This window comes from Eucalyptus grandis, chromosome 4, assembly GCF_016545825.1.
Source record: "Eucalyptus grandis isolate ANBG69807.140 chromosome 4, ASM1654582v1, whole genome shotgun sequence".
NCBI classification, from domain to species: domain Eukaryota; kingdom Viridiplantae; phylum Streptophyta; class Magnoliopsida; order Myrtales; family Myrtaceae; genus Eucalyptus; species Eucalyptus grandis.
In genome coordinates, this window is record NC_052615.1 from 22,731,093 (window position 1) to 22,875,271 (window position 144,179).

General features: G+C 38.9%; 7 protein-coding genes and 3 pseudogenes across 10 annotated transcripts; 5 read left to right on the forward strand and 5 right to left on the reverse strand.

The window, feature by feature from the left end:
• Positions 1-8,067: 8,067 nt before the first annotated feature.
• Positions 8,068-9,933, reverse strand: LOC104430033 (annotated as a pseudogene).
• Positions 9,934-13,754: 3,821 nt separating this feature from the next.
• Positions 13,755-15,290, reverse strand: LOC104442828 (probable mannitol dehydrogenase). Its single transcript, XM_039310816.1, has 5 exons — positions 15,193-15,290; positions 14,973-15,086; positions 14,365-14,878; positions 14,115-14,268; positions 13,755-13,957 (listed from the first exon to the last, which is right to left on the reverse strand). Exons 1-5 carry the CDS (start codon positions 15,288-15,290, stop codon positions 13,755-13,757), a joined length of 1,083 nt encoding a protein of 360 aa, XP_039166750.1.
• Positions 15,291-26,656: 11,366 nt separating this feature from the next.
• LOC104441285 (protein TRI1) lies at positions 26,657-36,229 on the reverse strand. The gene is made up of 3 exons (XM_010054360.3): positions 36,107-36,229; positions 28,786-29,070; positions 26,657-27,125 (listed from the first exon to the last, which is right to left on the reverse strand). The coding sequence occupies exons 1-3, from the start codon at positions 36,227-36,229 to the stop codon at positions 27,000-27,002; spliced, it is 534 nt and encodes a 177-aa protein (XP_010052662.2). The 3' UTR covers positions 26,657-26,999.
• A 357-nt stretch (positions 36,230-36,586) lies between these two features.
• On the reverse strand, positions 36,587-39,348 carry LOC104442829 (annotated as a pseudogene).
• Positions 39,349-42,253: 2,905 nt separating this feature from the next.
• Positions 42,254-44,690, reverse strand: LOC104441286 (60S ribosomal protein L4). Its single transcript, XM_010054361.3, has 2 exons — positions 43,516-44,690; positions 42,254-42,567 (listed from the first exon to the last, which is right to left on the reverse strand). Exons 1-2 carry the CDS (start codon positions 44,617-44,619, stop codon positions 42,454-42,456), a joined length of 1,218 nt encoding a protein of 405 aa, XP_010052663.1. The 5' UTR covers positions 44,620-44,690; the 3' UTR covers positions 42,254-42,453.
• A 5,201-nt stretch (positions 44,691-49,891) lies between these two features.
• LOC104441287 (RNA polymerase sigma factor sigB) lies at positions 49,892-55,842 on the forward strand. 2 transcript variants are annotated; one of them, XM_010054362.3, is made up of 7 exons: positions 49,892-50,206; positions 51,387-51,597; positions 51,971-52,576; positions 53,244-53,474; positions 53,596-53,736; positions 53,861-54,061; positions 55,282-55,842. In XM_010054362.3, exons 1-7 carry the CDS (start codon positions 50,073-50,075, stop codon positions 55,561-55,563), a joined length of 1,806 nt encoding a protein of 601 aa, XP_010052664.2. In that variant the 5' UTR covers positions 49,892-50,072; the 3' UTR covers positions 55,564-55,842. The 2 variants fall into 2 exon arrangements, with proteins under 2 accessions (XP_010052664.2, XP_010052665.2); XM_010054363.3 differs by having other exon boundaries at positions 49,894-50,206; positions 51,401-51,597.
• A 1,417-nt stretch (positions 55,843-57,259) lies between these two features.
• On the forward strand, positions 57,260-66,407 carry LOC104441288 (folate transporter 1, chloroplastic). Its single transcript, XM_010054365.3, has 11 exons — positions 57,260-57,425; positions 57,526-57,602; positions 58,255-58,331; positions 59,932-60,025; positions 62,897-62,990; positions 63,668-63,741; positions 64,068-64,178; positions 65,243-65,314; positions 65,395-65,415; positions 65,539-65,606; positions 65,693-66,407. Exons 1-11 carry the CDS (start codon positions 57,299-57,301, stop codon positions 65,823-65,825), a joined length of 948 nt encoding a protein of 315 aa, XP_010052667.2. The 5' UTR covers positions 57,260-57,298; the 3' UTR covers positions 65,826-66,407.
• A 1,226-nt stretch (positions 66,408-67,633) lies between these two features.
• LOC104441289 (folate transporter 1, chloroplastic) lies at positions 67,634-77,270 on the forward strand. Of its 3 annotated transcripts, none has more exons than XM_039311406.1 (11): positions 67,669-68,109; positions 68,216-68,292; positions 69,712-69,788; positions 71,377-71,470; positions 74,102-74,195; positions 74,867-74,940; positions 75,449-75,559; positions 76,345-76,416; positions 76,498-76,512; positions 76,638-76,711; positions 76,800-77,270. In XM_039311406.1, exons 1-11 carry the CDS (start codon positions 68,001-68,003, stop codon positions 76,930-76,932), a joined length of 930 nt encoding a protein of 309 aa, XP_039167340.1. In that variant the 5' UTR covers positions 67,669-68,000; the 3' UTR covers positions 76,933-77,270. The 3 variants fall into 3 exon arrangements, with proteins under 3 accessions (XP_039167341.1, XP_039167340.1, XP_010052668.1); XM_010054366.3 differs by having other exon boundaries at positions 67,682-68,109; positions 76,498-76,518; positions 76,644-76,711; XM_039311407.1 differs by lacking the exons at positions 74,867-74,940; positions 76,345-76,416; positions 76,498-76,512; positions 76,638-76,711; positions 76,800-77,270 and adding an exon at positions 75,866-76,338 and having other exon boundaries at positions 67,634-68,109; positions 74,102-74,256.
• Positions 77,271-81,471: 4,201 nt separating this feature from the next.
• On the forward strand, positions 81,472-94,888 carry LOC104442830 (annotated as a pseudogene).
• A 30,918-nt stretch (positions 94,889-125,806) lies between these two features.
• LOC104442832 (protein argonaute 2) lies at positions 125,807-129,580 on the forward strand. Its single transcript, XM_010056213.2, is given in 4 exon segments — positions 125,807-125,834; positions 126,518-127,715; positions 128,153-128,925; positions 128,928-129,580. Coding segments are annotated over 4 exon segments (2,652 nt in total).
• The last annotated feature ends 14,599 nt before the right edge of the window (positions 129,581-144,179 follow it).

The window sequence follows — 144,179 nt, forward strand, 5'->3', positions numbered from 1 at the left end:
TGGAAGAATCTATGAATGTCAAATTCCAAGACTCAATACAGAATCAGCTGAATCAGACTCAACTTGAAGATTCTGAACCTGCTCCAGATCATACAAAGTCTACATCCCCTAAAGAGGTTTAGACTTCTGAAAATAAACAACAAGAAGAACTAGTCAATCCAACTTAAGGAGAGGATCGGCAAACCTTCAGACCATCCAGTAACTAGAAGCATAAGTCTAGTCATCCCAAGGAACTCATCATTGACAAAATTGATGAAGGAATTCGTACCAGATCCAGAAGGCGAGAAAATTCTAGTGCTCTAGCACTCATTTCTGAGATAGAACCCAAAAGTATAGAGGCAGCTCTATTTGATGAAAGCTAGATTGAAGCTATGCAAGAAGAGCTCAGACAACTCAGCATCAATAATGTTTAGGAGCTAATTCCTAAACCAAAAGGTAGATCCATTATTGGAACTAAATGGGTTTTCAGGAACAAGGTGGACGAAAAAGGAAAAGTGGTCAGGAACAAAGCAAGACTCGTGGCCAAAGGATATATGCAAGAAGAAGGGATAGACTATGATGAGACCTATGCACCAGTAGCGAAGTTAGAAGTAATAAGATTATTACTTGCTTTCGCTTGCTATAAAAAATTTAGGTTATTCCAAATGGACGTCAAAAGCGCGTTTCTAAATGGATTTATCCAAGAAGAAGTCTATGTGGAACAACCACCTAGATTTGAAGATCCAAAAGGCTAGACTCAATCTTCAGATTGAAAAAGGCTGTATATGGATTGATGCAAGTACCTCGAGCCTGGTATGACAGGTTAAGTAATTTTCTAATTCAAAATGGTTTTTTTTTTTTTTAAGGAAAGGTGGATACAACATTGTTCATTAAAAGAGAAGGTAAACATTTTCTACTTTTTCAAATCTATGTAGATAATATTATCTTTGGATCATCTAATGAAAATCAGTGCAAGAAATTTTCTAAGTCTATGCAGGATGAATTTGAGATGAGCATGATGGGCGAATTACCCTTCTTTCTTCGATTACAAGTAAAACAATTAAAGAAAAGAATTTTCATTCACCAAGAAAAATATGCAAAAGATCTTATTAAGAAGTTCAGATTGGAGAACTGCAAAAAGACTGAGATACCTATGTCAAGCTCTTTGAAGCTGGATAAAGATGAAGAAGGAAAGAGTGTAGACCAGAAGCTCTACATTAGTATTATTGGTTCGCTTCTTTATCTTACTACTTCTAGACTTGACATTCTATTTATTGTTTGCATTTGTGCTAGATTCCAATCAGATCCCAAAAAGTCTCATCTAAGTGCTGCAAAACGCGTCATCAAATACATTGTAACCACCTCAAAGCTAGGTCTATGGTATCCCAAAGAAGGAGACTCTACTCTTCTTGGATATTCAAATGCAGATTTAGCAAGTTGCAAGGTCGATAGAAAGAGTACTTATGGTACATGTCAATTGCTAGGCAACAAGCTAGTGTCTTGGTTCTCAAGGAAGCAGAGTACTATAGCTCCCTCAACAACAGAAGTAGAGTATGTAGCTCTTGGAAGTTGTTGTTCTCAAATCTTGTGGATAAAGTAACAGTTAAGAGACTTTGGAATCGAAGACTCATGCACCAAGATTAAATGCGATAACACCAGTGCCATCAAGCTCACAAAGAATCCAATTCTTCATTCAATAGCAAAGCACATAAAAATTCGACATCATTTCATTAGAGATCATGTTCATAATGGAGAAGTTATGATACTATTTATTGACTCGAAGAATCAGTTGGCATACATATTTACAAAGCTACTAGAGAAAAGTCTATTTGAGTCTATTCGCACTAGACTGAACATCATATCTTTTATTAGTTAAAGTCTGAAGATGATCAGACTCAGTATAACCAAAAGTTGCGATTGTAAGTTAATTTTATTCTAGTAATTTAAATTTTTCGGGTGAAAATTTGAAAAGATACGTTTACTTTTTGATTCGTTAATTACTTATTTTATTTTTAGTTTTGAATTTTTGGTTGTTTTTCAAAAAGGCAATTTCTCATTTTTTTTTAAATGGCAGTTTTACTTTTTCCTTTATGGCGATCCGTATACCTCATTTCATCTACTTTATATACTGTTGATTTTCTTCTTCTTCATTTTCACTCACAAAATGCTAGAATATAGAACTTCACTTTCTCATACTTTCTCTCTAGTTTAATCCGAAAAGCTTTCACCTTTTTTCTTGATCAAGTTGAGAACTCTCCTAAAGACAATGACAATGTCTTCTCAAAGAAAGTCTTCGAGAATCGCAAGCAGGGGACCACAGCATATGCGTGAGGGTCCTACGAACTTTGATATGACCGAGCAAGAAGACTCTCCACAGCAACAACAACAAAGTCAACAACAACATTCTCAACCGCGGCACTCTTCTCAACCTAGGACTCAAGTTCCTCCACAGCACGATGCTGAAGAAGAGATCGTTGTAGACGATAAACCTCTAAGGACTCTTTAGCCCAAATTTTCTCTTGAAACTTTATTCCAAGTTGAAGGAGGTAGGTACGGTAATGACGTTTAATGATGAGTTGTTGAGCGAGAAAGGGTACAGAAATGAAACTCATTTTCTGAATACAATGGAAAGTATGGGCATTGCGCTTGTTGGTTTAGCGGCTAGAACTTTTGCAAACTTTCCAAGTGATCCACGGTTTCGATCCTTTAATCAGCCTGAAGGAAAAGATGACGATGAGAGGATATTCATAAACTTTCAGCCCATGTTGGGCGTCGCTGCACAAGTTCGTGGTGAATGGACGGATCTTTTTCGTTCTAAAGACCACAAGAACGCCTATTCGAAACTATTAAAGAGAGGGGTTATGAACCTTAGGAGTGTGGATTTTGATTTTCTAGATTCACTGAAAGTAACTAAGGGAGAAATTTGCACTCCTTCAACCCGAAAGGTTTTGCTCTAAGACAACGGTTGCTCTCCCAGAACTTATGGCTTACTTCTATTCAAATCTATCGTTTTTAGATGCAAATAGATTTTCCTTTATGGTGAGGGACAAAGATTTTGTGGTCGATGTAGACACTATGGCTGATGTGATTGGGGTGGAAAGAGGTAGTTTCCAACCAATCAGTGTGTCGGTTGGTCATGCCACTTTGGAGCTTGTTCGGGATAGGATTATTGAAGGCAGGATTTCTTACTCCAGGATGTATGCTTCCAATATCTTGCTCCATATGATCATTATCAACTACATAAGACCAAAATCGACATCAAAGACCGATGTCTCTCATTCTAAAGCTAATCTGATGTATGCTATCAACATTGGTTTCGAATTCTCTCTGCCTCACACTATTCTCATGCATATGTATCGGACAGTGGTGAAGGAAAAGGGACAACTCCCTTATTCTGCTCTTGTTACTCGATTATTCCAACTTTTCAATATTCAGCCTCCTAAAATTCTGTGTGTTAGAACTATTGCTCCAATGGTAGTTGGATTGAAGATGGTTTCCAAGATGCATCTGAATGAACTGAACAAGATTTTAGAGAGCATTAAGGAGAAGTCCCCTGTCAAGGCAAAGCAAGACTCTGCAGCAGGAAAAAGGAAAGGCAAAGAGCCCATAACCACACTAGTCAAAAAGAGGAGAGCACTCATTTTGCAGGATGAAGAAGAAGAGAATGACCTTACACTCTCCCCATTTGCCTTAAAGATTTTTCAGAGTTTTGTTAGCTTTCAAAGGCGAGAAGACCGAGAGCAAAGAGGAAGAGAAGAAACAGAGCAGAGAAATGCAAAAAGAGAAGAGGAAGGAAGAACAGAGGAAGAATAGAGAACAAGAGGAAGAAGAGGATCAAGATGATTCTCTTGAACCTACATTTGCTGGAGAAGAAGGCAAACAACATCACCTTGGTGCTGAAGATGAGCAAGAACAAGAAGAAGAATATTTTTCTCCACCTGAGGCACTGGAATAGGGAGAGTTGCTGAAAAAAGAGCTACTTGTTCACTTACTTTTACTAGTGATGATGTTAGTCATTCTCCTGCCAATCCAAAGGATGTATATGCATCTCAATTTCCTGAAGCTGGTAATGAGGCATCATCTCCAAGTCTGGATGTTCTAGTTGAGGTTCCATCATCAGTTAACACTACTCAAACAGATCGTGCTGAAGCGAGTACTTAGACAGATAATACAGCAGACCTTAAGAGACTGCTCGAGCTCCTTGTGGAGATCAAAGCTCAGCTTTATGGATTGGAGTGTGAGTTTCAGTCCATGCAGTCAGTACATCAAGCCACTTCAGTTTCTCTACACGATCAAGTGCAAGCCCTTAAGCTTCAAGTTCAAGTCACTGCAAAGGGTAATGATATTGAGCAAGTAAAGGAGGACCTAAGGAAGCTGGAAGAGACTGTCAAGTCTATGGGGGATTTCCAACTTGTTTGCATTCCGAAACAGCCCTGATTTTACCCAACTCCTTTTTTTATCGTTTTCTCCACTTTTTGATGATGACAAAAAGGGGGAGAGTTTGCAAATTTGACCCTGACTTGTCTTTATTTTTCTTTGATTTGTTTGACTTTGATGATCTTTTACTTTGAACTGACTTTGGACTCTTGATTGCTATTTGATTTTGAATCTTTTGACACTTGTAGTAATTAAGCTTGTGATATTGATAGTGGCTCGATAGTTACTTATCTTGCAGGATTAACATGTTTTATGTGCTTGAAGAATTGATGCTATCTCGGTCCTAATCAACTTATTTCATAAGATATCACATTTTTGCTTAAGTGTTGTTTTGCAAGTCAAATTTTTCAAATTTGAAGGAAAGTTTTGCCACCATTAAAAAGGGAAAGATAAACTCATTTACTGTTTTGAAGTTGACAAAACGTTTCTAAAAGTCTAGTCTAAAGACTTGCAGACTCAAGTATTATAGTCTGAAGAACTCCAGATTCTTCTGTCAAAGTCTGAAGATAGCTAGACTTTAATCTTAAAGTCTGACCTCACTGACGGATTCCAAACCGACTAGTGAAGACTTATCCAGATGTGGGTTTATCCTTAATGATTCGGTTCGTATGGTTCGTGAAAGATCTTATGGCTGTATATAGCATCTTATGATCAAATATTCTTATTGAAATCAATTCGGATAATTAGATCTCTTGAAAGGCGAAGTATACTTGGATGGTTCTACTTAAGGAAACCAAGATCCTGATTGTATGGGCGAGTAGGATTGATGGGCTTTTATCACATTCCCAAAACGACTTGAGATCTCCTTAATTGATTATGTCCAACAGATAGATTGGAAGAATTATTTTGGAAAGTGCCAACGGTCGTGAAGGCATCAAGGAGTATTTAAGGTGAACTCTCTAGCTGTTCGATAGAGCACGTGAAAGAAAAATTTCAAAGCCTGAAGCTGCCTAGTTCTTTGCTATTTCATTTGTCAAGCTTAAATTGTACTCAAAAGGGAAAACAAACACTTCTGAGACTTTGGAAGAGTGTAGTAAAGTTTCTACACTATGAAGTCAATGACGTGAGACTGTAAAATCTCTTTTGATTCTTAGTGAAATCCAGTCAATAGGCTGTCAGTGCAGGAGAGTTGACATACGCTTGATCTAAGCCGAACAACTATAAATTTTGTGTTCTTATTCTCTTCCCTAAACTCTTTTATTCATTGGCAAATTTACTGAACTCATTCCAGTTCTTTGCTTTGAAGATTCTAGTATGAAAGAAAAAGTTTTATACACGTTTTCGCGAAAGATTTTGCTTTAACACCTATTCACCCCCCATCTAGAAGTTCATACTAGCCATTTCACTATCAAGGAGCGAAATTGCATTTTAAAAACTTACCTACATTGTCGGTAATTATTTAATGAAAATATGGATTTGACATTTGAATTTGTTACCATTTTCATACTATCAATGATGAAGCAAAAGGATATTGCGCTATTCTATGTGAATATTGGAGAAAATATTGGGTACTGCTTAGATTCCACGTTGTTAAAATCCTTATTCATTCATTGGGTGACACTTGTCGCTCGAGCCCCAACGCGCCACAACCCTCTTACACTCCCTCACCGTCTTGCCTCTCAGTTCCCTCTTCTTTTTTTCCTTTGTCTTTTCTTCTTCTTCTTCTTCTTCTTCTTCTTCTTCTTCTTCTTCTTCTCGACGTGGCCATTTTCCCTTCTCCGACCTCAACCTCGAGCCTGACCTTAGGCTCCTCATCGCCGTCAATGCATCACCTCCATCTCGGCCTCTTTCTTTGCTCGCTCCTTCTCCACCCTTTAGAACTGCCACCTCCTATCCAACTCCTCCGACACCCTCTGCATTTCCGCTCCCATCGACCAGGAGGTCAAGGCCCCACACTGCCTCGACAAACCACGCCTTCACCTCATTTGTTGTCAAAGCCGACCCTAGTCGGCCTAGAATCAACTCAGATTCGAGCGCACCCAATATTTTCTTGTGAATTTAGCATGATATAATCATATTAGAGAGAGAGAGAGAGAGAGAGAGAGAGAGAGAGAGACGGTATTTTACTTATTATATGATTAACTAATAAGTGAAATTGAAGATAATAAGGATATTTTACTTATTATATGATTAATCGATAAGTGAAATTGAAGATATAAATAAAAGATTAAAGTATTTCTACGCAAGTGTAATATGTCATGTTTTTTATTCATGAATGTGATGTTTTACACCAAAAGAATGAATATTCTTCCGTAAGTTCAACAATGTTTGGAACACTGAAGCTTTATTGAAAGTAACGTACATCCGTATAATTTATCAAAAATAAAATTATTATTCTAATAGAGATGGAATAAAGTGGCCCAAATCGAATTTATTTAGCTAGGTTTCATATGCCTTGGATTTAGGATTTTCGTGTTCTTTTTAGGGGAAAAGAAATCCTATATGGTGATTTATCAAGTTGTAAAGTCAACAATTAGGATCCTGATGTTTAGCAAAAACAAAAAAGACACGAACCATTATGGAAAACATTAGTGAATATAAAATCTACATTTGTGAATCGAAGTCTGCACACTTTAATTGTAACGTGCATTAATTATTCATTCCCCATATTTTAGTTGTACGGTACAATGTAAACCTACTAGTCCAATGGATTTAGGCATGTTCGGTCCTAATAGGTGTATGGATCTAAATCATAAAATGAGTCATTCTAAAAAGGTGACGCGATTCATATTTAAACAAAGTTAATACTTTTTTTCATCCTATTTTTGCTCTTCAGAAAATAAGTCACGTTTTTCAAGTGCAAATATTTCAGGCAATCTCAGGTCAAACATAGTTGATCCGACCCAACGAGTGAATTATTTGAGCAATGTCAAAGATACTAAGATTCGCCTACTAAAATACTTTATTAAGTGAAGCAATGCTCTGTAATTTTTTGTTTAAGTCGATGGCCTTTTAAGCATTGAACCAAATTTTGTCATGAACAAATTTAGAAGATGAATCGCAATATGTCTTAAATGTGGAAATTATTTCCATTCATCGCATTTATAATGCGGCATCATAGAAATTTTATACTTCTTCCATGGCTAATAAGATGGGATATTGTGTAATTTTGAATGTTTCGAATTTTCAATAACGATTCAAATAGAAAAAGATAACGAAACTTACTTTCACGTCAAGTAAAATTGGGTCAAACACAGGTTGTCTCGACCCAACCCAACTCGGAAATTTAGAGGTCATGGCACGTTAACTCAGTTGTTTTGTGCATTGGAAACGGACCACCCCTATCCTATTTTCAAAGCCGGTTTGGGTGGACTATCGGGTTCAAGTTGGTTTTTGTGGCGTCTACTTAAATATAGTTCCCAAAATCTTTGAATTATTTTCAAGCCAATTTGTTTCTAGTTTCCCGAATGAAAAATACGGGACCCTATCATGGGCTCACAATGACGGGCTATCATTTAATTGCCCTAACTATCCTTCAACTCGTATCATCAAATGTGATATTGGATCTTGAAACTTCTTGTCATGCGATCAAATTGTTTAGCTTTTTCTTTTACTGTCACAGAAAGATTGTTGAGGAAGGGTACCGACCTTGAGTGCTTGATGTAACAAAAAGAAACTCATGTGATTACATAAGAAACTCATGTGATTACATAAATTGCATACTTTTTTAAGATAACAACCTCGAACAAGGCTGCTATCAATACAGAGAGTCGACCTTATTCCAAAAGGGACAATGAAGTAATGTCACCATACTAAGTAGAAGCAAAATCTTAGCTGTAAAACATGATTTTGAGATAACAATGTAGGCAAACGCTAATCTTCATCCACGCTCAGCCAAGCAGTAATCCATCAAAATCATCATCAAAAAGGCTTCAATGAATTGGCAATGTCAATGACAAATCGGTACTTAACATCTACTTTTGATAGACGCTCCATGGCAGTGTTCACATATTCCATAGGAATAAGCTCAATATCTGCGACTATGTTGTGCTCCGCTGCAAAATCAATCATCTCTTGCGTCTCTTTTATCCCTCCAATGGCACTTCCTCCCACCATCTTTCTACCTGTCATTGGTCTTATTTGTTACTATTTTTCGCATTCATGAAACTCGAAATTAGTATTCTACTAAAACTAAAATCGTTTCGATTATAAAAACCAATTACGAAGGTAGTTTTCTTTTCCAAAGCACTATAGAACACAAAAGACTTGCTTAGGCTTACCTATGAGGAGTGGAAAAGCAAGTAGCTCTAGTGGCTTCTCCGGTGCACCAACCATGACGAGCTTTCCATTAACTTTCAAGAGACCGATCAAAGGCAAAAGAGCATGTACAGCTGAGATTGTGTCAATGATACCATCCATTGTACCCATTGCAAGCTGCAGTTAATAAAAGATAATAACATAAATCTACATTCAGTTAACCTCATCCCTATACATCATCAAAGAAAATAATATGTTGTGACTATGACTTACTTCCATCTCTTATGTGTTACGGCTAACCAAGAATGCATCAGCTCCCAAACGGTCCTTGGCTTCCTTCTTTTTATTAGGTGAGGTACTGATGACGGTCACTTTGAGACCCATGGCCTTAGCAAACTTTACAGCCATATGCCCGAGCCCACCAAAGCCCAACTACCCCTAAATGCATTCCGGCCTTATCAAGCCCGTAGTACTTCAATGGACTGTAGACAGTGATCCCGCACAGAGGAGAGGAGCACTACCATCGAGAGGCAAGTTGTCGGGGATTTTGATCACGGAGTGCTCGTCTAATACCATGATGTCTGAATAGCCACCATGGGTGTGGTTCCATCGTAGTACTTTGCACCATAGGTCAAGATCATTTCGGGGCAGTAATTCTCAAGATCCTCTTTGCAATTTGCACAAGAGCGACATGATCCAACCATACACCCAACACCCACTTTGTCCCCGACTTTAAATTTTGTCACTTTGGTGCCTACTTCGGTGACCATACCTACAATCTCATGCCTGCATACAGTGGTCAATCTGTGTCATTATTGACTTAAGAATGTATTATTTATCTAAGAGAATCAAAAGGGATGATGTTTTTGAAAACTCATACCCGGGCACTACTGGATAAGAAGTTATTCCCCACTCGTTCTTGATATTATGGAGATCGGAATGGCATATACCACAATACAATACCTTAAAAGTTACATCCTTTTCTCCGGTGGCCCTATAAAACATAAAATCAGTGAATTTGAAAAGAAAGAAAGATGTTCCCCTCCGTTGAATTTTTTGGTGCACCGCCCAAAATAAGAATGGACGAAAAGAAAAGGGAAACCAAAAGACGTTACCTTCTTGAGAACCTAAAGGGAGAGAGATGCCCTGTAGTGTCTCTGGCTGCCCATCCAAAAGCCTTCACTGGATGTTCATTCTCTGTGGACATTGCCATTTCACTGAGCTTGACGAGCACGGCTTAAATCTCAAACTGGAAGAGAACCGGGTTATCTGTGTGTTTTGAGATGCGAAGAGAACGCTGATGAGAGGGGAGGCGAGAAGCGTTGGTACTTATATAGGGCTTGAGAAGGTACTGGAAGCGGTGGTGATGACGCACTTCGTGAGCGAACTGAACCAGGTGGTGTGGTCAGTATACATGTAGGGCTCGAGGAGATACAGGAAGAGGCGGCGATGACGTGCTTAGTGAGCGAATTGAAGCGGACGTTGTGCGTCATCATCTATTCCCGTTTGTTTGACCAGTCAACCGTTGCGCGAAAGTTCTCTCTTTCTGCTCGGGTCTGCTCCGCCTGCTTGCAGCCCAAGAAGATAATATATAAAATCTTGTAGGCCTCCCTTTTTCGCAGTTATTTAAAGCAATTCCCATATCAATTAATTAATGCATGAAAGTTTAACGTAGTCTCTGACGTGCCAAATTCGGCCACGTTATACCCAGAGCCCATTTTTCTTTTTTACTTATTTTAAATATAAAATTCTATACCTTAAAATATTCCAACAAAAGGTAGGAATTCCACAAAATCCAAAAAGATGAATTTTGAAAAATCGATAATTTTTTTAAGAAAATTGCCTAAAAAGTGAATACGGTAATTTTTTTTTTCCAATATTAATGACAATACACCGGACATCGAATGATGGCATATATTAATAATAGCTAAACTCTAGTATTTTATAATAACACTTGGCTAGCAGACCCTGGCTTCTGCACACGCCCCTCTTGATAGAGATTATGGTCCCCGTGTCACCACAAATGTCCCAACCCGCTTCTTGGATCCTAAAAGAGGGTCTTCCGACATTGTTTAGATGTTACACTGTAAATAGCATTGACGTCAACACGTGACGCGACATGCTAATACGCCGTTTCTTAAAAAATAGAGAATTCTGACACGTTGAGACATATTGTATATTAAACATATATGTTTATATTTACATGATAAATTATAATTTTCATGATTATTTTAATCAATTTAATTTAATTCAGATTTAAAAATAAATAAATAATTAAAAGAGCCTAAAATGAATTTGCATTAAAAACATTAATAAATCATTTGTTAATATCATTTATTGTTTCAATTTGAAAATTCAACTGCACATAAATATGCCATGAAACATGGAGAAAAAACAAACTTTGGAGTGAATTGTTTGTTACCGGAAGTGAGAGTCGGAAGAAAAGAGAATACCGAGCTTTTCTTTTTTTTCCCTTTTTATTATTTTTATTATTTTCTATTTTCTTACATATTTAAATTTTGACCATCTATTTATTGAAAATTTTAAAAATCAACCCTATGCATGTTGGAATTTTGAATTCTCATGCTGAAATTCTCGACTCACGTGTCGAAAAATGTCGGAAGAGTTGATTAAGTATCGGGAGAGATAATCAAGCGTTGAATTTTTTGACACATGTTGACCGATTGTCGGAGAGCATCGGAGAGTATCGAACACGTATTGAAATATCTGACACGATAAGAAGACTCCTAAAGAACGAAATCCGACACGCCACCTCGGGATAAAAAAAAAAAAAAAAAAGCAATATGGTGCCCGGTCAAATGGCCCTAACCTTTGAACCGGAAGGAGAATATCATTTCGGAAAACTCTTTTCCGAGCACTAGCTCCCTCCATCCCTCGTCACGTGCGATTCTCTAATTCGTGGTCACGGTAGAATTGGGGAGCTGGATGATGCTCGTAGGCTGCTTAAAATGACGGAAGAAAGTGGTTTAGCTCCTGACGTGGGTAGCTTTTGATTTGTTGGATTCATTGCATGAGAAAGGTATCGAAGCATATCAAGTGATCGGTACATCGTTAGGTGATGGCTATTGCGAATCTGGACAAACTTGAGGGTGCCCGTAGATTGCATGATAAATTTCTCTTGCAGGATTGCAAGCCTAATTCGTTCTCTTACAACGCCTTGATAGGTCGTGTTTCGTTGAAATTTCTCTAACAGCGAAATATCTTTCATTGAAGGTTGTTCTTCCAATTTTTTTTAGAGGGGGCCAAGGTTCCGCACCAACTCCGATTCATATTTAAACCAAGTTAATGCTTTTTTTTCGTCCTATTTTTGCTCTTCAGAAAATAAGTCACGTTTTTCAAGTGCAAATATTACTAGGAAAAATATCTTTGACAAGTGAATAAATTAAACATTTGTGTAATGAACGCGACCTTATGATAGTTTTTAAATAATCGCAAAATTAATATATTACACATAAATTGAAAAAATCTTAGAATGACTATGATTATATAAATTATCGATTGAGGAAAAGAATGTTTAAAAATCATAATTTGGCGAACCACGTAAAACGTATCTTAGAAGGAAAACACTATACTTTTTTTCCTAATAAAGAAAAGATTATACTAATAAAGCTCCGACATTTAGCATGATGGTATCCAATTTTAGCTTCTGTCCAAAAAAGTTGCACTCCTTTGATATTATATAAATTATTATTTTGGGGGATATTACGTATATCTTAACTAACAATATCGAACATTGTATAATTTTAACTACTCCCAATTTTCAAATATGATTATGATGATTCAAGCAAAGTCAAAAAATAAATTTCTTCATTTTCCGGGCTAACTCAGGTCAAACAAGTTGACCCCACCCAATTCGTGAATCATTTGAGCAATTTCAAAGATACAAAGAGTGAACTAATTTATTAAATGATGCAATGCTCTATATGTTTTTGTTTGAGTCAATGTCCTTTTAAGCACCGAACCAAATTTATATAACCGCAGAATTAATATGTGCGATACATCATACTAACAAATTAAACAGAAACTAAAAAGCTAACTCTTAATAAATTCTTCATATTTCAGGTCAAGTCAGGTCAAACATAGTTGAACCAACACAACTAGTAAATTATTTGAGCAATGTCAAAGATACTGAGATTCGTTTACTAACTTAATTTATTAAGTGATGCAATGCTGCATAAATTTTTATTTAGATCAGTGGCCTTTTAAGCGCCCAATCAAAATTTTGTCATGAACAAATCTAGAGAGAAATATTAGTATGCCTGCGATGTTCAAATTCTTTCCATTCATTCATTCATAATACTGAATCATAGAAATTTTATACTTCTTCCATGACTAATAAGATGGGATATTGTGTAACTTTGAATGTTTCAAATTTTCAATAATGATTCAAACAGAAAAAGATTCCCTCCCCCACAAAAAAAAAACAAAAAAAAAAAAAAAGCTTATTTTCACAAAGAGTCAAAGAGTTAAAACAGATTGACTCGACCCAACCCGACTTGAAAATTTAGAGGTCATGACACGTTGACTCCGTTGTTTTGTGGGTTGGAAAAGGACCACCCCTACCCTATTTTCAAAGTGGGTTTGGGTGGATTATCGGGTTTGGGTGGATTTTCGGTTCGGGTTCCTTTTTTCAGGGATCTACTTAAACCTAGTTCCCAGAATCTTTGAATTGTTTTCAAGCCAATGTGCTTCTAGTTTCCAGTAAGAAAGATATGGAACCCTATCATGGGCTAAAAATGACCAACTATTATATAAATACCCTGATTCTCCTTTAAATCGTATTATCAAATGTGATACTGAATCTTGAAACTTCTTGTTATGTGATCCAATTGTTTAGTTTTTTTTCTTTTGAAGTCACAAAAAGATTGTTAAAGAAGGGCATTGGCTTTGAGTGCATGATTTACTTACAACACATAAAGGAACTCTCGTCATTATGTAAATTGCATACTTTCTAAGGATAACAACCTAAAACAAGGCTGCTATCTATACAAAGTAGTCGACATTATTCCAAAGGGGACAAAGAAGTAATATCACCATACTAGGTAGAAGCAAAATCTTAGTTGTAAAACATGATTTTGAGATAACACCATCAGCCAAGTAGTAATCCATCGGGCTCGTCATCAGAAAGGCTTCAATGAATTGGTGATGTCAATGACAAATCGATACTTAATATCTGCTTTCGATAAACGCTCCATGGCAGTGTTCACATAATCCATAGGAATAAGCTCAATATCTGCAACTATGTTGTGCTTCGCTGCAAAATCAATCATCTCTTGCGTCTCTTGTATCCCTCCAATGCAACTTCCTCCCACCATCTTTCTACCTGTCATTGGTCTTATTTGTTACTAATTTTCGCATTCATGAAACTCAGAATGAATCTTCTATTAAAACTAAAATCACTTCATTTATAAACACCAATTATGAAGGTAGTTTTCTTTTCTAAGAAACACTATAAAACACAAAATACTTCTTAGGCTTACCCATGAGGAGTGGAAAAGCAAGTAGCTCAAGCGGCTTCTGTGGTGCCCCAACCATGACGAGCTTTCCATTAATTTTCAAGAGATTGAACAAAGGTAAAAGAGCATGTACAGCTGAGACGGTGTCAATAATGCCATCCATTGTACCCATTGCAAGCTGCAGTAAATAAAAGGTAATAACATAAATCTACATCCAGTTAACGTTATCCCTATACATCATCAGGGAAAATAATATGTTGTGACTATAACTTACTGCCATATCTTCTGTGTTATGGCTAACCAAGAATGCATCAGCTCCCAAATGGTCCATGGCTTCCTTCTTTTTGTTAGGAGAGGTACTGATAATGGTCACTTTGAGGCCCATGGCTTTAGCAAACTTTACAGCCATATGTCCGAGCCCACCAAGCCCAACAATCCCTAAATGCATTCCGGCCTTATTAAGCCCATAGTACTTCAATGGACTGTAAACAGTGATCCCCGCACAAAGGAGAGGAGCACTACCATCAAGAGGCAAGTTGTCAGGGATTTTGATTATGAAGTGTTCATCCGATACCATGATGTCCGAGTAGCCACCATAGGTGGTGGTTCCATCATTGTACTTTGCACCATAGGACAAGATCATCTTGGGGCAGTAATTCTCGAGGTCATCTTTGCAATTTGCACAAGAGCGACATGATCCAACCATACACCCAACACCTACTTTGTCCCCGACTTTGAATTTTGTCACTTTGGTGCCTATTTCGGTGATCACACCTATAATCTCATGCCTGCACACAATGTCCAATCTGTGTTATTATTGGCTCAAAAATGTCTTATTTATCTAAGAGAAACGAAAAGGATGATGTTTTTGAAAACTCATACCCAGGCACAATGGGATAAGAAGTTATTCCCCATTCATTCTTGATACTATGGAGATCGGAATGGCATATACCGCAATATAGCACCTTAAAAGTTACATCATTTTCTCCGGTGGTCCTGTGAAAAGGAAAATCAATGTATATTGAGGAAAAGATGTTCCCCTCTGTTGGACTTTTGGATGCATCACCGAAAATAAAGAATCAACGAAACGAAGGGACATTACCTTCTTGAGAACTTGAATGGAGAGAGATGTCCTGAAGTGTCCCTGGCTGCCCATCCAAAAGCCTTCACTGGATGTTCATTCTCTGGTGACATTGCCATTTCACTAAGCTTGGCAAGCACAGCTTCAAACCAAACTGGAAGAGAATGGCGTAACCTGTGTGTTTTGAGATGTGAAGGTGATGAGAGGGGAGTGAGAGGCGGGGTATATATAGGGCTTGAGAAGATGCAGGAAAAGGCCTTGATGACCCGGAATGGAAATAAAATCCAAAAAAATGAAAAAGAAAGCTAAGCTTCTGGACCTGATAAAAATGTGCCTTCGACGGGTGCTTTCCGGTCAGATTCTGCACTTATTGAGTAAGACCCGAAATGGAAGTAAATCCAAAAATAAGTTTGGATACCCAAAATAAAGAGAAGCTTCTTGACCATAACAAAGTGCCCTTTTAGCTGTTTTTTTTATTGGTCGAAATGACAAATATGCCCTCGATCGTCCGAGTATGGGCTTGTTAACCAAGACACAAAGGAAAATAAAGAGAGGTTCTTGACCAAGATACATGTGCCTTCAAAGTTGTCCGGTTCAATCGCAAAAGGGATCGAAACGGTATTTCTTTCTTTCTCTCTCTTCAGCGACACTTTCTTAAATCTGGTCTCTCTCTCTCTCTCTCCTCTCTCCCTCTCTCTCTCTCTCTCTCTAGTCTTTCCAGCATCGCCGCTCAATCTTTCGCTCTCTTGAATCTCGCCATGCCATCTCGTCTCATCTAATCTTTGTCTTGTGGGTCGCGGCCTATGTTGATTTCTTCCACAGTTGTGTATTACATTGCTATACCAATTAATCAATTGATCATATGTTGCTTCCTAGTTGTATAATTTTGAAATTCCTAATTATAGTTCTGATGCCAAAGTGTGAGGTCCAATTACTTGAAGATCCATTAAACATCCCAGCGAGCCAACCCACTTGCCAAATTTGGGCACTCTAGGTCGGGGCCAATTTTTTAGTTTTGTAACTTACTTTTATATTAAAGTTCCAAAAATGAAAAATATTACTAGAAAAAGTGACGAATTTCACAAAATACAAAAGAATGAATTCGGAAGAACTGATATTTCTCGAAAAATATTGCACAAAATCGAAGTACGATATTTTTTTTTAAATATCAAGACAATGCATCATATATCGAGCACCGATGTATATTAATTATAGTTAAAATATGACATTCCATTGTTATGCTTGGCCGGCCGGTCAAGCCTCTCTTGATAGGATTGCGTCACCACAAATGTCCATCACACTTCTTGGATGATAAGCAAAAAAAATTTCACATTGTTTGCACACTATACGCTGGCTCACGTATGGGATTTCTATAGTCTCCAACAATTTCCATACGTGGGTAACTCTTCTTCTCAGTAGATTCTGACATGGACGCGATTGCTGAAGACTTTTCAGGTCGTTTGGACATGCATACGTCCAATAGGCAGGCTTGAGATATGAAGTCACCTAGCGTGAGATCAAACAACCATCACTTTTGATCCGCAAGAAATTATGGTACACATAATATCAATTCGGAAAACAAGCTCTCCCTCTCTCTCTCTCTCTCTCTCTCTCTCTCTCTCAGTCCCTCGTCACGTGCAATTCATTAATTCGCGGTTATTGTAGGCCTGGGGAGCTGGATAATACTCATAACCTACTTAAAATTATGGAACAAAGTGGTTTAGCTCCTGATGTGGGGATTTATAGCTCTATTATAGATACTCTTTGGAAGAGCTTGAGGATTAAAGCAGCTTTTGATTTATTGGATTCATCATTCTTCGCATGAGAAAGTTATCAAAGCAAATCATTCTTTGCTGATAAGACTTGGACACATTCTTAATTGATGCATATGGACGGCTGGGATTCCTTCATCGTTCTTTTGATGATGTTCTGAAAATGCATGTGCCTTTGTATATACACATCATAAATTTCTCTGCAAATTTTCTAACTTCGTCGACGTGGCAATTCAATTGACTGAAACGGCTGACTCGAAAACCAGAATCCAAACCGGATCTTTGATTGGTCCGAGTTTATAATTGGTAGCCCCTTGTATACAAACCCATTAGTGGAATATAGACTAGTTGGGATAAATATTATTGTTGTAATTATATGGAAATGTTCTTTTTTAATTATCCTAAAATTGGTTTGTCACATAATACGTTCAGTCAAAAAATGAAAAATTTATTTCGTATTTGGATTCGAATTGCAAGATAATATTTAAGGTCCATCAACAAAGTAAAACAGAAAAATATAAAATCTTAAAAAATTCATGGAATGGATTGCTTTGGAAATATATAATAAAAACATTACAATCCCATTCTCAATAGATAAGTTGGCGAAAAAAAAGTCAATTTATCTTTGATTGGATTAAAAAGACTATAGAGGAAAACAGAAATAAGGAAAAATATATAGGAAATATTATTTTTGGTTGAGGAAAAGAGAAAAGGAACAATTTGTACAGAAGAAAGAGAGAACAAAATAAAAAGAAAAGAGCTCCTCCAGCAACTCTATTTAATTATTACAAATCAACCTAGAGGCACAGATTCCAACTTAACACCCCAAGGAGAAACTTTGCTATTTTTGGCATGCTATTTATATATTATTAAGTTGAGAGGTTTTGCCTCTTTCATTGGATACGTTCATCATCTCAAGTACAACTTTGGAAACTGCGGTTGGGACTCGACTTCACCAAACAATACGGGTTTCATAAACTCATCATTGATATGGACAAAGTATTACTGAACTTGTTAATCAAAAGACTAGAATTGACAACACTGGCCCTATTATATTCAAAGATCTTAGAAAATTGTTGAGTTCTTACTTTGAATTTAATGTGCAACATAATTTTTAGGAAGAAAATTATCTTACCAATTGATTTGTCAATCTTGTGATAGAGAAGCGATAGGATACTATGTTCTACTCACAATCTCCCACAAAGTCATTTCATAATTTGTTAGGTTGTAAAATAGGGGTATTTGGAGATCATTTGTATTTTCTTTTCTTTTGTATACCAAAAAAAAAAAAGGAAAATTCCAAGTGAGAGTCCGAAGTGGCCTCAATATCTCAAATAAGGGCATAAAGTAAACCTTGTCTCAAATATAGGCTTCAAGTGCCATCATTTTTACAAATAAAAGTGAAAATGGACTTTGTTTCGATAAGCAGCCTAAAGTGGCATGTCAATCTTAAATGAGGACCCGACCTCACTGGTAGATCAATGGCATTTCTCGTCCTTTTACATTTTCTTAGTTTCTTTCCCATTTTCTCTTTTCTTTTTATAAAAAGACAAACTAAAAAAGACTAGAACTTAAAAAGAAAAAAAGAAAAACAAAGGCACAATGAGCCCTCTCACCTGTCTTTTTCTTTTTCATTTTCAGTTTTAGTCTTCTTTTTTCTTCGGTTTTTTTAAAGAAAAATAGAAAAATGAAAAAATGAAAGAAAATAAGAAAATGGAATAGGAAGAAAATTCTCTTGGCCAATCAGTGAGGTCACATCCTTTTTTTTAGACTAACATGATCACTTTAGGCCATTATTTGAAAAATTGTCCACACTTTGAGTCTTTATTTAAGAAAATGAAGGTACTTCAAATCATTATTTGAGACAGCATTCACTTCTGACCCTTATTTGAGAAATTAAGGGCACTTCGAGCTCATATTTTAAATTTTCCCAAAACTGAATGGCCAACCACAAAGGAATTCGTGGTTCATGGAGATGAGCTTGGAAGTTTCTTTCTTGGTACACCATTTTAGCTTTTTTAAAGATTTGGGCTGGCCTAAAAGAAGACATAGCCCAATTTGGCTTTTAAGGCTAGTTTGAACAATGAGTAACTGCAAGTGTAGAAGGAATTTAATTCTAGGAGTTGCCCATAGCTAGGGGTGTAAACAAGTCGGTCAAGTCGGATTTTCATGATATTCGACCCAAAACCCTATAGGGAAGCAATTGGCCTGACTTGACCCACTCAAGACTCGAATATCATATCACCCAGGAGAATCGGGCCAACGCTTAGGATTTCATCCTCATCATGCTTGGGCAAAGAGGGAGAAGGGGAGAGAGGGAGATCGGGCTATGCTCTTGGGGTCAAAAAGCCCGCAGCGGCTAACCCAACCCCAACCCTAAAAATAAAAACATCTAAAAATCCCTAACAGAAGAAGACTAGGCTAGGCCCAGCCTCAAAATACCCTAAATTTTAGGATCAGGCCAAGTCGAGTCCCCTTGGGCTGACGTGGGCTTTTTGACACCTCTACCCATAGCCACTTACCACATGGTCACACTTTCTAGTGGGTATCTCCATTCAATCTTATCAACGTAAAGCATTGTGAGATAAATGATAATTATATAACAAAAATACTCTCCCCAATATTAAGCATAGTCATAATTCAAATACGAGTGGACTTGTAATGCATCAATCATCTACGTAGAATTTTTAACTCAAGTATCATGGTCTCATCACATGTGTAGAGTTTATATTTGTATCATGTAGCTGAATTTCAAAACAATTTGTTTGGCGAGCATATTACTGTGTTTTTAACTTTTGCAAGAGGGTAGGCTTGAAAGGAAGTCAAGATGAATTTTAATGGTTGAGACTCAAATCAACGTAATCACTCATATGTTGAGTTATGATTTTTACAAATTGATGAACAAGGAAAGGAGAGGGGGGGAGAATGAAGGGATCAATTTTGAAATTTTGAAATGTGAGGAAATGAAATGAAATTTCAAAATTTTGCCAATGATCTTTACCCCTTTTAAGTTCCTTCTTGTCTCACAACAAAGCAAAGAAAATTGTCCAAAAATTCTAAATTTCTTTTTTTTTTTTTCCAATTCAAACCTTGATATTTTAATTGTGCCAGTCAAATCATAAATCTTCTCATTTTGCCAATTAAGTCCATTTAACTAATTTTGGTCAGAAATTGTTGATATAGATATTGGTCATTTTCTATGACACAATCGGCGCTAATATAAACAATTTTTTTAACATTTTTATTTTTATTTTTTTGCTTTTTCCTTTTTTTTTTTTTTTTTAATTTTTTTTTTCCTTCCTTCTTGCATCTCTAGCCGATTGTGGGGTCTCGACAATGGCCAATGACCAAGCCTAGCAAGGCTCAACCTCACCTAGCTATGGCAAGGTTGAGCCTCACCAAGGCTGGGCAAAGCTCTCCCTGGCTAGTGACTGGCACGGGTGAGCTTTACCAAAGGCTGGTGAGGACCTCACTGGCCCTCACCTTTGGTCAATTGCCAAGGCTCAACGACTGATTAAAGGAGGGAGAAGGGAAGAAAAAAAAAATTGCAAAAATATTAAAATGTTGTGAAATATTGTCTATGTTAATAATTATCATGCCATATAAGACGGCCAATATTTACGTTAGTAATTTCCAACCAAACTTAGTTTAATGGACTTAATTGTCAAAAAGTAAAAATGTTAGAACTCAATTGGTATAATTAAAAGATTTAGTAGTGAATTAACAAAAGTAAAATAGATTTTATGATTATTTTGATAATTTTTCTAACAAAGCATAACTCTTAAGTTTGAAGAGTGATCCTAACCATTATGGGCTAAAGGTTATATAATGGGTTACATGATAGGTAATGACTTTTGTAAAAGAGATGGTGAAGAATTGTCCGTCTTGAGAATCTCAGTATACGTCATGTCATAAATAAAGTACTGACCATTTTATGCGTTGAAAATGAAGTAAGTTCTTGTTTGGTAACAGCAAAATAGTGAGTGTTGATTAACATTGATTTCTTGCAAAACTTGGTATGGTGAATATGATTAGTAGGTTTTAGGCTTTTAGCAGTGTAACTAGCAAGGTTTTCCATCGTATAAATTAAGTAAACCCATCCTTACTTAGCAAATTAAGTGAATCGTTTGACTTTATAAATTATTTTAACTCAATGATTATGAAAAGCGTTTAATTTTATTAAGTGATGAAAATGTTAATTGTCAAGTCTTATTGAAACTATCGAACAGGAGCATAAGCTTTCATATCTCGCACATGATTTGCACGTATGCTATGCACGCCATTCTTAGCCTTTAGCAACAACAATGATGAGATCAACGTGGAAAAAACATTTCACCAACAATGAATATATTCTAATTTATTGATAATTCAATTCTTAATATCTGAGATTCCACATATCTTATATTTAAACATGTGAAATATGCACAATTTTCTTAAAATTCTAGAAGTTAGGGAAGCGGCCGGAAGAAAATTTTCTAATATGTTATTTGAAATTGTAATTCTTAATACATTGTATGCTAACACTACAAATCAGGTTTAGATATAATAATCAAACTGTACTATTCTCACTTTCACTGTGCACTTGCTTTGCTCTATGTTGCTACAAGGAGGGACACCAGCTTTCCTTGCATGTAATTTTATATCTCTGAACAGAGGACAAGAAACCTCTTGATATGTATATATACACATGCATGTCCTTAAACTTCACATCACAACATTGCCATTTTAGCTCGTCATTCTCAAAATGGAACCAGAACACAGGAAGAGGTTGAAGGAGAGATACAACTTGAAAAATCTTGAGGAATTCCTTGGCTTTGCGGATGAGGCATGCCTCAATATTGGAAGCATTTTGAGGGAGCAAGGTCATGAATTTGGACAAAAATGGTTCAAAAGATTGACATTGCATGTGTGCTTTTTTAATAAGCTTATGTTTGGGGTGCTTTTTGTTTTGTCTAATGTTTATCTATGCCCTAAGTAGCATCGACATTGATATGCGACATGCGACATGACACGACATGCCGACACGTCGTTTTTCAAAAAATAGAGAATTTCGACACATTGTATATTAAATATATATTTTTATATATACATAATAAATTATCATTTTTATTATTATTTCGATCAAATTAATTTGAATCAAATTCATAAATAAATAAATAAATAATTAAAAAAAAAAAGCCTAGAATGAATATACACTAAAAATATTAATCCGCCATTTATTAATATCAATCATTATTTCAATTTGACAAATTCAACTCTATTTCAATGATTCATAAAACTTGAAGAAAAATAAGCGATCCATATTTTGGACTCGCATGTTTAATATGTTGGAAAAGGAGTAAAAAACTTAATAGATTAATTATGTATCACAGGAAGTGGGAGTCAAAAGAGAAAAGAATATTAGGTTTTTCTTATTTTTCCATTTATTATTTTTATTATTGTGTTTTATTTTTTCACCTATATATATTTATTGAATTTATTTTTTTAAAATTGATCTCGATATCGAAATCACATGTCAGAAACTCGTATGTCAGAATTTCAACTCAAGTATCAGAGAGTATCGAGAAAGTTGACCAGGTGTCGGATTTTCCAACACATATTGACCGAGTGTCGAAGAGTGTCTGTGAGTGTCTAAGAGTGTCGGACACATGTCGAAATGTCCAACACAACACAAAGGTTCTTGGAGAGTGTCGGTGCTTCATAGTCTATGCCATAGGCTAATTGTTTTTTTTTATTTTGCAGGTTTGGTTGCATAGTAAATGTAAAAGGAAGGATCCATTGTGGGCTTAATGTTTTATAGATGCGATGGACAAAGTTAATTATTTATTATTGACGTGGTCTTGTCAGCCAGTGATTTTTTTTCAAGTCTTTGAAATTAGATCCAGCGATCCATGTGTGTCCAGCGGATGTTCTTGCGAAAGTTTAAACTTCGTGTAAACAGATTGCGATGAATGTCAAGTGTATGTCTCGACGCACACCTCCCGTGTTGGAGGTGCTTCAAAAACGAAACTTAAAATATGTGGATGAGTGACAACATCAAATATACATATCAAGAGAAACACAATGATAATATAAGAAATTAGATATTTTAACAAGAAGAGAGAGAGATTAGGATTCGACCTTTTGATTTATGCTCTAATACTGCACGCTGGAAAGTTATTTTCCGGCATAAGTTTGACTATAAGGAAATGAGCTCATTATACATGGCCAAACGCAAATTTTAACCGTATAACATAAGTTTTTCTTTATATCTCTAGCAAGATAAAGTCCAAGCAGCTTATTTCAAGTTAAGGAAATTAAAATAAATTAGATCAAGAATTGAGGAAATATTTGCTGATTCTACTTCTCAGTGTCGCCATTGTATGTACCGGCATTTAAGCTCCCTGCATCACCATTTCGATGCTGAAGGCTTCTTTGCCTCGGGAAAATAGGTCTGGTTTTACTAAGGTTCCATCATTTAGAAAGAATTCGCATACCCGTCGGACCCTGGATTGCTTTGAATTGCAAAGGTTAATCAATTGAGTCCTGATTCTACCCTGTCAGAATGGGTTCTAGGTTATTCCATTACTTTTATTCATAGTTGTTCATTACTTTGTTTGGATGAATTTTGGTGATGGAATAATTAAGTCATAATTCATTGAACGGTTGTCTGATTAACCATCTATTTTTGTAAGGAACTTATAAGAAATTCATTGACTTGTACTGCTTCCACTATTACTGTTGGGTTTGCTGTTGGGCTTGCTTCTATTGGACTTGAGTTGGCTAAGGTAATGCTACGAACAGCTCAAGGCGGAGTGAAAATACGAGGTACCTTATTGCTTAGTCTAGCTTTTACGAAAGCTTTAACAATTTAACAATTGATTGTAACCTTAGCCCTTTAATTTGCAAACCTTTGTGTAATATGACATATAAATACATATTTTTTTCTTAGTTCTCTTATGGCCAAGGCTTGCTCCTTGCTACTTTTGATTCTATCAATATTTCTCTCCCACAATTACTTATTCGTTGGGACACTAAACCCTTGAGAAGGACGGATTTGAGGATAGGGAGCTAGCATACTGATTTGCTGATTTTTGTTTTTCTTTTTTTCTTTTTTTTTTTATAGAAAGTGTTACAACAAACAAAGCATTGCTCAATTGAAATAAAACTTGGTCCCTAATTCTAATCAATACTATTCTTATTAGTTTTAGGAATTTCCCATTGAAAAAAAGTCCACTTCTAAATCAATAAGCTTGCTTGCTTTCTTGTGTATATTCTCAACCAAGAATTTGTCTTTATGATGAATGTAAATGCCAAAATCCACATTGTCAATCTCCATGTTCTTAGAGAAATATGCGTTGTGAATTTAGTAGACATTGTGCAATGCTTTTCTCTGTCAAGGTTAGTTCATGTTCTCTTTGGGAAAATGTTTAAAAAATCTTAAACCTATTACATTTTGTCAATTTAGTCTTAAACTTTTTAATTTTGCCAATCAAATCATAAATATTTTTACTTCTTACCAATTGAGTCCATCCGGCTAATTTTGATTGGAAATCATTGAACATGAATGTCGGCGATGTCACATATGCATATGCAAACGTGAACAATTTTTAATAATATTTTTTTGAAATTTTTTATTCTTTTTTCTCTTTTTTATTTTTCTCTTTTTTGCTTATTTTTCTTCCTTTTGCCAGTGACTAGCCATCGGCCATGCCGGCTAACTGGCCTCGCCCAATCTGGCTTAGGCAAGGCCAACCATTGTTGCGCCTAGGGGAGGGCCGTCCTCACCTAGCCTAGGCAAGGTCAACCCGTGGCCGCAAAAGGAAGAAGCAAAAATAAAAGAAAGAAAAAAAAAGAAAAAAAATCAGAAAAAATTGCTTTATCCACGTCGGCACCGGCCTACATGCCTCACCATAGGCTAAATGGACTCAATTAGCAAGAAGTGAAAAGATTTATGACTCGATTAACAAAATTGAAAAGTTTAGGATTGAATTAACAAAAGTGCAAATAGGCTTAGAACTTTTTAGATAATTTTCCCTGTTCTCTTTTCTATTTGTAAAATGCGTAGCAAACTTAGTACCAATGACTCTACTATTAGCACAAGTTGAACTCAGTTCTTTATATATATTATTGTTATGACCAATGTGGAAACTACATTGAAATTAAAATTGAGAAGAATAAAAAGATAAACAAATTTGCATGGAAAACCCTTATAGGGAAAACCATGGGTTATGAAAATTTAAGAATTACAAAATGTGGCAAGAAAAAAAACTTAAAACTCTTTCTATCTCAATTTTTTCTTAAACCTATTAACTTGTGAAAAACAATATTTATATCACTACAATCCAAGCCCTCTGCTACTATAACTAAACCTCCTTTTTGTTTCTCAATTCGGGTACCAACAAGTCTCAATTCAGATATCAAAACTCAATACGAATGCCCAAACCAAAAATTCAAGACATATTCAACATTTATGGAATGGGGTACACCGGAATAAACTGGTGTGGAAGGGTTGTCAAGATCAACTCTATCATGACTTCATATGCCTCCTAAAGAGTAGAGTTTTCATATTGCTGTCGGCCTGTAATGTATAAATATCTTGACTAAGCTCTCGTCTTTCCTTTTTTTCTACTTGATAATGATTTAGGATTCTTTTTGGCTTCTTGAATCATGCAAAATAGTTGAACTTTCTTATTAATGTAATGGATCAAAGCCTCGATTACTATGCTTCAGTACGGGTCACTTTGAGCCAGTTATCATAAGACAAGTTTTTCTTGTTGGGGCCTAAAACAAGCTTGAGGTTGTCTTTAATCTCCAGAGTCCCCGTGTTGTTCCGAACCTAAGGATCTGGAAAGGTATCTCTAATGCAATTTTGTGTCTGCTGTTTCTCTAATATTTTGTAATTTCTTTCAGTGATAACCGGGTTTTCTCCTGATTGATTTTTGCAAATGCTTATATTGCACATTGAGAATGCGCTCTGTTTTGTCGAAAAGCAAAGTTAATTGTTGTCATTTCTCTCTCTTGCTTATTGCAGTGAATAAACTGCTCTGAAATGGGTTCGCTGGAAGCTCATTTGAATATCTTCTGCGCCTTCAATCAGGTGGTGTTCAAATGCCTGCATTGTGACTCTAGAAGTCAAGCTGCCTTGTATTTCCTTTCAGTTAAGATAATTGAGAAGGCAGAGTTCGATCATAATAGGTACTAGCAAAGGACTTCTAACAGTCACAATGTTCGCGGCTTTAGATGTGATTTTACATAATTGCTGGTTTTTGGGGCCAATCCCGACGAGCCGAGACGCTATCAGCCCGCACGGCAGATGTTCTGGTTAATATTTGCATTCTTCAATTTACCCTGTTACAAGAACAGGGGATGCTCAAAATTTTGCCAACAGTGAATTTAATGAAAAACTACATTTGCCCAGGTAGAACACATTCATTTGATGCATTCTTAAAAATGTCATTTAGGTTTTTAGAACACTGGATTCTATTCTATAACTAGTTAGGCAATCCACGATTTGTGTTCATCTGGTCAAGGACAGACCGCAACTCACAGAGTCAGGGCAAGTCTCTACTCTATACCTTCATCTTTTCACGATGATTATTCCACTAAAAGACATTGAACATCATCAGATTAACATTTCATGGGTTGAGCTTACAAAAAAATCATCTTCAACGGTGACGAGGATAGCTTATATTAAAAATGCACTGCAAATCCAGTGTGGTGTGCAATAAATGTTGAGTTGGAGATTTGCACTTTCAGTTTTCGAATTTCTGCAGAAACGAGCCACGATGAAACTCATGGCGACAAAGCAGCCCTAACATGGAGCGAACTCCAAAATAATCGACCACATGAGGGGTTAAAAAGTGATTGCATAAAAGTACCTAACAATTCATTTCCTAAGACATCTTACAAAGCCCATCAAAGTTCGAAATCGAGTCCAAAGATCACAACCAGAGGTAGCCACAACAGTCAGAGACAACACCTGAAAAGTCATCCACATTCAAAATAGGTTGCTGCACCATGGACAGTATTAATCCAAAGACGAGATACGTGAAGATGTGGTACTCCAGAGCAGCTTCAGCTGGTCTTCACAAAATGACGGGACAGCAGCTTACCAATCTCCAGGAATCCGACTTTCTCTCTCCCCTCGAATAAGGTCTTCAGCCTCTCATCACAATTAATCTCTCGCTTATTAATGCTATCCTGCACGAAAGCCATACATTTCTCTTAGAAGAACATGTAAGAAAAGAAAAATACCATAGTGTTCTAGATATGTAAAGCAGTGTGTTCAATGCTTGTCCAGGTCCACTTCAATAAGAAGGTAAAACAATTGACATGGCAACACAGCTACAGGCAAAGCTTCATAGATTTGCCCTTTTCTAAAAGAACAATAGCGTGAGGGACACAAAGGAAAAGTGCAGTCCTACATCAGTCAAAATAAGCATCATAAAGTAGAAGATTATGATCACGACAAAGCCAAATTCTCCAACATCTGTCCTCAATAAGACCTTTCCCTCTCATGTTTGTTTCACCCAAAAGAAATGCAGGAAAAATTTGCACCTCTCCTAAGTACAAGCCTTACTTGTTATATATAATCATATTCAACAGATTGAGTTGCAAGAGGAAGATGGATAGAGTATTAGGACTGATGTTCTAGAAGCAATCTATTGTCAGAGAGAGATGAATTACTGAAGCCACAAGGTTTCGGGCTTTGGCCTGCGCAGAATCAAATGCTGGCTGACAGAACAATGATACATATGTGAACAGCACTGTATACGTCTCATTTCTCTTATCAGCGACCTCTAAAAGCATAGAGCTCATCTCTGTAAGTACTTCCCATGGATAGAAGCCATAACATTTGCAAAAGTAACAGATCCAGCTAAATTGACTGTGTATCAATCTGTATCTTTGGCTATCAATTACCCAACTATCTTCTTAAGATGATCCCATAAGCACCATATCATAGTGCTCCCCAACTAGTTCGACGATGTCCTCAATCTAGATTTTTGTTTCTTCCTCAGGTAAATAAAAATCACGTCATCTATGATCTATCAAGTCAATTCCTCAATTAGAGAGAAATTTATGGCACATGGAAGCCATACAAATTTTATTTTCAACCATTAAGACAACAAAGCCATCTTGTAATCACTATTGGGAGCTAAGAACAAATTTACATTTTACATCTCAATATCAGAGAAAAACAAAGAATATGCTTTTGCATGCCATATTTCTCATGCACAACATAATTTGCAAGTAATATTGAATACTAACATACAGATCTGCAATGGGCCGCCATTACAGGAATAAATCCAGACATTGGAGTCTACTGAGCCAAGTAAACCCCTCCAGTTTTCACAAAGACAACAGACCACAATCAACAAACAAAGAATTTATAACACTATAAGTGCTTAAAATCAGCTATGAAACCCAAACCTCTGCTAACAAAAGACCTGGATTACTCTATTACGCAGAGCCAAAACTTCAGCATTCACTACATGAAACGCACTCTGCAAAAACTCGACATGCTCTCCGACAAATGCTTCAACAACTTACTTTGAGTTGCCTCATTCCCACAATCAAAAAATCACAGCCGGCTCAGTAGTTAGAAACGGCGTAAAAACGAACATCCTTATGGTTCAACGCGTTCTTGCATCAAAGTATCTCCACTCCATTTTCACCGTACCACATTGCTTGCACCTTACTTCTCAAAACAAAGCACCAAATACATTCAACCCAAAATTCCCCATCCACACACCACTGAAGAACCCTAACGAAACTGAGACGAAAAACAGCAACAAAAAAAGTGGGGGGGACAACCACGCCCCCATTTCTCCGGGGAGGGAAGCGTCATTCGAGCTCGTACCTGGAGGCCCTCCTTCTTGATGTAGGCCCAAATCTGCTTGACGGCCTCGACGCGGGAGGCCTCGCCGGCGTTGAGGAACCGAGCGAGCGCCGGCGAGACGGGGGTCACCTTCTGTATCCCCGACGGCCGGCTGGGCGCCTTCGGCACGGCCGCGGCGGCCGCCTTCGGCTTCGCCTTGGCCGCGGCCTTGGAGGCCTTCGCGGGAGCAGCGGAGGGACGGCGGCGGCCGCGGCGGAGGAAGCGGACTTCGCGGGGGCCAGCAGCGCCCGGCAGCCCCGGAAAACCCTAGAAGCGGTGGAACGACGAGGAGGAGAACGACATCGCTAGGGGCTTAAGGGTTCCTCCTCGGCTTCTCTCTCTGCGGGTTTGAGGACGAGGAAGATGGTCGCTTCGTCGCCGTAGTGACTCCAAAGCACTGTAGAGAGAGAACGAAAGAAGAAGAGAGAGAGAGAGAAAGACGGAGGGAAGTGGAGGAGACGGAGGAGGGCTTTTGGGTTTTTTTTGGACACGCAGCGGAGGGAGGCGATCGCACGTGAGATTCCCACGCTTCTCTCCCCAATTTGCAGTTTGGGGAACGCTGGCTAGTTTTTCAAATTTTTTCAAGGCACAGACACCAAAAAAAAAAAAAAATTGGAACCAATTTATCCAAATAATACATTTTACCTTTACCAAAAAAAAAAAAAAACCAAAAAAAGAAAACCACTTATGATTACCCATCTCGCAGTGGACGAGATGGTTCACGTCTCACCCCTCAATCGGCACAAACTTCTCACCCCCCATTACGCGACTCACCTGCGGCCCGTGGGAGGTAGATCCCTATAAGTCACCCTGGGTTTACGTCGCCAACTACTTGTTGTACAGCGATTCCTAGATCAAAAAAAAAAAAAAAAAAAAACACCACTCATGGTTACTAAACTTTAATTTACTATACGATATCATTTTAGACTTTTAAAAAACCATTTAATATAATACTTAAATTTTTAATTTATTCAATATAGTCCCACAACTATTTCTAAATGTTGGATGTCGTCCTTCAGTATCATTTACAAGTTTTAATAATTACTGCTCAAATTTTAAATTATATTTTCCATTTCAATTGAACACATAAATTAACAAAAATTAATTATGACATATTTTATCATCATTTTTTTTTTTGACCTTTATGGTCTTTATAAATGTTAAAATAGTTACATTTGAGTCTATTGTAGCTTCTATTCTATATCGTTGAAACCTTATTGTAACTTCTAAACAATTATCTCGTGCTCTTTTTAATTTAATAGCAATTACTTCTCATGGAGATGTATAGGGCCACCTATATTTCACTATTGTGACATGAATTTCTATGTAAGATATCTATAACAATACAAGTAAACAAATTTTAACTCATAATCATTATACAACAAAATTCAATTTTACAAACTTGGGGAAAAGTTTTTGGAGGAACAATGAAAGAGGAAAACTAACAACCAACTATTGACCACAAAATTTTCAAAAAATAAGGAAGAGATATGTGAATATTCTCATTTTGATGATATGTCAAGGGAATTCTATGCATTTTTGAGAAAGAAAATATTGCAAAATTAGTAAAAATACAAATCAATATAGCATACTTTTGCAACAAATTCAACAATTCTTTTTGTTACGTTGTCATGGTTGACGGACCATCAATCAACTCTTGCCAAAACAAAAGAGAGACATCAAATTGTTAATAAAAGGAAAAAGAAAATTTCTATAAAAAGAAAATTTGAAATATATAAAATTGGAAGATGATCCTAGAGAAATCACCTCAATTCTCTATAACCAAAAATAAGCAAATGGAGAAAAGAGAAGAAACAATTTTAGTACCTAAGAATGAGAAATTTATCAAAAAATTACCAAATCTTTTTTTTTTTTTTTTCGGTCATATTTTATTCATACTCTAATTCTTAGACTTTTATTTTGCATCAGTGCAAAGTGTAGGAGTTGAAAACTACGCTTGAAATTAAATCGTCTCCAACTCAATCCTCCGAGAAAGTGGAGATTCAAACTCTCCATCTCTCCCTTCCCATATGAAAAAGTTGGCCATTGAGGTAGACCCCAATGACTTAAATTTATTACACTTATACTAATTTAGTCATTAACATTTTAATTTGATAAATTTAGTTCTAAACATTTTGATAATTTGTCAATTTAATAATTTGTCGATTTAGCATTTTTTTTTATTTGAAGGCAATGATATAATTTTTTAAAACTTTTATTTTTATTTTATTTGAAATTTTTTATCATTTTTTCTTTTTTATAAAAAAAAAATTGTAAAGGCTAGCAAGAGCCGCCAACCACCCGTCGAGGCTCTGTGACCCCCACCACTTATTGGGTAAGGGCTGGCAAGCGCGCCCTCACACATAGTTGGCAAAGGTCGCAAGCCCTTGCCTAGTAGCTAGCGGCGTTCGTTGGGCCATGACTGATGGCTTGTAGAAATTGCTAATTGTTGCATCTAAAAAAGAAAAGGAAAGGAAAAACTTAAAAAATTTCAAAAATTTGTCATTGGGTGCTAGCTGTATCACGTAGGATAATTAGCATCTGTGTCATCTAGGGGTGTGCAAAAGAACCAAAAATCGCTCAGAACTAGAACAGACTAGACTAGAACCAATGGTTCTCATGGGATCGATCCTGTTCTTGGTTCCAATTTAGTGGAACTACTGAGTACTAGTCTAGTTCCCAGCTCTAGACATTGGACCAATATACATATATTTAAAATAAATAAAAGATCCATCACAATTACTTAATTATTTTGAAGTATTTCAACTAAATATATATGTAAATATATGTATATTTATAGTTATTAGATATTATTGACTAATTTTGTTTGCTAGTATGTAATAGGATTAACTCCTCATTTTTTTCATTGTAATAATCCATTTACTTGTTTTCTCAACCAAAACAAATAAATGAACAAAAATGAAGGAAAGAACCAATTAGAGATGCCTATAAATGTTATGGTGCTTTATCATCATGATACGAAATTAAGAGCTTACGACTCATTTTAAGAGCACAATTAGTCTCTCCTTAGTCATCTGCATGATTAAATTAGATTGAATTAAAAAGAAATCAAGCAACTAATATTTTAACTTATGTGGAGGTTAGGACTTTTAACATAGAGTTTAACTCTCCACATGTTCCTGATGTCGGAAAACCCTATGAGAACTATATCATGACCTTTGAAGAAATTAAATTTCTAGTTAATGAGCATTGTCTATTCATTCCATCCTATGGTTTTCCATTATTAATCAAAATCAATGGTTTGCAATTCAATCCAAATATGAGGATGAACAAGTTTTCATGCTCTAAAATAGAAACTAGGTTCAACATAATATTAATTGATAAATGTAATTTTGTAGGGATTGGGAACCAATTCCATAGACCCATCCGGGAATCGGACCGGACCAACGGTCTAGTTCCTAAGTGGATCCATACAACTAACGGGCGGTTCTCAATTCTAATGTCTTAGAACTAGTCCTTAGTGGGCAGTTCCCAATTCCTAGGTAAGAACCACCCACCCAAACCATACTTACCCTTAGTGTTATCAATTTTTAGCAAAAATTGGTCAAATAAACTGAATTGGCAAATTGTTAAAAGGTTTAAAATTAAATTGATCAAATTGAAAGGTTTAAGATTGAATTTGCTCAAATACATCTAGTTTAATATCTTTTTTTGGTAATTTTTCTTCCTAAGAACATGGACAAATAGCTTGTTCACAAAAAAAAAAAAAAAAAAAAAAAAAATTTGTTCACCTTTTTAATGCCACTAATGAAGGAAAGCTATCAGGAGATGGGAATTTACACTCTTACTTTATGCCTTTTTTGTTTTTGATTGATTCAAATTAATTTACGTGCTTGAAATATCGTATGTGCTATAATTCAATAAATATTGCAATTTTATGTCTCATGTTTTCTTTTAATAATGAACCTATATAAGTGGTTCACCTACGGTTTACAAAGAAAAACTTCACATAAATTGTAGCGGAGAATTTTGTTGATATGAACATAATGTTGTTATAATTTTCTCTATATTTTTCTTACGAAATTTCACATCGACACCAAAATTTAGAGTAATATAAAAAACATAATCTAAGACTATATTCTCTAGCAGGGATTTGATAAATGACCGTCCGTCACATGGGTGTAAAATTATAATCATTACACTATTCTAAATTTCGGTGTAGACGTGAATTTTTCACAAGAGAAATAATATACATAAATTATAACAAAACAAATATTCACACCACTCATATTATAGATTAAGATTTATCTAAAGTGAATCCGAAGCCTCTTATGGAGGCTTTGGCCTCCGAAAAAAAGAAGTATGAGACATAAAATTACGACATTTATTGAATTACTACAAGTGCTTTGTAAGCACTAAGAAGTAAGGAGCATGAGAGCATAAATAAGAAAAAATCCATTTCTCAAGACTCTTCACCTTCGTGTTATCGACGGGCATGGAAAAGGCAAGCAAAATCCATTTACTCCTCTCTATTTGTAGAGAGTTAGGGGTGACTATCCATATTTTTCAGTTTCCTTTTTCATGGAAACTCCCTTTTCTTGATAGTATCCATAGAATATGTATCGTTTGCTTTGGCAAGAGTTGATAAATATCTCAAATCCATGACAATGTATCGTAAAGAGAATCGTCGTATATCTCGCATAGATAATTAATACTCAATTTTTATTTTTAAAGAAATTCAGAATACTTCTTTGCTTGAGAATGAATAGCTAGAGTTTCCTTGATTTATTTTTAAAATAAGCATATATAATTTCTTTCTTTTCTTGTGAAAATTTGTTTGCCCTTAATATATAAGGTTAATACTATGAAAAATTATAAACCAATACACATGTGATAAATTTATCCTACATTGATTTTTGGACTACCGAAATCCCCAAACTGGTACATATGTAATAAATTTTTTACCGTCAAATTGCTAAGTTGGTGACACGTGATAGTTGACGAGTGCACAACTTTTAGGGTTTTATTCTCAATTTTGTGCCAATTAATGGTTTTTTCCGGTATTAATATAATTTAACGAAAACTAATGGATGACAAATTTGTTACAAATATACTAGTTTTGGGTTTTGGTGGTCAAAAAATTAGTTTTGGGTAAATTTATCACAAGTGTAACAATTTGGAATTTTTGGTAATAAAAAAATTAATTTAAGGTAGATATGTCACAAGTATACTAATTTTGAAGTTTTTATAGGATTAACCTAATATATATTGCATGATTCATGCTTTAAGTTATTTTTCTCCGTATTTGTAAAATTTAATGTCGTATCATCATTATTGCTTAATATGTTTTGAACTTAAGTTACTAACTTAATATGTTATGTAGACAAGTCTGTCACAATAGTGAAATATTAGGAGCTCTTCACTTTAACATCTCTACGAGAAAAACTGGTATTAAACTGAAAGGAGCATGAGATATTATTTAAAAGTCACAATAAGATTTCCATAAAAAAAAAAAAAAAAAATCTTAAAATGTGGTGCAGACTATGTGGTAACTGTAAAATAATGTTGTGTATAGTTTTATCAGTTGAACGAAAAAAAAGAAAAGAAGGGCAATTGAAGGTATAAAACAAATCACCGCCAATATATGATTTAAAATACTTTTAGGGTGTTAATGAACTCTATAAGATATATTATATGATGATCGGCACGGTTCTTGATTGCTTTACAAATTTCATCAGAGAAGAAACTCCCATGAGTATTAATAAAACCTTGGTTATCATTAGCTAATGTAGCCATAGTTGATTAGATCGCAATCTAATATTTATTTATCTCCACTTTCTTGGCGAAGCTACATCTATGCACATATTTTTCTTCTATACTTTTGAAAACATAGGTAACTTGTTTGTTCACTTTCTATTCGTTTTTATCACTACATAGTAACGATCCATATGTAACATCTGTGCTAACTAAACTAACTTTTTATGAGAATTTCTTCAACACTCATTGAAATCCATAAAATGATAAAACTCTTTCAAAAACTTACTGTAACCAAATGATTCAAAGCTTATTGTCACCAATTTTATTGTGATTAATTTGTTAACATCTCGATTATTTTAAAATTTTAAAGTGACGCGCCCTTTAGTTTAATTTTTAGATATTAATATTCAAAGAATATATCATTAGATTATCTATATTGATGCATTTAATTATAGGAGTCATCACTAATTATGGATTTAGTCATATTTATTTGTTATGAAAATCATGGGAAATATCTTTCCTCGATAAACGATAGTAAATTGTGGTTTTTATATTTTCTAATTTATTTATTTTTTAATATAACCTATTTGCATAAACTTCATGCAACTATTTTAATGACCATGCAAGATCATTTATTCGCCAAGTGTGGACAACTATGTTATATATAGTTTTTTTAACAATTGTCTAACGTCATTTCCAATAGGGAAAATTCCGTATAAAAATCCAAAGTGCTCTTATTTTCTCAAATCAAAGCCTAAAGTGGACATTGCTTATAATAAGAGCCTAAAGTAACCATGTCAATCCCAAAAAAAGGCCTAGAGTGTTTATGATTGTTTCAAATAAATGTCCAACCTTGCCAGATGACAAAATATTCTAGCTAGTCAAGGATATTTTTATCCAAACATATGCTAAATTTAAATTAAATTAGATTGAAAATTAAACATAAATAAAAAAAATTAAAAAAAAAAAGGAAAAACACAGGCGGTGTGTTTTCCTTTTTTTTAAAGTGTTTTTCCTTTTTTAAAAGTTTTTATGAAAAGAAAATAAGAAAAAAAAAAAAAATTAAAATTTTAAAAGGTGAAATTGCCCTTCTTGGCCAATGAGTTCAGGCCATTTTTTGAGATTGGTATGGACACTTCATGCTCTTATTTAAAATAAGGTCCATTTCAAATCATTATTTGAAAAAATGATGATACTTTAAGCATTTATTTGAAATAAAATCCACTTCAGCTCTTTATTTAGAATTTTCCCTTTCTAATAACCCCACATAACTGGTTTCACGGCAGCACAAGTCTGGCTCTTCATGCCACCAGGTGCAGACAACTTCGGCCATTTGCCTAAGCTTTCTAGCTTACACCATACCCCGCTGACGAAATTAGTGAGGTATTTCATTGACCCGAGATTTTATTTTTATTTTTATGTCCGTATTTTATCCAAGCAAATGGTATGGCTTGAACAGATTAGGCGCAATGAAATAGAAACAATCTATCTGTCAAGCAAATGGTATGGCTTAAGTGGCTAGCGTTTCAGCGTCTCTTCTTTGCCATGCAGGAATGCAGGAAGCCACTTCGCACGGTTTAGGTACGCGCTTAAGATCATCACTATAGTCGACATAATAGAGCCCGAATCTTGTCGTGTGGCCATCTCCAAACTCGAAGCTGTCGAACAGAGACCAGTAAAAGTATCCCCTCACGCCGACTCCTTCCATGCACTAAACAATTATTCGAGCCATTTAGTATGGTCGAGTAAGGCTTCTTTGTCCATGCGTTTAGATAACACGAGAAGGATTAAGAAGGATTTAGGCACTCCTGGAGCACAATTAGAGTGGCAAAGACTAACATATAACTATATACAGGCAACTCGAATTTTCAAAAACATATTGTGAAGATTCATTTCTAAGTTAGCTTTGCTGTTGCTTTTCGGTGCAAGAAATTCCATTTTCTTTGTCAAACTAGGGGAAGACCACGTCGAAAGTCGAGTCTAATCAATACAGCATGATGCCACTTCATTGCTTGTTTGATTTGATAAAGATGCTGAAGGACAAACTCTACGCGGTGCTGATCTTTTAGCGCTTCCTGGGTTGGCCTGCCCTCGACCATCGCCTGGGTGACCCCTGCAGTTCGAGATACATTGCAGAACTAAGGCATTCTCTAGAAACAAGAAAGAAACATGGCGAGACATCGAACCGTTCTCGGTTATGTAGATCTTGTGACTCCCCGTATCTTTGCTTCACGTAGTTCAAAACTCTCTGTAGCCCAATCGGGTAAATGTAAATGAACGTGCTTCCTTCAGCCTGCAATTCCAGAAAGCGTATGCGCAAAGTGTTGTTTTGTAAACCACTGATAAAAGCAAAAAGTTCAACAGGAGTTGAAACTTTCCCAGGAAAATCGTGTATTTTCTTCTCTCTTCTTGCTTCTTCCTTTCGACTCACCTTTGGCCTATAAGAGCTCCATCTCCATCACCTGCAGACAGCCAAAACCGGAGTGAGTATGGAGAAGAAAAGAAAGCATCCTCGATAAAACTGAACTCCTTTCATCGATCTATCAAGTTTACCTCGAAGGTCTGCATGCAAGTCTAGACTGAAGCTTATCAGCTGTGCGTGTGGATCCACATTTCGGCTCTTTGCATACCTGGTCGTGTAGTAATTCAAGCCGAGGAAGTCAAATGACCCCTTAACCAAGTCCTCTTCTTCTTCGGTGAAATTCGGTAGCCTTTCCTTCAATATATGCCGCATTGTGCATGGATAGGATCCATACACCAGTGGATCCATAAACCTGTCATGTGTCCAGGAAACAGAATCGGTGGCAATGATTACACTGTCCCACGTTCATCGACCAATCGAAGTATCTTTATTTCTATATTGTGTTTAATTATTCCGCCTAATAGAAGTTGACAATACAAACAATCCCAAGTAGAAGTCTTGAGCTCTTTGGGCTGCTTGTTTATCTTCTAAAGATTCTGAATAAGGTTCAAAATATTGACCTACGAGGCATATGCCAATTTCTCCTCCTTGTTTAGCCTAGGAACAGAATTTCACAATCGAACAGACAACCATTGCAAACAACACAGAAGATAAAAGAGTTGATAGGCAGAACGTGACGATGATATCTAGAATGTAAATGACTTGTTTTTACTCACTTGAAACTTTTCCCTGTAAAGCTTTACAGCGGCAGCATGAGCAAGTATCAGGTTATGGCTCACAATGTAAGGCTCAGTGGACGAATTGCCTCCAGGACATGCACCAGGAGGATCTGAGCACCTCCTTGGCAGCCCGAACCCCGTGTCATAACCAAACATTGACACCATCAAAGGCTCGTTTATTGTGGTCCATTTCTTGACCCAATCTCCAAACGTTCTGAAACAAATTTCAGCATAGTCCCTGAAATCATCCCTGGATTATAAATGAAGAAGTATCAATGACTATATATGACATAAAAAGGCGACTGTTTACTGGAAAGGGTTAAGCTGCTCTCACAAATTTCCAGCTCAAGAGACCTCCGTACTTGTCTTCGAGCATTTGTGGCGGGTCAAAGTGGAGCAACATCACAAAAGGCGTTATGCCTGTACTAGAATACGAGTGAATGTCAGCTCTTAAACTCAGGAGAATTCTGGTCTAAGCTGTCCTAGGACACTGGGCATATGGGGAAAGTCATAGATGTTTATACATATAAGAAAGATCTTTCAAGTAAATGCACAGGTCAAGAGAAACAGAAGGCGAGCAAATCCTCACCATTGTCAATCAATTCGTCAATAGATTGTTGTAGTGAGCAATGCCTTTCTGGTTCACTCCATCACTTAAGGATCCACCTGCACATTCCGTTGCTTACATCATGCACAGAACTTGCTGATCAGTACTAGTGCATCAGATCAAGCTCAGTGTTTCAAGGAAAATGTTTCTCTTCTAGAATCTTCCTAGGAAAAAGGGGATGTAAATCTTCATGCAGAGAAGTTTTTGCAATGTAAGCGTTGAGAACATCTCTAGATTTTAAATGACTTACTTGGGACAATCCTGGTCCAGGAAATGGAAAATCGGTATGCATCCACTTTGAGTTCTTTTAGCAGCTTGACATCATTCTATATAGTAGCAAATGGATTGTATGTACATCTATAAACCACAACAGCATGAATAGGTTGGAAAATGTTAGGAATTCTCACATCTAACTACTGAAGCAGAAGGACAAAAAAATTCCTCCAAAGAAACGTGTCATGGGGGTCTCCATCTTACTTTATAACGTCTATATGCATCAACCGCTGTCTCTATGGTACTTCTGTCTGTGATCCTTTCTGAGCAGAGAAAGCAAAATCAGTTGTGGACAATTAGACCAGGATTGACTCATCGTTGACTCCTAGCGAATAGTTTCATCACAAACAATCAGCTATGCCGAAGAGCATAATATTGATAGAGGAACCTGAATATTTCTTAGCATGAACGTCCCAGACGCTCAGTCCTTTCCCATATTCTTTGGCCGACCCTTCTGTCTGCACCAGTCACATCAACATTCAGACGACGCTTAATACAGCAGCTAAATCCAACTCAACAGAATGCTAATAGGCTGTACCAGAAGCCGGCAGTCATTCACAATACTTCGCCATCAACAAGTTCTAGATGTAACAAGGTCAAGAAGTCCTAGAATCTCAAAATGTACTTCAAATGTTAAGTACCTGCAGGGCAGAAGTGCCAGCTCCGAATGGGAAGTCGCTGGGGAAGTCGGATCTCCTGATATTTAAGTCGCCACATGATGCACTGGAAACTTTCGCCTCCGCTACAGATGCAGACAGACCCTCGCTCGCTCGAGCCACTGCTGCCAACAAAATATGCCCAGTCATGAGATTATTTGTGAACAACAAAAGATATGTAAGCTGGTCAACATATACAACGTGAATTAACCACGAGAAAGATGCTCATCCATATGAAGGTGAAAGTTTTATTGGTGACCCATCTCTAATGACATCATCATTCAGCCAAAAAGAAAATTATTTCGGATGACTCTTTCTTGTCAGCAGCTTTCTGTTTAGCTGCAAAGGTCCTCGAGAAGAGAAGAAAATGAAACAAGAAACACGAACGGGCTTGACCAAGACCAAAAAGCAAAACAGCGTATAGAATCGGCATGGGACTCCGAGCAACGATAGTCCGCCGTCCGATTTCAGCGATGATCTCTACTCTTTCCTTCCCACTTTTTCTGATGTAATCTCCACCAGTTTAAACCGACTTAAGGGGTTACTAATTCATGTAAGTAACAAAAATGGCTTCGTGGAATACTGTAGATTGAAACCTAAACGTTTTTTTTCCTCCAAGTAAATGAAAGTAAGTTCTCAAGTAATGGCAACCGTTGCCGGTTGACATTATATTGCTAATTTCTAGGAACAACTAGGTCTAGGCTAGCTCTTAATTTCCTAAGCAAGTCAGAGATTTCTATGTTTAGTCCATTTGTGACGAGGGGAATGCCTGCATCTAATTAAAACTTCAGGAGAAGGAAGCACATCACCATTATCATTCTATCAAATGTCACGTGTATTGTTATGACCAAGAAATCCCCGAAGCCAAGCCTATTCCGGGAGTCTATCATGGTCAACGAACTACTGTGGAAAGTCACGTATCCCTTGGCCTGACATGGGGACAAATACCCTAGGATCGAATGCCCCGCCTCTTATCTTGCGATGATCCTTGCGACATTGACAACATAAGTTGGTCAGTCTGGCCAATCAATATGCAGTTGTGGCTATCCATGGAACCAATATCGTAATGACTTAATTTGCCATTAAATAATAGTATAGGCCTGTTCTATTATGAACGAGATCAATCGCATAATAAGTTGATACAAATGAATGTTTTGTAAATCTCATATGATCTATTTATTTAATATGATTGTGTCTAGCCCATTGAGACTTTCCATGTGGGAGTACTCGCATTCTCTCCCTCAACTGATAGGTAGGGCAAGTCAAGGTTTGATAACAACTCTGATATTTAGGGTTCCTCTTTCGTGACCGAGAAGGACCTCTAGTTTCTTTCTTCTTTATGAATTCACATAGTTCTTAATTTTTTCGTTATTTAATTAAGGTCCCGTAATTTCTATCAATCAAGAGATCTGAGAATCTTACTCTATAGTCGACCTCACGCATTTATCATTTTCATTAACAAGAAGAAAGAATCATTGAAAAAAAAAAACAATGTTTTATGAGTCAATTAGTCCAAATCTGCAAATAGGAGTCCTACATCGAGCCCAATTTTGAAATTCAAGGTACTTAATTGAACTGTTATCCGGTTGTTCACCAAGTACAAATTTCGTTGTTCACCAAGTACAAATTTCAGGCTCTTGTTATGGGATTACCTCCATTTTTTTGTTATGGAAATTTTTACGCCGTAATTTTGGCTCTTGTTATTTTCACCTCTCAAAAAGTTTTGGACATACCACAAAATTTAAGTAGTCCAAAATAGCCATCACTGAGAATGATAAAATTGATGAAAGAGGCAAAATACTCCTATAGTATAGATTTATCAATTAATGATTTTTATCAATCTTTCCTAAATTGTTGTTTCTTCTTCTTTGGTGTTTAAATTAGTGAAGTCTACTTATTCATTGATTTTTATGAGGGTGATCTAAGATTCGATTATTTTAATTAATACAATAATCAAGATTCAAAAGATTGTTAACAAAGTACATTTAATTACAATGTCTATCTAAAGTTCAATTGACTCCTTATAATACACAATACTTTAGTGGGTTTTCTTTTTTTTTTTGAGTTATGAACTATTTGTGATTACAATTTATGATTAATTTTTTTTTAACAAATATTATCAACAAGCTCCAAGGTTATTACAAAGAAATTTTTTATAGAATTCAGCTTGAGCACATTAGCAAGTAGAAGAGAGGAAATGAAATAAAAAAAACCAATGGAAAGTAACATAACGCAAACATCATTATTTTGATTATTATGAAAGTCTTGTATTTTCATGACATGATATTGTGTGGCTTCTGCATTTTCATTAAATAACAACTTTCGCCCTTTTCACTTACGATTTTGATGAACTAGTTCTTCTGATGTTATTTTCATTAACCCAATCAGGTATGGTGTTAAGATAATTAGAGGGTGAAAATAGAGTGAATTTTAATTTTTGTGATAAGAAATGTGTAATTTTTATTTATATGATTAATTTCATATTTAATCGTTTTTCCATCTCGTAAGGGATTTCCCATTTCAGTTATCGCCGTCACTAATTGGACTTTTTCATCAAATTTACTCGGAAAAGGTTGTGGAGGGTACACAACATATGTACCATATACTTCAAGAAACGTATTTTGTCGTATTTTGTCGACCATTCACATGCTTGTGGACATGATCGGAACTTAAAAAAACCCAACTAAAGAAACGTACTCTTCAAATTGTTCTTTAATTTTGTCATTGAACACCAAATTGCATAGACCCCTCTCTCTCTCTCTCTCTCTCTCTCACCGACACACACATAAACTCTTCACCATGGCCCAGACAAAACATACTGCCAATGCAAGGAAGCAATGGTAAAAACCAAAAACTAAAACAAATGAACAAGCAAACCCCAATCCTGGACAGCAAAAACGGAAGATTATGCATCTCCTCTCCAAACAAAACTAGGAAATGCCCTGATTTTCATCAGCTTCCACCAAATTTTCACGTGTTGTTTAAGCGAAGCAAAAGCAGGAACGATGAAAAACCCATCGATGATACTGGATGAATGAAAGTGCATGCCTAGCCATGCAAAAAAGAAGCAAATAAATGGCATCACGCCGATAAAGACGGGAGAAAAATAATTCTGTTGCGATTTTAATCAACCTTCTTTCCAAAACCATGGAATCCTATCTCAAAAATGCGTAAATAACAACACAAATGGGCGACCAGAAAACAAAACAGATGATAAAACAGGTCTAAGGTAAGATAAAATGACATTGGTCAAGTTCACTGGGAGACTCCAAGCCACTTCGAGAAGTTCTCGAATTCGGTGTAATCACTGTCTGAGATCATTGTCTGATACCATGCCTTTCCGGCTGACCTAATCGCTGCTGCATCCTCCTGCAAGCACAAGCGAACAACAAAAATAGGAGATAGAGTCATGTGAATGAAGCAATTCTTCATCGGAGCAGCAACAAAATTCCTCTGGCCCAGATAATAAAAGACAGAGCAGGCCAAACTACAGAGAATCGCCACAAAGATAGCTCGAGTTTGTTAAGTTTAAGTCCAAGAGAATATGTGAACTGAGGGATACAAGAAAGATGAACATCGGCCACAAAGCTAGTCATCATATAGCAGTCACAGGTAAACGGATGACACCCGCATATACATTACCAAACACATAGCAACTCACAAGAAGCTAAATAATGGCAATGCATCAAATTAACTTCACGGACAAACATACATCACAAGGCTATAAAGACTCCAACTTCAAATTTGCTCAACAGTACAATATGTAAATGGCACAGACTAGCCCAACGTGAGTTCTCACCATCATGCCAGAACAATACTTCTTTGTAAGAGAGTTTAGTGCCTAAAATGCAATCGTAGCACGACTATTCCACTATGATGATAAGCCCATCGCAGATAGCTCAAGAGAGCACATCTCATCTCTCTAGTGGCTAGTCTAATGTTATATTCATTCTCATGGATGTTCAACGCCAATACTTATGAATGAAGTTCATCTCACAGAACAAAAGCAAACCAACTTTAGTATCAAATAACTTTCGAGGAGTTCCACCTGAAGCAAAATTCGAGAAGTTATAAGTAAGAACTCGCCGCAGATACTTTGAGTCCAATCACACGACCATAATCACTACGACTTCCATTGAACAGAGTACCAATGCACACGTTCGACGCATTAAGGTCATGCTAAAATATCATAAATTGCACCATGTCCTTTGATTATAGCAACACGGCCTCGAAAGAAGTGTCTATGAATATTTAAACAATCATACTCATTAGATGTCCGATAGAAGAACAAGCTATAGTGGAATAAAAAGAGAGTACCTTGGTAAGGGGCTTCCTCTTCTTGTCGAGCTTCTCCTTCTTGGCCTTCACGCGCTGCGCCTCGGCCAAAAGAGACATCCTCCTGGCGGTCTTGGCATAAGGGTTGAGCCTCAACATGGTGTTCAGGTTCTTCAATGGGTTCTTCTTCAGCGGCGCCCTCTTCACCTCCTTCTTGATCGGCCGCACCACCGACTGGACCTCGTCGGAGTTGATGATCCTCGACAAATCGGCATTCAACATCTTCGACCGCGGCAGCACGTAGCCCTTCTTCTTCTCCGAGGTCTTCTCGAACGACCCGTAGATCGAGTCGAGCTTCTCGAACGCGGACTTCGTCCAGATGACGAACCGCCCGAGGTGGCCTCCCGGGGCGAGCTTGAGCAGGTTGAGGCGCTCGACGTTGGCGACCTCGACGCCGGGGATGTTGCGGAAGGCCTTCTCGATCTTGGCGCCCTCGGAGCCGTACACGACGAGGGGGCCCTTGCGGTTGATGTAGCGGCGGTTGCGCATCTTTCCCTTCCCGGGGCGGATGCCCATGCTGTCCTTGGCCTTCTCGGCGTCGGGGAAGGCCCCGATCTGCCTGAGGACCTTCTCGGCCGCGGCGGTCTTCTCCACGGCCTCGGCGGCGTCGGAGACGACGAGGGGGAGCTCGGGGACGGACTCGACGCGGTGGCCGCGGGCGAGGACGAGGGCGGGGATGGCGGTGGCGGCGATGGCGGAGGCGACGGCGTAGCGCTTCTGGTTCACGTTGACGCGGCGGTGCCAGCGGCGCCAGGTCTTGGTGGGGGCGAACATGCGGCCGCCGCGGCACATGTTGCCGAAGGCGCCCTGGCCGGCGCGGTGGGTGCCGCCTCCGGGGACACGGGGGATACGGGAGACGGCGCGGCCGGTGCCCCAGGACTCGGCGGAGGTCTGGTGGCCGGCGCGCTTGGACACGGCGTAGGGCTGGCGGCTGTTCTTGGAGATGTTGGAGTGGACGAAGCCGACGATGTCGGGGCGGATCGAGGACCTCATGACGTCCGGCAAGGGGAGGGTGGCGGCGGAGTCGGTGGCCATGTCGCCCTCCAGGGACTGGATGGTCACGAGGGGGCGCGCGGCGGCGGCCATTGGTGGCGGCGGCGGTCGGACGGGGAGGGAGTGAGGGAGGCGGAAGTGAGGGTTTATCGGATATGCGGACTCAGAGGGAAATTAGGGTTTCGAGATGGTTCGGTATTTATATGCAGAGACAGGACGAAGAAGATGGACGAATTTACGGGCCTGCCATCGTTGTTTTGGGCTGGGCTTTCTAATGAGCATTTTCGAGACTGTATCGAAGGAGGCCCAGGCCCAGGCCCAGTATCAAGAGTGGGCCCCGCTTATGGGAATTGGATCGCTCGGGACTCGATCGAGAGAGTTAGATCGTCGAAGATCCAGAGGTGGCGATCCCGAATTTGGTGGCTAATAGACAATCCCTCTTCTGAAACCAAGGAAAGGTCGTGCATGTACCAACTTTTAATAGAAAGTGCTTTGGTGTTGAGCAATGCAATGAAAGTGAGTTGAGTTTGGACTTCACTCAATTTGTGTACGTATTGAGATATCGGGGTATGACATGGTCCATGAAAATTATTTTACGATGTGGTTTAGTCGATGCACCTTTCGTGTGTATAAATCCATTCGATATAAGTCGAGAACGCGATATTTTTAATGGGGCCTAGGAACGAGTAAGCACCCATGTTCTCCCATAATACCAAATATCTCTTTCTAAAATTTAGCTAAAACAAAGCATGCAAGTTCAAAATAAATCTAGAAACAAAATGATAGGTAAAGTATTATTGATTATTAATTATTCTTCCCTATGAATGTCCTCTCCCTTATCATGGCCGCCCATGCAAACGTTTTCTTTGCAAATACTCCACCAAAACTCATTGCTTATTATATTTCATGCCCATCCGAGAAAATATTCAATGGTATCAAATCACCACATCATCGACATGTGCATGGCACGCATGATCCATTAAAAAATGAACCGCGTCCAAGTGATGTGAAAATTAAATGATGAAAAATTAAAAATTTTGCGGGCTTGTTTGGTATGATGCTCTCTCTTCTTATTAATTATGCGCTTCCTCTGTCTCTCTTCTTTCCACATCTTCTCCCCCGCTCTCTCTATCTTCCTTTATTTCAAATTCCCTCTAAACACCTCACTCCTCTTACCTCTCCTCTCTATCTCGCAAAATCTGATGACACAGGTTGTCATGGAGAAATTGATGATGAAATGTTCACGTCCGTGCAGTCATGTGTCACGGGCCTAAAGAGAATCGACCCGAGACTCGGGCACGATCCTAATCGATTGGCCTGTGACACATGGCTCTAGCCAGACTGACCCAAAAGAGAGGACAAACTCAAACTCCTTGTCATTGTCATCATCGCCACCTCCGCATTTACTAGCACTATCGTCTTTTTCATTGCTCACTCGTGCTTCCAAATGGAGCGCTAGAGCAATAGTCAGCACAACCACCAAAACTTGTTATGGCGAGATAGTGCCGATCAGGAGAACTGCATATCTAGATGAATACCTAGAGCACATGAGTTGTAGATGAAGTACTTAATGCCGATTCCATGCTCGTCCATAAGCACTCCACTTCAATAAAAGTTGCACTCACTAACGAATTGTAGAATCTAAACAACATAGGGTAAGTGGACTAAAAGTCCTAAACTTATGGTCAAAGCATAATTAAGTTTTAAAATTTTAAAAAACATGTAATCAAGCAATTGTGGTTGGCACCTCGTTGATACTATTTGTCTTAAGAAAGAAATAGAAAAACCCACATCGACATTTTTCCTTTAACTAAATTGGAGGGATTTAACTACATCGATCATGATGTGCAATAATGACGTGTGACAACATTAATCACATGTAATAAGATATGACAAATCAAATGCAAAATGGGATGTTGAATTGACATTACGTGCTTGTATGACATGTCAAATCAAATCGAAGACACGACAATGATAATGTTGGGAAAATTATCCAAAAAACCCCTAAATTTATCGTATGACTATTAATTTAGTTCTAAAAATTATAATTTGGCCATTATAATTTTAAACATTATGAAAATACTAAGTTGGTATCTAGTCAACGCTTTTACATAGTATGGCTTGTGTCTGACGTGGACAATTTACTCAAAACGATGACGTTGTGACAGATTTTATTGATTTTTCTGTGATTTTTGGACTTGAATTAAAAAGTTTTCCACATGCCTAGGATGTGTTTGAAATGTTACTAATAGGTTCTGTTGCATCTTTGATAGGAAAAATGTGAAAATGGCAAAACTAGGCATAAGGCATCTTGGTAATTTTTGACAAAGTTATGGGCAATGTTGAAAATTTATAGAATTGAGAGGAAGCTTTTCTTTTTCTTTTTTTAAATCAAAAAGAGGGTAATGTTATCTACTTTATTCCTACTTTAACTCTCACTTTCAAATTTTTGACATGCCTTATGCCTCATTACAAGGCATGAAAGTCAAAATTCACATTTAAAACTAAATCGTCCCAATCTTAACAGAGAATGTGGGGATTTGAACCCCTCACCTCCCCTGGAATGGTGCAAACTCCAGTGGTTATGGGTTTTAGTGTTCATCAGTAGGTTATCAAGTAAGATTAACTAACGAAAATCAAACTGATTCATAATTACTAGTTTTGAACACTCTATGACCAATTGTTCCCTTTTTTTGAAGAAAAAATCCAAGATATCTACAGTAATTATGATTTAGTTTTTCCATGCTAGTTCTTTCAAGATGGTATCTCTTGTTTTATGTATATAAGACAAAAAGATCATGAGCGTGCCATTTTACACGAGTCTCACCAGCTGAACAAAATATCGTACGTCCAAAATCAATATTAACGGTTGTTTTTACATGACCAATCAACCATCACAAATTCAAAGGACACAGGAGAGAGAAAAAGAAAAAGGAAATCACAATTCTGTGCGTGGGACAAGAGAGAGAGAGAGGAGACGAGGCTTAGGTGAGAATCATCACCACCTTGCCTCCGAATGAGAGGGCCATTGATGAATGGCTCATCAAGGATAAGGCTGCGACTAGCCTTTGCTCGAGCTTGGCATGGGTGCAGCGGTTGGTAATGATCCAACCCCCGACTTGCCCCTACCTCTTCAGAAAAATTATGGCGGTAATCCCGGTCTATGGGAATTCAAAGCTTACACGCACCGGAATCATGCAATATTGGCTCATCTCTCTATCTTTCCCAAGCGTTTGTGTTTTTAGGCCCTGTTTGGCAACACTCCAAATGTGACTAGTCATTTTTTGTTCACAGGAATCGGTTTAGGACGAGAATCGCGTTTGGTAAAAATTTTGTTCACGGGAATAAATTTGTTCCCAGAATCGATTTTGGAATAGATTTGAGAATAAAAAAAGTTGATTCTACGTCAGAATCAAAAAAATCAACACAATAAAACTCTTCTTCTTTCCTTTCGCCATCACGCGATCGTCGCCCGCCGCCATCTTTGTCCGCCGCTCACCACGCGGTCGCCGACGCCAATCCAGCGAGCTCGCACGGCCGGGCGAGGTCCGGCGAAGCTCACCGGAGGCTCGCCCGGCCAGCGAGCCTTGCTGGCCGGGCGAGGCCCGCCCCAGCCACCCCGCCGAGCTCGCCTGGCCCAGGTGGCCGGGCGGGCCTCGCCCGGCCCGGCGAGGCCCGCCGTCCACCGGCGGCGCTTGGCCTCGCCCGATGGCGAGCCGAGCCTCGCAGCTGGCGGCGTCGCCCGGCACTGGGCGAGGCCGGCGTGCTCGGCCGACGAGGGGCCGGCCTCGCCAGGGCCGGCCTCGCCGGCCCTCGTCCGGCGACCGGCCCAAGAAGAAAAGAAAAATATGAGAAAAAGGAAAAAATGAAAGAAAAAATAAAAAGAAAAGGAAAAAGGAAAAAAGGTAAAAAAAAAAAAAGAAAAAAAAAGTAGAAAAAAATTATTTAAAAATAAAAAAAAATAATTTGGAACAGAATCAATGGACACATTATCAAACGCAATTCTATTCCGGAATAAAAAATTTTAGACAATTACCAAACACGTTCTTTTACTCGAATCGGTTCCTTAACAGAATCAAAAATAATAATTTTTTATCAAAATCGGTTAGGACGAGAATCGTTCTTGAAACGCGCCCTTAAATTCCATAGGCCCAATGACCCATCATGACAACAATTTAAATAGGTCTTACACATATAGGTGGGCCTAGGATCGAGGACCAAGCCTCTTGAAGACCCACCTAGGCCCGCCTATTAGGCCACCTCTCTCTCTCTCTCTCTCTCTCTCATTTTTAGCTAAAACAAAATAAAATGGAAATAAGCAAAAAAAATATTATAGGATTTTGTGTTATTCAATTTTATTGCTTTACCTATAAGCTTTTTACCGCATGTCTCTCCTAGGTTAGGAATTTAGGTTTACTTTATGGCTCGCGCTATTCCTACCCCTTATTGACTCTTGATACCCCTGTTACATTGAATTGATTGTATTATTTATTGCATGTGTCACTCTTGATTTAAAATTATTTCTTACCATTTTGTCTTCTTTTTATTTTCAATTTCACTAAAAGAGAAAAATTATCCACATCCCTTCCAAACAATTTTTTTCACCTTTGCTGCTTCTTTTGCACTCATTACATTTCAACGTTTCCTTCATGTTTGTCTTCATTTAAATTATCTCCATTATTATCATTTAAGCAAGTACTAATCATATATCAAAGTAAAGAAATGTTAGTTTTATCTGCAAATTACTTTATGTCCCTAAGAGTATTTTCATGATTATGAATTTTTCAACTTTGATTTTTGATGCAAATTTACGAGAATTTACTCAAAAATTAAATATTGTTGTTGATGTATGCATTATACACAATTTACTCAAAGGTTATCCTCTCATGTATGCTTAAGTTAATATTTAATAATATCTTCGCAGTACAAAAAAACAAATGTACATATAATTAAAAAAAAGTTAGTTTCTTTAATCAAAAGCATAATAATTAGTTCATTTAAAAAAAGTAATAAATATCATTAATTCGAAAGTAGGACTTGCAAGAATAATGTAGTCGTTTCAATGTAAATTAAGGTGTCGAGAGCTAATAAAGAGGAAAAATAGTACGAGCCTATTTTATCCAATGAGTGTTTATAAATTCTAAATATCAAATAAAATCATTAATAAAACACAATTTAAAACCACTCGACACAATCGAGAGGAAGTCAAATCGCAGACTTCAGACACTCAAGATTCGGCCCAAAATTGGAGCGACGGGGGAATCATGTAAGCATGCGAAAAAAAAAAAAAAAAAAACATGTAATAAGAATCGCGAAAAAGACAAACGAGGAATATCGCTGCGACCCTTGTTTTGGGAGACCGCTTTCGCGCAGCACTCCTCCTCCTCCCCCTTATCTTCTTCCTCCCTCCTTATCTGTTTTGTCCATCACATACACCCCGTTTCGCTCTCCTTCCCCCCTCTCCCTTTCCAGAGCTTCTCCTCCCGACTACCCATTTGGACATTGCCTCCCTCCCTTCTCTCCTCGTTCGTCCAAATGAGGAGCGAATGAGACCCACCCATCTGGGATTGAATGAGGATTTGCGGAATCTCGGGGGAAGTGCAGAGGATGTCTTCGTGCCTGCTCCCGCAGTTCAAGTGCCAGCCGGACACCTTCTCCATTCAGTTCAGGACGCACGCCCGTAAGCTCTCTCCCGGCTCGGTTCGCCGCTTCCTCATTGCTATATGCCCTTTTGATCGGTTTGTCGAAATGGGCTTTGTTTTTTTTTTCTTTTTTGCTGTGCGCTGTGGGTGAGTTTCGGTTTCTTGATTTTCGCCTTGGTGATTGCTTTCCTGGGTTGTTGAATGGAAATGGACCCATGACTAGTTTTGGGCATTATAATTCAGCTGTGTAGTCGTCGGTTGTTTGCTGCAAGGGCCGTCTGTCGTGACGTGGAGAATCTGCTTCTCGTTTCTCTGTCTTCCTTGGGCTTTGTTATTGATTGCTGGACTCTAATAATGTCAATGTCTCCGAGTTTTATAACTTTATGGGTCTAATTCAGTTTCTCTTAGTTCAATTTTCACGACTTCTTAGAGTCTGGAAGAAGCTAAAGTTGTCACTTGAGATAATGTTAATGGGAAACGGCTTGCGTACTGCACTTATAGCGGATTATGTACTGTTGTGCTTATTGCCAATAGTAAGATGGTAGTTGATTTCTTGTAGTCTATGTAATGCTCTCATGCTAGACTTGAAATCCCTTAAGGCACCTGAAGGTGAATAGGTAGTACCTATGGAGGCTGAATCTGTGTTTTTATCACTGTAAGTCAACCAAATTACCTGGACAGAAAGGGACTTGCCGGTGTTGGAGTTATCTTGAGGGTTTTTATCTTGTCCACGCTCTAATGGCCAATGTCTCCGACGGATATCATTAGGGAAACAAATTAGTGCTGAGTTTGCAAAAGGCCGTGTGGCAATAAGCCCTTTGACAGGGACCCGGGTTGGAGCAGTGTGAAGAACAAGTTACTATGGCCATTACACTTGTACCATTCTTGCTTCACCTCTCTGTTTGTACAATAATAACAACTAACTTAATAATTACTCCCTCTTTCTTATTGGTTCGCTGAAATATTCTTGCTGGACTTGCTGTTCAAAATTGGTTGATTTCAGGAAGGATATCTTACTTTTTAGAATTTTTACTCTTCAGGCAATTGGTTAGCAATAGTTAAATGTGCTCTGTTCCTTATTGTGCCAAGTATGAAAGGGCAGAAGCTTTGCCGTTATTTTTTATCATAAGTAAATGATTATGACGCATAGCCGTGGACTTTTTAAAATTTATTATGCTCTTTTATGTGACTGTAATGAACCTCGTTACCATTGTTTAGAAATTGTTTTGCAGAGAAAAATAGAGAGACTACTTATTTCCGAGCACAATGTCTATTGTCCGCCACGTCTCCATCGACATTGTCATCAGCTGCAACAGCTGTCGTCCTTGACATGGAAAAACTGAGATTGCCTTCTTTAGAAGTTCTTACAGATTCACCAACTTCAAACAGGCCTTGGACATATACAGGGGCAGTTGGTCCACCTGCAGAGGTGAAAGGCTTGTTTCTATACAAATGGTGGAATTTCTTTTGGGGCATTTCTATTTTTGTGTGGAGGATAACTAATATATTGTATTATTCGACCCAAATTCCCAATGTTCAATTGATCTTCTAAGTTGGCTTTGTGATTATGATCGAGCTCAGGCTTTTTTCAAAATTGTTCGCCGAGTATTCTGCTCTTTTTACATAATTAATTGCGGTTGATTTTATGTTCTTTTCCTTCATCAAAAGACATTGTCTATGCTTTGTCTAAGGCTTGCAATTCGAGATTCCGTTTATCCTGTCACTTATAAAGCAGTTTTGTCCTCTACCTGTATCAAATTACTATTCTTCTGGCCCTTCTTTAATTTGAACTTTCTCATCAGGTAAATCTTGGTGCAACTTTAGCTACAGAAACACTTTTAACAAGTGATGAGGCAGTAATAGCTGCAGCTGCTTCTGAAGCGGTTACTCTTGCAAAGGCAGCTTTGAAATCTGCAAAACATGCGGCACTTATGATCAGGAATGAAAGTTCTTCAAATATTGATAATAAGCTTGAACTTTCATCCAGAACAAGTACTTCTCTTTCAAAGCATGCTGAACTGTTGGAGCTAGAACATTCCAACATTTTGACAGAATTGATGGAACCTGAGGGTGGGCTAAGGGAAGGAAATGTCATGCAGTACTCAACAGACAAATCTGAAGATCTGGAGCCAACCCATGAAGAGCTACAACTTCTGCAAGTACAGCTCTTCAAAAGCATAGCTGTAAGATCACGGCGGCAAACGGAAAGGAAAGAAATAAGAGAAAGAGCAGCGGAAAAAGCAGCTGCTAATGTAGTTTCTGTGAAGTCGGGGTCTCTTAGTAAGAAGAAACGTGCAGCTTTACAAGAAGTAGATTACTCTGATCCGTTGCGCTACTTGAGAGGAACCACTAGCAGTTCCAGGCTTCTTACTGCCACAGAAGAAACGGAATTGTCAGAAGGAATACAGGTAGAACAAGTGCATATTCCCTAGTTCGCAAATTTCTGATCTCTACTGGTAGTGTGTATCTTTCTGTTATCTTTTTGATGAATGAGAACTCTCTGAGGTACTATATCGTTAATCCCTACTCAGTAAATTGGGGGGGCCCCTTGGACAGGATTCATTTGACCTAGTCTGGATGAATTTCCATGGTTAGTGGTTTGTGTGCGGCCTTACCATCTGGGCTATCAATGCAATCATATTATTATTATTTTTTTTTTTGCTGGAATATCACTTGATTTACTAGGAGATAAATAATTGAACTGCTAAATTAGTTAGAAAAGATCTTGAAATGAACTTTATTAAAATTGGAATGAGAAGAATCTCTGCCTTGGTTTAAATTACTGAGAGACCTCTGACTCTGGTAATGGATCAATATAAAAATGAAGGCCATGCGCCTATTAATTGTGCATTGAAAATGGAATGAGAAAAGGTACTTTTTATTGGTCAAGCATACCTCTTTTACATCTGCAATACTTGAAGTAAAGAATTCTTTAATTTTTGCAGGGCAAGTGCCTGTGCTGCAGGCCACCCTGTTGAGAGGATTGTATTTATATCCAATGATGCATGTTCCCCTGGTTTCTTTCTTTTTTTTTGCTGATTCTTTTCTCTCGACTCACTTTCCAATGTCATTCAGGATTTATTGAAGCTGGAAAGACTCCAGGTGGAGCTAACCGAGCGATGCGGAGGTGAGCCAGCCTTCGCACAATGGGCAGCTGCTGCAGGAGTTGATCAGAAGACTCTAAGGAAGCGTTTGAACTATGGAAGACTTTGTAAAGACAAAATGATCAAAAGCAACATAAGGCTTGTTATATCCATTGCAAAAAATTATCAGGGAGCTGGAATGAATCTTCAAGATCTTGTGCAGGTATCTTACTTTGCCCTTGTACTTTTTGCAATATGATGATTCGATGGTTTTATTGAGTTTCAAACTTCATCACACATATGAAAGAATATCAAAATCCTTGGTTCTGGTTCATGATCAACAGGAAGGATGTCGTGGTTTGGTAAGAGGTTGTGAGAAGTTTGATGCTTCAAAGGGGTTCAAGTTTTCTACATATGCTCATTGGTGGATAAAGCAGGCAGTTCGAAAGTCTCTTTCTGATCAGTCCAGGACAATTCGTTTACCAGTATGTTTCACAACTTGTCATTTGCAAGTCTTTCTACTTTGTATGTAGGAGGAAAAAGAATTGGTGGACTTTTACCAAACCCAGATTCTCATCATCTGTAATGTTGGTTATCTCCATTAAACAGTTCCACATGGTTGAGGCAACATATAGAGTGAAGGAGGCAAGGAAGCAATTGTACAGCGAAAATGGAAGACAACCGGACAACGAGGAAGTAGCAGAGGCGACGGGGCTATCAATGAAGAGGCTTAACGCTGTTCTCATGACACCTAAAGCTCCAAGATCTCTTGACCAAAAGATTGGAATCAATCAAAATCTCAAACCTTCCGTAAGCCCCCCTTCACTGTCAAATGGATGATGAAGCGTAGTTAACTTTCTCCAGATTGTCACCACCCTTGGTGATCTTCTATTGCTGGCACTTGCATTTTCAGTTTGGTGTTTGTCAGTGCTTTCTGAGTAAAACTTGCAGACTAAATATTTAGTATGAACAGTAATCGGATCAAACCTAAACCCAATTGAGAAGGTAAAACTTTAGCCAAATATACAGTTAAGATGATTTTTCTCAAAGTTGTGATATTCAAATGTGCGAATGTGAAAAGTCCTTAGATTAATGATAAATTTTAGCATGCGTGGGCAATACTTTCAGCCCGAAGAACATTCATCACATCATTTAAAACATTTGTACTTCGAAATCGGGTGAACAGCTGTGCCATGGGCATACCCTTCTGATTTCTTGACAATTTTATTATTTTCTGAACATGTACTTTTTTATGCTTTTTACAAATTACCTTTGATTTTTTTCCTTTTTTCATTTTTCGAAACTTGGAAACGTGCCCTAACTATGTGCATGGGTTTTGTAAAATTTTCTGGGTGTGTAGGTTACCCTGTCTCTGCATTCTAAATGAGATCGGGCAGGCATATGCTGGAGGTGTTGAACTTCTCAGCTCTCAACTCATGGTTGAGAGCCTTCTTGTCACTTTGTCACTAGTTTATTGTGCTGTGGGGTTGTGTGCAACCTACATTTCATTGAATTTCCAGTTCACATTGTCAATTCAATTCTGTTTTTCACTCAACAACTCCATTCTCTCTATCGCCTTGTTTTCTTGTCAATTTTGGTATATGTTGGCAATAAGCAGGCGTGCTTTTATGCTAATTGTATCTTGTGAAATGCAAGTATCCATTTTGTTCTATGTTCATTCTTTTCCTTATTCACTGCCAATGTGTTTCCTCTTCATGGAAGTTAAACTCACTTGGGTAATGCGTTGTGTCATGTTATGTCACCTTGGGACAAGTTCATAAATCTTTATGTATTCTCATACCATCTAGACTGAGAAAGTCCATTTTTTCCCCTCCTTAGCAACTTCAAGCATATGTTACCAATACCATCCTGTGGCTAATGAGATTAGATTACGCAAATAAAGTCCTTTATTCTGTGAAACGTGTAGTACTAGTTTGTAAATTACCTCTTTGGACTGGATAACTTGGTGGTTAATTTTCGAAAAAGCCCCAGTGTGAATGCCCTTCTAATCATTTCCTCTCTTTCAACAGGAAGTGATAGCCGATCCCAATGCAGAAACGTCTGAAGATGTGCTGTTAAAGCAGTTTATGAGGCAGGACCTGGAGAAGGTACTGGACACCCTCAACCCGCGAGAGAAGCAAGTGGTGAGGTGGAGGTTCGGCCTCGAAGACGGGAGGATGAAGACGCTGCAAGAAATCGGGGAGCTCATGGGCGTGAGCAGGGAAAGGATAAGGCAAATCGAGTCGTGCGCGTTTCGCAAGCTCAAGAACAAGAAGAGAACTAAACATTTGCAACAGTATGTGCTCGCATAGGCCGAGCATCGGGCTTCTCAAAGTCTGTGCTCTCTCGTTTTACTTTCTTTCCTGTCCATATCTTTCTCATTTTGATTTTCGGCTATATATCACATATTTTCTTCTTCTTGGCTGCTATACCAACGGTGAATCTGTCAGAATGCACCATACTTAAAATTGTTGTAGGAACACAAATTCTTAGGTGAGGAAATTTTTTGGTACATTTTGATGATTGTGTCATGTTTATATCTTCCAAGAGGAGGAGAAACGAAGTCACAAGTCATCCCCCTGTTCTGATGATGAAGGATTTTTTTGCCTTTTCTGAAAGCTGTCTTGGAAGCGTTGGAACTTTTCAATGGCCTGAAAGCCCGAGCTGATCAAAACCATAATTTCTTTTCGCTCGGGATGTTTCCGGCTACTGGGCAGCTGACGTCGAAATCTCAGACTAGGTTGGACCGGCCGAGATTAGTTAATTAGCCATATAAAGGATCAAGAAAGTACAGAGAAACCCTAATCATGGCATTGTAAGGCCCAACTTGATTTTCCTTGGACCCAAGAATGGGCCCTGCATACATTTCAGAGAAAAATAGATTAATTATGTAATTTCCGAACCGGGTTAGATTCAACAGGACAGACCAAACCGGGAGTGATCCGGTCCCTAGTGGCCCTTGATGGAGTCAATTTATCAAGCACAGGGAAAGTTTTCACACCCCATTAGGTTCATGCCGAGCCTAATTTTTTTCACGCACACAAATGTCGTACATCCCTTGTCTTTTATCACTCTGGAAATACGTGATCAATAACTATTATCTTTTAGAGATAAATTATAATTCGTGTCCTTCACGTGGCCATCGACTTTCGAGCGATTGAATATTAGCTACCGCGATTTTGGTACATCTGATTATGCATTCAATGAGACCTCTCAAATTAATACAGTCATACCAATATGAGAATATTCTGAGTCTTGTTGACAATGATTAACCTAGTATTACTTTTATTCTCAATACCTTTTGACATAGTCTCGGCTTGCTGTCAAATGTTGGTTTTAGGAAAAAGCTCCTTTGGCAATCTAGGATCGAGGATTTTCGCAACTTATCACTAATGGTGAGTATGGTTTATGAATAAAACTTGGAACCGGAAAACTAGACCGGTGGGAACTTGTTTGATTTTAGGTCCAAGGTATATAGATAGGTTCTAGATTTTGAAAATTGAAAAATAGGTGGAACTTATAAAAAGTTTATGCTTTTTTTTTTTTTTTGCCGGTATCTTCATTAGATCCTAAGATATTTGATGGAGTTTGATAATGAATACATAATTTGGAATTATTAGTCTAGATTTGCATTTTAAGACTGAAATTTTATTTTATTAATATTTATATTTTTCATACGTTTAAATATAAGTTTTGGTCAATGGATTGCAATAACATTGATGGTTATGAGGGGTAATAATTAATTATAATTATTTAATTAATAACATGAATAGACCCATGATAAGGTAGATTTCAGATTTTAAAAAATAAGAAATCTGTTCTAGTGGTTGAGTTTTAAGTTTCAGATATAACCTACACTGAACCTAAAGCCACCGGCCTCTGCCTTTATCGAGAGGATCTCTAGAAGAATCTCACGTTGGTATTTCTAATAAAAAGGATGCCGAGCTCGATGCATCCTTTCAGTGGGGCCCACGCGTGATCTGAGACCGGACTTAGTAATTAGGAAGACGGGCCTCGTCGTCTTCTTCTCCTCGCGCAATTCGTCGAATGCGACCGCGCGTGTCCATGTCGCAGCCGCGCTGGCAGTGGGAGAACGCCACCGCCGGAGCCGTCGCCGGGTTCGCCACCGTCGCCGCCGCGCACCCCCTCGACGTCGTCCGCACCCGATTCCAAGGTCTTTCTCTCTCTCTCTCTCTCGCTCGGGTGCTTACGGCGCGTGCCGAGTTTTGGAGTTTGCTTTGGGCTGATACGGGTACGTTCGTGCGCTCACGCAGCGAACGACGGTAGAGTCGTGTGCCTCCCGGCGTACAGGAACACTGCCCAGGCGCTCTTCACCATTGCTCGCTCCGAGGTTATCTCTCTCTCTATGGCTGAAAGTGCTTGCGTTGAAATGGTGGGTCGAATTCGGTAGTGTACTTTTCGCATGGACGGCCCTTCTTGCTTAATATGGTGTGATTTCGTAAGGGCCTACTTTCTGGAGGTGGGAAATTCTTGTGGAGCTCCTTAGAATTTTAAATTTCATGTCATAGTTGGGCTGTGAAGACCATGTTTTTTTGCTTGATGGCCGCTAGCTGCGCTCTGCAACTTTGCCGATATCTTCTCGTGGTCAAAGACTCTTTGGATGATGTCCGCCCCATCGATAAGTTCTTCCTAATTCACCACTCAATTTGTTCCCTCTGACTTTGCCCATCGAGATTCAGAGGGTAATTCATGAATGCGTGAAGGATGACAAAGGGGGATCTTTTTTCTTGATGTATTGTGATGGTCGCATCATGTAAGGAGTTAGGCTCCTCACTGTCTTCTATGTCTGTCTGTCTGTCTGTCTGATCTTACAACTTTGCCCGTTTTATTTGAGTTCTAGTCAAGTTTCTGCTGCATCATTATGCGTGCAACTCTAGTTTTATTGGGCAACTTTTTGACCTTTCCAACATTGGTCTTGAATGCCTGTCTATAGTTTAGATGCAGAAACAACTTTTGCAGATGTAAATGAGTTTTTCTTGCAGGGTTTGAGAGGTCTTTATGCTGGGTTCTTACCTGCCGTACTTGGGTCGAGCCTTTCATGGGGTCTATATTTCTTCTTGTAAGTGTCATGCTTTTTATCTGTGATGTATTTGACCATTCAGTATTTGTTCTTTGTCCTCTTCCTTCATCTATTCTGAACATTCTGTTGCTTTCCTTTACTGTTTTCGGAAGTTTTATTTACTCATTTGACATTCTATGAGCAAGAAAAGTTGCATCCTTCAATTTGTTTTTGTAAATCATGCAATTAGTTAGAGGAAGTCTTTGGCAAGTACAAAGCTTGGAAATGGGAGTAGTTTCATCCAAAAAATTATTGCCAAAAGAGAATTTGATGGGTATTGCTACTTGAGTAGCAGTTTACTTTTGTCATTGTTGGGCCTGCTGTCAATATTAATGGCAAAGGCATTTCCTCAATGTGAATTGATCTAAAAATAGATGACTGTTCTTAAACAATTTTGTTTCCACATGCTAAAGGCATGCTTTTGGAGCATCCTCCAGAGTAAGTCTTTCAAAAAACAGTGGAAAAATGGGTAGTGATATTTCAGTCAAAATCACCATCATGGCTTTGCATAGTAAAATCCTCTTCCCTTCTCTTAAACAACTATTGGGCTAGTAGGAAAGAGCAATAACGTTTAAGCATTTTCTTTCTCCAAATTAAGTATAGCGCCATAGGCAGACAATTCTCCATAAAACAGTACATGACATTATGGTCAGCTTTAAGATGCCAACCTAGACTTTTTGATTCAACAAATGCTGCGTGGTTGGAGTCATTGTATTGACAATTGGAGTGGACTGTGTGATTCGAGAACCTCTTCAAAGTCTAGTCCTATTTAGACCGCTAAACCATACAACATTTAAATATCCAACCACACCTTATCTTGTAACTTAAGGGCATTGATCGCACAAAGTTCTATAGGTTGCATTGATCCAATTGAACCAATCAAATGGACAGTTTGACCAGGGAAAAAAGCTAGTTTGACTCGGCTTTGATGGTGAAGAAAGAAAAGAGAACAATAGTAGTAGTAGTTATCATTCAAATCAACACCATGCTTGGACCATCTAACTATACAGTTGACCATGTACTGATGAGAGTCAAACCATGTAATCAATACACAACGAACTGTGATGTTAGAAAGTTCATTAGGTTAAGAGTTAAATGTCAAACTCAGAGCTTCAAAGGCATGTGATGTGTTTTGTTTACCTCGAGGTCTTACATTTCTTAGATTACCCTACGCTTCCAGTTGATGACCTAGCTTAAGCACAATTTCTATAGGAGTAATTTCATAGAGAGTCAGGTAGAAAAAGGCATGCTAGCTGATGACTACCTGACTCACCACTCTTCTTTTCTATTCAGGTGTGGAGTCAGCTATGACGTATATCACATGTAGACAAAGCTATGTTACTATACCTATCATGTTGGAAGTAGAAAGTGTAATAAAAAGTTTCTGAATGGTTTCACCAGAGGTTTCATCTAGTTGAACTGGATAAAGCAAGAACTTGACTGGTCCCCTTACGAATCTGGTTGTGAAATTGCAGTTTGTTCCAACTTATGCATCTGATTTTTGTCTTTAAACATCCAATTCGTGGAATCGTTTGATAGTATATCCTATCTTGATGAATAATGTGTTCTTGTGAGTACAACTGAATTTTTTCCCTTGTAGCTATGGCCGAGCCAAGGAAAGATATTCTGCAAAGAGAGAGGAAAGCCTATCCCCTGGTCTTCATCTTGCTTCTGCTGCAGAAGCTGGAGCTCTGGTTAGTATGGTGAAGCTTCAATTACTATCTTTCACCGCTGCTTTGAATCTAAACAATCTCTTGTTGCCCATAAAATGAACCAGTTTGCTGTATTGACCTTGTGTGAATAGCTTATTCTTTCTATGTGGATATTTAGTAACCTTTCTTTTATTTCATTAAAGTTTGTGCTTTTAATTTTAAGGTTCATGTTTCTGAGCAATGTACCTTTAACTGAACCAACAACATGATATAGCCACACACTAACTGTTAACTTCATGGAGAAGAGCTCATATATTTGCAGGCAATTTTCAAAGAGGACAGAGTTTAACTTATATCAAAAGAAAAGCTTTTAAAGATTGATTCTCTTTTGTTTCCACTGCTAGAGAGATGATAAACTAAACTATATGATGGGAAATTGAAACTTGATAAAGAACATTCACCTTGTAAATCTCATTTTGGTGACTGATCTATTCCATAGTGTTGTGACAATTACTAAAGAAATCAACTGAAAGAATCTTAAAAAATTGTAAGAACTTTATGTGCAGACAGTCTGATAATCCAACAACTAATTTGAGGCCCACTGGAGAGCCGAATAGGAGATTTGATAGGGAGAGGCTTTACTTTGAAAAAATTCACTGTAACTTGTCAACGCCTGAACTATGTGATTTATTATTCCAAAGAGAAGCAAAATTCAAGCAAGGAGAATCAGCTTCCAGCTTAAAATTTATGCTAATTGGATTCCTATGGGTATTACCGTATTGGAAACATAAGCGATTAAAGATTACAGCATTGTGATATAGAAGACATTAAACAGAGAACGGAAGCAGAATTCAAGATGTGGATTGCTGCACTAAAACAACATGCCATAATCCTAATTCTCCAACCATCAGCCACCTTGAACTTGATCCTTCGAATGGATACCATCCCTTTCTTATGAATTTCCAGATGCCAACTCCATATGAGGTCACTTGTTAGCAATTAAAATAGAGTTCGAGGATTTGCCTTTGCAAGTCAAAAGAACTTTTAGAAGCTGAGATTGATTTTGAAATTGCAGATTGGAGCTGGTTAGTGAGTACTTTTGCACCGAGTTTCTGCCGTCCAATGTCCAAAGTCTCTAATATTATCAATGCTGCCCTTTCTGCAAATGACAAGACAAAAAAAGGCGTCGATACTTTTTAAAAAAATAAAAGAGTTCCTAACTCACTAACTTCATTGAAAACAGACATGACACAATTATTAGTTATGCTGCAGCTAAGATTGAAAGAAAGCTAATGACCATCAGGCCAGGGGCTTTATCCCCATGATGTTTCTTACTGCCACCTTCATTTAGAGCTCATATTTCCACACGAACAAGTTATCTTAAAATGAGAGTTTACAGTATAAATATAAATAACCAAGAAAAACCTTGCTATATAAAAAGCTCAAAAAATTGGCCTTCAGCCACCTTATAAGTCTCAAAATTTGGAGGATGGCTTGCTACCAGGGTCAGCATGGATGTGGTCAGATTAATTCAAAGTACTCAGCTTTGAACTTTTGTTTGGTTCCATTTGAGTCCGTCATTGATTCTTTGTTAAATCAAGAAAACATTGTATCTTATTAACTTCTGTCATACTTTTGTATTGGCTTGTGATTTCCTTTTTCTATTTCAGTTGTGCTATCTGTTTATTAATTCAAATTATATTTGTGGATTTATGGTACTCAAAGTTTTGGTCATATTTGAACCCCCCTTTGAATGTGAAGTCTTTTAATAAAGAACATGAGGATGTCTTTTCTTTTTACGTACTCTGTTGGTTATCTACTAATATCTCTAGGATAATCTTTTCAACTGGAATACATATTCTTCATTTGGATTGAATTGTTATGTTTTACCTGTGCATAGACGGACTAATGTTTTAGCAATCATATTAATCAATTATAAGATCATTCTTCGGAAAAGCAAAACATGTTTTTATACACAGAGAAATTGGCGACCTTTTTTCCCCCCTATCTCTTTTGCAATTTGCTGGACTTTATCATGTTGAGTTATATTACACTTTGGTCCCTCAGCATATCAGGGATTCACTTTGGTCTATTGTGATTTATGCCAATTGGCAAGGCACTTTACTGCATGTTTTACATCATCTGGTACTACCGTCAGTAGTCATTGTCTGGCAGAGGTCAACTTGCTTGTAGACTAGGCATAGCAGATTATTCTAGTGCTTGCAATAGAAAGATTGGGTGTTGTAACTGAAACAACTAGAAATTCAGTGAGCATGGTGCTGGTAAATGATAAAAGTAGAGTGTAGACAAGTAATCAGATCTTCACATAGATTGTTGATATCCGAAGATGATATGATGTTTTTGTCTGCAAATATTCCATAAAAACATCATGCCTTAAGCCGTGTCGTATGATTCTGCAACAACTGAGTAAAAGTTCTTTGTTGCTTTAAGCTGTGTAAAGGGCAGTGATTTAATCAATCAAGAGAGAGAGAGAGAGAGGGAGGGAGGGAGGGAGGGAGGGAGGATACTACTTCGAATGAAGTATCATGTATGCCAATCTTTGGGATGATGGATGGTTCTCTACTTCTTAATGCATTTGGGAAGTGACAATAGTATTCCACTTCAAGGTGTCTGTAGAAAGAGTCTTGTGGCCACTACTTTCAAATGAAGTATCATGTATGCCAATCTTTGGGATGATGGATGGTTCTCTACTTAATGCATTTGGGAAGTGACAATAGTATTCCACTTCATGGGGTCTGTAGTTTTTTTTTTTCTATATTAGTGTGGCTAAAGGTAGTATTCTTGGAAATAATCTCCCTATTGTTTTGAATTTTTTGAATTGATTATATGGTATTGCACATTTTGGAGATAGATACATATAGTAAGATAAAGTTCTTGTTTTCCTTTGTACAGGTTTCGCTGTGCACAAATCCTGTTTGGCTCATAAAAACAAGATTGCAACTTCAGAATCCACTTCATCAAACCCAACCTTATTCTGGATTTTACGGTCTGCCTTGCACCTTGCATTGGCTTGCTTATTATGTCATCTCTGAGATACCAATATTTAAGTGAGTTGCATGACTTTGGCTCTGAAATTCTGTCAGTGGAGATGCTTCTCTGTGGATCTTGTTCACCAATTTTCATTCTTTAGAATTTGGAACATCATTCTATTAATTTAGCGTATGTTACATTTATTCAATATATATTCTTTCATTGTAGGATTATTTATTTATTTTTTTAAATGTGCTTTGGTGCAGGTGGAAGATACGTATCCATTAGAATCCACCTGCAACATATATGTATATCCATTGCAGGAGAAATCCAGTATACTATGCACTTTTGAAACCTCAAATTAACTAATCTTTACTCTTCCACACATGTTTCTAGTTTTACTCTTGGATCAACCCCTTTCATTTACTCTACAAGATAACGTAATACAACTTCCCTGATAGGTTTGACAGATGATCTCATTTTACAAATGGTTCTGTTTGGGATTGGTAGTTTTGTTGATGACTAAAATAAAAGACAACTTCTACTTATTGTGGGAAAGAGAAAATGCCGTTCAATTTTGGATAAACTTGGATAGAACATGGCCTGTGAATCCTTTTTCTCTTACGCCGCTCTTTGTGGAGGCGTCATTGATGCGTACTGACTGTTTGTTATTGCTTCATATGTGATGAACAGATGCTTTTAGAACCATACTGAGAGAGGAAGGTTGGCGTGCTTTATACAAAGGGATCGTTCCCAGTCTCTTTCTGGTAACTAATTGTATTTTATTGAACTTAGAGAGATTGGTCTGTAATATAGGAAACGATGATCCATTAGGGTAACTGGGAAGGGAGGAAGGCCCCATTCCGGTTTTTTGCACAACAAGGATGGCTGAGAAACTTTGTAATTGGTTAGGGGAGAGTTTCCCTGACGTTCCGCTGCTATAGATTACTGTTGAGCATCTTTAGATAAATATTTCTACGTACTTTTATATGTTTGTGATGAGTAGCTTCCTGTTTTACCCTCTTTCCATTATTTTTCTTCTATGATCAATTGTCCTGCATTATTATCTCATTACGGAGTAATCTTTTAGCAGGTTTCTCATGGTGCTATTCAGTTCACTTCCTATGAGGAACTTCGGAAAGTTATTATTGAACTTAAGGCAAAAGGAAGGACGGAGAGGCCTGAAAGTGCTGATGAGATGCTGGTGAGCATATAATTGCATTTTTTTCTGAGTATTGACTAGGCTTTATTTGTTTCATGGAAAATGAATGATTTGGAAAATAATTTTCTAAAAATGATTGTTTGTATTGCTTGAAATAATTAGTCAATGAAAGAAATTTTCATTATCCACAATAACTTATGTCTAAACATTTTCGTAGATGATGAAAATATTTTTTGTTCATTCTTTTTTGTAAGGGACACAAGTTAATCATTTTTAGGAAAATGTTTTCCAAATTACTCATTTTCTGCAAAACAAATGCACCCAAGATGCTCGAGTATCTTCCATTAATAGCCAGTCTTGCAATTCTTTGAAATAGATCAGTTTTAAGGCTACAGTTCTACTGGTTATTGAAAATCCTTGTTCCATTTCATATATTGGGTGTATAGTTTTTCTGAGGCTTATCTATGTATTGTAGATAGGGGAAGAAATATCTATAAGTGCAATGTTTGCACTGGAGGTATTATCTGGCATTTTGAGATTGAAGTTGAGTATGTATTCAATGTTATAGATGGTAATGTTTCATCCATTAGCGCTGCTGCCTGATATATGGAGCAGGGTTATTTGTAGGTAGAGTTGAAATTTTGGGAGATATACATTTGACAATAGATCTCATTTGCCAACAATCCATGCTTTGCAAGCTTTCAGAAATTTAATTCATGAAGCGGTCCCTAAATCTCTGCTTTTTGATGAACTGGTCAGGCAACACAAAATCCCAGCTCCTAGAACACTAAAATGATGTTGCTGGTTGTTATGGCTTCATATTGTACAAAAGTTGGAGAATCGTGTTTAGGAACATCTTTTGATGATCGTATTCTAGTTCTTCCAAACTATTGATATAGTTAATAATTTTTTCTAATGCAAATGGTACTCTTGATTAAATTATGGAAAAATTGTTTCTGTAATGAATGTCCTCCTCCTCAACCACCACCACAATCAAAAAAGAAGAAATTGAATTACTTGTGTCTTTTCAGAATCAGTTTTCATTGTAAAAAAAACTCTTTCAATATTTTGTTTGCGATATGTCCAACTTAAGATTTCATCTGCAGAACTCTGTTGATTATGCAATACTGGGGGCATCCTCCAAACTTGCAGCCATTCTTATGAGTTATCCATTTCAGGTGAGCTTATTTGCTGTGTTCAATCATTTTTCTTTCAATCTGTCATTTTCTGTTCATAATTGAATCGATTCTTGTTCCAGGTGATTCGAACTCGATTGCAGGTAACCCATAGTCCAAATACATTCTCTCTTTTAAATTTGCTACTGCTTTGGAACTTTTTGATGACTCTGATTGACTACTTTTGATAAACTCAATGCTCTGTCAAATCTTCATTCCTTTTGCAGCAACGGCCTTACACTGATGGTACTCCTAGATATATGGATACCTGGCATGTTGTGAAAGAAACTGCAAGGTAATGCAACTATATGTGATTGGGACTCCATCTCGCTCATTGAATGTTGAGGAGTAAAGAATTTTCATGCCCTTTTGGCTTTGTAGGTTTGAAGGATTACGGGGTTTCTACAAAGGAATCACACCCAACATACTAAAAAATGTGCCTGCTTCTTCAATAACATTCATCGTATATGAGAATGTGATGAAGTTGTTGAGGCTTGGAAGGACGAAAGAATAAATCTTTATTTTCTTGGGAGCAACGAGCATTTCATTTGGAAACTGCAATTTTGGCAATTTTGCATCTTCATTTTGTTTAGAGTAAGGGATAGATACCTTTTTAGGTCATTCATGGGCAATTTTGACTGTGTCATTCTGATACAACCATCAAGAAGTAGTGAATGAATGAGTGACATGGACATTCCGTGTCGCTTTGATTTCAACCAACTCTGGACAAGTTGAGTGGTACTCAAGATTGAAGAAATTATGTTTTCCATATTCAAAATCACGAAGATGAAATAGAGTTGATGATTGGGGGGTTGCCGATTTGAACCGCCTGGAATTGAAACAAAATTTCAAGTGAAGAGAGAGCTTCATCAACTTGACAGTGCTAAGTATAGCGTGTTGCTTTTTCCTGGCAGTGTCCTTATGCGACTGGTGCTATTCCCCGCGTTCTGAGGATGTTTTGAATACAAAATTCAAATTCTTAGTCCAACGATCTTTGGCTGACAGACCGTAGCTTCAAGACCATGGTTAGCACTAGCACCGACATTGTATCGACTATACAATTTGTCCTTCAACTGCAATACCATATATGCATGTACAAGCTGATCCAAAGGCTAGTTGAGGCGATTCAATCTGATTCCAGTTCTAGTAGATTAGACAAAAGGATTATCCCCTCTTTCAGCTCTGATTTAGAACGCAATAAGTGTACATATGATTATTGTCATATCAATTCATCGTCATGCTTTATTTTTGATTTGTTAGGTCATGTTTTATATGATTATCATGTCGTCTCATCATTATGTCTTGCATCCGACTTGTCATGTCATCTCATCTCATCATTATGTTTTGCATTTGATTTGCCATTTCATGTCATTTTGTCATCTCATTTTATATTTCATTTGTCACATCTTGCAGGTGATTATTGACATTATATCATTCTTGTATGTCATGATTGAAGTTTGCATTTTGATTGACATTTGCTTACACACTTTCACACACAGAATCATGCCTATGTACATGAGAAAATGGCATTCTCAGCTAATAATAACGTTGAATAAGCGTTTTGGCGACATTTCGAGATTTTAAAACAATAAAACCTCGCATGCTTAGGAAATGAATAGGTAAATGTTCTAAGACTTAACAAAAATAGAGCTGTGGTACCTAATGGACTTGGGGATGCTAATTCATTCAATGTGTAACTGAACTCCCCGGCCTTAAACCTTAGGTTTTTGTTTAATCGGTCCCTTCACACGCGCACCTAATTACTTGGCTCTCCCGTCATTATCTAAGTCTTTTGGGTGTGGTGGTTACTCTAGTCTGGCTTTTACATTAATCTTGTAAATTGCCCGAATCTAGGATTTGAAAAAGAATCACGGGGCCGAGATGCTACTGGCACGGCGACCCTTGGCTGGTGAGATTCAAGGAGCTACAAATAAGACCAACAACTGTTGATTTGCTGACATTCCAATATGCAAAGTTTTGAGATAAAAACGGCACCACCAGCTGAACAAACGCAAGTAAAATTTTTGAATTATAGCAACATCCCGATATATTATAATCCGCGTTTCAGGTAGCAGAGCGGTATTGTTTTAAGAAATTTTTCTATATAACAAAAGGGAAGAAAGAAAAGGGAAGAAAATGAATGGTAACAAAAGAAACTTAAAGAAAAAGAAAAAAATTAGAAAGCAAAAACGGTATTGTTCTGAGAAATTTTTCTTACATCAAATCATCCCCCTTTCGGTAAAATGGCCAGCAATGATATCATATATCTCTTGCTCTTTTTTAAAGATGATCATGGTTCTCACTCGAACAGGGAAACATGGATCGATTGCCACAAGAAATTGGAACTCGACCCGATCCCACGGCCGGTTTAGTCAGTGAGATCTTGCGTGCAAGCTCGATGCATCATAAACCTTTTGATTTCGGTAGGTCCCCACACAGGATCTAAGACCGGGGTCAGACTAGGAAGACGGGCGCTGGTCTGCTTTGGTCATACGTCGTACCTCAAACAGGAAGACAGGAATCTAACGGAACAGAGAGGCCCAGTCTCCGGAATATTACGAATGGCGCTGTTGGCGCAATCCCAACGCATTTCTCCTCCTCCTCCTCCTCCTCCTTCCTCTTCTGCCTGTAAGCGCGAGCGAATGAGTTGAGGCATCGCGCATTCGACATCGTCCCGCTGCCGCACGTCATGTCGCAGCCGCGCTGGCAGTGGGAGAACGCCGCCGCCGGGGCCCTCGCCGGGCTCGCCACCGTCGCCGCCACGCATCCCCTCGACGTCGTCCGCACCCGATTCCAAGGTCCCTCTCTCTCTCTCTCTCTCTCTCTCTCTCTCTCTCTCTCTCTCTCTGTGAGTTTTGAGTTTGCTTTTGACTGATATGGATTTTGCTCACGGGTTCCGCGCAGCGAACGACGGTAGGGTCGCGTATCTCCCGACTTACAGGAACACCGCCCAAGCGCTCTTCACCATTGCTCGCTCCGAGGTTCTCTCTCTCTCTCTCTCTCTCTCTCTCTCTGTTTCCTTTTTCTTGTTTTGGTTTTGTCCTTTTGAGCTTTATTTATCAGTCAAATGAAGATTTTTGATAGCGGAGGGGATGGTGGTGATGGAGAAGGTAGAACGTGGTGCGACAATTTTGGTGTAGAGGCTCTTGAGCCTTTAGCAATCGCCGCTGGATGGACTGAAAGTGTTTGCGAATATGGAAGTGGGGGAGCTCGAATTGAGTAATGTACTTACACATGGACGAACCTTCTTACTAATTACGGTGTAAATTTGAAAGGGCCCACGATTTTTGAGGTGGGAAATTCTTATGGAGAGCCTGAAATTTTTTGTTTCATGCCACGGTTGGCCTATAAAGACCCTGTCTTTTAGCTTGATGGCCGCTCACTGCACTCTGCAACTTTGTGAAAATATTCCTGGCATCAGAGACTCTTTCAATGACGTGCACCCAATCATTAAGTGCTTCCTACTTCACCTTTCAATTTGCTCCCACCAACTTTGAGCATCGAGATCAGAGGGTGATTAATGAGTGCATCAAGGATGACCAGGGGGTCTCTTTTCTCCATGCATTGGGATGATCGTTGTTTAAGGAGTCAGGATCTTCATTGTCTTCTATGCTTGTTGATGATCATGATGCCACGCCCCCAAAACTCAAAGTCGCTCTGGTTATCGAATATGATAAGGTTTTCCTATAAAGGATTAATAGGACTGTAACGTCAAGTATATAGTTAGAGTCTAGGTGACTAATTGGATGGCATTTCATGCTCAACTCTGCCATTGTCCTTTGAAAGCTCTAACTATTCTTTCAATCTGTAAAGCCTTTAGGTAATTCAAGTCTCTTGGAGGAAGTTACGACCAAAAAATTAAGGATGTTCATCTGAATTACCTGAGCTCAAGCATCCCAAGTATTGCTATGTTTTTCTTGGTGGATTATATACTACAGAGAGATATGGCTTGGATCCTAAATTGGTTTCCTTCACTTGCGAATATCAATTTTCTGTTGCATATTTTGTTGCTTTCTCCTTAACCATCCCTTCAGATACTCTCCCTTTCTAATTTTATAGCTGTTTTCTATATAGGGAACAGAGAAGCTTAAAACATGTTCAATGCTGCCTGTCTCTATATATGCTGATATGAGCACTTGCCAAACACATTGCATGAGATTATGAGAAGAAATTCATTGATTGCAGATATGATATGTGTCTGTCTGTCTTTCTTTCTTTCTTTCTTATCTTACCACTTTGCTTTATCATCCTGTTATACTGAGTTCTAATCAAGTTTCTATGTCTCGTTATGTGTGCAACTCCAGCATTTCTTTGACCTTTCCATCATTGATCTTGAATGCCTGTATGTAGTTTTAGATGTAGAAACAACTTTTGCAGATGTAACTGAGTTTTTCTTTCAGGGTTTGAGAGGTCTTTATGCTGGCTTCTTACCTGCCGTACTTGGGTCGAGCCTATCCTGGGGTCTATATTTCTTCTTGTAAGTGCTATTCTTGCTATTTGTGATGTATTTGACCATTCAGTACTTGTTCTTCGTCCTCCCCCTTGATCTCTTGTGAACTTTCTGTTGCTTCCTTTACTGGCTGGAATTTCTATATACTCATTTCACATTCATGAGCAAGGAAAGCTGCATCTTTCGATTTGTTTTAGTGAATCCTGCGATAAGTGTAAGAAAGGCTTTAGCAAATCCAATGCTTGGAAATGGGGGTAATTTCATCCGAAAATTATTGCCCAAGAAGAGAATTCTATGGGTATTGCTACTCGAGTAGCAGTTTACTCTTGACATTGTTGGGCCTGTTGTCAATGTTAATGTCAAAGGCATTTCCTCAATGTATATTGATCTAGGAATAGTTGACTGTTCCTAAAAAACCATGTTTCCACATGCTAAAGGCATGGTTTTGGAACATTCTCCAGAGTTAGTCTTTCCAAAAAACAGTGGAAAACTACCTCAAAAGTATAAAGATATTTTAGTCATATTCACCATTATGCTTTTGCATAGCAAAATCTGTTTCCCTTCTCTTGAGCAACTTTTGGGCCTGTAGGAAAGAGCAATATTGTTGAAGCATTTTCTTTCTCCAAATTAAGTGTAGGGCCGTAGGCAGACAGTCCTCCATACAAACAGTACATGAGAAAATGGGCAGCTTTAAGATGCCAACCTAGACTTTTTGATTCAAGATGCTGCATGCTTTCAGTCATTGTGTTGACAATCGGAGTGGACTGTATGATTCGAGAACCTCTTTAAAGTCCAATCCTATATAGACCACTATATTATACGACATGAAATATCAAATCACTCCTTATCTCGTCACTTAACGGCATTGGTGGCCCAAAATTCTATAGGCCGCATTGATCAGATTGAACCAGTCAAATGGACAGTTTGACATTGACTTGGATTCGATGCTGAAGAAAAGAAAAAAGAACAACAGTTGTAGTAGTTGTTATTCCCATCTTCAACACCATGCCAGGACCATCCAACCATACGCTTGACCATGTTCTCTTAAGAGTCAAACCATGTAGTCAATACACAACAAACTGTAATGTGAGAAAGTGCATTATGCTAAGAGTTGAATGTCAAACTCAGAGCTTCAAAGGCATGGGATGTGTTTGGTTTACGTCAAGGTCACATATTTCTGTAAGTACCATACACTTCCAGTTGTTGACCTAGCTTAAGCACAATTTCTATAGGATTCATTTCATAGAGTCTCAAAGGTAGAAAAAGGCATGCTAGCTGACGACTACCTGACTCACCACTCTTCTCTATTCAGGTGTGGAGTCGGCTATGACATATATCCTACATAGACAAAGCTATGTTACTATACTTATCATGTCGGAAATAGTAAATCTAATAAGAGGTTTCTGAGTGGTTTCGGTGGTTCATCTAGTTGAACTGGATAAAGCAAGAAACTTGACCGTTTCCCTCTCCAGTCTGGTTGTGAAATTGCCTTTTTTTTCCAACCTGTTCATCCAATCTTTGTCTTTCAACATCTAATTGTGGAATCGTTTGATAGTCTATCTTATCTTGATGGATAATGTATTCTTGTGTGTACAACTGAATTTTTCCCTTGTAGCTATGGCCGAGCCAAGAAAAGATATTCTGCAAAGAGAGAGGAAAGCCTATCCCCTGGTCTTCATCTTGCTTCTGCTGCAGAAGCTGGAGCTCTGGTTAGTATGGTGAAGCTTCAATTACTAGCTTTTGCCACTGCTTTGAATCCGAAACAATTTCTTGTTGCCCATAAAGTGAACAAGCTTGCTGTATTGACTTTGTGTGAATGGCTTGTTCTTTCTGTGTGGATATTTAGTCACTTTTCTTTTATTTTGGTGAATTTTGTGCTTTGAATATTAAGGTTCATGTTTCTGAGCAATGTACCTCTAATTGAAGCAGCAGCATGATTTAGTGCTCTGCTAACTGTTAACTTCATGGAGAAGAGCTTATATATTTGCAGGCAATTTTCAAGATGACAGAGTTTAACTTATATAAAAGGTCAAGCTTTTAAAGATTAATTCTTTTTTGTTTCTACTGCTAGAGGGATAATAAATTGAACTATAAGAAGGGAAGTTGAAACTTGATGAAGAACATTCACCATGTAAATCTTATTTTGGTAACTGATCTATTCCATAGTGTTGTTACAATTATTAAGGAAATCGACAGAAAGAACCTTAAAAAATTTATAAGGACTTTATGTGCGGACACAGTCTGATAATCCAACAACTAATTTGGAGGTCCACTGGAGAGCCAGATAGCTTTAGCAGGAAATTGACCGGAGGTGCTGGCAAAGAAATTTTAATTAGGAGATTTGATAGGGAGAGGGCTTACTTAAATAGAATTCACTGTAACTTGTCATCACCTGAACTATGAGATTTTACTCTAAACAGAAGCAAAAATCTATCAAAGAGTATCAGCTTCAAGTTTAAAATTCATGCTAATTATTGGATTCCTATTGGTATTTCCGTATTGGAAACATGAGAAGTTAAAGATCAAAGGATTATGATTTACAGAAGATTTTAAACAGGGAATGGAAGTGGGATTTAAGACGTGGGTTGCTGCACTAGAACAATGTGCCAGAATTTTAACTCTGTAACCATCACTCACCTCAAAACTTGATCCTTTGAATGAAAGAATCCATCCCTTTCTTGTGAATTTCCAGATGGCAACTCCATATGAGGACTCTTGTGAGCAATTAATACAGAGTTTAGGATTTGCCTACCTAAGTCGAAAGAACTTTTAGAAGCTGAGATTGATTTTGAAATTACATATTGGAGCTGGTTATTGAGTAATTTTGCACTTTCTGCCACCAATTGATAAGGTCTGAAGTCTCTAATAAATCAATGCCACCTTTTCTGCAAATGACTAAACTAAAAAATGGCATTGAGACTTTTTTTTAAATGTTCCTGACTTGTCGAAGTCACTGAAAAGGGACATGACGCAATTATCAGTTACACTGCAGCTAGATTGAAAGAAAGCTACTGACCATTGGGCCAAGGGCTTTATCACCATGATGTTTCTTACTGCCACTTTCATTTAGAGTTCATACTTCCTTGTGAGCAGTTTATCTTTAAATGAGAGTTTACAGTGAAAATATTAAAAAAAACCAAGAAAAACCTTGCTAAAATATAATGCTAAAAGAACTGGCCTTTAGCCACCCTATAAGTCTCAAAATTTGGAGGATGACTTGCTACTAGGGTGCCTGAGCATGGATATGGTCGGATTATCTCAAAGTAGTCAGCTTTGAACTTTTTTGGTTCTATTTGAGTCGGTCATTGATTCTTTGTTGGATCAGTAAAACATTATATTTTGTATAATAGGAAAGTTCATGACCATGGAACTTATATTCTTAACTTCTGTCATACTTTTATATTGGCCTGTGATTCCTTTTCCTATTTAGTTGTGCCATCTGTTTATTAATCCAAATTATATTTGTGGACTTATGGTCCTCACCCCTTTGGATAGTGAAGTCTTTTAACGAAGACCACAAGGATGTCATTTCTTTTTTATGTGCTCTGTTCTTTATCAGCTAATATACCTAGGAAGATCTTTTTAACTGGAGGACATATTTTTAATTTGGATCGAACTGTTATATTACCTTTTCATAAAGGGACTTCAGCAATCATATTAACCAATTATAATATTATTCTTTGACAAAGCAAAACATGTTGATGTACATAGAGGAATTGGAGAACTCTTTTTTTGCTTGTCATTTGCAAATTGTTGAACTTTTTCATGTTGAGATGAATTGCACTTTTGGTCCCTTAGCTTATCAAGAATTCACTTTTGTCTATTGGGATTTATGCCAATTGTCCATTAGGCACTTTTACTGCATGTTTTACATCATCTGGTCGCTACTGCCAGCAGTCATTGTCAGGCGGATGTCAGAGAGAGAGAGAGATTTGTTATCAACCCAGCTACATGGGGGCTTACATTCTCTCTCTCAAAAATCTTGTGGCCATTACTTTCAAATGAAATATCATGTAGATAGATTTTGTTGTAGACTCACCTACATGGGGGCTTAGATTCCCTCTGTCAAGAATCCTGTGGCCACTACTTGCGAATGAAATATCATGTATGCCAATTTTTGTGATGTTGGATGGTGCTCTAATTAATGCTTTTGGGAAGTGACAATAGTAACATACTTCAAAAGGTTTGTAGTTTTTCTCTTTATTAGTGTGGCTGCTAAAAGTCTATTTCCTAAATATAATCTCTGTACTGTTTTGAATTTTTAAATTGATTATATGATATCCCACCCTGTGGAGATAGATACATATACTAACATAGAGTTCTTGTTTCCCTTTGTCTAGGTTTCTCTCTGCACACATCCCGTTTGGCTCATAAAAACAAGATTGCAACTTCAGAATCCACTTCATCGAACCCGAGCTTATTCTGGATTTTATGGTCTGCCTCACACCTTGCATTGGCTTCCTAATAATGTCATCTCTGAGATACCAATATTTGAGTGAGTTGCATGACTTTGGCTCTGAAATTCTGTCAGTGGATATGCTTATCTGTGGATCTTGTTCACCAATTTTCATAATAGTACTATCAAACTTTTAGAATTTGGAACATCATTCTATTAATTTAGTGTTCACTACTGTTAGTCAATATGTTCTTCTGTTGATAGGATTAATTTTTTTTTATTTTTTTTTAAACGTGCTTTGATGCAGGTGGAAGATATGTATCCATTATAATCCACCTGCAACATATATGCATATCCACTGCTGGAGAAATTCAGTAAATTTGCACTTTGGAAACCTCAAATTAATTAATTAATCTTCTTTCACACGTGTTTCTAGTTTTACTCTTGAATCAACCCCTTTTATTTACTCTACAAGATAAACATAATACATCTTTGTTTGAGATTGGGAGTTTGGTTGATGAAACTCTTTTATCTATAGGGGAAGAGAAAATCAAAAGACAACTTCTACTCTGTGGGAAAGAGAAAACGCCATCCAAGTTTATCCAAACTTGGATAGAACATGACCCATCCTTTTCTTCCAAGCAGCTCTTCGTGTAGGCATCATTGATGCGTACTAACTATTGGCTATTGCTTCATATGTGATGATCAGATGCTTTTACAACCATAATGAGAGAGGAAGGTTGGCGTGCTTTATACAAAGGGATTGTTCCCAGTCTCTTTCTGGTAACTAACTGTAATTTATTGGACTTATCTTTGAATTATTCCAGCATAATCCTTAGTATCATTTTTGAGATGACAGGAGGTCCAAAAAGATGTAACTAAAACCAATTAGCTTTCACAGAGCATAGGCACTTAAATCACCCTTATCAAAGAGCATAGGCACTTAAACTCGGACGAAGGGAGGAAGGCCCCATTCCAGTTAGGTTAGAGGAGAATCTGTTGAATCACTCGGAGAGGGGTCAGTTGTTTGCACAGCAAGGATAATCCATTAGTGTAACTGGGAAGGGAGGAAGGCCACGTTCCAGTTATTTGCCCAACAAGGATGGTTGAGAAACTGGGAGAGTTACCCTGATGTTCCACTGCTTTATATTAATGTCAAGCATCTGTAGATAAATATCTTCACCTACTTGTATAAGTTTGTGATGAGTAGCTTTCTGTTTTGCCCTCTTTTTCTCTTTATTTTCAGTTGTCCTGCATTGTTTATCTCAATAACGATGTAATCTTTAAACAGGTTTCTCATGGTGTTATTCACTTCACTTCATATGAGGAACTTCGGAAAGTTGTTATCAAACTTAAGGCGAAAGGAAGGGAAGAGAGGCCTGAAAGGGCTGATAAGATGCTGGTGAGCATATTTTAACACTTTTTTCTGAGTATATACTAAGAATGCTAGAGTATCTTCCATTTCTAATCTTTTTTAAAGCTACAGTTCTCTTTCCAGTTGTTAAAACCCTTGTTCCATTTGATATAGTTAATGTATAGTTTTTCTGAGGCTTATCTATGTCTTTTAGTTAAGGGAGAAAATATCTATGCATGCAATGTTTGCACTGGAGGTGTTATCTGGCATTTTGAGCTTGAAGTTGAGAATGTTTTCAATATAATAGATGGCAATGTTTCACCCAGAAGCATTGCAGCCTGATATTTGGGGCAGGGTTATTTCAGGTAAATTTGAAATTTTGGGAGATATACATTTTGCCAATAGACCTCATTCGCCAGCAATCCATGCTTTGCCAGCTTTCAGAAATTTAATTTGTGAGGCAGCCTCTAAATCTCTGCTTTTTGATGAACTGGTCAGGCAACAAAAAATCCGAGCTTCCGGGACACTAAAATGATGTTGCCAGTTGTTTTGACATAATGTACAGAAGTTGGAAAGTCATGTTTATGTCTTTTGGTGATTGTATTCCAATTCTTCCAAACTATCAGTAGAGTTAATAACTTTTTCTAGTGTGAACGGTACTCGTAATTAAATTACAGGAGAATTGTTTCTGTAATGAACGCCTTCCTCCCCAACCACGATACAAGAAAATAATAATAAATTAATTGCTTGCATATTTTCAGAAACAGTTTTAATGGGAAAAAAACTCTTTGAATATTTCTTGCTATTTGTCCAACTTAATATTTCATCTGCAGAACTCTGTTGATTATGCAATACTGGGGGCATCCTCTAAACTTGCAGCCATTCTTCTGTGTTATCCATTTCAAGTGAGTTTATTCACTATGTTCAATCATTTTTCTTTTTATTTGTCATTATCTGGTCATGATTGAATTGCTTTCTTGTTCCAGGTGATTCGAACTCGATTGCAGGTAATCCCTTATTCCAGATACATTTTCTCTTCTAAATCTACTACTGCTTTGAAGCTTTTTGATGACTCTGATCGAACACTTTTTGATAAACTCAATGCTCTGTCAATTCTTCATGCCTTTTGCAGCAACGGCCTTACACTGATGGTACTCCTAGATATATAGATACCTGGCATGTTGCAAAAGAAACTGCAAGGTAATGCAACTTTATATGTGGTTGGTGCTCCATCTCATTCATTGAATGTTGATGAGTTCAGTACTTTCATGCCCTCTTGGCTTTGTAGGTTTGAAGGTTTACGGGGTTTTTACAAAGGAATCACACCCAACTTACTAAAAAATGTGCCTGCTTCTTCAATAACATTCACCGTGTATGAGAATGTGATGAAATTGTTGAGGCTTGGAAGGACGCAAGAGTAAATTTTCGTTTCTGGAACAACGAGCATTTCATTGGGGGACTGCAATTTCGGCAATTTTGCATCTTCTTTTCTGTTAAATAGATACCTTTATAGGTCATTCAATCGTGGGCACTTATTGTCTCTGTCATTCGAATTCAACCTTTAACAAGTAGTGAATGAACGAGTGATATGGACATTCCACGTTTCATTTCAACTCACTTGGACGAATGAGGCATGGATGAATAGAGCTCATCAAATTTCCTGTATTAAGTATAACCTTTTGCTTTTCTTTCGCTCATGTATGTATGCGATTGCTGCTATTCCCCGTGTTCTGAGGATGTTTCGAATACGAAAGACAAATTCATGGTCCTACAATCATTGGCTGACCAACCATCTCTAAAATCCATTTTTGTTTAGCCAAATACGCAGACAAAAGGACCATCCCCCCTTTCAGCTCTGGTTTTAGAACACAACACGTGTATGTGTGATAACTGTCATGGTATGTCATTTCATGGTCATGTTTTGTTTGTGATTTATCATATTCTATATATGATTATTGCCATATTATGTCATCTTATCATTATGTTCTGCATTTGATTTGCCGTATCATGTCATTTTATCATACCGTTTTGCATTTGATTTGTCATGTCTTGTTGCATGTTGTTATTGTCATGTTATATTATTCTCCTATGTCATGATTGAAGTTTGCGTTTCATTTGACATTTGCACATACACTTTCACACACAAACGAAGTCATGCTACTGTACACAAGAAAACAACATTGTTAATCAATATTGACATCTTCAATCCAAAAAAATAAAATCAATATTGACATCGAATTAGTGTTTTGGCATCATTTGAAGATTTCAAAAACAAAAATACCATGCATGCCTAGGAAATAAGTTGGTGAATGTTTTAAGACTTAACTAAAAATAGAGCTACGATACATAGGGGTGCTGTGGGATGCTGATTCGTGTAATGCATAATTGAACCCCTCGACCTAAAAGCAACTATCATTTGACTTGTTTCTTCACATGTGCACCCAGTTAGTTGACTTTCTCATCAATTTTAAGCATTTTGGGTGTCCAATCGACCTATGTTTACATAAATTGATTGGTGGCAACTTTGGTTAAATTTTTACATTCATTATCATAAATTGTTCTTGTAAATTGCCCGAACCTAGGAATTGAAAAGATCCTTGGGGCTGAGATGCTACTAGCGTGGTGACCCTCGGCTTCCGAGATTCAAGGCGCTACAAATAGGGCCAACAACAGTTGATATGCTGACGTTCAATGTGCAAATCTTGAATTACAGCAACATTCCGGTATCTTAAAACAGGCGATTAAGAGTAGCCCCAGCAGAATTTGCATTTGCAGAGACAGAGAGGCCAGCGATACTACTCCTCTCCACCGAATAGGCTAAAATCGTGGGAGTGATTTTCAGCTTCTGCGACAAGTGCATTGAAGAAAAAGAGGAGGAAGCGATTCATCACATCTAGGGCTTTTCTCATCCTTTGAGGAAGAGGAATATATACTCGTGTTTGCCGGTTACATGACGCACCTTTCTAGCATCCTTGTGTCACGGGCCGATCGATTGGGATCATGACCGCGCGGCGACTCGGGCACTCTAGGATCGGAATGGATCGCCAAAGCGCCTAAGCCAAGCCTTACACAGTCGAACGCTCACTCGCTCGCCTTACCCGGATCGTAGAGAGAGAAAGGATCTAGAGAGAAGAGCTCTGGATAGAAGACTTGCTTTGTATTGCGGAAGTAGTGGATGCTTACAAATGAAGGAGGACACCCCTTTTATAGTTGAGGGCCTCGGATTACAACCTTTGATCTAGAATGCTATCGGCGGACGAGATCGCACCGCCTCAACTACCGACATAATGTCGTCTACCAACTACCGACATAAATAAAGGGAACAGACTCCCGTAGTATGACTTAATGACGGTGGTTCTTGCCCTTGCAATGTTCGGGGAGAAGGCTCGGTGGGAATCCGATTGACAGCAGGAAGTCCACGGGCGAGTTGGGGTCGACCTTGGGGAACCTCTCGGGTTGCCCATTTCTAGGCCCGTGACATTCTCCCCACTCATTCGAGCGACGTCCTCGTCGCTCTCGCTCGGCGAGCAGCCTTGCGGGCTTTGGCACGATCTTTCTTGTACTTGTTTCTCTTCGCTCGGACGCTCATGAACGAAGGACCACATCCTTCGATGATGAAGTCGGATGCGCGTGGCGTGGTCTTTGGCTTGGACGGAGCACGCGGTGCACACTCAACCTCGGGGAAGAGTGCTTGGATAGGCATGGCGTGTGTTGGAGTCGGATCCAACTTGGTTGGCGGCTTCACCTCGGACAGCTTGTTGATGCGCATGACGGCCTTCAAGCTCTTGTCGAGGCGTCGGATCGATGCGATGGTCTTGGTGTCGACCACCCCTTTGATCATGGGGATCATCGACGGGCACTTTTTGTCGAGGATCATCATACACTTCGTCCTCATGTCGATCATGGCTCCCACACTCTCGAAGAATTGCATGCCAAGTATGAGATCATAATCGTCGAGAGGGATTACCTCGAACGACATTCGTCCCTTCCATCCGCCAATCTTGACGTCCACGTCGGGTGTTGCTCCAACGCCATGGAAGTCGCCCGAGTTGATGGGCTTGTACGACTTCCCGGATGGCTCCACGCGTAGACCCAAGACCTTAGCGACCTCGGTCGACATGAACATGTTGGAGGCGCCGGTGTCAACCAAAGCGTAAAGCGTTTGGCCGCCCACTTCGACCTCCACAAAGAACATGTCGGTGTTTGGAGCGATTCCTTCTTCTTTGGTCGGCGATCGGGCTTGGACCGAGTTGATCTTCTTCACAGCCCCAATCCGGATCTGCCGCTTGTCTTCTTTGGGCTCCTCCTTTTCTTCCTTGATGGCAAGGAGGGCGTTGACACGGCCCCTTTGTGGGCACTTTTGGGTCCAGTGCGGACCTTTGCAAATAAAGCAAGGAGAGGGCGGAGGTTGATCGAACTTACTCGCGTAGTCGATCGGTGGTCGACCTCTTTGGAAGGACGGCTTAGAGGTCCCTTCTCCCACGGTTTGGCTCGAGATGTTTTGATCGGGCGCACCTCGGGAGTGCCTCTCGTGTCGTCTTCGGGTCGATCCGACCTCCGCCTCTTGCTCGGTTGTTTCTCGGTTCAACTCGGTGAGGTCGACGAGTGACTCGGCCATGCTCGGCGCACGCACAAGACTACTCACGTCCCGCCGTTTCAGCTCAAGTTGTGCCCATGGCTTGAGTCCATCCATGAACGCTCAAAGCCTCCTCTTCGCTCGGGTTGCGAATCTAGAGTTTGAGCTCCGTGAACTCCTTCACGTACTCTCGGACCGTACCTCTTTGCTCGAGGCGATGGAGCTTGCTTCGGGCTTCTTGTTGAGCGAACTCGGGGAAGAAGTAGTCTCGGAACTCTCGCACGAAGTCGTCCCATGTGCACACGGGATCAGCGCCTCGTCGAATCTCATCGCACCTATTACGCCACCATAGCATTGCCGTATCAGACAGGAACATGGAAGCGGTTCGTACCTTGATCGACTCATCGTTTATGTTGACGGCGCCGAATCTTGCTCCATGCTCCACACGAAGTTGTCCACCTCTTTAGGCGGAGCGGTTGCCTTTGAACTCCTTTGGCTTCGGGACCTCAATCTTGGTCACCGTTTGAGCGAGGCACCGCACCATTCGTGATGCTAAGTTTGCATAAGGCGAGCTCGGTCTTGAGCTCTCGGATCTCCGCCTTCATGGCTTCGACCTCTTCCCTACACGGGCTTACCTCCTCGATTATTTGGACGCGCTCGTTCAAACCATCGATCGATGCTTCGAGCTTCGTCCTTGTCGAATAGTGGAGCCGTGGCTTGGTTGATGCCGGTCGTGAAGTCTTCACGGAGCGAGCCCTCAACCTCCATGATCCGGTCCCGCACGTCGTCAAGACCTTCCATGAGTTCGAGCACAGCACTCCGAACCTTCCCGATCTTCTCATCGAACGTAGCCGCAGCATCCACCGAGTGATCTCTTTTCTTTGTCTTGCTGCGCGTGTCTATGCCAGGCACAGTCTCTCCAACTATAGCCGCATCATGGCTCGACATTCTTTCAAACAGTTGGTGCTCTTCAATCTCTCGAACGGATCTCTCTTTAGCTCTGATACCACTTGTCACGGGCCGATCGATTGGGATCATGACCGCGCGGCGACTCGGGCACTCTAGGATCGGAATGGATCGCCAAAGCGCCTAAGCCAAGCCTTACACGGTCGAACGCTCACTCGCTCGCCTTACCCGGATCGTAGAGAGAGAAAGGATCTAGAGAGAAGAGCTCACGGATAGAAGACTTGCTTTGTATTGCGGAAGTAGTGGATGCTTACAAATGAAGGAGGACACCCCTTTTATAGTTGAGGGCCTCGGATTACAACCTTTGATCTAGAATGCTATCGGCGGACGAGATCGCACCGCCTCAACTACCGACATAATGTCGTCTACCAACTACCGACATAAATAAAGGGAACAGAGACTCCCGTAGTATGACTTAATGACGGTGGTTCTTGCCCTTGCAATGTTCGGGAGAAGGCTCGGTGGGAATCCGATTGACAGCGGGAAGTCCACGGGCGAGTTGGGGTCGACCTTGGGGAACCTCTCGGGTTGCCCATTTCTAGGCCCGTGACACTTGTCTTGCTCCTCAAGATTCACGCCGTCAAGTCCTCCGATGGCTGATTACCCCTTCCCCCTTCTCCACACAGACACACACAGAGTGAGAACGGATGGTAGACTTCTAAAACAAAATTGTCTGCTACAGCATACGTTAAGGAGCATATGTTCATGTTCTTCCTGACCTCCTCAGACATAAACCCATTCATATTACGATAACACATTCATATTTAACTTATCAAATGTCGTAGTCACCCATATAACCTACTTTAGACTCTTTATGTGAATACGTTACTTAAACATAATCATACATAAAATTTAAAAAGTAAATTAACCAAATAGAAAAGATGTTAATAAATAAAATAAAAAATGTAAGAAAGCCTAAAACTTGAAAAAATTATAAAGAATGAGAAAAGTATTTTCTTAGATCCCCCAAAAAATTGAGTATCAAGGCACTGGTAAATTTAGCATTTTCTTCATGTAGAAAGTAGGGAGTGCATCGATACAATGCTTTTCAAGTGTGCTTTGTCACACCCCTTCCCCTCCCCCCATGTTGTTAAAAAAAAAGGCTAATTCTAAAGGATTGGACCGACTGATTTTGAATGGCTTTTGCTAGGTCTAGTTCTTAGTTCCAAAGGAGGAATTGTACTAACAGGACCAAACTTGTGGAACCGGCCAAACTTTATATCATATATTTCTATTTTTTTTTTATAGCATGAACCATAAAAAAGAATTGTAGGCAGAGTATTGACTGAGCAATATGTTTTCGGTTTTTCGTTGGTTTGTTTCGTTTTTCTATTTTTTTTTATCATAGCGGAAATCACCATAAGAAAAAAACAACAGGGTGCTTTTTCCGTGTCGTGTTCCCAGGAAAAGGAGAGCTCCCCTTTGTCTGATATAAGTCTCTTCTGACGGGTGGGATACCTTGGACTCTCGAGAAAAGGGACGGCATCCTGTATCCTCCTGTGGATGCCTCAAATATACCATCCTTTTCTTTATTACTTCCAACTTCTGCTTCCAGGTTGTGACCGAATATAATTCTTGGTTTCCTTCCAGTCTTGTGATTTTCTCTAGAACGAAATATTGGTGAATATATTATGCATGGGAACTATATTAGCAATGCTGAAGATTTTTTATTGCGTGTGGCCTTGATTTCCTCGATTCTTGTCGCTTGACATGCATGGGATATTTTTGGCCATAGGCTTGACCGGATATGATTAAACTCAGAATCCCCTTCTATCAGTCCTTTTAACTCGAGTTCAAATACAATTTAGGTGGACTTAATGCTGTTAATGTAAATACTTCTTATATCTAGATGCAAGTTAACTAATATTATTGTTGAGGGGTCGGAATCGATCTCAAAATTTTCTATGAAATGAATACCTAAATGGGTTGCCAAAATTTAATGTCAACAAGTTAGTAATGTAGATTTATCAAGAAATAAAGGTTCACCGTTGTTTTCATTTATAAATGTTTTGTACTATTGTCATTATTGATGAACACTCTCTTCCGTGATAAATTTTCACCATAAAATTTTCTTTCAAATGAAAATAAAGTCATACTTAAAATTATACAAGGTTTCTTTTATTAAAAAGATATATCATTAGTTATTTAGTTCTCATATTCTACTTAACTTGCCTGAACACTAATTTATATTATTAACTCCCTGATATATCATTAGTATATATTCTATGAACACTAATTCATATATTAACCTTCAATATATATGGTTTCTTTCCCTCTGTAATTAAACGTCATATCTTTTTGTTGTCATCCATTTATAAATTTAAACATAATAAGAAATGAATTCCACACTTCTAATTATGAAATTTACTTTATTAATGGAATATGTTAATTCGAGTCAATTTAAATTAAACTGATTTGTGTCATCATACTTCTGAAAAATATTCAGAATAGGTTAGATAACTATAATGCAATTCAGAATATTTTTTATTATTTTAATTCAAACTCAGAGAGAGATCAAATTTGTGGAGTAACCAATCAATAAATTAAAAATTAATTATTGATTATGCAACATGCTCCTCACGTTTCGATTATTTATGATAAATTAATTATATAATGGAAGACTTTGCAAAATGTTAGAAAGTTCAATAATTTTGCGAGAGAGGTACAAGTGATGAGCATGAAAATGGTGAAGACTAGTTTATTTAGGATCATTTGATAATAAAAATTCTAATTTGGAAATAGACTTAGGTGGGGAAAAATGCCAAAAAGTCATAAACCTTTTTACGTTGTACCAATTTAATTCTTTTCGGCCAATTTTTGCCGGATTTGCTGATTGGACGCCCAAATGTGACACAACATCGGCGCCGACGTGGATAAATTTTAATAATATTTTAATGTTTTAATATATATATATATATATATTTTTTTCTTTTCCTCTTCTTCCTCTAGTCGGTTGCTGGATCTCGGCGATTGGCCAGAGGTGACGGCTGGCGAGGTCGAGGTTGACCTCACTGGCCACCTCGCCGGTGGCCGCAAGGGCTCCCTCAGGTGGGCGGCGAGGCTTGCCCTTGCCGCATCTGGTTCGATTCTCGATGAATTCCCTCCTGATTTCATCCTTTTATTCTAGGGTTTTGGTGCGTTTCTTCATTTTTCGCCACCAGTGATCGCGTGGGTGTCTGTGATCGGTGGCTGCAGATCTTTGTAGGAACCCGGTGGATGGGTTCTCCGCGGGGTTGGTGGATGAAACCAACGTGTTCGAGTGGAGCGTCTCCATAATCGGCCCTCCCGACACCCTGTAGTGAGTTGGGAACCAGGAGGGATTTCATTGAGAATCGGACCTCGGAGCTGCTTCTAGAGGAGGAGGCTGGCTTGATTTGAAGCCATCGGTCGCCGATTATCTAGGGAAGTAAGAATTGGCGGTGGAGTCTTCTTCTTCGTCGTTGCCCAGGCCTTGAGGGCGGCCTCGCAACTACTGGCGAGGTGGGCGACCTTACTGGCCGTCACCTTTGGCCGGTTGTTGAGGTCCGGCGACCGGTTGGAGGAAGAAAAGGAGAAGAAAAAAAAAATCAAAAATATTAAAATATTATTAAAAATTGTCCACGTTAGCCGGTCGGCGTCCAGTGAGCAAAAATCCGGCCAAAATTGGCCGGAAATGACTGAATTAGCACAACGGAAAAATGTTTAGGACTAAATCGGCACCAAAAAATGTTTAGAACTAAATTGACACTTTAACCAAAGGTTTAAGACTTTTTGGCATTTTTCCCGACTTAGGAGAGATCTGTTTTGGAAATTACTTTCCTTAACAGCAGAGAAAAAGTCATGAAAATTAGTATGATGGATAAGAACGAATTAATCGCATCTAACAATCATGACAACTCCATAAATAAACCAATAACCAACGCTTCCCCGTGTATGTTTTCATATAATAGAAAATTCGATATGATAATTTTATTTTCGATATGTTTATACATCGACTTAGAATTATAGTAACTGGCAATCATATCCTAGATCTTACATTCTATTTCGAGGCGTTACCAAATATGATGAATCGGAGATTAATTAGACTACTAATTTCTTGTCTTTTATTCAGATTACTTTCTGTTTTATTTCAAAATTTCCTGTTCCTCTCAACCAAACAAGGAATGACATAAGAAGGCAAGGTATCTTCCCGAAAGGAAGGAAAGAAAATCCAAAGAAAACGTCCATCCTTAGTATGTCTTTTATGAGACATCCCCTGTTTCTCTCTGTTCGGTAGATTCATCCCATCTCTCTCTCTCTCTATCTTCTCTATTGTTTTTGGTCCTGGATCCTTCTTTCCATTCTTTGGGGCCTCAATCTGGATATCTCCAATAAATGTACTTGTCCTGTTTTGGATGATCTATTAATAGACAACGTAATCACAACATTTCCGTGTCTCTAGTCATAAAAGCATTCCATCCTCAAGATCTTCGAGATTTAACAAAAAGCACGCCAAGATACTCATCCCTTATTCTGTAATCGTCTTGGCCCGTTTCTTTAAAGCCGCTCAACCTCTCCTGCTCGCACCGCCGCTAAAATTCTTAGCATCGGAGACCTCTCTCTTTTGTACTGGTTTAACGTTTCTTGTTGCACATCACTTGCCTTTCTTCACCTCCCTCTCTTTTCACTCCCGACATACAGTCGCGTCTCCTTAGTCGTAAAAGCATTCCATCCTCAAATCGAATAGTCATGGATAGACGTGGAAGCTGATGGAGAGAACATGATAGGTATCACAGGAGGGAAGAGAGAAACTGGAATAGAGATCGGTGTCGTCACCACCATGACTGTGAACTAGACCACCGACGTCCAAGGGGTGGTCATGGAGAGGGGGGAAGCACTTTCCAAAAATCTCCTCGTAGAGAGAGGAGTCGATCACCTATTGATACTGACACTCGTCATCTTGGATATGATGCCTCACTCTATCCAGATCTGGTACGTATAATATTGTCTCTTCGACATTGCCCTCACAGTGCCATACCTGATTGAATATTGATTGATTTGATTTGATTTGGGAGGAGGAGTGGTCAAAATGGCCGGAAGCTTAAGTTTTTATTGCATTTTCAGAGTGACATTAGAAACGCTTTTTTTTTGCAAGTTTCTTTCAGTTTGTTTATACCAGAAGGATCTTTGCATATGAATCATGTCATTTTCTATTCAATTCATAAATTACTTATCATGTTCAACACATACAATTTTGATTTAGCTTTTTCTCCCGATCAGGTGCAGGACCGCTGCATTTAAATCTTCACCGGTGTTTTAATAGTTAAATGTTCAGAAGTCGTAGCCATTAAAAAAGGAGTCATGGGTTTCATTGTCTTTTTCTGGATGCTAATCTACACAATGATGCATAGCTGCTGATGTTTTACTTTCACTTTTTTTTTTGGGTTCTACAACCCTAAGTACTATAAAAGTATAAAAAAAAATAGTGAGTGTAACCGCGTGGTGTTTCTGACAAAGTGGCTGAACCTAATGTGCAGCATCGATTGATGTATTTTTTATGTTCTTTACAGATTTCAGGACTCTCGCTGTACAGCCAGAGTTTAACCAAGCACCCGAGTTTAACCTGGTTTCCCCAAGAAATGGGATGAGATTTACCCCATTAGACGCCCTGACAAAGGTGGCACACTGGCTGCTCGGCACGTCAGGCTTCTTGTCAACAACTTTCCCATCACATTCAATTCTGAAACCATTAATAGGGCACTACAATGTTGACATCAAGCCTGAGATGCCGGCGACGCACAGCCATCCTGTGAGGCTATCAAAAGCCGCTTTATCTCAAACCAAGGAGATGTTACTCTGACAATCGTAGGAAATTTTTTATCCATGACCGCTTATGATGGTGAGAAGAACAATCTTTAGTGCAATCCCACTGCCTGGCGGCGCGTACGACAAGAAAATATTTTCCGGGGAAGACAACGAGGACTCCTCATTCCGATGCACCATCACCCCGTGAACGAGCTCAATCTCTATGAGTTAAAGGACTACTTGGCTGGGAACTTGCTGTCCATCCCGCGTGACATATTGTAAGACATGGATGTGGTGATGAAGGAGAACCCGTCAGGCACATGATCTCGGTTGGCCGGCACTTCTATCCTCTCGAGTATCATGAGGAAGATGACCTCAAGTGTGGCGTCGCAGCGTTCAGGGGATTCCAACACAGCTTGAACTTGACCTCCCAGGGCCTCGCGTTGTCTCTCGATTACTCGGTCATGGCCTTCCGAAAGAGGATGCCAGTTATTGATTTCCTCAAGGAGAACATACGTGGGTTCAGCATCAACCAGTTTCCACGGTATAGGAGGGAAGTCGAGCAGGTGTTGGAGGGGGTGAAGGTCACTGTGGCCCACCGCAGGACCAAACAGAAATATATGGTGGTTGGGTTGACCAATGACACCACACGCTCGATATCTTCCAGCTGCGAGAACTCCGAGGGCAAGATGAAGAAGATCAACCTGGTGAACTACTTCTGGGAGAAGTATAAAATTGAGATTAAGTACAAGGACATTCCTTGCCTGGATTTCAGCAAGAACAACAAGAAAAATTTCATGCCGATGGAGTTCTGCTTGTTGGTCGAGGGGCAGAGCTATCCAAAGGAGAATTTGGAGAGAGACGCTGCCTTCATGCTGAAGAAACTCTCCTTGCCTCCACCGCATATCAGAAAGAAGTACATTTGCGACACGATAAGGTTGAACACGGACCTTGCGCGGGGCAATACTGGTGCTATGTGCAGGTGATATGCATTTTCAATTATACTGTCTTAAGGAATGTGTTCAAATAGACAACATATTATTGGGGATTCTATCTTTGTTGGTGAAATGGTCTCATAAAAAGGCATAGACTATTTGATTTAAATAGCATTTGATCGACAAACATGGTATAAGAGTGTATAGCAGTAAGCACCAGACTAATATGACTTTCTTTTTTGTCTTTGATTTTGTCGTTTGTTTTTTCTTTAAATGTTCCTTACCTTGCTGCAGAGACGTCAGCCAAAACTTTGGAATCAAAGTCGACGTGAACATGACGAAAGTGGCAGGACATGTCATCGGACCTCCTGAGCTAAGCCTTGCAACTTTGAATGGCAAGGTGATCAAGATAGAAGTTGATAGAGAGATGCCATTGGAATCTAATGGGGAAATCGGTCATAGATGGGAAGCCAATCAAAAGATGGGTCAACGTTGATTTCAGCACGTTGGACCGGAATCGGCTTAAACTATAAGCTGTTCATCCCAAAGCTTATAAGCCGATGCAGAAACTTGGGGATTCGCATGGAAGAACTGCTCTTTTATCAAGATGCCACAATGAGCTTGTTCTCCAATGCGGCTAGATTGACCGAGCTGCTAGAGGATGCCAATGACCGTGCTTGCAGAGTTGGGAGACGGCGTCCTCAATTCCTTCTTTGCATCATGTATAGAAGGGACATCGGCTACAAGAACCTCAAATGGATTTGTGAGACACGAGTTGGGTTAGTTACTCAGTGTTGCCTATCCATGCAAGCCAACAAAGTGAACGATTAGTATCTCACTAATTTGGCCCTCAAGATCAATGCTAAGCTTGGGGGCAGCAATGTGGAGTTATTCAATCGATTCGCGCGTATCGACGGCGAGGGGCATGTGATGTTCCTTGGTGCCAATGTCAACCATCCTGCATCCCGCAACACAAGAAGTCCGTCATTTGCTGCCATTCTTGGTGAAAGGGCTAGTATAAATACTTGGAGAGAGTGAATAAGTATGAAAACAGCTTTTACAAAAATGCAATAAAAATACTTTACTTTTAAATTGAGTCTAATGAACTACAGACTTTGCAGAAGAATTCAGACTTTAACAACTATTTCAAAGCACATAAATACATCGCAATAAAGAAAATGAAGGAGTTTCGGGAAGAGAACGTTGGACACAAAATTTATAATGGTTCAGCTTAGATCAAACCTACACTCACTCCCCCACGATAATAACATTTTGGCTGGATTCCACTATGCGATTAACAAGAGATTACAACTTTGAGTGCAAATACTCAGTGGTAGATCACACTATTTCATTAAGTCACTCTTTTGGTATTTCTATCACGATCACAAACGTTTAAACTCACTAAAGACAAGTGTATGATCGAATGTCGCTTAAACTTTGGAATTATAAATTTTACGCTCCGTCTCTTATTTGCTCTTCGGTCCTTGGTCTTCTTAAATACTCCTCAACTTCCAAATTAGTCGTTGGACAGTATCTAGAGGATCGTCTTCCAATCTACCCATTGGACAGATCTGTATTTAGAAGATTTAGTAGCCATTGAGTGATAGAAGCAGAATCCCAAGTTGATTTTGATCGCCCATACAAACAAAATTTTGGTTTTCATAAGTAGAGTTTCTTCGTTTAGAAAGTTCTTGTCTTCAAGATCCAATTGTTAATCAATTAGATTAAGTTAATCAAATCTATCTTGATATATGATCCAAACTAGATCACTAGCTGTTATATGTTTAGGGTTTGTATTACATTTTGAACATACCTCGTTTTGAATCTGCCACGTTCTGAACTTGTGTCTTGTTTTGGACATTGTCACGTTTTGGACTCGTGTCTCGTTTTGTATGTAAAGTCTAAGAGTGTTCTGTCAAAAGTAAAGTTTGAGTATCTTTCGTCTGAAGTAGAATTTGAGTATTTTCCGTTTGAAGTAGACTTTACAACCTGTACATGAGTTTGAACATATTCTACTTTTGAACATATTTAACATTAATGTCTAGATACAGTCTGAATAAGTTCAGTTTCAGCATAGAGTCTATCTTCTGATTTTTTCAAGTATAGACTTTGACAATATCCTTTACATATTCTATAATCTGCGTATTCTATTATTCAACCATTCAACACGTTAGTAGCCTTTGATTTATTTTGTTATCTTGAAAACATCATAAGAGATTTCCCTAACACTTTCTCCATTTTTGATGATAACAAAACAATATTTGAATATGCATGTATAATCACACTTTTGAAAATATTAATAAATCAATGCAATCTTAAATAATAATGTTATTCAAATAAAAAATAGCGGAAGCTAGCAAATAGATTGAGCATAACAATATATAGAAAAATAATCGCAGCTCAACATTATGCAATAAATAATATCAACCAATCAACACATATGCATATTTGTATTCTCTCCCCCCTTTTGTCATAATCAAAAAGTGATAAAAAGTATCATGTAGAGAATATAAAGTGATAAAAAAATATCTTGCAAGAAACACAATTTAAAAAAAAAAAAATCAGCTTTTACAAAGTAAATTGAATATCAAAGATATGCAATATGGCTCACTTCGATCATATACATCAGCAAATATATAAAAATCATGGATGCATTATTCACTTACCCATTTTGGTAATAATAAAACGATAATGTAAATAAGAGATATGTAATGATAAAAGGTAATAAAAGATGCACTAACCATATTTTGTAGAACTTAATAAGTTCTAACACATTACCTTTTCCTTCCTTAAATAATAATTAAGATCATGATCAATTTAAAAAGATTTTTCCATAATTGAACAACGCTCCCTATCAATTTGTTGCCTTTTTGAGTTTGATCACGAATCTTTCCATTTCTTTTGGATTCACTTTTCCCCTTGTCATCATGACAATATTTGTGAAAACTTTGCACAAGGAAAAGAATCTTTGAGCCTTTTTGATTGCACCAAAATTTGCGTAGATTTGCAATCATTATTCCCTTATAGAATTTCCTGCAATGAACTCATTTCCTTTTTGGTATCCATCAATTTGGATCATTCCTTGACGTTAGAGCAAAATATAAAATCTCCATAAATAATCAAATATTCTTTCTTAACTCATCATAACAAAGTATTTAAGGGAGAATATCTTGCACAATAATATCTTGAAAAAGAAATTCTCACTTAGTCAAAGCACGATAAAATCCTTAAGTATCTACGAAAAAATATTTTGCATAATAAATTAATATCACGTAAAACAGATTATTACTTTACAAAATATGAAAAAAATAGAGAGCATAAAATCAAACCAAATCACACGTATTAAATCAAATCGCAACTCATGAATTAAAAAAAAAAAAAACGTGATTCTTCATTCAATCTAACCAATTAAAGAATATGATCATTATAAAATCTAAATCAATCAAGTTATGAAGAGAATATAATGAGAATTTTAAAATTATGTCCTCAAACCAAATTAAAAATATACACATTCCTTACCAAATTATCTTTCATCTTTTCCTTTATTTCCTGCAAAAACAACTCACTTTTTCTTTGGTACCCATATTTTCTTGGGTCCTTAAGAGTTAGTAGAGTATGTTGTTTTTACCAAATCTTTCTTGATAGGTCTCCAGACCTTAGGACATTCTTTCTCAAAGTGTTTTGAGTCTCCACAATTTCAACACTTAAGGGCATTTCAACCAACAAGTTTTGTAAAAATCTTTTGAAAATGTTTCTTGTACGCAAGTCTAGGGAGGTCTTTGTCTAAGTCTCTCATTGACTTTAGGAAAATCTATTAGCTAATTACTTTCCTTATTGAAGCCAAGTCCCGACTTGTTATAGTAAGGTACTTGTATGGAAATGATATGCTCTAATGTTTTGAACCCTTTAAAAATTTTGTCGAAATATTTGAAAATTCTTTCTTTAAAGGATCATTTTCTTTGATAAGTAAATCTCGACTTTCTTTTGTTTATAGAAAATCTTTTTGTAAAATTTCAAACTTTTCTTTTCAAGAAAGATTCTGTTGCCTAAGCCATGAATTCTTCTTTCTAAGTTCGGAGATTATTTTAAGAGAAGATTTGAGATTTAAGCAAAGCTGATTTATATATTTTGAAACTTTAATAGGAATTTTTGAATGGCTTACCTCGATTTCCTCATCGGATTCCAAGTTTGATTATGATTCCAAATTTGAGTCTAAGTCTGAATGTGCCATCAAACATATATTTCCTTGCTCATCATCTTCTTTCATGGTCCTTTTCTGCCCATTCTACTTGTATTGTCTTCTTCCACTGAATTTCTTTCCTTTTCTATTCAACTTTTTGAATTTCTTGATCATAAAAGCAAGTTCTTCATCGTCCATATCATTTTTTGAGTCTGTATCATCAGAATTAGCGTTAGATTTTAAAGTGATGGATTTCTTACCTTCGGGATCTTCGTCGTTGATTTGTTCCACTTCGTAGGATTGAAGAATGCCAATAAGTTCATCAACGGAAAGTGACATAATCCTTTGAGTCTCACAAAAGTTTGTTGACCTTCATTGGAGCAGAAATTGGTTGTCCTTGATATGCTAAACCATTTACAATTTCTATAAAATGAATAAACGTATCTCCAATTGACTCTTCTAGCTTCATCTTGAAGGATCCATATTGACCAAGCAGAATGTTTATCTTTGTTTCCTTCACACGGTTAGTCCCTTCATAGGTGACGTGAAGCCTATCCCAGATTTCCTTAGATGTTTCACATGAAGAAATTATGTTATATTCAGTAGCAGACAATGCACAATATAAAGAATAAATGGCTTTTGCATTAAGAGCTTTTCTTTTGGATATCTCCATCTAAGACATAGGAGCAGGGGGTTTGGTTTCTTTGTCTTTGCCAATGTTATTTGATGTAGACACAGTAGTGAGATTAATTCATTTTTCCACAACATCCTATTGTAAGGGATCTCTGGATCTTAGGAATGCTTTCATTTTGTTTTTCCAAATGTTGTATTCCTTTCCATCAAAATATGGAGGTCTGGTGTTGCTTTCTCTTTCAACCAATCGTGGAGCCAAGATACTAGCCATAGAAGATCTTTAGCTTGAAGTAAAAATACTTCAATAAAATAAGTACACATGCTCTGATACCAATTGAAAGGGCTAGTATAAATACCTAGAGGGGGTGAATAGGTGTCAAAACAGCTTGAACGAAAATGTAGTAAAAATACTTTACTTTTAAACTGAGTTTGATGAACTACAGACTTTGTAGAAGAATTCAGACTTTAACAACTATTTCAAAGCACATAAATATATCGAAGTAAATAAAATAAAGGAGTTTAGGGAAGAGAATGTTGGACACGAAATTTATAGTGGTTCGGCTTAGATCAAACCTACGTCCACTCTCCTACGCTAACGGTCTTCTCGTTGGATTCCACTATGTGATCAACAAGAGATTACAACTTTGAGTGCAAACACTTAGTGGTAGATCACACTATCTCACTAAGTCACTCTTTTGGTATTTCTCTCATGATCACAAATGTTTAAGCTCTCCAAAGACAAGTGTATGATCGAAGGTTGCTTAGACTTTGGAATTATAAATTCTACGCTCCGTTTCTTACTTGCTCTTCGGTCCTTGGTCTTCTTAAATACTCCTCCACTTCCAAACTAGCCGTTGGACAATATCTAAAGGATTGTCTTCCAATCTACCCATTGGACAGATCTGTATCTAGAAGATTTAGTAGCTGTTGAGTAACAGAAGCAAAATCCCAAGTTGATTTTGATCGCCCATACAAACAGAATCTTGGTTTTCATAAATAGAGCTTCTTTGTTTAGAAAGTTTGTGTCTTCAAGATCCAATTGTTAATCAATTAGATTGAGTCAATCAAATTTATCTTGATGTAGGATCCAAACTAGATCACTAGCCGTTATATGTTTGAAACTTGTGTTACGTTCTGTCAAGTTGGTTCGTTCTGAACATGCCTCGTTCTAAATCTGCTATGTTATGAACTTGTGTCTCGTTTTGGACCTTGTCACATTCTGGACTTGTGTCTCGTTCTGTATGTAAAGTCTTAGAGCGTTCTATCGAAAGTAAAGTCTAAGTGTCTTCCGTCTGAAGTAAAGTCTGAGTGTCTTCCGTCTGAAGTAAACTTTACAACCTGGACGTGAGTCTAAACATATTCTGTTTCTGAACATATTTAGCATTAAGGTCTGGACACAGTCTAAATAAGTTCAGCTTTAGCATAAAGTCTATCATTTGGTTCTTCCAAGTATAGACTTTGACAATATCCTTTACATATTCTATAATCTGCATAGTCTATTACTCAATCATTAAACACATTAGTAGCCTTTGATTTATTTTGTCATCTTCAAAATATTATAAGAGATTTCCCTAACACTTGGTGTTGTCAACTGGCCTACTGCCAATCGCTATATTATGAGGGTGCGACCATAGCTCCACCAACAAGAGAAAATTGTCAACATCGGGGAGATGTGTCTTGAGCTCATCGAGACATATGCCCGTTTGAATCGAGTTAGGCCGGGGAAACTTGTATTGTTCTGTGGTGGTGTGAGTGAAAGCCAATTCAATATGGTTTTGAACGAAGAATTGCAAGATTTGAAGAAGGCTTTTCGTGAGAAAGATTACAGGCCAACCATCACGATCGTTGTGGCGCAGGAGCGCCACCAAACTCGTCTTTTCCTAGAGAGAGACATCGATGGGGGTCCCACGGGGAACATGCCACCAAGGACAGTCATGGACCCAACAGTTATGCATCCTTTTGAATTTGACTTCTATCTGTGCGGCCACTATGGCGGTCTCGGGACGAGCAAGCCCACCCATTATCATGTCCTCTGGGACGAACACAAGTTTAGCTCTAACGACCTGGAGAAGTTGATTTATTGTTTATGCTTTACCTTTGCTCGATGTGCCAAACCAGTGTCTCTAGTCACGCCTCTGTACTATGCTGATCTTGCCACCTACAGAGGAAGGTTGTATCACGAAGCGGTGATGGAGCATTTTCCAAGTTCGATGGCGTATTCATCCTCCTCAATGGCATCATCATCGTTCCCATCTATTGGTTCAAATGAAGACCAATTTTGCAAGCTACACGCTGATGTAGAGAACATGATGTTCTTCATTTGAAGGCCATAAGCTCTGGTGTCTAAAAGAAGTCTCGAGGACATTCCATCCTCTCCATCTGAAAAAAACGTGTAGGAGACTTCTTGGATATTGCCATTACCTCTCCGCTAGAAAAGAAGTTCAATGAGGGGAAAAGCTTACTGGAGCAATGTTAGCAGGACTGAGCCTATAATGGCTCCGTCAGGCTGACAGTGTTCGATTGCTCTGTCGGGCCTTCACCCGTTGACAGAAGGCCAATCCTCAATGAACTTCTTTGCTAGAGGAGAAGCAGTGGCAATGTCCAGAAAGTCTCTTATACATTCTTTTGGATGGAGAAGATAGAATGTGCTTAAGACTTCTAGACACGAGTTTATGATCTCAGTGAAGACAAAATGTCCTCAAGAATTCTAGCCATTTATTAGGATTCTCAGCGCTTTATTGGGAAGTTATTTTTTTGATCCTATCAGGGTAGCTCATCACGTGCATTGGAGGCATAGTTACTCATTATCTTTTCAACTTGTTTTGGTAACAAATCTGGGTTCCCAGGTGATTTCGTGTGATATCCTGAAACGTCACCCGACACGTGTTTCTCATGTTATTATTATTTTTTAACGTGTAGAAGTGAAAACAAATATTTCGAATATTCTTTTAATGATTAAAACCTCATAATTATAATGAAACATACTTTTGCTTCTTTTATTTATATCACATATGAGTTCACAACTTTATTACATTTCGAGCAAAAAACAGAAGTTGAGTAAGGTGGGGAGATCTATCTCTAGACTATATTATACTTTCAAAAGTTTGCCTTTGCAAATGACCAGACTGAGTCATGGGTTGATAACTTCTCCCTTTGCTACATCTCTAATGTCCAGATCGAAGCTACTCAACAGATCGAGTAACTCTCCATCAAGATTCTGGTACCAAGTAACGAACCAGAAAGGAACCCACTCCGCGAATCCTCCTACATAAATAAATCTATATCATAGAACTACACTTGGTATATATTATTCCCAACTTTGATTCAAGCACATTTTCATAAAAACCTTCATTATACATAGGGACTCCATAGTGCAAGGGTTGAGGGGTGTCCATCCTACACGTCTAAAAAATAAAAGGGATGAGCTGAAGCCTAGTAAATGAAATCTCTAATTTTAAGTTAAAAGAATCATCTTATCACTTCACCTGGTATATACATAATGAAGGCAAAATCATCCGATAAGTATGATACAAATATAAACAGACTTTACCTTTTATGTTAATCTATTACAGAAATTGTCAACTAACAGAACATCCATCCGGACTCATGCATATGCACACCATGTTTCAGACAATGATTTGGTTCTACACATAACAATACATTTTATTCATTAATGCTTCATCCTCCTTAACACTCTTAGGGCATCCTGACACAAGGGGCATTTCAACTTTGAGGCATCTTGTAAACTTTCACCACAAGGCATTCCCACTATAGGGGTCTCTTGACTCCCAAAGCATCTCGAAACACTCCTCAGGGTATTCTATCACTAGGCCATCCTGGAAACTTTCATTATGGATATTGTCACTTACTACTATACGGGTGACGGAATCACATCAATCTCATTCATGCCACAATATATACATACTCACAAGCATATAACATATATTTCAACTCAATTTAATGCATTAACCAAATAACCGCATATCTAATAACATGTAATCACATTCTGATTGTCAAAGTATAGACATTTAATGAGTACATTATGAGTCTGAATGGTGAAAATGTTATGGGCATTAAAATTGAATAAATTAAATGGGTACATTCTGAGTCTAAACATTTAGTAGGTTTTGGATATTAAAATTTGATAAATCAAATGGGTATGTTTTGAGTTTAAACATTGAGCAGGATTTAAACATTAAAATCTGGTAAATCAAATGAGTATGTTCTAAGTCTTGACAAACAAGTACATTCTAACCGTAAATTCTGAATAATTAAAAGAGTAAATTTTGGCTTGATACAAGCTTACCAAGCAAAAGAACAGATCCAACAATGAACAATCTTACAAATGGACAGATTTAGCAATGGATAGAATCGATAGATGAGCGGATTCAATGAGAATTAGATTCAAATTCAGTAAAGCCTGCCTGAACCAATAAACTGACTTATCAATGAACAAATTCACAAGTTGGTAGATTAAGCAAGTGAACAAACTCACCAATGAAGAAATTCGAGCAGGCTCATAAATGGACAGATTCCATTTTAGGAAATTCTAGCAGAAATAAGTGAAACAAACAAATTCTGACTAGTAGAATTCCAGTAGAACGAAGCAAAAAAAAACATGCAATAGGTCATTAAGATAACTACGGCATAATGGCTAGACTCTAACTACTCAGAATGAGGCAGAAAGAAGTAAAACAAACATGCAATGAGTTATCAAGACAAATATATCAGAATGTCAAGATTCTAACTACTTAGAATAAAGCATAAAAAAAGTAGAATGAACATGTAATAAGTCATCAAGACAAATATAGCAGAATGACCAGATTCTGACTACCTAGAATGAGACAGAAAGAAGCAAAATGAGCATGCAATGGGTTACCAAGATGAAGATCGTAGAATAACCAGATTTTAAATATCTAGAATGAGGCAAAAAGAAGCAAAATGAACATGTAATGGGTCACTAAGACAGAGATGGCAGAATAGTCAGATTCTAACTACCTATAATGAGGTAGAAAGAAGTAGAATGAACATGCAATGGATCACCAAGACAAAGATGGCAGAATGACCATATCCTAACTATCTAGAATGAGACAGAAAGAAGTAGAATGAACATGCAATAGGTCACCAAGACAAAGATGGCAGAACAGCTAGATTCTAACTACCTAGAATAAGGCAGAAAAAAGCAGAACGAATATGTAATGGGTCACCAAGTTGAAGATGGTAGAATGGCTAGATTTTACCTATCTATAATGAGACAGAAAGAAGTAGAACGAACATGTAATAGGTCACCAAGACAAATGTGACATATGAAATTTTTGTATTTATAATTGTGTAATATTCGAAAATTCATGTTATAATAATGATACTTACATTTATAAAGAAGTAGATTGGTTCGACGAGATGTGTGGCTAAACATGGGTGATCCACCAAATTGCAAAATTCTCGTCGATTGGCATTAGATTGATTTTTCTGTCGTTTTGGTACCTTGTGTCCGTATATGAAACCTCGAGATTTTCACGACCACCGAGAGTCGCCAATGTGTTGAAGAGGTTCATTGTGGCTCGAAGAAAATCGACCACCGGTCATTTGCACTAAAATTTTTTGAAAGCTATTCGGTAGGTTAGATCACGCTAAAATCGTGCTAGATTGAAATTAATTGCGAATTTGAATCAAATTTCAGAAATTGAAAATTCTGTCATGTCACGAGTCATTTTAGGAATATCGACTCATCCTCGAAGATTTTTCTTAAACCGAGATTTTGGTGGAAAAGTCAAGATAGGGCTGTTTTCGATTGGAAAATTCAGGGATCATTTTTGATCGCATTTTTGGGATGCAAGTTGGTTCTATTGGTGAAGAAAAATGTCAATTTGATTGAGGACACCACAATGGATTTTATAGGGCTGAAATTGACTTCAATTGAAGAGAGATTGAATCTAATTTGAGGAAATTGCTTCAAATTTGTAGCCCTATGGTCCATAACCTTTTGAACCCTTCATTGGCTTCTAAGACAAGCTTTGACAGTTGGAATTGTTGAGGAAGACAGCCCATACATGGTGGGGCCTCTTCAAGGAGACAAGAAAATAGATTGGAGACCAAGGTGGCCCCTCAAGCTTTGTTGTTCCCTTCTTCTTCCCCATTCGGTCAATCCCCCATTTCCGAGTTGAGGAAGCTTCAAAGTTGCAGGAAATACAGAGGAGAATTCCCCTTGGCCGTCGCACACCACCGGCACTCGTGCCTCGCCGTTTTTACCCATCACACCCAGCCGCGTGAGCTCGCATCCCAACTACGTCGTCTAGCTATTCTATAGCCTTGTCGCACCCAGGCTGTCGCCCCTTGCCACCCCGAGCTCATCCTGCCGTTGTAGTCGCCATTTGAGTCACCGCCGTCGCTTGTTGTTGGCCGCTCGACCTTGCAGTAGCCCGTCCGCCTCACCCTGCTCGTTTTCAGCCACCCATCCCTCTCCTTCAGCCTGGCCACAGAAACCGAAGCCTTAGGTTTGCTGTGCACTGCTTGGCCCGCTTAGGACCCTCTCTTGGCCTCGAAAGGTGTGGCTGCTTCGGAGTTTATCGCTCCTCTCCACCTCGCCGTCCTCGTAAACTCATCGGAATTCAAAACCAATGAGTTTACTCACTAATATCTACTTAGGGAGTTAATTATGCTTAAATGTTGATTAGTTTAGACTAAGTATGGTTTAGGTGGTTAGTTAGAATGTATTAGTGATTTAACCGTTCGATATTGCATGTTAGGTGGTTAAAGTAATGTAATTAGCAAGTAGATAAGTCGAAGTATTTATTTAATTAGTTTCAAAAATTTTCTAGGCTCGTTTTGGTATTTAATTAGGCTTTTCCGGCCTAAGTTGCATTTATTGGTATTTATGAATTAATTTTGGTAATTATTTAATTAATTATTATTTTTTGGAAATTAAATCGGGATAGCCGGTGATCGAATTTCATGTTGATTGCAATGGTGTGGTTGGTTTATTTATTTGGATGCTAAATTGTGCAATTTAAGTGTGAATTGTGATTTTGGAAATTTATCCCAAAATTTAATTAATTCGGTATTTAATTAGAAAAAAAGCTGGGTGTCGGTTTACAACACCAAAAATATGTTTATGGAGTATTGGAATTAGTGAGATTTTTAAAGGGAAAATATTGTATTTTAGCTAAGGTCGACCGTGTACCCACATACAATTATTTTTATTGGGTATAATAAAAATGGTGAAATGGTTGAATGATTAGAATGGTACAGCCTACGGGTTTTGATATGCCAGCTTTATGCAAGCAGTATACTGGTATATTATATTAGCCCAATGGCTTTTATATGTCAACTTAGAGCGGTAGTATACCTTAGCAGCTTTTGGTGAGCATTGTCAGTATACTTTATCAGCTTAGAGTGAGCTATACTATCTATCTTCAGCTTAGGGCAATCAGTCCTTGATGTGATCGGACTTTATAGATAGTATTGAATGAATGGACCTAGAGATGGTCTTAATGACATGGAATTGACTGGGTCGATTGATCGATGGCTCGATCTGATTTGATGATTTGATTTGATTTGAATCGAATTTATTGGTTGAGTATTTGAATTGTACTGACTTGCAGGAAGGAATGGAGGCAAAGGTAAGTTCTCTGACTTGTGCTTGTACTTAGGCAGCCCTTAGGGCGTATTTTCTTCCTAGTCGAGACTTAGGGGGTGAACTTGCTGAGACGTCGTCTCACCCCATTGTGGGATAACATTTTCAGATCCTTAGATGGCAGCTCCTCTCGAGCATTTTGGCCAATCGAAGAAGGTCACCGAGCAGAGGTGTTATGTTCCGCTTCATGGGAGCTTGAGGGGATGGGTCTATGAACTCGTGAGGTCCATGGTCTAAGTTGATGCGGGTCTACCCCATAAGGTACCCTATCAATACATATCATGATATCGTCGTAAGCGGAATGGACAGAATGAGGGTCCCATACCAGAGTCTGAGGTCCCTATGTCGAAGCTGGAGATTGCTTTTGGAAAAGGCACGGCAGATCCTCCTGGTGGTTCGGTAGTAGACCCGGATCTTTCGGATCCAGGGACCCCGGAGTATTTAGTTGAAAACTCCAATGAATAGAGGATTTGTAGTACTCTAAACCCCCCATTTTTGTTGACCTTGTATATATTGACTAGTATTGTATGTGACATGGTTTGATATGTGTATATAAGTGTGTTGTGGTTTGAAAAATTTGTGGCCCTGCTTTTTTATCCTATCTGATTGTTGTCTGAGGATTATTATTCACTTTCACATGTGCATTAAAATGAATGGGTCGGCGACGCGTCCTGGGACGTCGCTATTTAATTGACCGCTGAGGGGTGGGCACGGGCTCGGAGGATCGGGGGAGTGACGGGGATGTGCATGAGAGAGAGAGAGAGAGAGAGAGAGAGAGAGAGAGAGAGAGAGAGAGAGGAAGTCAAAGGCACAACCAATCACAAACTTAGCCAAATATCTAACCCATCATCACCTTGCCCCCAAAGTCTTCATGCCTCAAAGTCTTATGCCCAACCAATCACCATTTTTCCCTTTATTTCTCACAAATAAATCCTTTTTGGGGTAGAAAAATCCTATTTTCTCTACCCATCCGAATTCCTTTTCCATTTTCTTTTTGTCCGAAAACCGTTTTTCCGCAAATTCTGGACTTGACGAAAATTCGCCAAAAGATGAGACGACGTCCAATAAATAAATCGTGACATGCTCGAACATCTGATTCTTGAAACCGAATTAATTTCGTGGTTGAAATCAACCGAACGCGACTTTAGTACGACCTAATCTACCAGATAGCTTTTAGGGATTTTAGCGGTTTGACCCATGGTCAATAATTTTCGATCCACGTTTGTGCATCTTCAAATCATAGATGACCCTTGGTTGTCATATAATCGCGAGAGTTCAATTACGTGTCCCGACTATAATATCGATAAAAAATCGGGTTATTGCCATTCGACGCGAATATCGCAATCGTGCGGAACCACCCATAATTCAACCACGTACTTTCGTCGAATCGAATTGTATCCATTCGCTAATCGATTTATAACGATGTCATATTAACCCTTACCATTTATTATGGTCGAGCGATCGATTTCTGATCGAATTCTCTAGTCTGTCGCGTTTATATATCTTAATGGCATCGCCTAATAGATTAGTTAACTCGTGAGTGATTAGTTCTAAGTAAAATAACCATAAGCACGTCGACAAAACAATCATTTAATATATTCGAAACGGGGTCAAATTTCGGGATGTCATAGAAATCATCTATTATTGTTAGGAAAAATGGAGAGCCATCATGATTTAGAGTGTGATAGGGCCCCCAAACATCAACATGGATTAAGGAAAAAATACTGTCTACATGATAGGGGTGTGCAAAATACCCGGGAACCGCTCGGACCGCTCGGAACTGGATCGGAACCACCCGGAACCGGCGGTTCTTGAGGGAACCGGTCCGGTTCCCGGTTCCAATTTTTTGGAACCGGTGGGTACCAGTCTGGTTCCCGGTTCCATGGGCGGATTCGCCCACCCGGACTGGACCGGAACCTTAGATCTCATCTCCTCACTCCCTTTGTCTTCAATTCTCTCTCTCTCTCTCTCTCTCTCTCTCTTCTTTGTCTCTTCCTCAGTTCCTCCTAATCCTATCGCCATTTCAATTCCTCCCTGAGCGTCAACGCCGCTGCCGTTGCTCCTCCGCCGCTGCTATTCACCCCCTCGCGTCGGCTGTCACCCGCTGCAACCGCGGAAAATTGTTTCGCGACCGTTCTATGTTGAAAACCCGACCATAGACCTCCTCCCCTCTTTCCCAACTCATAGACCCGACCGTTCTATGTTGAAAACCAAAATTGTTTCGTGTCAAGATCAGTTCCATGGATCCACCCAGGAACCGAATCGGACCGGCGGTCCGGTTCCCGGGTGGATCCATGCAACAAACGGGTGGATCCTGATTCCAATTTTTTGGAACCTGTCCTTAGCGGGCGGTTCCTGGTTCTAGGTCGGGAACCACCCGCCCGGACCATGCACACCCCTACTACACGGGTGTTGCTATCTTGAAAGGGTGCACGTGTTTGCTTTGCTAGTGTGCAAATGAGATTTTGAGGGACCCAATGATTAAGGAAATTCTTATTATTGGTAGCAATGTTATACAATGATTGTTTATTCAATTTGGTACAAGATAATTCAAAATTACTTGAAAAATTGATAAAAAAGTGTACCCCTTCAGAGATTCTACCTAAGCCTATCAGTTTGCCGATCAAATGGGCTTGAAAGAGACAATTATCATAATTGAATAAGACGCAACGGGAATTTTCCTCGCAAGCTTGAGAAACAAAAATAAGATTGAAATGGAAATCGAGGACATAAATCACATTTTAGGGTATGATAGGGGAACTAAGGTTCACTGTGTTAGTCATCACAACGTGGTGATATTTCCATTTGGAAGTTGTACTGAGATTGGAAAGGACAATTTTTTGACACTTGGAAAAGAAACTTTTATCGCTGACAATATGGTCACTAGTACTTGAATCAATTATCCACGCGTCTCTAGAAATCGAGTTCATCAAGCAATAAGATATACCTATAAAAATCCCAGCCTCATTAGAAGTGTCCAATTTCTTCAAAGCTTTCATAAGCTCTTGGTATTGATAATGACTAATTGGTTTGCCAACTTGTTGACTAGTGACTTGAAAAGCTGTTGAAAATTCCCTTTTCTCTTTTTCTCTAGGGTTGTCATGCAATTTCCAACAATTATCAATCGTATGATGTAGGCATTGGCAATAATCGCAATATAATTTACCTTTCCTTTTAAAATTTTGACCAGTGCTCCTTGATGACGTGGCAAAGGAGTGGCCACTTGATGGTTTGAAAATCGGGACTAGCATTGAATCATATGGGCCATCCGATCTAGAAGATACAAAAGTGCGCTAACTGTTGGATCCACCAGGCATCTGTTTTAATCGTAGACTGTCCGATCACACTGCAAGATTTGGGACGTTCGTTTTCTTTTGAAATTTATGGTTTCTTCCTCTAGTAACCTTTGATGTGCAACACCTCTTCTATCCCTTTGCCCTCTCGCCTTTGCTCCTCTTGAACAAGCACGGGTGTGGGTCATCGCCCCTAGAATAGCCTCATCTCTGGCCTTCCCATTGTCTGACGTGACGAGACGTTGGCTTTCCTTCTGAACAGCAAACTAGTAGATGTGGCCAAGCATCGGCATGGGCTCCATGGTCAAGATTTGTGACCGAAATGCGAGTACTAATCATTCAAGATGAGGAGGAACCTCATCACTTTCTCTCTCTCCCTTATAGCCCTGTATTGTTGCAAGATCGCTTCGGCCAGTCAAGTTTCTCTTTTGCTACTTCTAATTCATTCCATAAAGTAGAAAGTTTACTGTAAACCAAGTCGATGACCATATGGCCCTATTTCAACTCCAAGATCTATTGACTTAATGAGAAAATTTTTACTCAATCTAGCTTTCCATACATTTCTTTGATGTTTTCTCTCATTTTTTATGAATTTTCTATCGAGGGAAGTCTAACTATAACTTCAGGGGTGATGCAATTCGCGATCCTTTTTCGGAAAAGTTGGTTGCATTTCCTCCAAAGCTACACCAGTCGCTCGTTTGACGAAATCGGAATCGTTATGTTGAGAAAACCTAGGGCACGCCGAAACTCCCTTGACCACGTCGAGTAGTTGTCAGGACCGGATAACTAGTGGGTGATGAGTTTCTGATCCAGTTCGTCGATGCTGGACATGTAAAGCAAACCGCCATGTTTCGATCGGCTATTGCCAGCAAAGATTTGGTATGGAAGAAAATTGGGTTGGGGAACCAGGTAGGGATTCTTTCCCAAACCTATGGAACTTGACTTGAACATATGACTCGCATGAAAAAAGTTTGACCCGGTGGTTGGGCTTGCCCCAAATGATGTAAGCGGGCCTCCACTGGGCTGTTCTCCATAATTTTGGTTTGTTGCCCATGCGCCCATTTGTGCTGGCCCATAGAACCATTGGTTTTGTCATGCTCCGATCCTCGAGCATATGCCAATCCTTCGATGGTCGATAAAATTTGTGACATCCCAAGACGCGTCGCCAACCCATTCATTTTATTGCACATGCGGAAGCGAATAACAAATCTCCTGACATCATCAGCTTGGGATAGAAAAGCAAAAAAACAGATTCACAAACAAAACACACATTTATAAACACATTGAGTCATGTACAAAAGTCTACAACCAAAAGCCTACAAAAGATTGGCTCTTAAAAAGAAGCTATCCTAACTGACCTACACCTCGAATCCCCTCAGTTCGACTCCAGGTCCTCCATCCTACGGTCTTGAAAAGTTAAAGCCCATGATGGGATGAGATATAAATCTCAGCGAGTTTACACTCTAAACCCCGATTAGGAGGGTAATACGTCCAGAGGCGTCCTAACCATACAATCACACAACCATAGAGACTTACCTCGTCTCAGATCCTCCCTGCATGTCAGTACAATTCATATCATAGACAGACACAAAAACATGAGCAGTAATCAACTCAATCAACTGGAACGCCACAGTCAATTTCAATCAAGCACATGGGTCTTGATTATAGGGCTAAATCGTTATAACACGTCCCATACCGTGTCACACAATTTTGTCCCATAATCCGGTGTGTTCAACTCAATTCATCTTGCGTTCCTAGTTTTGATCTTGGCTTATAGCATGACCTACTCGTTGTTCGGCGGCCTTATGGCATAGCTAGGCGTCGTCTCACCCAAATGAGCATGGCTATGTCTTTCCTAGGTGGCTTTCCCGAAGGAGCAAAGGTCCAGAATCTACTGCGACCGGCTTTCGTTGTCCAGTGGCGTCCCATATAAGGGTAACGTCCAGCTTAACAACTCGGGATGGGTTCTCTTAACCAACACACGATCACTCAATTATGGCCAAGGACACCGTACATTGCACTCAAATGTCTCAATTAAGATAATGCACTTGGCCCATTTTTTTTTTTTTTTTTTTGTATTAAAAACACTCGGTGAAAATAGTCGTGTGTGGGTACATGGTCATATCGAACCTGAAAATTGATATTATTCCTTTTAAAATTCAACTATTTTATATAGTACTTAAAACCACTTTCAGTGTTAAAACCCGACACTTGAGATTTTCTAAATAAATATCAAAATTCACAAATTTTGGAATAAATAACCAAAATTTCAATTAGCATTCAATTTGCACAAATTATCACTCAATTAAATAAACCAAGCACACCATTGCAATTAGCACGAAATTCCGGTCAACAACTATCCCGATCTAATTTCCGGAAAATATTAAATAATTAAATAATTTCTAAAATTAATCAAATAAATACATATTAATTCAATAACTACAAACTTAGGCTAAAAATTGCTAATCTAACCACCTATTGAACTAATTAAATTATACTAAACATTCTAACTATAAGGCCACATACTAAATTAACTAATTACAATTTCTAACCACCTAAGTCACTAATCTAACCAACCTAAATTAATTAAACAAGCTAATAACTACCCTAATCTAATCTTAATTTAATCTAAATACCCCTTAAACGTCATTAACACCATAATGAGAGTTGAGTGCATAAACTCATCGGTTTAGCGCGAAAACCGGTTCACCATGATGGCGGCGCGACAGCGGCCGAAACTCGAGCCTATGGTGACGCCAAAAGAAGCGGAGAGAGGGCTGAAAAGGCCTAGCAAAGCTCACGGTTGCTGCTGGTCGAGTCAAGTGGGCTGGTCCCAACTCGGTTTGGGGCTAAGATGCAGGCTGAACTGGAGGTGGGGAGGCTGCTCCATTTTGGACTTGGGTTGTCACGCGGCTAGACTTACGTGGGCAACAGCAATTGAGGATGGGCTGGATCGTTGATGGTGTGCGGAGCAATGGTGAAGGAGTAGAATTAGCGGAGAGTGTGTCGAAGGAGCTGCTGGAGTCAACAGCTGAAGTTTGTTGGGGCGTGCTAGGTTGTTCGGTGAGTGGAGAAGACGGCGGAGGGGGATGTGTGGCCACGAGCTGGAGAATCAATGGAAGGTGGACCACGATGGAGGGGTCAACTTCGAGAGGTTTGCTAGGGAGGGTTGACTCGGTGGGGATGAAATGGAGGGGTGCAGCTGGATTTGGTGGAGGCGCTGGAGTTGACTGAAGTCGCTAGTGGAGGTGCAACGACCAAGTGGAAGAGAAATAGGTTGGTGGCGTCGTCGTTGGAGGGGAAAACGAAGCGGAGATGCTAATTTTGTGAGGGCTACTGGAACATGGGAGGTTGGTGGTCAACATAGGTGGTGCAAGGTGGCAATTGAATGGGGTTGCTTTGGTGGCAAAGGAGAAGGGATGGAGCAACATATTCGAAGGGGGAATGGGTTGAGGCACCGCGCGAGAGAGACACGGATGAAGGAAGGAGCTGCTTCGGAGGAAAGGAGGGAGAAGGCAGAAGTAGCTAAGGTTTTTGGCTAAGGTAGAAGCTAAGAAGCATTGACACTCTCCGGAAGCCTTCGTGTCATGTCCGACACTCTAACACGTGTCCAACACACTTCGACATGTTCTGACATGCGGTCAACGAGTGTTAGAAAATCTGACACGTGGTCAACTCTTCCCAACATGCTCCGACACGCGAGTATGAAATTCCGACACGTGACTTCGACGCGCACGGAGTCAATTTTAAAAAATTTCAATACTTGAGGGGTCAAAATATAAATATATGAAAAAATAATGAAAATAACAAATAAAGGGGAAAAAAGAAAATTTTCACTCTCAAGCTTCTCACTTATAAGTTTTGACCTTCTTGTGAGTGACGATGGAATCCCCCTCTTTTCACCGGCGTTGCTCTGTTGCCCCACAAAGTTAAAGTTGTGATTTTTTTTTTTTTGCTTCTTTCCACCTCTCACAAGCGTCGCTTGTGAGTTATCTCTTTGGTCACATTTTCCATGGCGAATTTAGTTATTTCATTTTCTTTAGGTCGTACTTTGAGAGTTATTATCCTAGATTTTCATTTTTCTCCAACCTTGTTTTGCAGAGGAGCTCAAGCCAATCTATATATATCATGAACTCCGAACTCAGTTTGGGACTATAAGAAATCTCATTAATTTTTAACAAATGTAAGAAAATAGGACACGTTTCTTCAAGTTTACTCTTTTGTGTTTGCAATTTTTGAATTTCTCATTCAATCTCTGCCAAATTAAAAATAATAAATGATATTAACAAATGTCGGATTAATATTTTTAGTATAAATTAATTGTATGCTATTTTTATTATTATTTGCTTAATTTTTCATATATATAAATAAATATTTAATATATAACGTATCAGTGTCGTGTCGTGTCATGTCGTGTGTCGGGTATCCGTGTTGGTGCTACATAGGATAGAAGTCGCACGAAGAAGAGAAGGCGGAGCGGATGAGGGAGAGAGAGAGGGGGGGGGGGGAGCAAAAGTCAATATAAATATCTATATCATCAATATTTGGTCTGAAAGTCTTCATGCATATCCCCTTGTGTCCCCCAAATACTTTCTTGCATATAATTTCCACAAATAACTCATTTTGGTGCCAAATGTTGCAGCCCCCATTCAGGCCTACGAATTTCCTCAATTTGGACTTCAATTTCTTTACAAATTTCCCCAATTTGATGTCCAATTTTGCTGCGGAGGGAGCCTACAAAATTTTCACAATTTTCCTTCACCAAATAGCTCACTAAGGAGGCCTAACATCCACTCAATTTGACCCCTCCAAATTTCCTTTCTTTTCCGAATCGTCCGAATTGATTTTTGTAAAAATCCCGAACTTGCCAAAAATTCTTCGGAGGATGAGTTGACGTTCCTAAAATAAATCGTGACATGATAGAAATTTTTTGAAATCGGGTTCAAATTCGTGGTTAATTTTAATTTGACGCGATTTTAGCGTGACCTAACCTATCGGGTAGTTTTTAGGAATTTTTAGCGCATTTGACCCGTGGTCAATTATTTTTGAGCCACATTATACATCTTTGGCACATTGGCGACTCTTGGTTGTCGTGAAAATCTCGAGATTTCAAATACAGACATAAGGTACCAAAACGATAAAAAAATCAGTCTAGTGTCGTTCAATAGAAATTTTGCAATTAGGTGGAATCACCCATATATTAATCACATACCTCTATCAAATCGACCTATCTCCGATCTCTGATCGATTTCGACAGTGCCGTAATGACCTTTGTAGATTAGCACGGTCAAACAATCGATTTTTGGTCGAATTCTCAAGTCTATTGCGTTTATATTCCTTAACGGCTTCAACTAATACTCTAATTATCCCATGAGTGATCAGCTTAGGAGAAAAAACTAAAGGCGCGTCGATAAAAAGCCCAACTTATTCAATAAAAAACATAACCTGAAATTCAGGATGTCATAACTCTTCCACTCTTATAAAAATTTCGTCCTGAAATTTAAACCATTACCAATCCTTAAACAAAAAGGTGGGAGTATAGTCGTCTCATTGAATCTTCACTTTCTCGGGTTTCTCTTTTCGTGCCGTGGTGTTGCCAAACCACTTTAACCAACGTGATTGTCTTGGTACGCAGAATCTGTTCTTTTTGATCCACAATCTAAACTGAGCTTTTCACGTACGACACTCTGTCTCCACGTCTAATTCTTCAAAATTTAGCATGTGGGTCAAGTCAGGCTCATACGTCCTCAAAATCGACATGTGAAAGACGTCATGCACTTGCGCCAACCTCAGCGGCATTGCAAGATGATATGCTAAAGTCCCAATTCTTTTTAGAATCTCAAAGAGATATATGTACCTCGGACTCAGCTTTCCCTTTTTGCTAAAGCGTGAAGTACCCCTCATTGGTGACACCTTCAGAAAGGCGTTCTCACCAACTTGGAATTCCAATGGCCTTCGACACTTATCAGCATAACATTTCTGGCGACTCTGAGCGGTCTTTAATCTTTCCCTCATGACGGCAACTGTATCCACTGACTGCTGGACTAACTCTGGGCCTGTGATCTTTTTCTCTCCGACCTCATCCCAACACACTGGCGTTCTGCATACTCTACCATACAATGCTTCAAAAGGAGCCATTGAATGCTATGTTGGTAACTATTGTTATAAGCAACTCAACAAGATGAAGCTGTTCCTCCCAGCTTCCCTTAAAATCCAACACGCAAGCTCGCAGCATGTCTTCGAGGTTTTGAATCGTTCTCTTAGACTGGCCATCCATCTGAGGATGATAAGCCGTACTATACTGTAGCTTTGTTCTTAAGGCAGCTTGCAAACTCTTCCAAAAGGTAGCTATGAACCTTGGGTCTCGATCTGATGTAATCATTACCGGCACTCCATGCAGACGAACAATCTGACGCACGTACAATTCTGCATATCTATCCAAATCAAGGTCTTTTCGTACAATGATGAAGTGAGCCGACTTCATTAGTCTGTCAACCAAACCCAAATGGAATCATTACCCCTCTGACTTCTTAGTAAGCCCATCACAATATCCATTGTGATATGTTCCAATTTCTATTCGGGAATCTTGAGAGGTTGCAGTTTCCCTCCTGACTTACAATGTCATGCCTTCACTTGCTGACATATCAGTCACTTGGTGACATGTTTGGAGATATCCACCTTCATACCAGACCACCAATAGTGTTGACGCAGATTCTAATACATTTTCGTACTGCTTGGATGAATGTTGTAACTGCTATTATGAGTTTCTGACAAAATTTCTTCCTTAAGCTCTGTATCGTTAGGTACACACAATCGTCTTTGGAACCTTAGTGTTATCTCTTCAGAAATTTGAAAGTCAGCTTTTCTCTTCTCGGTATCCTCTTGCAGGATTTTCTGAACATCTGGGTTTATCAACTGAAGCGTCTTGATTCTAATCTGCACTTCTGACTTAATTCTGAGGGTGGCCATAAGATTTGAAATGTGGCCTACCTTAAATTTGAAAACCATATCTCTAGCTCTTTCGAGTAAAACCCATTCCTTAACCATCATCTATGCAACTGAAGACTTCTGATTTAGCGCGTCTGCGACCTTATTAGCCTTTCCAGGGTGATACAAAATATCACAATTATAGTCCTTCAGGAGTTCTATCCAACGATGCTATCTCATATTCAACTCCTTTTGAGAGAATAGATACTTAAGACTTCAATGGTTAGTAAATATCAAGAATCTTTCTTCACACAAATAATGTCTCCAAATCTCTAGAGCGAAAATAATCCCTGCGAGTTCTAAGTCATGCGTCAAGTAATTTAGTTCATGAGGTCTCAACTGATGAGATGTGTATGCAACAACTCTACCATGTTGTATTAACAAACGACCCAGTCTTTTAAATGACGCATCACTATAGATCTCGTATCCTTCAGGACCAGATGGAATCGTCAACACGAGTGCAGTAGTCAGCTTCTGCTTACGCTCTTGGAAACTATGCTCGCACTTGTCTGCCCACACGAATTTCTCTTCCTTCTTCAGTATTCGAGTCAATGGCAAGGCTAATGCTAAAAACCCTTCCTCGAACCTTCTATAATATCCTGCTAAACCCAAGAAACTTTTGATCTCTGTCACGGTAGTCGGTATTGGCTACTTGATAACTGTTTTGATATTGGTTAGGTCCACTGAGGTTCCTTCTCCTGAAATCACGTGACCTAGGAACGCTATATGAGTCAACCAAAACTCGCACTTACTGAACTTGAAATATAGTTCATGAATCCTTAGAGTCTGAAGTATCGTCCGTAAATGCCTTTCATGCTCCTTTGGACTTTTTGAGTACATTGGGATATTGTTGATGAACATGATCACAAATTGATCTAGATACTCTTTAAACACTCGGTTCATCAAATCCATGAAAGCAACTAGGGCATTCGTCAAACCAAATGGCATTACAGTGAACTCATAATGGCCGTATCGAGTATGAAATGCTGATTTTGGTATGTCCTCATTTCTGATCCTTAGCTGATGATACCCTATCCTCAAGCCGATCTTTGAAAATATCGACGCTCCTTGCAACTGGTCAAACAAGTTGTCGATCCTCGACAGTAAATATTTATTCTTGATTGTTACCTGATTGAGTTAACGATAGTTGATGCACAGACGTAATGAACCATCTTTCTTCTTCACGAACAGAATTGGTGCTCTCCAAGGCGATGCATTGGGATGTATGAATCCCTTATCCAGCAACTCCTGCATCTGCACCTTTAGTTCTTTCAATTCGACAATGCCATCCGATAAGGAGCCTTAGAGAGTGGCTCTGTCTCGGGAGCTAACTCAGTCACGAACTTAATCTCCCTTTCTAGCGGCAAGCCTGGCAATTCCTTCTAAAACACACCTGGAAATTCTTGAACTACTGCAATGTCCTCGATCTTTAGCTCCTCAACTGTCGTATCCATGATAGTCGCTAGGTAACCTTGGCAACCCCCATCTAACAAATAAGTTGCCTCAGGCGATGAGATTAAAAAGGGATCGAGGGTCCTCCTCGACTTCCAATAAACTTGAAATTCTCACCTATTAACGATTTAAACTAGATCACCTTACTACAACAATTCATTACAACAAAAAGCTCTTCGAGCCACACATTTTTTTTATACATGACATCAAAGTTATACAAAAACAAACTAGCCAGTGATTCTTCTTTCTACAGCTTTATTATAACAAACTGAAATTCTCCAAACTTAACCAAACTTCTGCTGCGCTACTGTGATAAAATCACTCCAAAACATTCTTCCTCTGATCAGTGCATGGTTCGGTTCATTCCTGTCCCTTTCGTCATCCTAGTGGCGTTTTATCTGCAGTAGCAGTGCTTATGCTCTCCTAAACCTTCGCGGACAGTCCTTCATTTGATGGCCATGCTGGCCACATTTATAGCACGCTCCTATTATACCAAAACACTGGGTTGATTCATGCTTTCTTCTACAAACTTGGCACACATCTGGTGAGTCCTCTGCCTCCTGTCGGGTGATAGCACGCACCCTTTCTTGCAACGGAAGTATGTCCCAATTACCCCACTGGGTGTTCTGCGGTGCATTCCCTCTAATCTGTCTCATCGGCGGTGGTGGCGGAAGCTGCTGTGGTTCCATTTGCCCGAGCGGATAGTCCTTGATCAAGTGGCTATACTGGCGACACCCGTAACAAGTCATTGTCTTTTTAAAACATAGGGCAGATCCATGCCTTTTCTCACTAACACGACACACGCCCTTCTGGTTGGGTGCTGGCTTTCCCATTATACTCCTTCGAGTGGGATGATGGAAGTGCTTTCCTTCCGTCATCCGTTTCTTCTCGAATCGGGTTCCATCTCTATTGGAACCAAATCTTGACCTAGGTATGGTAGCTTGCTCCCAAATCACAACTCCATGCTGGACCTCAGCAGGTGCGGCAGTAATAGCGGCTATAGCATTGGCGACGGCAGTGGCAGTGGAAGCAACGGTAGTGGCAGTGGAAGCAACGGCAGCTTGATCTTGTGCTTGCTGGCCCAAAATGCCTCCCAAAGTCTCTAGTGCCTGAGCGATCCCATTAAACCTAGGATTGCTCAGTGCTGCTACACTCTCAGAACCAACCTGCGGCGGTACTATTATGCTTGTGCTGGCTTGAGCCCGCGCTCTACCTTGGGTACCAACCTTTGTCGGTGTCTTACCCCGAGTTACAAGTCTTATCGACCTCTTCCTAGGAGTTCTTTGCTCTTGATCACTCATGCTATAGGATCTTTACAGAAACCTATTTTCCAATTCTAATACCAAATTAGAATTTGAGTGACCCTACAAACAACCTACCAAACAGCTATCACTCACATGCATTAGCATAAAATAAAGGTCATTTCTACTAATTATCCCAAGAACCCATCTCACCTTATCACTCAAACTATCGACCAGCTCTGACACCACTCTGGGCGGGGATGTTACGCCCTGATCCTCGAGCGCATGCCCATCCCTCGGTGGTCGATAAAATTTGCGACGTCTCAGGATGCGTTGCCGACCCAATCATTTTATTGCATATACGGAAGCACATAACAGATCCCCTGACATCATCAGCTTGGGATAGAAAAGCAGGAAAACAGATTCACAAACAAAACACGCTTTTATAAACACACTGAGTCATGTACAAAAGTCTACAACTAAAAGCCTACAAAAGATTAGCTCTAAAAAAGAAGCTGTCTTAACTAACCTACACCTCAGATCCCCTTAGTTTGGCTCCAAGTCCTCCATCCTACGGTCTTGAAAAGTTAAAGCCCACAACGGGGTGAGATATAAATCTCAACGAGTTCATGCTCTAAACCTTGATTAGGAGGGTAATATGCCCAGAGGTGTCTTAACTGCACATTCACACAACCATAGAGACGTACCTCATCTCATATCTTTCCTGCAGGTCAGCACAATTCATATCACAGATAGTCACAAAAACATGAGTAGTAATCAACTCAATCAACTGGAACGCCACACTTAATTTCAACCAAGCACAGGGGTCCTGATTATAGCGCCAAATTATTATGACACGTCCCATACCGTGCCACACAATTTTGTCCCATAATCCAGTGTGTTCAACTCAATTCGTCATGCGTTCGTAGTTTTGATCTCAGCTTATAGCATAGCCTACTCGCTGTTCGGTGGTCTTTTGGCATAGTCAGGTGTCGTCTCACCCCATTGAGCATGGCTACGTCTTTCCTAGATGACTTTCCCGAAGGAGCAAAGGTCCAGAATCTACTGTGACCGGCTTTTGTTGTCTAGGGGCGTCTTATATAGGGGTAACTTCCAGCTTAACAGCTTGGGACGAGTTCTCTTAACCAATACATGATCACTCAATTGCGGCTAAGGACACCGTGCATTGTACTCAAATGTCTCAATTAAGATAATGCACTTGGCCCATTTTCTTCGTATTAAAAACACCAAATGAAAATAGTCGTGTGTGAATACACGGTCGATCGAATCCAAAAATTAATATCATTCCTTTTAAAATTTCACTATTTTATATAGTACTTAAAACCACTTTCGGTGTTAAAACCCGACACTCGGATTTTCTAAATAAATATTGAAATTCACAAATTTTGGAATAAATAACTAAAATTCCAATTAGCACTCAATTTGCACAAATTAACACTCAATTAAATAAACCAAGCACACCGTTGCAATCGACACGAAATTCCGGTCATGGCTATCCTAGTCTAATTTTCGGAAAATATTAAATAATTAAATAATTTCTAAAATTAATTAAGTAAATACATATTAATTCAATGACTACAAACTTAGGCTAAACATTGCTAATCTAACCACCTATTGGACTAATTAAATTATACTACCATTCTAACTATAAGGCTACAAAGTTAACTAATTACAATTTCTAACCACCTAAGTTACGAATCTAACTAATCTAAATTAATTAAACAAGCTAATAACTACCATAATCTAATCTTAATTTATTATAAACACCCCTTAAACGTCATTAACACCCTAATGAGAGTTTATTGCATAAACTCACCGGTTTAATGTGAAAACCGGTTTACCGCGATAGCGGTGCGATGACGGCTGAAACTCGGGCCTATGGTGATGCCAAAGGAAGCGGAGAGAGGGTTGAAAAGGCCCAGCAAGGCTCACGGTTGCTGCTGGTTGGGCCGAGTGAGCTGGCCCCGGCTTGGTTTGGGGCTGAGAAGCGGGCTAAACTGGAGGCAGGGAGGCTGCTCGATTCCAGACTTGGGTTGTCACGCGGCTAGACTTGCGTGGGTTGCATTGACTGAAGATGGGCTGGGCCGTTTATGGTGTGAGGAGCAACAACGAAGGAGTAGAACTGGCAAAGAGGGGATGTGTTGAAGGAGTTGCTGGAGTGAACAATTGAAGTTTGTTGGGGCGTGCTGGGTTGTTCGGTGAGTGGAGAAGATGGCAGAGGGGAGGACGTTTGGCCACGAGTTTGAGAATTGGTGGAAGGTGGACCATAATAGAGGAGTCAACTTCGAGAGGTTTGCTGGAGAGGGTTGACTCAGTGGGGATGAAATGGAGGGGTGCAGCTGGATTTGGTGGAGGCGCTGGAGTTGATCGAAGTTGCTGGTGGAGGTGTAGTGACCAAGAAGAGAAATAGGCTGGTGGCATTGTTGTTGGAGGGGAAAACGAAGTTGAGATGCCAATTCATGAGGGCTGCTGGAACGTGGGAGGTTGGCAATCAACAGAGGTGGTGCAAGGTGGCAATCGAATGGGGTTGCTTTGGTGGTAGAGGAGAAGGGATGGAGCAGCAAATTTGGAGGGGGAATCGACTGAGGCGCTGGCAGAGAGAGACACGGAGGAAGGCAGGAGCTGCATTGGAGGAAAGGAGGGAGAAGGCAGAAGCAGCTGGGGTCTTCAGCTGAGGTAGAAGTCACACGAAGAAGAGAAGGGGGAACGGATGAGGGAGAGAGAGAGAGGGGGGAAGCAAAAGTCAATATAACTATCTATATCATCAATACTTGGTCCAAAAGTCTTCATGCATATCCCTTTGTGTCCCCCAAATACTTTCTTGCATATAATTTCCACAAATGACTCATTTTGGTGCCAAATGTTGTAGTCCCCATTCAGGCCTACGAATTTCCTAAATTTGGACTTCAATTTCTTCACCAATTTCCCTAATTTGATGTCCAATTTTGATGTGGAGGGAGCCTACAAAATTTCAACAATTTCCCTTCACCAAATAGTTCACTAAGGAGGCCAAACATCCACTCAATTTGACCCCTCCGAATTTCATTTCTTTTTCGAATCGTCCAAATTGATTTTCCATAAAAATCCCGAAGTCGCATAAAATTCTTCAGAGGATGAGTTGACGTTTCTAAAATAAATCGTGACATGACAGAACTTTCAATTTCTGAAATCGGGTTCAAATTCGCGGTTAATTTTAATCTGACACGATTTTAGCGTGATCTAACCTACCGGGTAGTTTTCAAGAATTTTTAGTGCATTTGACCCATGTTGATTATTTTTTAGTCACATTGCACATCTTCGACACATTGACGACTCTCACTTGTTGTGAAAATCTCGAGATTTCAAATACAAACACAAGGTACTAAAACAACAGAAAAATTGATCTAGTGCCATTCGACAGAAATTTTGCAATTAGGTATCATCCACACATTAATCACATATCTCTATCGAATTGACCTATCTCCGGTTTCTGATCGATTTCGACAGTACCATAATGACCTTTGCAAATTAGCACGGTCGAGCAGTTGATTCCCGGTCGAATTCCTAATTCTATTGCGTTTAGATTTCTTAACAGTTTTTCCCGATAGACTAGTTATCACATGAGTGATCGGTTTAGGGAAAAGAACTATAGGCGCGTTGATGAAAAGCCCAACTTATTCAATTGAAAACAGAACCTGAAATTCAGGATGTCACAGGTTTGATCCCATCTAGATGGGCAGCCGCAAGATGGAAGGGCTTATAACAGGGCTGAGCCACAAGATGGATGGTCTTATAACAGGGCTGGCCCATAAAAAATTGGCAAGCAATGGGCTGGCCCGAAATAGGCTAGCCCGAAACACGCTGTCCCTGGTTGGGCTCGGCTTGAATCCATTCCTCCCACTCTACAACTTCAGCAGGCAAATCTAAGGTAAGTTCTTGGATTGACGAATTTCCTTGTACGTCTAACTCCTTTGAAGGGGATGAGTTATTTTTAGTCATGGTATCGATAAGGGATTGACAATATTCTTTGAAGGTTTTTTAGAGTGTTTAGATACTAATTTCTACACTGCAGTGCTAATCTTGTTTTGCAGGTTAGTGTCCCTACAACAACGAAGGTCCAATCTTATCCAGAGGGCAATCAGGAAAAATGCAGAAGCTATGTAAAGAAGGCAGGCTTTGACACCATGTCACAATTTAGGTAGAGAAGAAAAAACGGAGAAGACAAATTTAGGGGGAGAAATTGTAAACTGTTCACTTCTCTTTCGTTATCTTCTGTTTGTACAAGAAAGGTGAATATATAATACAAATAATGGTCAATAAAAAGAAGAAGAGTATATTCTATAATCTAAGTGTGACATCCCGATTTTCCAATTCTATTTTCAATAAATTGAGATGGGCATTTCGTTGGCACGCATATAGTTCTTTTCCTTGAGTCGGCCACTCATGTGAAAACTAGTCTATCAGGTGAATCCGTTAAGAAATTCTAATGCATCAGACTCGAGAATTTGACCAGGAAGCGATTTTTCGACCGAGCTAATTTGTAAGGGTTATTACGGCACAATTAAAAATCGATTAGAGATCGAAGATAGGTTGACTCGACAGAGGCATGTGATCAGGTGTGGGTGATTCCACTAGATCGCACAATTCTGGTCGACCGGCACTGGACCGACTTTTCTGTCGATTGAGTACCCTGTGGGATTACCCCAATAATCGAAAGTCGCTAATATTTCAAAGATGTACATTGTGGCTTGAGATGATCAACCACAGATCAAATGCATGAAAATTTCTAAAGGCTACCCGGTAGGTTGGGCCGCGCTAGTATCGTGCCAAAGTGAAATTAACTGTGAAATTGAAATCGAATTCAGAAATTGGAAGTCTGGGTGTGTCACAAATCATTTTAGGAATATTGACTAATTTTCGGAAGATTTTTCATGTAATCAGAATTTTCAGAAATTAAATCAGAGAATGGCTATTTTGGCTCGAGAAATTAGTAGGCCCGCTTTTAGTCGCGCTTTTGGGACTTAAGTTGATTCTACGGATAAGTGAAGATGTGAATTGAAGTGTGGTGACATTGGATTAATTTTATGGACTTCAATTTAATTCAATTGGGAGAGAATTGATTGGAATTGAAGGAATTGATGTACAAAGTTTCATGCCGGCGGAAAAATAAAATTGACCCATTGGAATAAGGTTGTGGGAGATAGTGGAGTGTGATGTAAATGCGTGAGGTCGTGGTGGGCCATTTTTGTGGATTAAAGAAAAGAAAAGAAAAAGAAAAAGAAATGGCCCCTCTCTCTCCTCCCTCTCTTCTTCCTCCCTCCCGTCGGCTCCCTCTCTCCCCGATTTCTTCTTGCTGTTCAAAACCCAGCAACCGAAGAAGCTGCAGCCATGGCCGTCGCACGCCACTAGCCGGAGCTCCTCGCCGTCGCAGCTCGCCGCCGTTCGACCGCTCGCCCGCTCGCCGGCTCCTGCTGCTGCCTCGGCCGCGCCTTCGTCCGCCCGAGCCTCCAGCTCGTCGTCCGGTGTCCCAGCTGCTGCTCGACGCCGTTGCACTTCGCTGGGAGTCCTGCCGGAGCCGCCGCCTTGCCCGCCAAGCTGCAGCCGCCGCTTCTCCGCCGTTCCCCGCGCTCGAACCGCCGCCGAGCAGCCTCCGTCGGCCTCAACCAGCAGCTGCAGAAAATGGGTTTCTCAGCCCCTTCTTGGCCCGTTTCGGCCGCCTTCCCGAGCTTGGATGCTCGGCCCGCCTTGAGAAAAGTCAATCCTCGCATTGTCCTCGTCATTTTGGTCCGCTCGGCTCGTTAATCCGGTGAGTTTAACTCACTAAATCTTGATTAGACGGTTAATGATGCCCTAAGTGTGCTTAGTCTAAGTTAAGTAAGTTTAGGTGGTTAGATTAGTTTATTTGGTTGAGAATTAGATTAGGATGTTTAATTAAGTTAAAGTGTGTTTAGTTTAAAGTTAAGTATATTTATTTTAATATAAAGCGTTGATGTGACATAATAGGATTTTATTTTTGAATTATTTAATGATTTCGAATTCTAGAATTTACAATATTATATTATATTCCGAAATTATTAAAATATTATTATTTAAAAAAAACGGAAAAAAATTATTTTTAACCCCGGTTGCTCAGATTTTCGTGCCAATCGCCTCTGTTTAGTCAGATTTTGAAATTGATGATTGGATATTATAAATTGAGCGTGGATCATAAAATATATGTATATTATTATATAATTAATTTTCGGAATAAATTTAATTATTTAATAAATTCTGAAAAATTATTTTGGGACCCTAAATTCTTAGAATTTCGTGCTGATCGCTGCAGTGCATTTAGAATTTGAATTTGATGATTGGTTGTGGCAAATTGAGTGTGATTGCGATAAATATGGATTCTTTATAAAATCCTAAGTGTGGAAATTGATGAGAAATTGGCCGTGATTAACCACCTGTTAGAGGTTGTGCCCAGTAAGGCCGTGAATTGCCACATAATAAAGGTTGCGCCCGGTGGGGCCGTGAATTTCCACCTGATAAAGGTCGCGCCCAGTGGGGCCGTGAATTGCCACATGATAAAGGTCGCGCCCAACCGGGCCGTGAATTACCACCTATTAGAGGTTGTGCCCATTAGGCCGGGATCTACCACCTTTTAAAGGTTGTGCCGAGTGGGGCCGTGATACCACTAATTCTAATTTTGTCTAGTGGGGCCGTGATTGCCACTGGTTGTTAAACCTTCTTATAGGGTCGTGATTGAGAGCAATGATTGATTTACTAGAATGACATGTAATCGGCCGAGTCGATTGATCGCTGAGATGATCCAAGTGGTTGAATTGTTCTGATGATGTGATTGTGCTGTCGTTGTTTGGTTATCGTAATTGTATGTGGTTGAATTATATAAATTGTGCTAACCTGCAGATGAAGACTAATGCGAGGTAAATCTTTGTGTGATGTGGCTAGGCCACCTGGGGTGTATTTTCTTTCTAATAGGGGTTTAGGGGGTTGAACTTGCTGAGACATTGTCTCATCCCAGTTTGGGGATAACAATTTCAGGTCCCTGGTAGACGGAGCGGCTAGATAGCTTTGGTCGGCCTTGAGGAGTTGTAGAGGCGAAGTCATAAGGATTGGAGAACGTGTCCCGCTAGTTGGTTGTAGGATAGTTCCCTTTTGTCGAGCTGGTCTATTTTGTAGAAAGTCCAGTGTTGTATTTAAACCCTTTGTGTTTGTAAATGAGTGTTTGGTATTGTGATTGATTGCCTACTTTTCTATCCCAAGTTAAATGTTGTCAGGGGATTTGTTTCGCTTCTGCATACGTAAATAAATGAATGGATCGGTGACATATCCTAGGATGTCGCATATTTGATCGACCACAGTGGGATGTGCGCGTATCTCGAGGTTCAGGGCGTGACACTAAGTGTATCAAATCTTATCCTAGATTGATCACTATCCCGAATAAATGTATCAATTACAAACCAGACAAATTTTCTAGAATCTTGAGCAAATCTTCCAACAGTTATTATAAACATGCACCGAAAAATGAAAGCATGGCTTTGAATTATTTATTAATTTATAGTCTGTACAGTATGTTAGGCAATGATATATTGACATTGGATAAAATATCACGTTGGACCTGGTATTGAGATATTTGCATATGTTGATCGATTGATTCTGTTTTAAAGCTTAATCTTAGCTTATATGATTTTTGGAGTTGAATGACAACCGACGTGATTTCTAGAGGTTGACTAGAACCAATTTAGTTTCTAAGCCTTATTATTTGTCAATGCGCTACCATAATGTTTTGATATGTATATGTTTGTATGATATGGTAACGACCTTTGATAAGCAATTTGCATTACTGGCTTAAACTGTTAAACATGATATTGATGTTCCACGTAAGTATTTTAAAATCCATTGTTCGATTATCGGAAGTGCGTGAACAGCAATCTGTGGTGGCATGAGGTTTTGTTTAAGCTAATTGAATAAAGTTCATGAAATCGGAATAAATTAGTTTCTAATTTTAGTCGAATAACGATAGCTTGCACTTGTCATTTTCCAAAATTCAACGAAATGTCCTAAATCCCATAATGAAATTAGAGTGTGATCGCATCACTCTCGATCTCCCTGTTCATGCAAATCTTGCTTGAAACTCCAAATCATCTATTTAATTTTCTTTTAAGCAAAAATGATTCTGTCCTTTTCAAGAATTTTCATGGTGACTTGTTCCAGTTGCCCTGCTTCTGAAAAAAGAATGAGTTAAGGCATTTGAATGCTAAGTTGAACAAACGTAGTTCCGATTTCCTCGATACTATCATGTTGTGCGCCTTATCATAAATGATTACATTACTTGCCTTTACATGACTCTTATACTTAAATAGAGATAAATTCTCGAGAATTTATAAAACGTTAAACCAGACCTAGAACACGATTGGTCAAGATATAGAAATACGAACAGACTGTTGAAAACAACAGTACAATAAAGACTCTTCTTAACACATGCATCAGTCTTAGAATCTGAGCAAACAACGATATTAAACTTGTGCATCGACAAGCAGGCAACTGATTGACAACATTTATAAATTTTGTTTAATTACTAACAGGTAGGACCTTGCTAGGAAATCACCGTGGGTGGCCGTTGAAGAGTTGGGTCATGCTGAAGCTGATTTGGGAGCGGCGTGTGACTGCTCGTCAATTAATCCTCAAGGGGTGTAACAGGTGATGAACAGTAGCGGTGTCGTAAAAAAAACGGCGGTAAGAGAGTCAAAGTGTAGAAACTAGAGATGTCAAAATGCGGTGAATCCATCTACAATGAGATGGGTCATATATTGATTAATTAAGTTTTTATAAATGGGTTGTTAATGGGTTTGGGTTGCAAATAAATCCAATGATACATGGTTTATAAATGGGTTTATCTTTAAACCCATTTACAATCCATTTAACTTAAAAAGGTTGTTAATTGAGTCAACCGATTGATGAGATATCATCATTTTAGGTAGTTTTTATAAATTTTATTTCTTTAAAATATTATTATTATTTTTAATTTTTCCCCTATGAAATTTGACGGCTGACCCTCATCACGGGGCCCTCGCCGGTCTCGAGCGAGGTAAGCAAAGCCCTCACTAATGGTGGCTGAGGGCCACAAAGCCCTTGCCCAGTCACCAATTGTACTGGCAAGCCTTAAGCTCACCGGTCAGGTGAGGTCGATGCCTCACCAGCCTCGGGCAAACTTGAGCTCATTAGATTTGTTGAGATTGAGCTCGTAGACCTCGGTGCTAGCAAGACTCTAGCCTCCCTAATCTAGCGAGCCTCGAGCTCCCAATCTCAAGCAAGCTCGAGCTTTGCAATTAGGCTAAGTTGAGGCTCAAGCCTCACTAATTTGGTGAGACTTGAGCTCATAGGCATCGGGGCAAGCTCGACCTCATTGGATTTGGCGAGGTGTTGTTGGAATTGGGCAAGCTCAAACCTTGCGATCGGTGGCAAGGCTTGAGCTTGCTTGTTGCCGGCCATGGCGGTCAATCGAAACAAGGAGGAAAAAGAAAACATAAATTAAAATTTCTATTTTTGAAAAATAAAAATAAAAATACTTGAAAGAAGTGCACACAATTACCATTTTCTATACTAACCAAAAATTTTTTCTAACCTTACCAAAAAAAAAAAAAAAATTTTCTAATTCATTTTCAAGTTTCAATCAAACATTGGAAAATATTATCATTTTCATAATTACCACATTTTTCATGAAATAAATGAAGTCTCAATTTTCAAAAAAATATAAAATTTATCAATTAAATTTGTAATTGTATGGAAGTTTTAGAACAATATGATTTTTTATAAAAATAAATAAGAAACGAGTTTTTCTAGATTTGACTAAATATGGAAGTGTTTTGTAATATGGGATGAGTCGAGTATCATTGAGTAAGGGTTGGGTTGGGTATGGGTCAATAAATATACATTGCTAATAAATGGGTTATAAACTGGTTATTGGGTCAATTTGAGTCGAAACATTTATGATCTGACTTAAACCCGACCCAACCAACTTGTTTGGTAGGTTTAGTAGAGACCACGCAGATTTGTAGCTGTGAAGAAAACTTTTCGTTACCTGTCTTTGAATTACCCCTTTGTATGCTAGGCATTAGGGTGCTTTTTGCTTGTCATGTTCTCAGGAAAAAGAAAAAGAAAAAGAGATCCCCTTTGTCTGATATAAGTCTCTTCTGAAAGGCGGGATGGCCTGGGCTCTCAGTGAAAAATATCTTGTATCCTCCTGTGGATGCCTCAAATATATCATCCTTTTCTATTTTACTTTTTCTGCTTCCAGGTTGACCGAATATAACTCTTGGTTTCTTTCCAGTCTTGTGATTCTTTGGAACGAAATATTGGTGAATATATTATGCGTGGGAACTATATTAGCAATGCTGAAGAATTTTTAGTGCGCGTGGTCTCAACTTCCACGATTCTTGTTGCTTAACATGCTTGTGATATTTTTGGCCGTAGGCTTGACCGGATACGATTAAACTCAGAACCCCCTTGTATCAGTCCATTTAACTCGAGTTCAAATACAATTTATGTGGACTTAATGCTATTAATGTAAGTACTTCTTATATCTAGATGCAAGTTAACTAATATTTTTGTTTAAGGGTTGAAATCAATCCCAAAATTTTTATGCAATGAATATCTAAATGGATCGCCAAAATTTAAGTGTCAATAAGTTGGTAATATAGATTTATCAAGAAATAGAGGTTTATAGTTGTTTTTGTTTATAAATGTTCTGTACTATTATAATTGTTGATGGACACTCTCTTTCATGATAAATTTTCATCATCAACTTTTCTTTTGAATGAAAATAAAGTCATACTTAAAATTATACAAGGTTTCTTTTGTTGATGAGATATATAATTAGTTATTTAGTTTTTATATTCTACTTGACTTGCCTGAACACTGATTTATATATTAACTCCCAATATGGTTTCTTTCCCTCTGTAAATTTAAACGTCGTATTTTTTTTTTTTGTCATTCATTTATAAATTTAAACATAATAAGAAATGAATTCCACACTTCTAATTGTGAAATTTAATTTGCTAATAGAATATGTTAATTTGAGTCAATTTAAATTAAACTGGTTTGTGTCAACATACTTCTGAAAAAAAAAATTTCAGAATAGGTTATATAACTTTATAATGCAATTGAGAATTTTTTTATTAATATTTTAGCTCAAATTCATAGAGAGAAAAAATTTGTGGAGTAACCAATCAATAAATTAAAAAGTAATTATTGATTGGGTGCAACATACTCCTCGGGTTTTGATAATGGAAGACTTTGCAAAATATTAGAAAGTTTAATAATTTTGCGAGAGAGGTAAAAGTGATGAGCATGAAAATGGTCAAGACTAGTTTATTTAAGGATTATTTGATAATAAGAAGTCTAGTTCGGGAAATAGATTTGGGAGAGATCTATTTTGGGAATTACTTTTCTAAACGACAGAAAAAAAGTCATGAAAATTAGTGCAATGGATAAGAATGGATGAATTGAATCTAACAATCATGACAACTCCATAAATAAACCAATAACCAATGCTTCCCCTGTGTATGTTTTCATATAATAGAAAATTTGATATGGTAATTTTATTTTCGATATGTTTATACATCGACATAGAATTATAGTAACTAGTAATCATATCCTAGATCTTACATTCTATTTCGAGGAGTTACCACTGGTGAACTGGAGATTAATTAGACTACTAATTTATCATCTTTTATTCAGATTATTTTCTGTTTTATTTCCAAATTTCCTGTTCCTCTCAACCAAACAAGGCATGACATAAGAAGGCAAGATATCTTAGAAGGAAAGAAAATCCAAAGAAAACGTCCATCCTTGGTATGTCTTTTATGAGACATCCCCAGTTTCTCTCTGTTCGGTAGATTCATCCCATGTCTCCTCTCTCTCCTCTATTGCTTTTGGTCCTGGATCCTTCTTTCCATTCTTTAGGGCCTCAAGCTGGTATCTCCAATAAATGTACTTGCCCTGTTTTGGATAATGTATTAATGGACAACGTAATAACAACATTTCTGAGTTTGACATTTGCTTTCATTTCCATTTTTCAGGGTGTCGATCCAACATGATATCCTTTTTGAGAAATGCTAAACTGACGACTCCATCACTTTTAATGGAGCGACGGAGGAAGAAGAACCAATAATTTTTTAATGTCCTTTATACTTGAAAAAATAATAATAATAAGTGGAGCTAAGCGGAAGCTAGCGTGAAAATCAATGGTTCTCCTTGCACCGTTATTGCATGAAAATGACGGCGCTGTTACGACACAAATTGTGCCACAGGCAACCAAAAAAAATGACGGACGCGAACACGGCAAGATCTTCAAGATTTAACAAAACCACACCAAGATACTCATCCATTATTCCATAATTGTCTTGGCCCGTTTCTTTAAAGTGCTCAACCTCTCCTGCTCGCACCGCGGCTAAACTTCCTAGCATTGGAGACCTCTCTCTTTTGTACTGGTTTAACGTTTCTTGTTGCACATCACTTGCCTTTCTTCATCTCCCTCTCTTTTCATTCCCGACATCCAGTCGGATCTCTCTAATCGTAAAAGCATTCCGTCCTCAAATCGCATAACCGTTCCTGACCCCGTCATGGATAGACATGGAAACCGATGGAGAGAACGTGATAGGTATCACAGGAGGGAAGAGAGAAACCAAAATAGGGATCGGCGTCGTCACCACGATGACTATGAACTAGACCACCGACGTCCAAGGGGTGGTCATGGGGAGGAGAGAAGCACTTTCCGAGAATCTCATCGTCGAAATAGGAGTCGATCACCTACTGATATTAACACTCTTCATTTTGGATATGATGCCTCACTCTATCCAGCTCTTGAGCCTATAGCTAGTACGTATAATTTCGTCTTGTCGACATTGCCCTCGTGGTGCCATACCTTATTGAATATTGATTGATTTGATTTGGGAAGAGAAGTAGTCCAAATGGCCCGAAACTCAAATTTTTTTTTTAAGTGACATTAGAAACGCTTTCTTTTTGTAAGTTTTTTTTCAATTTGTAATACCAGAAGGATCTTTGCAAATGAATCATGTCATTTTCCATTCAATTCACAAATTACTTATAATGTTTAACACATACGATTTTGATTTAGCTTTTTCTCCCGATCAGGTGCATGACCGCAGTATTTTAATCTTGGCCGGTGTTTTAATAGTTAAATGTTCAGAAGTCGTAGCCATTAAAAAATGAGTCACGGGTTTCATTGTCTTTTCCTGGATGTTAATCTACACAATGATGCATAGCTTTTGCTGTTTTATATTCCCTCTGTTGCTGTTGATGTAATTTATATTTTCTTAATAGATTTCGAGACTGTCGCTGTACAGCCAGTGTCTCACCAAGCGCCGGAGTTTAACCAGGTTTCCCCAAGAAATGGGGATAAGATTTACCCCATTTGCCGCCCTGACAAAGGTGGCTCGTTGGCTGCTCGGCACGTCAGGCTTCTTGTCAACAACTTTCCCATCACATTCAATTCTGAAACCATTATAAGGCACTACAATATTGACATCAAGCCCGAGATGCCGGTGAGGCACAGCTATCCCGCGAGGCTATCAAAAGCCACTTTATCTCAAATCAAGGAGAAGTTATTCTCTGACAATCGTATGCAGTTTCCTTTATCCATGACTGCTTATGATGGTGAGAATAACATCTTTAGTGCAATCCCACTGCCTTGCGGGACGTACGACGTGAAAATATTATCCGAGGAAGACAACGAGGACTCCTCATTCCGATGCACCATCACCCTCGTGAATGAGTTCAATCTCTGTAAGTTAAAGGACTACTTGGCTGGGAACTTGCTGTCCATCCCGCGTGACATATTGCAAGGCATGGATGTGGTGATGAAGGAGAACCCCGTCAGGCACATGCTCTCGATCGGCCGGCAATTCTATCCTCTCGAGTATCATGAGGAAGATGACCTCAGATGTGGCGTCGCGGCGTTCAGGGGATTCCAACACAGCTTGAAGTTGACCTCCCAGGGTCTCGCGTTGTCTCTCGATTACTCGGTCATGGCCTTCCGAAAGAGGATGCCAGTTATTGATTTCCTCAAGGAGAACATACGTGGGTTCAGCATCAACCAGTTTGCACGGTATAGGAGGGAAGTCGAGCAGGTGTTGGAGGGGGTGAAGGTCACTGTGACCCACCGCAGGACCAAACAGAAGTATATGGTGGTTGGGTTAACCAATGACACCACACGCTCGATATCTTTCAGCTGCGAGAGCTCCGAGGGCAAGATGAAGAAGATCAACCTGGTGAACTACTTCTGGGAGAAGTATAAAATTGAGATTAAGTATAAGGACATTCCTTGCCTGGATTTCAGCAAGAACAACAAGAAAAATTACATGCCGATGGAGTTCTGCGTGTTGGTCGAGGGGCAGAGGTACCCAAAGGAGAATTTGGAGAGAGACGCTGCCTTCATGCTGAAGAAACTCTCCTTGCCTCCACCGCATATCAGAAAGAAGTACATTTACGACACGATAAGGTCGAACAACGGACCTTGCGGGTATGTAACACTCGTCGTGTGCTCTGATTGTGTCGTTGCTTCTATCACCACTTGACCTGCAGATAAAAAAAATAATGCGGTTATGCACATGAGGGTTCTTCATCCTTTTGTACAGTAGTCAATCTACATTTGATTTATGTATGCTCTTGTTTCTTTTTCCACCCGGCAATACTGGTGCTATGCGCAGGTGATATGCATTTTCAATTATACTGTCTTAAGGAATATGTTCAAATAGACAACATATTATTGGGGATTCTATTTTCTTTGTTGGTGAAATGGTCTCATAAAAAGGCATAGACTATATGATTTAAATAGCATTTGATCGACAAACATGGTATAAGAGTATATAGCAGTAAGCACCAGACTAATATGACTTCCCTTTTCGTCTTTGATTTTGTCGTGTTTTATTTTAAAAATGTTCCTTTACCTTGCTGCAGAGATGTCGGCCAAAACTTTGGAATCAAAGTCGACCTGAACATGGCGAAAGTGGTTGGACGTGTAATCGGACCTCCTGAGCTAAAGCTTGCGACTTCGAATGGCAAGGTGATCAAGATAGAAGTTGATAAAGAGAAATGCCATTGGAATCTAATGGGGAAATCAGTCATAGATGGGAAGCCAATCGAAAGATGGGTCATCGTCGATTTCAGCAGGTCGGACCGGAATCAGCTTAACTATAAGCTGTTCATCCAAAAGCTTATAAGCCGATGCAGAAACTTGGGGATTCGCATGGAAGAACCGCTCTTTTATCAAGATGCCACAATGAGCATGTTCTCCAATGTGGCTAAATTGACTGAGCTGCTAGAGGATGTCAATGACCGTGCTTGCAGAGTTGGGAGACGGCGTCCTCAATTCCTTCTTTGCGTCATGTCTAGAAGGGACATCGGCTACAAGAACCTCAAATGGATCTGCGAGACACGAGTCGGGTTAGTTACTCAGTGTTGCCTATCCATGCAAGCCAATAAAGCGAACGATCAGTATCTGGCTAATTTGGCCCTCAAGATCAATGCCAAGCTTGGGGGCAGCAATGTGGAGTTATTCAATCGATTCCCGCATATCGACAGCAAGGGACATGTGATGTTCCTTGGTGCCGACGTCAACCATCCCACATCTCACAACACAAGAAGTCCGTCATTTGCTGCCATTGTTGGTACCGTCAACTGGCCTGCTGCCAATCGCTATGCTGCAAGGGTGCGACCTCAGCTCCACCGACAAGAGGGGAGATGTGTCTTGAGCTCGTCGAGACATACGCTCATTTGAATCGAGTTAGGCCCGGGAAACTCATATTGTTCCGCGATGGTGTGAGTGAAAGCCAATTCGATATGGTTCTGAACGAAGAATTGCAGGATTTGAAGAAGGCTTTCTATAAGAAAGATTACAAGCCGACCATCACGATCGTTAAGCGCCACCAAACTCGTCTTTTCCCAGAGAGGGACATCGATGGGGGTCCCACAGGGAACGTGCCACCAGGGACAGTCGTGGACACAAGAGTTGTGCATCCTTTGGAATTTGACTTCTATCTGTGCAGCCACTACGGCAGCCTCGGGACAAGCAAGCCAACCCATTACCATGTCCTCTGGGATGAGCACAAGTTTAGCTCTGACGACTTGGAGAAGTTGATTTACAGTTTATGCTTTACCTTTGCTCGATGCACCAAACCAGTGTCTCTAGTCACGCCTGTGTACTATGCTGATCTCGTCGCCTACAGAGGAAGGCTGTATCACGAAGCGGTGATGGAGCATTCTCCAAGTTCGATGGCGTATTCATCATCCTCAATGGCATCATCATCGTTCCCATCTATTGGTTCGAATGAAGACCGATTTTGCAAGCTGCACGCTGATGTGGAGAACGTGATGTTCTTCATTTGAAGGCCATGGGCTCTGTTGTCTAGAAGAAGTCCCGAGGACATTCCATCTCTCCATTTAAAATAACGTGTAGGAGACTTCTTGGATATTGGCATTGCCTCTCCGCCAGAAAAGAGGTTCAATGAGGGGGAAAGCTTACTGGAGCAATGTCAGCACGACCGAGCCTATAATGGCTCCCTCAGGCTGACGGTGCTTGATTGCTCTGTCGGACCTTCACCCGTTGACAGAAGGCCAATCCTCAATGAACTTCTTTGCTGGAGGAGAAGCAGTGGCAACGTCCAGAAAGTCTCCTATACATTCTTTTGGATGGAGAAGATAGAATGTCCTTAGGACTTCTAGACACGAGCCTATGACCTTCAAGTGACGATGGAATGTCCTCAAGAATTTTAGCCATTTATTAAGGATTCTTAGCACTTTATTTGGAAGTTATTTTTTTAATCCTATCAGGGTAGCTCATCATGTGCATCGGAGGAATAGTGGATCTAGTCATTATCTTTTTGACTTGTTTTGGTAACAAATCTGGGTTCCTAGGTGATTTTGTCTCCAACTTACCTTGTGGTGATTAATTGTTATGACGGGAGGCATTTTTGTAAGGTCGAAATGATATCTTTTGCAAGTGATATCTATTTGTGAAAAATTGAATGGGCAATTTTATCAATGTTTTACTGCTAATGTGGGGTTGCCTTTTCAATTCTCAATCATTTTCTAGTCTCTTCGTTTAATTGCTTAGTGTGCTGGTTCTCGTAATCTAGAGATTATGTTGTTACCTATTCAGTTTACTCTTTCTAGGTTAGTCTCTCCTAATGAATCAAACCTGAAAAGTTACGACGTTTATCCATGGAACATATATGCATTTTAAGAAAAATGCTTTGAATGCAGGGTCATTCGTTACATTTACTGTCGATGCCTTTATGTACTCTAGCATTTTCTGACCTGTTCGTTTAGTTCCCATTATGTTAAATTTCGCAATCCTAAGCTGTTTTCAATCGAGTCCCTGGGCTATTTTGTAAAATATCCAAACATGGAGGTTGTTAATAATAGGCTGAACTAACAGTTTGTAAAATTAGGCGGGATTCTGAATTTTCTAGATATTTTTTTCTGAATTCACGGGTCAAAACCGTGTCTGGATCAGGATTGACGGGACTTTTCATTCAATTTCGGGTCTTTCGGTTTAGAACCAGATTAAGTGGTCTTAATGAACTTTAAAAGGGACATATTCAACTTTCTATTGATGCTTGAAACATTTTAATTAGACTTTGTTTGGTAGGTTAAATGAGTCAAAACAAAACCAGTCAGATTTTAAGATAGAATTGAACAAGTGACCCTTCTTTGGATCACTTCACCTTGTTTGATTGGATTGTGAATCAAGGCGAAATGACCTAAATGTGTGCTTGATTTGATGCTTATGCATGTCTTTATTAGATGAATGAATAGGTGTGACGCATGCTTGATGGGTAGCTTATTGGGGTTTTGATTAGAACTAAATTGGGGGTTAATTCATATTGACCATCGTTATGTGAATGCAAACGGTGTTCAATTGTCATCAACCATAGTTAATAGGGGGTTGGGATGGTTGAAATGTATGAGAATCAAAGGCCGGCCCCAAGGCCCTTTCATTGATTGACTTGAATGAACATCATTGATTGTTTGATTTGAGTGATTGCATATGATGTGAATAAATGGAACAATTCAAAACTGACACCACTAATGGTGGCCTTGCGAGGTGGTCCATGAAGGAGGTGACTGAAGCTCTTGATGGTGATAAAGACCAATGTCCAATTTGGTCTTATTTTCTAATACTCAATCCTGTCTCAAGTTTTCGATTTGGGCTTGTAAATAATACCCAACAAGTTGCTTGTTTTCTTTTATCGCACTTAGCATAGCTTGCCTTTTTCATTACAGTAGTGTTTACATACCGCACTGCATTTTCATACATTGTTTGTTAAATTGTTTTTTGAGAATAAAACAGAATTAGATTAGACTTTAAATGAACTCCCTACAAAAACATATGCATGATCACTTAGCATACTATAGCTTTAAGAATCATAAAATGATAACAACAAATGCATGACCACTTACATAACATCCTAACAAGTTAGATGCCCTAAGCATAAGTAAGTTCTCGAACCTAAAATCTCTTATTATATAGAATCGAGATTATTCTCCCATATCTTGATAGGGTTTTAGTCTATCATCCAATAATGGCTAGTGGTGACTCATAAAATTGATTAGGTTGTAAAGAACTTAAAAAAATGGTCCCGCTTCACTCGAGGTTGAGGTATGGACTTTGGAGAGTCCACATTTGTGATTGATGGCCATTACAGATGTTGTCAAATGATAGTTCATTTGAGACCTTCATTTCTATGTGCAATTCAGACCAGCGCATTAAACAAATAACTCTAAACCCACTTGTCAAGAGTGGCCCCTCCTCAGGTAGGTTGCGACAAAGATGCTAAGAATATTTAAGATATGCTTGTATTTACTCTTTGCTCAACCATTTTATTCAAAAGTTCCTAGTCAAGAATGACAAATGATAAATACCATTTTGAAAAAGAATTCTAAGGAACTCTATGTTTCTATATTCCATGACACTATTAGTACGAAAAACCTTGAGGTGTTTTGAGAAAACTGTATCATGGCAACAAAATTACGATAGAAATGAGTAAATTCATGTTGACTCTTCATACGATAAAGCCATGTATAACAATCACAAAATAATGAGATCCTCTCCCAAAGTAGGAGTAGGAGACATTCCCCAAATATCAAAATGAATTAAATCAAAGGGAGCATAAGAGATAGATTCACTAATATCGAGCAATAAGACATGATGTTTTCCCAACTTACAAGGCAAGCAATCAGATTTTTATGTCAATGTAACCTTAATCACCACTTAAGATCAAAGGACCTAATCTATAGAAAGAAGGATGGCCTAATCTAGGTTTTCAGATAATACTAAGGCAGCACAATCATTTAAAAATTAGAAAGCTTTAAGGAAACAAGCTCAAGAAAGCATCCCAATTTACTGCCAAATCCCAATTATCTGTCTAATCTGTGGATCTTACACATGACGACCAATTAAAGATAAATGAATATCAAAACCAATTTTACATAATTGTCCCACACATATTAAGCTTAATGAGAGCTTAGGATCCTAGAAAATATCAGTTCAGGACAATTTGGACATTGAAATGTTCCATGTATGACTAACTATCATCTAAGAGCTATCGACTATATGAATAATAGATGCTTGTGAAGTGCATAATTTTTACTTAAATAAATTAGAATTAGAGGTCATGTGATTAGGGCAAATAGAATTAAAAAACCACGAATTGGGAGAACCTAGAGTGAGTAACAGAGTAGAAGTGCTAGGGACAAAAGGAGCTAGAATTGCAGGCTATTAAAGAAAGGAATGAACTGTGAACCGAAGATCCTTTAGTGAAAGAGTAACAAACAAGCTATTGGAGGAGTATTTAATGGTAGTAGTGGTGGCGGATGGGTGTGCATGCGGACCTCTATTGGTTTTTCGTTTCCATAGGTTGCTTAGGTTGTAATTGATAGCTATTAGATGCACAGTGACCATGCCAATGATAGTGCATATAGTAGGACTTGCGCCATGAAGAGGAAGTAGAAGTGGCAAACACTACATCTATAGGAGTGGAGACTAAAAGAGCATCAAGTTGTACTTTCAAAGTAGCAAGTTGAATCTCCTCAATCAACAATTTTGAGATGACTACATCAAGATGAGCTAAAGAATCCTAATGTAGAATTGAAGCTCGCACAAGTTCAAACTCATCATTTAGTGCCATGAGAAATTGCATAATACACATACGATTGCACTAATTAGCAAATTTGCGAGCATCAAAAGTCGATTCCACTTAGGCTTGGATAGAGCTAGCTCATCCTAAATGGCGTACATGGAGAATAAAAAATCATTTATAAGATTGCCAATCCCCTAGTGGTTAGCGGCGTTTGGTTCGTATGAATGTTCTCTACACTGTGGTATAATTATTTTATACTTTTGAATTTTATAAATGTATAAAAATGATTTGGAAACCCTATGTACGCGTATTTTTTGGGGTTTAATGCAGCTTATTCATTTGTAGCTTGTATTTTCTTGTGATTAGGGAAATACAGTAGCTAGCTTGTACGCAAATGATGTTATATATACTGTGTAGAGCTTGGTTCAATGATATGATGTATATATTTTAATATACTTGCAATTTTCTAGTTTCTAGAAAATTAGAACAATGGTAGGAAATCCATTACATGTTGAATTGCAATTTTAATTATAGTTGAAGCATGATTGTTGTTTATACATTGGTTATTATCATGCTATGTTTTTTTTGTGTTAAGGAAAAATGTAGAAATTACATAAGATCATGTAATTATTTTTCCTAGTGGGAGTTCGTAGGTTAGTAGAATTGAAAGGAGTTCTCACCTAAAACTTAAAATTTGCACAAATTAAACTAATTAATGATAATAGAACAATTGTACATAGAAGTTGATTGGGAACATAGTGAACTTTTGCTTTTGTGTCTTTTGTTGAATTATTATTAATTTAGTTTGTCTTTGTTGCAAATTAAATATGTGTGTTACTCTGTATAGTATGCTAGTATTGATTCTGCGTTTATTATGTCAATGTGTTATAGCAATTGATTATGGCTTCGGCATCCAAGACCATTGTGGCTGACCTCAATAAGGGTGAGAAGCTTAAGGGTGACAATTATGATATTTGGCACCGAAATGTTCAGTACATCCTTGAGGAGCAAGAGGTTTTGGAAACCCTTAACCATACCATGGATGAACCTGAGCATGGAACTTCAGCTCAACATAGGAGAGATCTGGAAGCTTATCAAGCTTGGAAAAAGAAAAATAGCATTGCTCGCATCACGTTGCTGAGCTGTATGCAAGATGATCGCATGTGTGAGTTTAAGAGTTATGACAAAGCTCAAGCTATGTGGGTTGCCTTGAAAGATAAGTTTGGGGGTACATCTGCCACTAAGCTGAGGAGACTTATCATCAAGTTTGACACATTTCGAAAGCGCCCAAATGTAACGATGAGGTAGCATCTTCGGGTGATGTCAAACATGATCCATTAGCTGAGGTCGACAGGTCACTCACTTACTGATGACCAGTAAGTTCAGGCTGTTATAAGGTCTCTTCCTAATAATTGGGAGCATATGAAGATCAATATGACTCATAATGAGAACATCGTTACTTTTGATGATATTGTGTGTCATTTGGAATTAGAGGATGAGTGCCTAGAGGCTACGAGATCCTCTACCCATGCTTATGTTGCTGAATTGAGTTCGCGCAAAGCTTCGGGCTTCAAGCGCAAGAGGAATCTTTAGTTCAACAACAAATGGAAGATGACTGATCAGGGACTCAAGAGGGTTAAGACCTTTCGACACAAGAAGCGTGGTGGGAAGAAGGACAAGGCCAAGATGGAGTGCCACAATTGTGGCAAGATGGGTCACCTTGCTCGTGAATGCACTGAGTCGAAAAAGGTACCTTATTACTCCATTACTTTGAGTAATGCTTTTATTTTTAGTACTGTAATACTTGTTGAATCTCATCCAATGTGGACTGTAGACTCAGGAGCAACAGACCATGTAGCTAGAGACCGAGAAGCATTTGTGGAGTATCGTTGGATACCGCCTGGAAGATGATGGATATATGTTGTGAATAACTCAAAAGTTGAAGTGAAGGGTATCGGCAAATGTAAATTAATCTTACGTGGTGATCGAAACCTATTCTTGCATGATGTCCTTTATACTCCAGATATTCGACGAAACTTGGTCTCTGTAGTTGTTCTTCTTAGCTTAGGTTATGTATTGAATTTCCATGATGATTGTGTTGACATTTCGTATGGAACAGTTTATTATGGTTCAGGTCATGTATCGAATGGTTTTATGGTGTTAGACATTGACTATGATCAGTACAATGTTAATGTTAATTGTTGTTTTTCTTTAATTGCATCTTCTAATAACGTTGAGATTGATGCAAGCACTTGGCATGCTAGATTAGGTCACATTGGATTGCAAAGAATGCAAAGATTAGCTAGAGAATGCATTTTAAGGTCACTCACTAATGTTAGTTTATCCGTATGTGAACATTGTCTAGTGAGAAAAACAACTAGAAAACCATTCGGTAAAGGGACTAGAGCTGAATTTTCATTACATCTTATACATTCTGACATTTGTGGTCCTTTGAATGTGAGGGCGAGGCATGGAGCCTCATATTTCATCACTTTCATAGATGACTTCACATGTTTCGGTTATGTCTTTCTGATCTCCCATAAGTCAGAAGCATTAGACTGCTTTAGACGATATATAGCGATGGTAGAGAATAAGTTGAACAAAACAATAAAGGCATTGAGAACCGATCGTTGACGTGAGTATCTATCGGAGCAATTCAAGGCTCTTTGTGATGAAAAGGGAATTGTACGACAATTGACTATTCCTGGTACTCCATAACAAAATGGGGTAGCTGAGAGAAGGAATAGAACCCTATTGGAAGTGGTTAGGTCTATGATGGCGCAAGCAAATTTACCTATCTCCTATTGGGGAAATGCGTTATTGATTGTTGCCTATATACTTAATCGTATGCCCTCAAAATCGGTCACGTCCACCCCTTATGAATTATGGACTGGTAGGAAACCAGACTTGAGTAGTTGACGTCCATGGGGATGTGTAGCTTATGTTCATGATTCTTTCCATAAACATGGCAAATTAGGTCCTAGAGGGAAGAAATGTATTTTTATAAGATATTCCGAACACTCCAATGGGTACGTGTTCATAGGTGAACAAGCTGATGGAAGTGTGACCGAAATGGAGTCACGAGATGTCACGTTCTTGGAGAACGATTTTCCTAGTAGAGGTGAGATTGATTGATAAGGACTTCCAATTATATGAGATGGAAGATCCACGCCCGAACCCCGAGCGCGCGCACATCCCACTACGGTCGATCTTGAATGCGATAACACATCCATTGATGTTGTAGAGGGAAATGAAGATTTACCTCAACACACAAGACCTAATCACATTATCAAAACAATTCAACCACTTGTGGGAGTGTTGCATCACCTAATGAATTGAATTTAAGAGAAATTCAATTGCGTAAAAGTAATCGTAAAAGTATTCACCGTCGTCGTTTTGAGATTGAAGGGGAAGCATTTATGATTGCTTAAAAAATTCCACGAATTTCACTTTGGCGATGCTGAGTCTAAGACTATTCAAGAGGCTCTCTCGTTCTCTGATAAGGAAGAATGGAGAAAAGTTTTGAAAGATGAGATGGAGTCAATGAGGGCAAACCATGTCTGAGACTTGGTTAATCTACCACCCAATTGTAAGGCCATTGGAAACAAATGAGTCTTTAAGATTAAGCGTAGAGCGGATGGATCCATTGAAAAGTATAAGGCTCGCATTGTGGCAAAATGTTATACTCAACAAGAGGGTATAGACTATGAGGAAACTTTTTCACCAGTTGTAAGGTTTGCCTCAATACGCCTTATTCTAGCCATCGTTGCATATTTGGAACTTGAATTACATCAAATAGATGTAAAGACGGCATTTCTCAATGGAGAATTAGATGAGGAAATTTATATGAAACAACACCAATAGGTTTTATAGTTAAAGGTCAAGAGCATAAAGCTTGCAAGCTTCATAGCTCAATATATGGCCTTAAGCAATCATCTAAACAGTGGTATATTCGTTTTCATCGAGCAATAATAACTTTTGGTTTCACGATGATCGAAGAAGATCACTGTGTATATGTCAAGCAGTCCAAAGATAAATTTGTGATTTTATCACTTTATGTGGACGATATTCTATTGGCTGGAAATGACAAGGTTTTGGTTATCACCATAAAAAAATGGTTGTCCTCTAATTTTGAGATGAAGGACATGTGAGAAGCTGCTTATATATTAGGAGTTAAGATCGAAAGAGATCGATCGAGGAAACTCCTTACTTTATCACAAGAGTCTTATATTATGAAGATTCTTGAGCGTTTCAATATGCAGCATTGTAATCCAATTAATACCCCTGTCATGCAAGGTGAAGGCCTAAGTACTGAGATGTGTCCTAAGACTCCAGAAGAAATCAAAGTGATAGAAACTGTTCCTTACGCTAGTGCAGTCGGAAGTCTAATGTATGCTATGATGTGTACTTGACCCGACATATGTTATGCCGTGGGATTGGTGAGCCGATATTAATCAAATCTCGATCAAGCACATTGGAAAGCAGTGAAGAGGATCCTGAGATACTTGAAGGGCACCATGGACTATCGACTTTGTTACCAAGGGAATGATTTACGCTTATTAGGCTATTCAGATGCCAATTGGGGTGGAGACCTAGATGAGCGTAAATCGACTTCTGGATATGCGTTCTTGCTCAATGGAGGTGTGATTTCTTGGAATAGCAAGAAACAAACATGCACGGCCTTGTCTACGATGGAGGCAGAATTTATTGCATGTTTTGCTGTAGTGCAAGAAGCAATATGGCTAAAACGTTTCTTGAAAAATTTAGCCACTGTCACTGAAGTTCCAAGACCGATGACAGTTTATTGCGATAGTCAAGCAGCCATTACCTATGTGAAAGATCCCAAGTATCATGGAAGGACAAAGCACATTGACATAAAGAATAACTTTATCAGAGATATTATAATGCAGAAAGAAGTGATCCTGCAATACATTTCAACTAATATAATGGTTGCTGATCCATTTACGAAGGCAATTCCTAGAGACATTCCTGACCCATAGAATGTCACTAGGATTGCGTAGAATGTGATATCCGTTATTGTAGAGGATCATTGATTTATGTATTTGTGGACAGATGTATTGTACTTGTTTGTTTATTAGTGATTTGATGTTTTATCAATAAGTACAAATCCATTATTGAAAAAATATGTCATATATTATTGAAAAGTATGTCAATGATTGATTGGCTCACTCACACGAGTAATCGCCTCAAGTGCTGTAGTTAGCATGTTGAGATGAGACGTTATGTACAAATAAATGCTGAGAGCAAGTTTGGTACATAAAATATGTCGCCTTGATTGGAGTCAAGATGAGGTCTGTGATTTGTTTATAATAAGATTGAACATGATAGTCCCACAATCATGTATACCTGAAAGATGCCGGATGCGAGTGCTTAATTGGGCGTTATAGAAAGCGAGCTGATATAGCACTCGGGCTAAACATGAGTACATGAGAAACACGTGACTATGTTTAGGCTAAGATCTGTATGGTGGATATATTTGATAAATGACATACGCTCTTATAGAAAGAGTAATCCACTATAGCATGTAATTCATACTACATGTGCATTGTACAATCAATAAGGGAAGATGAGTAAAATTATCCATATTTACTCATTGTGTGAGCCCTTGAGGTAATTTATATTTTACCTCAATTTTGTGCCTTATGTTACTTCTGATTATGTTCTCAAAGTGAAAGATCAATGTTGCTACTTTAGCATGTTATGGGCGGTCATGAATGGATATGGCCTATGGGACGTGTCTAGGAAAGCGGTTGTTCTAAAATTGAGAGAGACATGAGTGTGAAGGAAGACTATTGTTGTTTTACATCTATCACATGTATTTACTAGTCAACCAATTATATCGCCCTATGTGGTTGCGGATGTAATTGTAAATACATGGTGTTTTTTAGAATAATCAAGTATAGCCTTTAAGGGATAGGTATACTTGGATTGATGTAACAAAATATGTCTGGGACACTATGAGACATCGATTGTTTATTTCTTTTCGGGGTTGTAACCATTATGTTATCCCTAATAGGTGCATAATTTGAGCTCCCAAGTGTAGTTGTACTCACTGGTCGCACGGCTTATTTGCCAGTATGATTTTTTTTGTAAAGTTGATGAATGTTGAATGCCTTATATTCTTGATAGAGAGCTATCAAGCTCATCATGTCCAAGTGGGAGATGTTGTACTTTAGCTAGTACGTCCATGATGGGGTGCGATTGGACCGCACCATTTGGACTTGATATGCTACGATGAAGAGGTGTGATGGGGTTATATAAAAGACCCCTGAAGATAATCGTTGGGTTGGTTGGACAAACGTATGTTCAGAACATTTTCTTCATTTTCTCTCCCATTTCCATCGAAGGCATTCCATTTCACTTTTACGAAAACGATTTGCATTTACGCCGTGGAAATCAGGTGCTTTCCTTGTGATTGCATCCAGACCAACATGAGGAAGTGTTGTTCGTATTTCATCGGCAATTCAACGTTCGTTCCGGGGCCATTTGCTATTTGCCCATCGGAATAAGGTAAGTCATCTTCTGCCGACTTGAATTTCAACAGGTGGGCAACCTCCAATTTATCCACTGCACTTAACTAGTAAAAATAAGTATAATGGATAAAGAAATGGGAAGAAACTAGCACTACTTGGAGCTAGATATGGACAAAATATGGCCTAAAATGGACTCGGCACATTGCCGATATACCTCAAAAATCGATCTGTCAATTCACCTCTCATTATGCAGAGTCCCTTTCCTCTCGTTATGAAGAGAACTTTCTATCCTCTGATAGCCATGTTTAATCGAACCCTAACCCCAATTTACTACACTACCATATCCTTTTGTCCTTCTAATTTATGATCTTGCTTTTATTTCTCTCGTTTTCACCGAAACCCTCTCTTGTGCCATCGAGCTCATCTTCATAACAGACGGTGGGCCATGCATTCCCGTCCTGACTCCTTTGCTTCTGCATCTTCAATTCGCTTCGTCATCTTTGGAATTGCTGATGGGCCTAATGCCTGACTGTAGTGTGACTAGTTTTTCTTCGGAATTCTCTTCAGCTGGGTTGGTTATCTGACTGCTTCAACTCCTCTGTTTACCCTTAAAGTTCTGAATGGCTTCCTTGAATTTACCACTGCATGTGTTGTATCGTATCTTTTGTCACTATGGATGTCTTTTATCAAGGTTCCATTCTCGTTGTTTATTACGCTTCAAGATAGATTGCCCATATGTCTTGCTTTTTTCCTCTCTATGAGATGGATTTAGAAGAGTATAGCGACTCCTTGTGCCTGGCTTCTCTGTGCTCCAGATTGGGTAGGCTTTCTACTGAGAAGAACATCGACATCTGGGAGGAGGAACCCCCACCTGAAAAATTGGCACAATGCAGATTAACTTTGATCGGAAGGATTATGTCCAATCCATCCATAAATTTCCCTGCTTTCCAGAGTACATTGAAAAAAGCTTGGAAGATCGAACAAGTCGACTTTTCCCAACGTGAAGATGGTCTATATGTAGTACAATTTCATTCGGATGCTGATAAACAACGGGTACTAGCTGGAGGTCCTTGGCTTTTTTCGGGCCATCTCTTCATTCTCAAGCCATGGCAGCCTAATACCCCTACATTATTATGATTTTTCGATGTGTGCTTTTTGGGTACAAATTTTTGGCCTGCCATTGGAATGGACAACGACGCAGATGATCACAAAGGCTGTGCAAGATTTAGGTCGGATCATAGAGGTCCGAGTTGACACTAAAGAGGGCACCTCTTCTAGGACTGCAAGAGTAAAGGTAGAGTTACATTTCGGGACCCTCTCAGGGCAGGTAAGCTGCTCCGTCTAGATGGGAAGCTATTATGGCTTAACTTTTGCTACGAGCGCCTCTCGCATTTCTGTTACTCTTGCGGAAGGTTAGGTCATTATGCAATGAACTGCAAGGAGATCCCCTATGACGAGGCTAATTTTGACGGAAGGGATAGTATGGTGTATGGTCAGTGGCTTAAGGCTGAAGTAAAGGAACCTAGTCCTTTTTGGCAAACTTTTTATACACCTAACCCCATAGTAGCTCAACCCGAAGATACTATACCTGAGACGCCACCATCACAACTTCAGAATCTGCCTACTTTGCCAGCTCCGCCTTCTGTTGCAGCAACAACAACGGCTACACAAATTGTGCCAATAACTTCGCAACCTACATAATCTAACCAGCAGCAACTTCAAGGGAGTTCGGTTCATACAGCACTTATTCCTGCATCAATCAAAATGAAGAGTGCTTAGTCCCTTCTTATGGAGGTTCAACAGTATAAGAAAAAGAAGAGTGTATGCCTGACACCTAAGGTGGGTATAGCTAAAAAACAATGACGATACACACCACCTGACTCCAAGGGTTTAGTCTTGCATGACCTAGATGAAGCAAGTTTACTGGAAACACCTGTTCTAGACGGTCGAGAAGCTCGACAATGGGCTCCGGTGGCTGGCCTTCAACAGCCACCATCTCACAAATGAAACTTATATGTTGGAACTGTTAGGGATTGGGCAATCCCTTGACAGGTTCACGCGCTAAAGGCCATGACGGCCAAGGAAAAGCCCAATATAGTCTTTTTAATGGAGACGAAGAATAGTGCAGTGAAGCTTACCGATATTTAGCGACGTTTACACTTTAATAATGCTCATGTTATCAATCTTGTTGGTCTGGCGGGAGGTCTAGTGGTCTTTTGGAATGATCAGGTATCCATAGAAGTACTATGTTCAACAAAGGATTATATTTATCTGACTTATAGGGAAGTGCAGGAAGATCGTACGATTAGACTAACTTGTGTTCATGCTCCATATGATTTTCAAATTAGACAACTCTTGTGGAATGAACCGCGCGAGATTAGTTCGGTTAATGTACTACCCTAGATTTGTGTTGGTGATTTTAACGAAGTCCTTTATCTATGGGAAAAGTTGGGGAAAATGCAGGCTCATCAGCTCCGTATGTTCTCCTTTCGACAGGTTCTCAATGATTGTGCTTTAATGGAATTAGAAAGTAAAGGTTGTCGGTTCACGTGGATGAATAACAGAGAGGGTGATGAACTGGTGAAGGAAAGGCTGGACAGGGCAATGTGCACACTTGACTGGAGATTATTATACCCTAATGCAGAGGTCTTTGCCTTGCCAGCGGTAGGTTCCGACCATAACCCATTGCTTATCAATACTTCACCATCATATAGAAGACGAGGGATGAATTTTGTTTTTGAATCTTATTGGAATGACCATGACGAATGCCGATGTGTTATCTTAGATGCCTAGAATTCAGTCCAAGTGCAGGGTTATGATCTAGTCCCAAAACTAAAAAGGGTCTCTGTCGCATTAACCAAGTGGAGTCGATCCAAATTTCCTAGGGCTGATCTTAAAGTTACAGCTCTACAGCAACAACTTCAACTTATCATAAACCAGCAGCAATGCGCTTTTAATAGCTTCAAAGTAACCCATATAAAAGAGAAACTAAGGCGGACTTGGCAACAAGAAGAGCAATATTGGGCTATGCGTTCAAGGATTCAATGGCTGCGATGGGGTGATAAGATCATGAAGTTCTTTCATGCTGCCACTCTCCAAAGAAGACAAAAAAAACCGCATTACTATGTTGCAAGATGATAATCTGATATGGATTCATGAACCAAAGGTTTTGAAAGCTATGGCATCCACCTTTTTTGCTGACTTATACATGATGGTGGGATGCCGAGATTATGGACCTGTTCTAGATCAATGTCAACATGTTGTCACTACAAAAATGAATGAAAAGCTGCTGGAATCAATATCTTTAGAGGAGGTTCGACATGCTACCTTTCAGTTGGGCACTAATAAGGCTCCTGGCCCTGATGGTTTCAATGGTTTGTTTTATCAAACTCATTGGGAGGTCATCAAGTCAGATCTTCATCTTCTTGTACAATATATTTTTTTGGGTCAGGCTGGATGCCTACGAATTTGAACCGAACAATTATCGCTTTGATCCCTAAGACGCCTCACCTAGAAAGACTAGATCAATACAGGCTAATTAGCCTCTGCAACTTTGCTTATAAGGTTATTTCCAAGGTACTTGCTAATCGCCTCAAACCTTGGCTCCCTAATCTAATTTCCATGGAACAATCGGCTTATGTGAATGGACGACAGATTCAAGACAACATTCTAGTCGTTCAGGAAGTTATTCATCAGTTTAAGACCCCCGAAGGTGAACGAGTAAATTTCATGCGATCCTCAAGATTGATATGAAAAAGGCCTATGATAGAGTAGAATGGGATTTCCTAAAGGCCTACATTCTCATATTGGGTTTCCATACAAGATGGGTGCACTTGATCCTCCAATGCATCACTACCACATCTTATAGTGTCTGCTTTAATGGTGAGCTACTCCCTTTTTTTCCATCCAACTCGTGGCCTCAGACAAGGTGACCCTCTTTCTCCATACATCTTTATACTATTAGCAAATGTTTTATCTACTATGATTTCTCAAGCAGTTGAGATGGGTCATTTAATGGGCATTAAGTTAAATAGATGGTGTCCTACATTGTCCCATTTATTTTTTGCGGACGATGCCATCTTTTTGCTTGATGCAAATATTCGGGAGTGCTAGAACTTGGCCAATATTTTAAATTAGTATTGTATGGCCACGGGACAGGCTTTGAATCGTAACAAATCAGGAATTATTTTCAGCAAGAATTGTCCTTTAGGCTTACAGGAAAATCTGGTGTCTGAATTTAGAGTTCCAATGCTACAAAAATATGGAAAATATTTGGGAATACCGTCTGATTGGGGCCACTCTAAAAAGGACATGTTCTCTTGGCTTTTGGGGAGAGTACAAGCAAAGTTG

What these genes read in the sequence shown, in the direction of transcription:
- LOC104441286 (XM_010054361.3), bottom strand. Translation starts at nt 44,619, where the DNA reads ATGGCCGCCGCCGCGCGCCCCCTCGTGACCATCCAGTCCCTGGAGGGC. An exon ending in AGAGGAAGCCCCTTACCAAG is followed by an intron (nt 42,568 to 43,515) that starts GTACTCTCTTTT and finishes TTGTGCTTGCAG; the next exon opens with GAGGATGCAGCAGCGATTAG.
- LOC104441285 (XM_010054360.3), bottom strand. Translation starts at nt 36,229, where the DNA reads ATGGAAGGAGTCGGCGTGAGGGGATACTTTTACTGGTCTCTGTTCGAC. An exon ending in ATAGTGATGATCTTAAGCGC is followed by an intron (nt 29,071 to 36,106) that starts GTACCTAAACCG and finishes CACCGCTTCTAG; the next exon opens with GGTTTTCCGGGGCTGCCGGG. An exon ending in TCAAGAAGGAGGGCCTCCAG is followed by an intron (nt 27,126 to 28,785) that starts GTACGAGCTCGA and finishes GCTTTCGTGCAG; the next exon opens with GATAGCATTAATAAGCGAGA.
- LOC104441287 (XM_010054362.3), top strand. Translation starts at nt 50,073, where the DNA reads ATGAGACCCACCCATCTGGGATTGAATGAGGATTTGCGGAATCTCGGG. An exon ending in TCAGTTCAGGACGCACGCCC is followed by an intron (nt 50,207 to 51,386) that starts GTAAGCTCTCTC and finishes ACCATTGTTTAG; the next exon opens with AAATTGTTTTGCAGAGAAAA. An exon ending in AATTGTCAGAAGGAATACAG is followed by an intron (nt 52,577 to 53,243) that starts GTAGAACAAGTG and finishes AATGTCATTCAG; the next exon opens with GATTTATTGAAGCTGGAAAG.
- LOC104442828 (XM_039310816.1), bottom strand. Translation starts at nt 15,290, where the DNA reads ATGGCAATGTCACCAGAGAATGAACATCCAGTGAAGGCTTTTGGATGG. An exon ending in CCATTCAAGTTCTCAAGAAG is followed by an intron (nt 15,087 to 15,192) that starts GTAATGTCCCTT and finishes TCCTTTTCACAG; the next exon opens with GACCACCGGAGAAAATGATG. An exon ending in ATAACACAGAAGATATGGCA is followed by an intron (nt 14,269 to 14,364) that starts GTAAGTTATAGT and finishes TATTTACTGCAG; the next exon opens with CTTGCAATGGGTACAATGGA.
- LOC104441288 (XM_010054365.3), top strand. Translation starts at nt 57,299, where the DNA reads ATGCGACCGCGCGTGTCCATGTCGCAGCCGCGCTGGCAGTGGGAGAAC. An exon ending in TCGTTCCCAGTCTCTTTCTG is followed by an intron (nt 63,742 to 64,067) that starts GTAACTAATTGT and finishes ATCTTTTAGCAG; the next exon opens with GTTTCTCATGGTGCTATTCA. An exon ending in TTATGAGTTATCCATTTCAG is followed by an intron (nt 65,315 to 65,394) that starts GTGAGCTTATTT and finishes TTCTTGTTCCAG; the next exon opens with GTGATTCGAACTCGATTGCA.
- LOC104441289 (XM_039311406.1), top strand. Translation starts at nt 68,001, where the DNA reads ATGTCGCAGCCGCGCTGGCAGTGGGAGAACGCCGCCGCCGGGGCCCTC. An exon ending in CGTCCGCACCCGATTCCAAG is followed by an intron (nt 68,110 to 68,215) that starts GTCCCTCTCTCT and finishes GGTTCCGCGCAG; the next exon opens with CGAACGACGGTAGGGTCGCG. An exon ending in CTGCAGAAGCTGGAGCTCTG is followed by an intron (nt 71,471 to 74,101) that starts GTTAGTATGGTG and finishes CCCTTTGTCTAG; the next exon opens with GTTTCTCTCTGCACACATCC.